Source organism: Canis lupus, chromosome 3 (genome assembly GCF_003254725.2).
Source record: "Canis lupus dingo isolate Sandy chromosome 3, ASM325472v2, whole genome shotgun sequence".
NCBI classification, from domain to species: Eukaryota; Metazoa; Chordata; class Mammalia; order Carnivora; family Canidae; genus Canis; species Canis lupus.
This window is the reverse complement of record NC_064245.1, coordinates 23,892,105-24,003,486: the sequence shown is the minus strand read 5'-3', so window position 1 is coordinate 24,003,486 and position 111,382 is coordinate 23,892,105. Positions and strand designations below refer to the sequence as shown.

Below are 111,382 nucleotides of genomic sequence, written 5' to 3'. Positions count from 1 at the left end.
GACTTAGGCCCCTTTTCTCTTTTCTTTTTTTTTTTTAAGATTTTATTTATTTATTCACAAGAGACGCAGAGAGAGAGAGAGAGAGGAGAGAGAGAGATTGGCAGAGACACAGGCAGAGGGAGAATCAGGCTCCACGCAGGGAGCCCGACTTGGGACTTGATCCCGGGTCTCCAGGATCACACCCTGGGCTGAAGGTGACGCTAAACCACTGAGCCACCCCGGGCTGCCCAAAGGCCCTTTTTTCCATGAGGAAAAAAAGGAAAGAAAAGAAAATGTTTATGCTGTTGTTTTGTTTTGTTTTGTTTTTGTTTTGTTTTGTTTTCCCCACCAACTAATATCTACCCTCTATCTTTCTTAGTGACACAGGCCTTCTTTCTTCCCATTGTTACCATTGATGATTTTGGCTAGGCATGCTGCAATGTAAAGGTTTAAATCAAGAAACACTAGGGATTTGCAGGCGGGAGGATGCATAATCACATATTACAGGTACAGTCACAGAACAGAGAATTTGCTAGAAGTGCACTTGTTTGAACCTCACTTAGGTAGATCTATCTATGGGCTGTAGATACTTGCTTGGGTAGTGGGTTGAGAAAAAGATCTTAACCACCCACAGTGGAATTTCTGTTAAAGGGAGAAGTGTCTTTATGTAGGGAAAGCATTTGTGCAATGCTTTGGGTAATCTCTAGGGTTAGAGATGAGAGCATGGAGGCAAATGAAGAGATGCAGAGTGGTTGTGCGTTGGGAATAATGCACAGAGACGTGGTTGAAGCGTGCACATACCAAACAACTGTTCAATTTAGGTACTCCTGATGCTCAGTTTAAAATGTTATGTTGCGTGCTGCACATCTCATCCTTGCTCACGAAGACAGTTGAGGTAGTCAGCTGGGTACCTCCAAGGCTTTGTGTAGTTGCTAAGACAGCTCTTTTTTTGGCCATCGGAGCCATATGCAAATAATAGAAGAATAAAAATATGTGCAAGTGTTTGACTTCTGTTCTTCACCCCTTTAAACACAGTTTTAAGATGTTAAAATGTTAATCAGAATGTTAATATACGTATTGTGTTTAGGACCTTTGCAGAATTAAACAATAGTCAGAAGTTATTTGCAACTGTGCTTTTCTATTTGTTTTCATTTTTTGATAACTCATTTGAAATTGTGTCTAGATTCTTCGAAAAGTAATTTTACCTGGGGGTTTAAAGTATCTTTCTCTTACTTCTTTTTTTTTATCCTACTTCTTATATGGCAAGTTATGACCGTTATTATTTAGAAAGCAATTTCTTATTTCAATTTGTCAAGTTGTCATAACCAAATCATTTTGGATGCTGGTACTCTACTATGATTTCTAAAGCCTTACATATCCTTTGCATATATATTGTTAGCTAAAAATATTTTGTCCAGAAATGTTACCAATCAGCAATTTAATTCTTCCCAAAGGTTTCTCTTAAGTATGAAATCACAACTTAAAGTTGTATTTAGGCACTATTTATCTAAAAACAGAGTTATTTTAAATTGTGGAGAAACTTAGTCACATAAAATTATAGGATATTATATAGTTCAAAATATTACCACCTTTTCCTAACAAACTTAGTATCAGCAGTGTATTGCCCTGTATGTTAGAAGAACCCTAGTTGCTTATTTAGAAAACTTTCCTCTAAAGCCAGAAATGCTGTCAATGCTAGTTCAAAAGGATGTTAATTAGCATTTGGTGTGTGGCATGGGATGCCTGAACACTTTTTAAACATGACATGAGCTAACAGATACAAATAATCCAAATAGTAATTTTTAAAATGAAATTAAATCAATGCATCTTGGTGTGTGTGTGTGTGTGTATATATATATATATATATATATATATATATATATGATTTTAATTCTCTTTTCTTTCTAAGTCCAGGCTTGAATTGCTTGAACATGTTTGCTTTGTATCTCTGCCAACCTTAATCCCATTTCTCCAGCCTTTGGCTCAGCAGTAGTCCTATACTATCATGAGGTTGTCACCAATATTAGTTTAAAATTCGCTTTGCATTCACAAAGTTTCCCTGCTCTCGACACTTAAAAAAAAAGGTCTATATGTGAAAAAAAAAAGTAAGTTCCTTTTTAATGTCTATAGGGAAACTGCGTAAAATGCTTATTTCCATAATTATCATTCTATGATGTTATTTGTGCACTTCCATAGCTTTAGATTTTTATTGGAACAGAATGCAAAAAAAAAGAGCTGTTAAAAACATAAACATTTATTGACATGGCCAATGTACATCAGAATCTTGAAAAGCAGTCATTTGACCTATCAGATGACATATGAAGGTAAATTAGCTATGGAAGCCACAGAAGGCCTCTTTTGGACAGATTGTTTCTGGTAAACAGCGATGGTGCAGACGTGCCCCCTCCATACTGCGGCACCGACCCAGAGTCCCTTCTAGCGGGAGTGCTGCTGCAGCCTGGCTGCTCCCAAGTGCTCTGCAAGGCTACAAAGGAAAAAAAAAAAAAGAGCTGGAATTTTAAAATTTTGGCTCAAAGCATGGTCAGAGGATCAGGATTATTTTAGAATAATTTATCTTTTGTTACTACAGGGTTGTCAGGGTTGAAAGAAGACCAGAGACTTGCCAATGATGGAGGAAGTTGAACTTGAAGCCTGCCTGGATCTCTTGTCTGTGGTTGGGGAGGAGGAAACCATGAGGAGGACTGGGAAGGGAGCATTTGTACAGTTTGAATGACGCTGAGCATGGTCCCACAGGGCCTCCTTGCACAGTGACCCCCCTTCCATGTCTGGGAAGCTGGTTCTGCCTCACATGGAAACCTGCAAAGGTGACGCTGCCTCTTAAGTCGTGGGCCCCAGCATGCCATTGGAGACAAATGATACTAATGGTTGCAGGCAGGGTGGACAGAACCCGATTTGGAGAGGCTCTCGTGCTCCCAGGGGCTGGGCACATTGACTGTGGAAAACTCCCATCTGAGGCCTTCCCTTGGAGTTGGTCCCTGCTGGGGGCTCCTTGGAGCAGCCTTCACCCAAGGCCTGGCCAGTTCAAGGACACAGGGACCTTGCCCCTTTCTTAGTTCAGGACCAGTGTTAACTCAAGGAAGTGCATGCTAGCTAGTGAGTGCCTGGGGGTGGGCCAAGGCCTCTGAGCACAGGCCTCACAGTGGGGCAGTTCCCTCTGCTGGCTCTGCTCCTGGGGCACCCCCTCGCTTTGTGATTCTTTTTTTTTTTTTAATAATTCTCCTTTTTTATTTATTTATTTATGATAGTCACAGAGAGAGAGAGAGAGGCAGAGACACAGGCAGAGGGAGAAGCAGGCTCCATGCACCAGGAGCCTGATGTGGGATTCGATCCCGGGTCTCCAGGATCGTGCCCTGGGCCAAAGGCAGGCGCCAAACCACTGCGCCACCCAGGGATCCCTCGCTTTGTGATTCTGAGAGCACCTCTCTCCCAACTTCCTGCGTGCAGATCTGCCCCTTAGAATCTGGATGGTTCTAGAAGTAGACCTGAGACAGTTGCTGCCAGCACTAAGCCACAGAAACGGACTCGAAAATGAAATATTGGCCCTGAATGCTGGGCTGCTGGCTGGGGGTAAAACCCCACCTCTCCGCTCACAGGGAGAGATTGGAGAGCCCCTGGCTGATGGGGGTATTGCAATTGTGAAGACTCCCCAGGGGTGAATTGCTACGGATTTTGGTGAAGGAAATGCACTCGTGCGTACAATATCTCAAAAGTTCCAGAGATCCAGGGAGAAATAATCATCATCAAGGCTGTGGAACAGGGGTAACTCCTGCTAGTGGCCCTGGTACATTAGCGTAAGACCAAGAGAAGCTGGGGGTGATTAATCACCACCTGAAGGCAAAGTGTTGAGTCCGCAGGTGGTCTCGGATGCATGTGAAGCAACTCAACCTTCTGTTCCTGTGAGGCAGGGAAAGCTAAGGATCGGGCTCAGGACTTAACTGGAAGAGTAGCTAAGCTGCGGAGAAGCAACGTGGAAATCCCACCCCCAGCAAGTCTCTGTCTCAGGGTGTGGGCTGCCGCGGGGAAAGTATGGGACCCTGGCACTGGTGTTCGGTGCGCTGAGGCACCTTGGATCTGTGAACCCTCTGAGTCTGCAGAAAGGACCCGCTCCTCCCCGTAACGGGCCAGTGCTCGGCCCTCGTTCTAAAGGTGACGCGCAGGCCTCTGCCCTGGGAGGCCACCAGCACCCCATTTAGGACACAACCCACCTCTGCTACCGGCAAGCAGCTGTGTCGGTAGGGCTGACTCACAATATAACCCGGCCAGAAAGTGCCAGGCCCCCTAAGGGAGGAAAGCCACTGTACTTTGAAGAAGCTGTGGGACTTGGCCAACACGTGCCACCAGAGGCTGGGAGTCCATGGATTGGACCAGATTCTGAGGGTGCTGGATCAGGGGAATAGAATGCAAAGTAGGGGAAGAGGTAGTTTTTCACTATGTGGCACAGGAGTGACTCTGACAAGCACCTGGGAGTCTGAAGGTGGTTCTTAGAAGCTTGGAAAAAGTAATGGCCCACGCCAAGGGCAGCAGGAATGTGAGAGCAGCTGAGACAAATGAAGGGAAAAGAGGAAATACAAGCTTGAGGTGAGTGTGTCCGATGGGCATAGCATTTAAGAGCAGAAAACACTGGCTTGATTGAATTTGTAAAGAAAGACAAAGCTTGTCCTGTATCCTACGATTCCAGGTGGGTGTCATTCACCGGCAGTGCCTCTATCTGTCACATTCTGAGCCGCCCTTATTAGTAGGTGGTTAATAGGCCATTTCTGTTGCCGTTGGCTTTATCTCACCACATGTGCATCCTGAGAGAGAGCGTGGCAGGGCCGGGCCTTCCGTCTGCCGCAAGCTGTACACATCTGCTCAGGGGTGGGTGGGCGGGCAGGGTCTTGGGGTGCAAACCCCAGGGACGGTCGATTCGAGGCAGTGGGCTGAACCCTGGAGATGGGTGGCATCAGTTCTGCCCGGCCCAGGCCCAGACCAGTCCTCCTGGTTTTCTTGACCCCCTCTCCTGCATCATTTCTTCTGACCCAGGGGAGCTGCAAACACCTCTGCAGGCATTCATCTGAGGCTCTCAGCTCCTTTAGGCCGGAGTGTTGTTGAAGAGTTGGGTATCATGGATCTCTTTTTTGGCTCTGCGTAGGTGACCTGTGTCTGCCTCTGAACACTTGGGGGTGGGGGGAGAAGGCCTCGGGATGCAAGTGAACAAACTCAGTACTTGGAAGGAAGGACGGAAACTGTTACTTCAAAATATTACTGCACCGGGGCACAAAACTGTGTGTTGTTCGTGGCATGTGAGGTGACAGAGATAGTTGGAGAATGGCTGAAATGTGTTGCATTGACCAGACCGATCAGGAAATGTTTCAGTCAAGTCAAAAAGTTGGTCTGCTTTTAAGACTTGTGGGCTCTTCTATGTTCCACTGGGACAAGTTACATACATGTCCACTCATTCATTTGCCAAGCTCAGGGGCATCTTGCAGACTTAGAAATTTATTTTAGGACCCTAATTTCTCCCCATCATTACCAAGATTAATTCACATTAAATCACCCAGCAGAACCTGGACAAGCATCAATAACTTTTTTCCCCTTATATGATTTGCTTTTCATTAAGGGCTACGTGAAGAGGAGAAACTCAATTATTTTTAGATAAAAAGTTCGATTAGCTGGAACTCTGTATATTTGCCAGCCATCTGGTTCAGTCACAAACACCCTGGGGATCCTGAACATATTTGCAACGGAAAAGAATTTGAACTTGAACGACTTTTAAATTGGGACATAAAATGTGGCAACCAAGACTGTACACAGATACTTAGCAAGGACTAATGAATACATCTATTTTGAGCCTTATGCTCCATGATGTTGTTTTTTTCTTCAGAAGGAACTAAAAGGATTGCAAACACTTGTGAATATTGAGTTAAAAGCTCGTTGCCTAAAATTAAACCGTACCTGCAAAATAGATTTTGAATTAATCCGTTCACTAACCAAACTGCACTTATCTCCACTGAGGGACTGAGCCTTTCCCCACACAGGCCCAGACAACAAGGTGTCTCAGGATTGTCATTTAATGATATCGCAGACCTTTCATGCATATAACTGACAGTGAACAGTTTTGAGACAGTTGGCTCTAATTCTAAACGCCAGAGGGAGGATCTTTGGTCAATGAGAAAAAAGCTTCCCTTGCTACAGGAGGCTTTGCTAAGCCAGGAAAAAAAATATTTTTGGTTTGGGTGTCGCTCATCTTATATTTTGCGGAACTTCAGTCATTTCAGCCCATGAGAAAATTTGCAGAGCACATGGATGCATACATTTTACATTGTATTTGACTTTACGATTCAATAATTGTTTGTAAAAACGTATTTGTTAAGAATTTTGGTAATCTTTTTTGAAAAATACATTGTCAAGGACAAAAATCATTGTGTCTATTAGAAATATGGGTACAACTTACAGGGCTCAAATTTTGACTGTGAGGCAAGAACTGTTTAAGCCTTAAGCTAATCATCACCAGACTAGAGAAGGAATGACTTGCTTCGTACAGAGCATGGTGTATAGTAGACTAAAGGGTAACCATTATACGCTTTAGGCTTGGGCCTTTGGACAAAATTGCTATTTGATAGACTGAGCTTGCAAAAGAAATCACAAATGATGATTGTGATTTTATTGATGATGAATATAGCATTTTTTGATCACTTAGTAATGCCAGAGTATAGCATTTATTGAACACTTAGAAGCACTTACCCACATGAATTGGTTTAATTAACAAATAATCTTATCCAATGGGATAAATGCTGAGATGAGTTTATTTCTTTCATAATTGAAGGCACTCTGAAAAAGACTGCAACAGATAAAAGATTAGGGTTGGGTAAAATATCCAGGGACTTCTTGACTGAGGCCCATGGTGGTGGCTGGCTTAGGGAGGAGCATCCCCATCCAGCTCTGGTGGATGTTAAGGTAGGAACTTGGTTGCGGCCATCTAGCAGAAATAATGAAGGTCCACTGGGGAACCTTTCCTTCCCCTTCTACTCAGATCTTCCACCTTGTAATAAAAAAAAGTCAGGCAATTCTCGAAAAAGCCACTACTGACTATGTTGGGGATGTAGGGAAATGTGTGATGTGTTTTGAGTTGTTATGATGATTGGAAGGGAGTAAGTAATCTCTAGCAATGAGTGTCTTGAAGGGTGAGGGATGTTAAGTGTCCTGAGAGGTGAGATAATCCCACACAGTAAAGAATTACTTTATCTGAAATGCCCATGACACTTCTTGAGCAACATTGGAGGTAATTCGGGTCCTCAACAAGAAATATCAAAGGTGGCTTGATAGTGGCAAAACTGGCGTAGAGGATGACATGGGGGCTGGGGTGAGGAGGAGTGTTTAGAATTAAATATGAAATGTTTATTACATTTTTTTTTTTTTTTTGGAAATTGTGAAGCTCCAATGCAGTAACATTGTGACACATTGCTTTGTTAAATAACCTTTGTGTAATATACCTTTGCTGTGGAGACTCGAGAAGTAGTTTTACTAGGCCTGTGAACTGATTGATCACAGATAGTTGAGATCATCAAGACAACAGACTTTTTAAAATTGACGTTTTTGATAATTTGCATAGAAGTGAAGAACTTTCGTAGCCTCAGATCAATACCGTATGCTTGTAAATGTTGGAGTTTTTTTAAGGCTTCTGTATGTGAAGAGTCATTAAATATTTACATTTCAGATAAGAGTAAGATTTAATCATATTTGCTGTGTTTTATTTATCATTGTATCAGTTCAAACAAGATTGGAGGGAATTTATTTACATTACGTGTCAAAACTGACTGGTGCAATAAAGCTTTAGCCAGTAAGATGCAGGCATTTCTCTAGACTACTTGTCACCTGAGAGCTTTCTTCCATGGACTCTATAAAATATAGGCCGCAGTCTCTAGACACTCTTAAGCAGTTTACTGGCTCAGTATTTCTGTTTCCAAAGTACATCCTAAATAGTGTTCTCGCACCAAACCCTCTGAACTCTGATACCTCGACTTTCCTCTACAGAGGCTTTAATGTGGAGTCAGTTCTCAATGATTTGTCATACTTCGGTGACTTCCTGTGTCTTTTTTTGGTATGAAGTAACTGCAGTTACATGGTTAGTGCACCTTTCTAATGAATGCTTATTCTTTTTAATCCAGCCAGCCAACTGGTTATCATTCTTTTTTAAAATTTAGAATTAGTATTTCCACTAGAGAGGATGCAAAATAGAACTTTCTTTTGCATAGGAAGTATTCTGATAGGAAGTCTTTATGTCTTTAGCCCCTAATCTTTCCTTTGTTTTGTCTAAAGTTAAGGATGGAAGGGGTAGGCCTTTATCCCTTTCGTCAATACCTGGCCGCTGGCTTCAAGTAGCTATACCAGACCCATAAGCCAATTAGGAAATCACATGTAGTTTTATTTATTTATTTATTTATTGTCCTTTTTTAAAATTTAATTTTATTTAATTTTATTTATTTATGATAGTCACAGAGAGAGACAGAGAGAGAGAGAGAGGCAGAGACATAGGCAGAGGGAGAAGCAGGCTCCATGCAGGGAGCCTGACGTGGGATTCGATCTCGGCTCTCCAGGATCGCGCCATGGGCCAAAGGCAGGCGCTAAACCGCTGCGCCACCCAGGGATCCCATACGTGTAGTTTTATTAATAGCATAGCTTTTACATTTTATAATTTGTAGAATTAATGAATTAGTGTATTAAGCATTTAAATAAAATCTATAATCTAATTTTTTTAAAGACTTTATTTATTTATTCATGAGCCACACAGTGAGAGGGGAGGGGTGCAGAGATACAAGCAGAGGGAGAAGCAGGCTCCATGCAGGGAGCCGGACGTGGGACTCAAACCCAGGACTGCAGGATCAGGCCCTGGGCTGAAGGTGGTGCTAAACCGCGAGCCACCTGGGCTGCCCCTATAATCTAATTTTTAGTTAGAAATTTGACCTATGCAGATCTATAATAGAAAATATGATATGATAAAACAAAATTTAACAGTGATTCCACCTTCTCAGAGTAGTTAGGTTATGAGCGAGTTTCACTTTTTGAGTGCTTGTCTGTATTTTCTGGTGTTTTTACTACAAATATGTATTAGTTTATGATAAAAGCATTACTTTTCACTTTGCATCTGTAGCACCATGTTAGACTTTGAGGTGAAGTATTATTAAAATAATATCATCTGTGCTTTTGGAAACGTATAATTTAGCATATTGACCAAGAGATTATGCAGATAAAAATGTAAATAGTTATGTATTAAAGATTTACATAGTAACAACGTGAACAATAAAGATATTTCAAGGTAGTATGTAATGATGAGTGATGATGAACTTTATGCCTTTAAGTAATCTCATTTAATTACGAGAAAAATAAAGTTGTAATGTTGGAATCGTGATTCCTTTTTTCAGATGAGGAAACGAAGGCCTGTTTCTCTGCTTGAGTTGTGAGACTACGTATAGACTCTAATACAAGAAGAGCTAATACTTAGGGTGCTTACTATGTGCCAGGAGCTGTTTCATCATTTTCCATGAGGTTAAATACGCTGCCGTGGTTACAAGGGCAGCTCTTTGAACCATCTGCTTTATTTAAATCTTTATTTTGCTACTTCTAAGAAGCTTTGTGATGTTGGCAAGTCATTTAACCTCTCTGGACCTTTTTCTTCTTGTAAAAATGTAGGTAATAATTAAACAAATTGTATATGTAAACAAATGGTATATGTAAAGTACTTCCAATATAATATGGTATACTGTGTTAGCTAGTACCAAAATATATTAATCAAATTCTATAACCCTATGAGGCAGGGCTTGATGAAATCATTAATATTAATATCTCTACTTTTAGATGGGAGGAAACCAAGGCCAAGAAATATTATATGATTTCCCCAGAAACATCTATGGCAGAGCTAGGGTCAAACTGCAGTAACGTGCCTCCGGTATCAGTGCTCTTACCTACTGTATGGATCTCTGTCTTTAGACTATAAATAGACCATTATCTTTCATTTGGTGAGTGAATTAGTGATATTCCATGCCATGGAATAAGCATGCTTTTGGAAAATGGCAGTATTTCTAGATTTTAATGGATACTCTTAGAAGTTTGAAAAGTGGACAGTCGTCTCTGGTATTCTATGTTAAGTGAACCATTATGTCCTTACTCAGGGCAGGGATAGAATTCTTTCTCTTCTCTTCATTTCCTTTTTCTCTTATTCTTTGTATCCCCTCCATCTCTGTACCCCCAATCCTCTTATCTTTCTTACTGGCAATGTGTTGGCATTTTTGTTTTTTTTTTGGTCTGCATGTCCATGTTTGTAAAGTAAAGCTCATGGTGGACATAGGAATAGGACTTTTTTTCTGAGCTATGACTGGAATCTCAGAAGCCATTGACTTCAACATGTAGTTTCTTGTCCCCAAAATGTTCTCCACAGTTACTGTTGTAATCCTTGAATATCAGTACTTTAGATAGGATAGAGTTTAATTTCAGGAGTACATATAAATGGCTTCAAGTAATTTTTATAGAAAGAGTGACAATAATAGGTCAGGCAGGTGGAAAAATAGCCTATTAGATACACATATGCTGACATGATAGGGACCATCACTAGAAGAAAAAGCAAATCAAATGAATTAAATATTTATATTTGAAGAATATTGTAAGGTTAATACATTAAAATGAATTATATTGGCTTAAAATTAATTTTAATTGTGAGCTATAAATATCAAATGAATCATGCGTTGATTGAATGGCTTCAGTTTTTCATCTTAAATCTCTTAAGGCAGGTTATCAGGAGCACCTGGGTGGGTGAGTTGGTTAGGTGTCTTGTCTCTTTGTTTCAGCTCAGGTCATGGGATTGGGCAGGCATTGGGCTCTGTGTTTGGTGCCGGGGTCTGCTTGGGACTCCCTCTCCTCCTCTCTGCCCCACCTCCCACATTTCTCTCTCTTCCTTTCTCAAATAAATAAATAAATAAATCTTTAAAAGAAAAGAAAGGGCTGGTGGTTCTCAACCTGGGCTGCATATTAGCATTGACTGGGGTTGAGAGAGTGGTTTAAAAATTCCCAAAGTCCATATTGCACCTGCCACCATAATCTGCTGGGGACAGAGCTCAGTGTTTTTCTAAAGTTCCCCAGTTGATTGCAATATGCCGAATACAGTTCCCTTAACAGATTACTAAACTTTCATGTACATTGAACTTAAAGGTTGGCTTTTAAAAAAAATTTTTGACATTTAAAAAATTTTTAGCAGATTTTATTTCTTTATTTGAGAGAGAGAGAAAGAGAGAATGAGAGCACAAGCAGGGGGAGAGGCAGAGGGACAAGCAGACTCGAGGGACAAGCAGACTCCTGGGACAAGCAGAGTGTAGAGCTCCACTCAGGACTTGATCCCAAGACACTGAGATCATGACCTGAGCCAAAGTCAGACACTTAACCAACTGAGCCACCCAGGCGCCCCTAAAAACATGATTTCTATCAGAATGACAGAGTTTGCTTCTCAGTCACTTGAAATTTGGCTCTCATCAGAAGATTAAGTATCTTCCCATGGAATAAGGATCTTCCTTTTGGTGGAACTCAAACACAGGAAGAACCATAAAGGACTTTGTCTTTTCTCTGGGCTCACGGCAATCATCACACATGAATGTGTTTATTTATCAGAATAATAAATGAGTGGTTCTGGAAGCTTCATTTTAGATTCACATGCAAGATTCTCAGCATCTTCAAAGAAGAGCCTTTCAGAGACTCTAAAACCTCAAACTCAATTGCTTTTTATCTTTCTCTGCTCTCTACATACATGAGTTTTGGCAGGCCGAATTTTCATTGACCAAAATCAAAAGGAGAAACATTTTAAAGCAAAATTTTAAAACCCAGATATTTCAAGCAGGATAAAGAGCTGATGATTGGGCCCTTTCCTTAGCAAGAAAAGAATGAGAATAAAATACTCTTAGAATCCTTTTGCCATCCAAGAATCTTACGTTTGTTATTAAAGCCAATAGGTTTTCATTGTTAGGTAATGGAGAATCTGAGCTTTCTCTCCACCTTGTAAGTATTCCCCTAAATAAACAGAGCTCAGCCTGTAGTCAGATACCAAATAAATAAAGAGCCATATTTTAATAGCTGAAGCATGTGATGCTCCACAACCCCAGTGGACAGAGAAGAGCTGAGAAGGAAAATTGGTTGATTTCAAGAAAGACACGGAATCACCCTCTGGGATGACCCAAGTTGTTTCAGATGATGAGTGGCTATGGAGGTGACAATCTTTATTGGCCAAAAAGAAATAAAGAGAAAAAAAAGTAAGCTTTGTTTGCTTCTTAGTGGAAAAAAAAATGTGTGTCATGAATTTCCTCCTTAAGATTGGGGTGTGTAGCCTGCTGACAGTTTCCTAAAATACCACCTCCAGAGAAGTAAAGGCTACAGAGCCATCTTAAGCTGTGCCTCTCGAGAATTCTAAATAGAGAGCTCAAGAAATCAAGACACAAAAGGAAATATCCTTTTCTTACACTTTTGATATCCTCTCCTTCTTAGTCCATACTTAATTTCCTCCTACTACCTTATAATCCTTGACTATTTCTAGTTTCCTTGCATATCTGGCCATCCCGGACGGGGGCCATTCTACTCAAGAATGGTCTCAATATTAGGTATTATCACTTGGTAGGGAACTAAGGGCATTACGTGCAAACTGTTTAACTTATTTTTACTTAACCATTTTGAAATTCCATAGGACCCTTTGATAGTTGTACCAAACAGGCTTTGTATTTGGTCGGGCAATAGTCACATGTAAAATTTGCTGGCAAAGCCGAAGATGGTATTCTTCATCTCTGTCAGAACTTAAACGCTGATTATTTTAGAGATTATTTAGTTTCGTATTTACTCTACAGCTTTCTTCTCCAAGGTTGTGTACTGTATTCCAAATAAGTATGGGAAAAAATTTTATTATTTATTATTTTTATTTTTTAAAGATTTTATTTATTCATGAGAGACACACAGAGAGGGGCAGAGACACAGGCAGAGGGAGAAGCAGGCTCCATGCAGGGAGCCCGATGCGGGAATCGATCCCAGGACCCCACGATCACGCCCTGAGCCAAAGGCAGATGCTCAACTGCTGAGCCACCCAGGAGTCCTGGGAAAATTTTAAAGTGCACTTTTCTGTTTGAATGTCAATGACTCAAACTGTTTTGAGTGTGTTTGCATTCAAGTCATTATACCAGCATTGACTCTTGTAACCTAAGAATCACTTTCTATATGCCAGTGATCTTCAGAAAACATTCTCCATGTGGAAAATTCAGGGAAGGTATATTCCTTGTTTTGGGGGGTATAGGGACTTTACTCTGAAAATAAGCATCTTTCTTTTAGTTCAGTGCTAATAATTGAAGTCATAAAGCATGTCAAGCATATTAATTTGATCAACACCACCACAGATTTCTGGGATTACTAACCTGCTGAGCAAAATAAATTAAGATTTGAAGCATATAAAAAGGAAAAAAGCCAATAGATTTTGCAATATACTATTACTGATTTAGCATTACCAAAGACATGCACCTTTTTCTCCCTTAACTTTGCAAAACTAATAGGAAATGGAAATTTTGTTATGTTGTTTGCAGTTTGAACTGAAATGTATCAAAACAAGGATGGGTTAAATGTCTTTTCTTGAAATAATGTATTTGTAGAGTTTGACCAAAGAATAATAGCTAAGATTCTACAACTCAGACGAATCAAGATACTGCGGTAACACAAAATTGACTTTTAATGTTTGTTTACCAGTTCATTGTATCTTACAGAAAATGAAAACATTTTTTTTTTTTTTTTTTTGGTAATACAGATTGGTTCTCCTCAGGTTTGTACTCAGTAGGTATTAAATATTGGTTTTTCTTTTAATCAGGTGGTTGAATGACTTTTGAATTTTTCATTTCCTTTGTTGTACATCGTTGCCTCTCTGGCAGTAGTGAGCTATGATACAGTTCACTTCTAAACAAAACTATATCAGTTATCCATTGATTGTTCTTGATGCATTCTACGCTGAAAACTGATAGGCAATTTCCTTTTACTCCTCCCCTCCTTAGTGGTCAGCTATTCCATGAGACCACCCTATTCTGAGCACTGAAATCAAGAAACCCAGTATGGCTGCCAGCAACCAAATTGGAATCTCCTTTGAGACTACTTCTAATTGCCAAAATAATAAGCGATTATATTATTGCATAAAATAAAGCTTAAACAGGTACCGGCCCCCTTCCTATGACAGAAAGTTTAAATTTACAAATACCATATTTGACTAAAATTTACCGTGATAAAATATGGCAGCAGTCATTTAAAGATGGTTTCCAGTGTTAATATGACTTCTTTTCATTCCTATTCCTCCTTTTCATGTGAATCATTTCTTTTTTGTCTGTGTTCTCAGATGTTGGTATCTCAGTGAAATTTGCAAGTCAACTTTGTTCCTTAAGTGGGCCTCAGTTGTTAGTTATGGAGAAAATGATTAAAACAAAATTTCCTAACCCAGACTCCCATCTCATCCCTCTGATGCTCTTGGAACCCAAGTCTGAGGAGCACTTTCTGAATTCGATAGTGTTGTACTGAGTTTCTTTTAGGAATTGTGTGTATTGGGATAGCTTCTCTTTTTTAGAAATACTCAGTGAGATATGTTGGAAAATGAAGTAGGAAAATAGATATTGGTGGAAAAATGGCAAAATAAGAACATTAAAAATACCCTTCCTCGGATAGGAGTCCAAAGGGGCAAGGGGGTTCTGATCCTTTGGGGGAAGTTTTTATCAGAAGATAAAAATTCTGCCCAGCAGTATTCATTCTGTTAATTTTTGTGTGTGTGTGTGTGTGTGTTTTTCTTTTACAAGCATGGAAAAATGGCATGCAATCAGTATAGGTTTTAATTAGCTAACAGTCACTCCAGAGATTTTGAACAGCACCAATTCCAATACTAGTAAGTATTCAAAAGTTAAGAAATGCTATGATGCTTAAAATATTATAAAGGTAGAGTTCTGCAGCAATAACTGAAATTTACATATCTGCTTCAATAGAAATGTGTTCCCACTTGCATTTCCGATACAATTCTTATAATGTGGGGCATAATCACTCAAGTATGGGCTTCCTCCAACATGCTAACCCCCATATCTGAGGTGTTAAAGTTGCTATTTTGGAGATAGTCCCCTCTTTAAATAATATATTCATCTTATCCTAGACCATTCAGGTATTTTTAGGTTAGTAGTTTGAGTTCTAGTTGTATCAGCAGTGTCTGAGTTAAACTTTACAATCTCTTTGGATTTATATTTTTGTACAATTTGCATATCCAGCCTAATGTAAAAATGTGCATGCATACATTGTCCTCTTTCAATATTAAAGCATCTGAAATTTCCCAGATATGCTTCAATAAAAGAAATGATCAACTCTTATTTACAATATTTTGTCTAGATAATATATGGATATAATTATGGTTTCATGGGCTTCCAATTGTTCTATACCTTCTACACATGTTAACTCTATATTTATAGAGTAAATTTATTAGAATTATTACAGAGCTTTAAATGCAACCACAATCAATTCAGGAAACAGATTTATTTACTCATGTTCATGGGAGGAAAATCTACATAAAAACATTCATGAAAGCATACCAGCTATGTCATACTTGGATTATTATACTAAATCCCATTTATTAGAACTCATTGTGAAACAATGGGAAACCATGAAATGTAAATTGAATACAAATATTGGTCCCTGCGGGGTCTCAACAGTCATAAAAATATAGGAAAACAGAGCTTTATTTAATATTGGAGCTGCTAATGTCTAAAGTTGTTTTTCTGAAACTGGCCTTACCCTTTCATTTAAAGCCCTGAAGATTTTAGTGTAAACTCTTTGATGGGAGCTTCTGCATTTCATTTAAGCCTAATGATGACCAGCAAGGAAAGTGACATCACTGACCACATTTTCTATATGGAGGAAGGTTTAGAACTACTTTGTTCACTTGTTTCCCCCCCCTCACAGGCACCGGTTGGGCTTTCTAGTATATATACAAAGTAGAATAATAGAAATTTTGAAAGTTGGGTCTATATTTCTTGGTTAGGCAAGTGTATAGTTACTCATTCCTTTTGTGATTTAAACTTTTTTCATGTAAGGTAAAGAAGGAAATATTAAATAGTTTAAAGTTATTTTTATAGGACAATATATTTCATAGGCTAACATAAAATCAAGCTGCTAAATTTTACAATTTTTCTGTCCAGCAGTTTATCTATATAACTGCCCTGAGTAGATGCTAATGGCTGCTTAGCAGACGGCCTTTAGAATTTAAATATAACTCAGTAAAGCTACTCAAAAGATTTAACAATTTTTCTCAGGTACATGTCATTTTAATTAAAAGAAGATAGGAGTCTCTCATTGGTTAAATATTATCTGCTTATTTACGTTTCATACTTCATATAAATGGGGTTATTAAGGAGTTTTAACTGTGCTTGTTATTATGCATTGGAGTCCATATGAATTTTTTTTTTCGGTCAAAAAGGCAGGATTTTAAAGACTAAAAGATTCTGTTTATTGGAGACTTGAAATATTATCTTTTAGAAAAGTGTAGCTTGTTCCCTTGTGAAACTGAGTTTTGTGCAACCTCTCGGAATCTCAGTTTATGTAAAGAAGCCTGTATTTCAAATCTGTTGCTCTAATTTGTATATTGTAGTGCATTTCAAAATTGTACAAATGTGTAAAATTTGTGCTTGTGGAAGCTGCTGCTCCGAGTAGCTGTACTTTCCTCAATTTAATCTTAGCAAACCTCAAGCTATTGCATGCCCGGTTCATGAAAGGATACTTCACTGGGATGATGTAGCCTAAACAGTTGGGCTCTAAAGCCTCCTTAATATAGCGCTTCCCTTAAAATTATATTAATTTATAATATATATTGAATGATAGCTTTACAAAACAAATCAATGAATTGGTCTTTATGAAAATGACTCTTTACAGTAAGTAAAAAAGGGTTATCACAGTTTTGGTAACTTGCATGAGTTCATATTGAAAAAAAAAAAAACAACAACCTTTCACATGTTCTTAATGACTTTAAAACTGATGTGCTCTAGGGGCACGCTCAGTTATATGCTCTGAAGCAGTAGACACCATACAGCTTATGCTTTTTATCTGGGAAACCCACGAAGCGCACTGCAGCCTCTGTAGGACTGCAGCGCCTTCTTGGCCTAGAGATGGGGTAGCGGACGCTGCCATCTGCCAACCAGCCCGCATCGCAGCGGTCATATCCCAGAAGTTTCCAGGCAGCGAATATCTGGCCCACTTTGGCGATCTGAGCACCATCGTTGAGACAAGCCTGCACTGCTTCATCATAGGTCAGCTTGGTGGGGTGGATAAGGTAGTAAAACCGGCCTGTGGAGAGAAGGGGAGAGAGTCAATGGGCCTGTCTGCAGCTGAGCCCCACAGACATGGAAGGAGCCCAAACCCAAGTGCTTTTCCACGAAGGGCGGGGGGGGAGATAGAGCAATGGCTGTCAAGGTTTGGGACCATGGGGTTGTCCATTAAATGTAGCACCCCTCAGTCATTCTCTGCTAGATGAGTTTTTTCCTTGCCCCTTGCTATGCGTTCAGACATGCCCTTTTACAGCTTTGAAACAGAGAAGGGAAATGACAGATGCAGTTTCTGTTAGCTAATTAGGGACTAAAAGGGCCCTTCTGTAGCACTAGAGAAGACAAAATTCCACGTTAAAAGCAAGAGCTATTTAAATTCTAGCTGTAGCAAGACTGAACCCTCGCACAAGTTTCTGGAGAGGCAAAATTTGAATGTGAAAAGATCAAAACACATTCCTGACATAAAAGTCCATTTAAAAAAAAATCAAAAGCCCTCAAGTCCTTTTCACTACAGGTATCAATAAGACATTATTCTGATTCAAAGACTACAGTATGAAAATGCAAAAAATACAGGAAGTCACTTGCCATAAATAATGCAGACTCAGAATGTGAACCCCAGTCTGTTCAGTTCCTAGCAAAGAAGGGTGCATTTATTTATTTTTTTTTTCAGCTTTGCTCCGTGGGAGCCCTGACACCTAACCATTTCTTGATTTCACAAGGAAGAGCGTGTTAGTCTTAACCACTCACTGAATAAAGTTAATTACTGAAATGCCTTTAATGTATATTAAATATGCCTACAACGTATAAAGTGCGACATCCATTGGCTGACGTGCTACACTGATTGAAGATTTTCCCAGACTTTGAGGCTCATGTGGAGTGTAATCAGACTCTCTTATCTGATCACACATTGTTATGGGCTGCCTCTTTGCCCTCCATCACATACGGGTTATGGAAGTATACATTCGAGCTTGCCACGTCTTTCTAGACTAAGACAATGTGATTTGAAGGAAAGGCCGAGGCCCCTGGAACACTAGTTAGAGGTCGGCTCTATCATCCGTACCACAGGGAGGTCCACAAAGTCTACAGCACAGGAGTCAACAGAAGTTTTGTTGGAACACAGCCACAGCCATCGCTTTAATACTGCGTGTGGCTGTTTTGCATGACAGGGTACGGAGCTACATTGAGTAGTTGCAACAAAGACTGTGTGGCCCACAAAGCCAAAAATATTTATCACCTGGCCCTTTACAGAAAGTTCGGCCATCCCCTATCCCTTGCTATTTTTCCCAAAGCATGTCCCCAGGGAACTAGAATATAAAACGACAGGGCCAGGGTTTGCTTTAGGAGTGTGTGACCTGTGCAGTTACATGGGGCCCCACGCTTATTTAATATGCTGCTGTCACCATCTTAAAATCCTTGATTTTTGATCATGGAACCCACATCTTCATTCTGCACTGAGCCTCACAAATTACGCAGCTGATTCTGGACAGAGCAAGACAAGGTTGGGAGTTATGGTGAAGGTGACAGATCAAGTCATCAACACGGGGGCCACCTGGATCTCTCTTCTTCCACTTTCGCCTCCAGTCCTATTGCTACTTATTTATTTTTTGCAAAGTTCTCTTTACTCTGAGCTCTCTCTTTATTGTGCGTTTGGTTGATCAACTATGAACATATTTGACTTTGTAATTTAGAGCAAGAGAGCGTGACATAGAGGCTGGTCTCACTTTAGTTGAGAAATCTGTAGCCCAGGGCCTACGTGTCTATCACACGCAGTGGCGGCAAGGTGTTTGTCAATAAGAAAGAGACCCCGTAACAAGTTTGCAATTTAAACTGTTTTATAATTACAATCGGATGCCACGAACCTAGGAGTAGTGGAAATACGCATTTTTGCTTAGGGGGATTTTTAAAAAATTATGAATGTTACAGAACTTTGCATCTTTTCAAACTGAAGGCAACATGTCAAGGCCACGTTCTGTTCTTTCTTCCTTAAGCAGGTAGGATTAAAAATTGAATGTTTCGTTACAATACGTATTGATCCCCTGGACAGGAAAGAAGGGAGTGCAGTTAGTTCAACTTACCGTTGAAGTTAGATGTAAAACAGAAAACATCGTATCTGCTCTTGTCTTTATCCCAAAACCCGTAGTTCCGGACGCCGGGCACCGTGTTCTGGCCCCCGCACGGCTCTCTGGGCTTGGTGATGGGGTACTGCACAGAGCCGTCACTCAGCCAGCCGGCGTTGCACCAGTCCAGCCCGCCCCGCCAGGCCTCGTACAGCTGGTCGAAGGAGGCGATCACCGCATCCTGGTCCAGGCAAGCCTGCTGCGCCTCGTGAAAATTGAGATTGTAGCGCCCCAGTCGTGGGAAGTAGGGGAACACCACACCTGTCCAAAGGAGAGGCCAAGGGGTTAGTGGTGCAGTCAGTAAGGACCAGGAGCAAATGCCACTTGACTGGTGAAAAGGCAATAAAATCTCCATCAGGTCAAGTTAGAGTTTATGGTCACCTTACGATGGTTTCTCATGGTCCCTTTCGCATATAAACAGCCTCTCAGCTCCAAGCATCTCACAGTTAGCTATGGGGTTTATCTCAGTGATTGGTCCTTTTGCCAAGAGCTCAGTTCAAGCCTTAACAACTCTCCTTTCTGGAATGATTCATCCACAGGTTATCTTTTTCAAAGAGCTTCCTTGAGAATCTCCCTTCTGCTACTTTTTTTTAATTTTTTTTAAATTTTTATTTATTTATGATAGTCACAGAGAGAGAGAGAGAGAGAGAGAGAGAGGCAGAGACATAGGCAGAGGGAGAAGCAGGCTCCATGCACCGGGAGCCCGACATGGGATTCGATCCGAGGTCTCCAGGATCACGCCCTGGGCCAAAGGCAGACACCAAACCGCTGCGCCACCCAGGGATCCCCCTTCTGCTACTTCTGTTATTAACCCTAAAATGGATTACTACTGAGTCCTTTTCAGTGAGGAAAAAGTCAATATTGAATACTAAAGGCGGCAGCGGATATAGAAATCATGCTCAGAGAGAAGTTATTTATCAAAATTCTCCATGTTTTTATTAGTAAGTATTCTAATATAATTAGTAATTAGCTTAGGATTTATATTTCATTTTTAAAAGATTTAATTAATTAATTAATTAATTAATTAATTAATTTATTTATTGAGTGCCCCTGAGCAGGGGAGGGAGGGGAGGGGGAGAGCGAGAGGGAGAGAGAATCTCCAGCAGACTCCGCCCGTGCTGAGCGCAGAACAGACTCAAGGGCTTGATTCCACGTTCCTGAGATCATGACCTCAGCCAAAATCAAGAGTCAAATACTTAACCAACTGAGGCACCTAGGTGCCTGGCTTCCTATAGCCTTTTAAATGTATAAACAAATGTGGTAACAAATGAATCAAGTGTAGCTATATACTTCCTTTTACATATGCTCCTAAAAACTGATCTAAGGACTTTTCACTCAGGAGGCTTCCTATTTGGAGAAACTCTAAAGTGAGTTTATCTAAGTAACAGAAACCTAGTTAAGCAGCTTTAGTTCATATTAATAAGAATTGTTTACAGTGAGGCATACCTCACTCCATACTCCATAAAGAGTACTCTGTTAATCTATTTCAACTTCTAGCGTGGTGGCCCTTCTTCTTATTTTTTTTCTGTTCTTGAACAGCACAACTGAAATGAGAACTTTCATTTAAAAATAACTTTTCAGCTTCCATATTCATATGTTGCAAATTGAAACTAGCTTTTGAAAACATTTCTATTGCAAATAGAAAAAATAACAAAAAACAACCTTCCCAAAGCTTGTCCTGTGCAAGGTAGATACAGAATAAACATTGACTTAGTTAATGCCAAAGAATTAAGTTAAGTATGCGAGAGGGCAAAAACCCTTAACTGATGTGAACATTGTGCCTTGGCGCTTGACTTTGCCTGGGAAGATGCAATGGCTTCTCTAAAGCATTCTTTTTGGTCAAATAATCCCTGGAGGTGATTGAGCCATCTCCTGACTTTCTGTGCATTTCCCTTAAAGGATGAGAATTATGTCATAAGAAAGCAATGTTGTATCATTTGCCGGACTTTAACAGGGACCACTGCCTCAAAACATCTCCCCAGAAAAGACAGTTAATTCAGAGTGGTATTTAAGGTCCTGCCTTGGATTATTTTATTGTAATTAGTAATATTTAATACTTTAGCATGTGGAGAGGCACCTGGGTGGCTCAGTCAGTTAAGCATCTGCCTTTGACTCAGGTCATGATCCTGGGGTGAAGCCCTGCATTGGGCTCCCTGCTTCTTTTTTTCTCTCCCTCTGCCCCACCCTTGCTCGTTCTTTCTCTCTCTCTCTCTCAATAATAAATAAATAAATAAATAAATAAATAAATAAATAAATAAATAATAAAATAAATGAAATCTTTAAAAGAATACTTGGAATATAAAAGTTGTCCCACTGACACAGTAATTTGGTGGGTTATATCACAAGTGCTATTTTATGAGACTGCAGACCCTATGCAAGATGAATGTACAATTCACTAATAGTGTAACCAGGACACAGGAAATGTTTTCCTTTTATAAATTGTCCTGGAAGACTCTACAAGAAGAAATTTCAATAGCCTAAATCAAGTCATGTCCACCCAAGGACTCTGCAGGACACGTTTGTCCCTCCAGGGCAGTCCAGCTGGCACCATTCACTAGAGGCAGGGATCCAGGAAGGCTTCCTGATTTCATCCTGCCTTCTCAGGTTCTTGGCTGAAGGATCTGTAAGTTGAATCAGAGCCAAAAGGAAGGAGGAAAAGACTCTCTCAGTTGTCACTGCCCCCTGCAGTGGTGGGGGTGGAGGGGAGCCCGAGATGGTTCTATCTAAGAAGAGCTATTTCCAGGCATCCAGCTAAGAACCCAGTTAGCGCTGGGAAGGAGCTGCTAGAGCTCTCACTGTCCTCTCATGCCTTTCATCCTCATTCCTCAGAACCCCAGCAATGCCAATGAAAAGAAACATATTTAATTTATCCGGAAGAGATTTCTTTGGCAGCTAGACCCCAAGTGAAAGAAAATTCTCAAAGTTTGGAGAGAGAAGCCATTTGGGTAGGATCCTGTTTCCCAAACGTCTCAAAAAGGGAACAGTGGGGAATGTAGGATATTTTAATTTACAATAATTTTCAAGACCTAGACAACCTTTCTGGCTTAAATTCACTGTGGTGTTATTTGGTGGACTCTCATGAGCATTAGGAAAAAATTTTCCTGAGTCATTTGTTCTTGATTAAGCATTGAACGTTCCTGAACCATGGTTGACTCAGTTCCAAATTCAGTGTAATGTATTTTTATTTAAGTTCCTTTCAAATTTAACATAACTTCATGCAAACATTTCTTAAAGTCATAACGAGACCCGATATTGAAACTTCATTATTTTTCAGTTGTAGGAAAAAGTGGTCAACTTATTGTTAAATTAATTCAAAACATTTACTTGAATTTTAATTAATGTTTGATGATCACGGAAACACTACATTCCTAGTAAATCAAGATCTATTTCTGAGTCTTAGCCAAGGTTGTAAAAGTTTCACTGTACTGTGCACATTTGGTGTACATATTTCAATAATTAAATGTTTCTTACCAGCAGGGGCATTTCTGGAACTACATGTTTGTTAGTATTTTATTTATTTACTTATTTTACTTCCAGCATGTTAAGATTTCAACATCTAAGGCTGTAATTGCAGAAACCTGTCTCTGTGGAAAAATGTGTACTTCCTGCAGCTGAATTATGGGGAGAATGGTTATTGCTTTCATCCAGCATTACAAAAATACAAGCTAAACTTCCTTCGGTGAAAACGAAGGGCGTGTGATTATTTTCCAAGTATGATTATTTTATACTCATCTGTCAAAATGTAATCAAAAGTTGTTTCTTTTCCCATGAAGGGCTGGTATGCATCACAACAAAGGGAATTAATAAGGATGATCTATTGTATGGAAAAGAATGTGAGTAGTTTAGTCAGTAGAAATATGTTTTGAAAACACATTATTTAATATTTATAATTGCACAGTCCAATTCATCCTAGTTGTGGGCAAATATCAATTTGTTAGACATCTGAAACATGTTCATACCATGGCCCATATGAGAGCTAATATAAATTTCAGTAACTTTAATAATAGAAGGACAGAAACCCTGGAGTATAATTTTGCCTTCCTCAGTACTCCTTACAGGGCCTATCAGTACTACACATATCTGAAATTATTTTTCAATTTCTAATAGCTCTCAGACTATATTTTTGTGTATCTGGCCCCATTTTCCACAGCAGAAAACCAACACAATGGGAGATTGGAAGAAAAAGTATTGTTTTTCATATTTTTTATTTATTGATTGCTGAGATGAACTGTATAGACCAAGTTACTCATTAATTTCTAGTGAGTGGAATCTCTCCGTTATATTTACATAAGGCTAGTCTTGCTTGGTGCTGTTCCTGGCAATATGGGTAATTGGTAGAAATCAGAAGGTATTACCCAATCAAAGCTTTTATATGAAAAAATTATCCACGGCTAACTCCAGCTCACATGTAGTTTAGTCTTTCAAAAAAGCTTATAATTTTTTTATCAATATTATTCATAAAGCAATTCTTAAGTCACAGCTAAGAGCAAGGCACTGGGCTCAGTCCTCTAGAATACAGGTTTGGGGAATGGTCTGTTCCTTCAAAGTGCCCATGGTTTGATATGCATTTTATATATACATAATACAAAAAAATATATATACATATATTCTGTCTTGAATCCAAGACAGAATAAAATCTTGTAATATATAAATACAAGCCATATAATTTGGACATCTTAAAGAAGAATGATTTCTTTCTAATTGGAAAAATTCTTTGGAGCACACAGCATTTGGTATATATTAAATGACTAATATAATTTAAAATATTGTACAATTACAGTTGAAAAGGCAGCATAATCATGACATTTAAAATGATATGCTTCCCTGGCCTTATTTATGTATGTCGTAAGATTGACGAGGCCTGATGGTCATATATAAGAATGTAACTCATAATGAAAAAAGTCAAAAACTGGGTTTGAGCTAATAAGGAATAACCACAAGATCTCTTTTGCCACATAGCCCTTAAACTCTTAGGTATATAATCGCTGCACCTTGCTCATCTATCCCAGACTATGTGGAAATTATCAAGTCACTTTTCATGTGTATCCTCAGGTTAGCAACTAAGCTTCTTCAAATTTTATTCTACAATGACTATCTTAAATATTTTTTGTAATTTCATTTTACAATAGGAGTCCTTATTGTATATTGCAGCATATGTAGACAAAATAATATGCTATCTGAGGTTTTCTTGAAAATTATTCAGTGGAAGTGGGATTATATAAAATAAAATAAGGTGTCTTTATCATGATAATTTTTGAAGCTGGACAATGGCATATAGGGATTCAATATACTACTCTTTCTATTTTTCCAAATGTTTGAAATTAGCTATGATAAAGACTTTTATCTCACCCTATTGCCAAAGCTGGGAGCCTTAAACCAGTCCATGTGGATGCAGACTGTCTATGGCATCTGTTTTTCAGTTTTCCCTTTGGGGAAAGATCCTCTCCCTTGCTTTTTCATGCCCTCTACCCTTTGGAAGGACCAGGTTCACCTTTCGGGGTCCAAATCAAATGTTGCTTCCTTTGCAGTACTTCCCATGGCCTCTCCATGGCATGCACATTTTGTTTTAGTATTTGAATAGTTTAAACCCATTGTGTCTAACATTCAATCACTTGTAAACTATTTACTGAGCACTAACTGCGTTCTTGGCACTTGACTGCCCTCAAGCAGATAGTGGTTAACAGGTGGAGACAGGCAATCTTTACAAAACAAAGTGTGATTAGAGCTATAATGTGTAAGGTGCGTGAGAATGTCACTGCTGCGGAGTGGAAGAGAAGACACGGGGTAGAACTCTGACCTTATTCTTTGAAGATTTATATTTTTTTCAGTTGTTCAGAAATGGTTTCCTGTGTATAATGCTCACTGTTAAGATGTTAGCTCTTGCAAGGCATGGCCTCTGGTTAATGACTGTTCCCACCCTTGCTGCAGCACATAAGAAAGATGGAGAAACACTATCTGCAGGGACAGGAATTTAACAGTTCCCATGAGTACCTCAGTTAATGCAGTGGGAACAAAAGACAGTCTGTAGGTTATCACCCAAATAACTTTGGAGCCTCTAAGAATCTCCTGAAGCCAGAAGCTGCCAAAGACTGCTGCCTTTTTGAAGCCTCTGGTCTTCTCCCCATCAGAGAATTTCCCCTTCCTGTAAACCCCTTGATCATAGTGGATAAAAACATATCCAGTGTTCGTCCAATGTTCTTGGTATCAAATTCCAGTTTTAGCTCTGACCACTCGCCATGTTACCTTAGAAAAGGAGTTCTTCCTAAGACTCATCTGTCAAGGGGCATTACTGAAAGTGAGCGAAACACACAGCACACATGATTACAGCAACCAAGATTTGGAAATCTTCACATCTCCCGGCACCAAAAAGGCACTTATAAAAATATTTATCAGTTAAATTGCTTTCTTGGACACATTTACTTGGCTCATGTGCTAATGGGTCATATGGTCAGGAAGCGTTCCAATAGCGGGGAAAACGTAGTGCTTTGGGATGGTGCGGGGCCTAGGCAGGAAAAGTTACCCTTTTTAGAGTTTCTACTTCAACATCTCTAATTATGTCTTCAGTACAGTCTTAGAGTGCATCCTCCTCTGACATATTGTAAATCTCCTTTTCAAACAAAGCTACAGGAGGCTTTATGCCAAAGCTATTAGCAAGCAGGTATCCAGATGGAATATGAAAGTATCTTATATTCATTGTATATATATTTTTATGGTTTCCTCCTACTTCTGGCAAATTATACTGGTCAATTCGCTTGAAGTTTTCTTTTAAAATAAACATAGAGAGATAGGAAATATGGCAGGTGTACTACATAGGTTTAGGAAATACATAGTCTGTAAACAGAATTTTAGAAGAAAAACTAACCGAACAGATAATATAGTTCAACTTGTTATTCATAGTTGTGAGGAAGCCAGGTGCAACAAGGTAAGTAACTTGCCCCAGTTATGAAACTCATACTGGCAGAGTTGGGACTAACCTAAGAGTCTTGGTTGGTACTACTGGCTCGAGGCTTTGTCCACTGCCTGATGCCCCTTCGATAAAGAAAGTGGGCTGTCATTAACATTTGATGATTAACTCTTTTCTCTAAGCCAATTACTTTTTTCATCTTGAATAATGCCAGTGTTTGTAGATATTAATGTGAGTCAATAAAAACTGGAAGTACAAGGTGACATGTAATCAGGAGCCAAGAACTACAACTAAGAGAGACAAGAGAAAAAAGAGAGACAAGAGAAAGCCACAAGAATGTACTTTGATACTGCAATTTATTAGATACATAAAGCTAATAAATCTCTATGTGATAGGATTCTGTGGGAGTCAAAAGGTCAATTTTTCAGTGATAGGCTAGTGGACCAAACAGATTCTTTTCCAAAGGCACAATTTTATTCTAGGATGTGAAAGGATCTTCTAGCAAATACCCAACGAAAGTCTATGTGCATAAGGAAGGAAAGTATTCCATCACCACAGCCATAACTCATCCTTCAGTATAAAGAAACACTGAAATTCATGAATATGAGATGTTTTGAGATACATGAGAAATAAAGAAGAATTTCCCTACTGGTGGGACATATAGAGGGTGGGCTTTGGGCAGTGAGGACACTTTTTATTGTTTAGCGTTCTCTACATTTTGGCTTTGGAACCTATTGAGATTACATACTTAAGAAATCAAATTCCCCCAGAATGCCTAAAATGTTTGGTATTTGGTGTCTAAAAGACTTTGGACCATTAAAAAAGTTTACTTCTTTACTTATTTAAATAAATCTGGAGGGCACTTTTTTGTTAAATTAAGATTTCACAGTTACTTTCTAGAATACAATTACATGTATTTTAGTTAGCAGATGTCCTTCACAAAAGTTGCCATTATTTTGAAACTGAGATAATTTTAGAAGCATAATAAAAATGCATTCAATCTGAATTTCTCAGTAACCATGTCATGAGATTTAAATTTTGAATAGCATAAGGCAGTTTCCAAATATTAATTCAGTTCCACTGCACGTTTCTCCTACTTGCAAATAGCTTCAATTTTGTGTATAACCATTGTGTGTACATTTCAAATATGAAAGCTGGAACCACTGACAGACTGCAAAATACAAAAGAAAAGAAACAGGCTACGCATGGACTTTTGATTTCTTGCATTATCACTATGGTAACCAGTAGATATTACTCATCATGAAAAATGATTATCATTTCCGAGTTTAACATGATTTAGAGATACCTACCTTGTAACTCTAATGCTACCACTGCAGTATCATCTTCTAATCCTTCAATCACCTCACACTTATATTTCCCATAATCCTCCAGGGTGAGGTCTGCAATCACCAGAGAAGCATCATTTTCACTGCCTCCCTTCAGAAACACTCTACCCTGGTAGCCTCCATAGGCTTTCCTGTGATATCCCATGGAAACAAAAACGTCCACTTCCTTGAGGTAATCTGAAGTTAGCTTGGTCCACTTAATTCGGATCTTGTGGGTTCCTGAGCCAAATGCTGTAGGGTCTCGATAAAATTTACATGGCAGTGTAACATTGCCACCTCTGTGTGAGAACACCTTGGCTTGTTCTGCTTCCACGAGTAGACGAGGGCCATTTTCTGCTATAATTAAAAAAGAAAAAGAGCCATTAATATGCTTTTAGGCTTTGTTTTTTAAATAAAATGAGATAGGCTACCTAAACAGGGCATCTGACAAAGAGTATCATCGGGTGATGAGCTTCTCTGCGTTCTTGGACAGTAATCTTTTTTGAACCACATATAAAGGTACCTCTAATAGCTAGAGGGCACCTACAAGGCAGTCATATCTCTTAAACCGCTGAAAAAAAAAGAAGTTTGTTAATTACGATAATTGAAAATTATTGAACATAAAACTCCACAGTCATTGAAGTCTGATAATTTAACAACATTCTATTTTTTCCTACATTTAAATATCAAAAATATAGAAACAAGACCAAGCAAAATGACAGAGTTTTATGACTCATTTCATCAGTACAGACTAAAAAATTTCAAGGTAGGCAAATTTCTTTTCCCACCTGAGCTTTCTAATACAGTAAATCTCTGTTTTATTTGCAGTGAGATTATAAAGCAACGTGATCAATTTTCCTCGTACTATTCTAGTCAAAGGACTTAGAATATCCTCACATTCATGGTTTCCATTCAGATATACACCTGTGATTTGCCATTCTGGAGCATTTCAAGCAGTGTGTGTGTGTTTTATTTTCACATAAAGACTAGACATCAGAAAGGTATTTTTAGTCAGTGCTAAAAAAAAAAAAAAAAAAAACTCCAGGTTCTGAAATCTATTCCTCAAAACCTAATTGCTGAAAACATATCCAGTTATATTTATTTCCTGATTAACCAAATAATTATTTGTTTCTTTGTTCCCATAAATCTCCTACTCCTTGTCTTTGCTTTCTGCTGCATCTTGTTTTATAGTATATCTTATGGCTCCCACTTCTCTTTACCTTGCCCTTTGGTTTCCTCCCTGCCTCCTCCAAAAACGAGATGGCCTTCCAGAGAGCACCGCAATAGCCCAAGACTGCCAAGTCAGTAGGGCTGCGTTCTCCAGGGAGCCAGCTGTTCTTGGCTTTCTCTGGGGCTTCCCCTGGTTAGCTTATTATGCTTTTGACCTTGACAAGGTCTCTTGAGGACATGCAAGATTTAAACATGAAAAAGCAATATAAAAACTCCTGGACACACACACACACACACACACACACACACACACACACACACACACACCTTCTCATCTATGCACGGTTTCCAAATTTGCCAAAAGCTGCCTTTCGTGGAGCTCTGCAGCCCTTCCAGCCTGAGGTAGGTAGGTACTGAGTGACTCTTGACCACGAATCATTGAGGATAAACAGGTCATGAAGAGCACCCACTCACCTCCAGACAGATCCCATAAGTTACTTATTTAATGGCATACACAGGATTCAGATTTTAAAATAAAGAATATCCAAAAATAGATACCGTGGTTTTATTTTTCACCTACAATGATCAGAATGAGTATTTTAAAATGGCCCCAATTTATGTCGGCTTCAATCCTTAAAAACTGAAAAGTTTAACAAAGCCATTAATGCTCCCACTTGGAATAGATAATAAAATAAGAGGATAATGGCTTCATTAAAATGAATCATAAATCCAGTTCATTAAGCATTTCCTTTAGATTTTATTCTTTACCTTTTTATTTGGGATCATAGAATCATAAGGGATTCAAGACAAATCTGTCCAACTCTATCCTACCTGTAATCTTCCCTCTACAATACCCCTAATGACTGCATCCAAGTATCCTCTTTCCAGGCAGAGGAAAGTTGCTGTAGTGAAGGGTGCTTGGGAGGTGAGCTTTCCATGCCAAGGCATGAACTGAGACCTGACACAGAGCTACAGGAGGTTGCATTTTCATGACTCTTGCAAGATTTTTACCATAAAATCAAAACTAATTTGTCCAAATTCATAAGGGATAAGTGGTATTACAGTAATTAGGAACAAAGTTTGCAATGTGATACCACCTTGTTATAATCTCACCACCTCCATTTACTAGCTCTGGAGCCTTGAGCAAGTTGTGCAGTCTCTAAGTTCTAATTTCTTTATAAATGAATTAGGGATAGCATATCTGTCATACATAGCTGATCTAATTGACACATAAGGCACTTAGAACCATGTCTGATCAAAAATAAGTATGCACTCACTGCTAACTCTTCCTACTGCATAGATTTTTTTGCACAGTCTTTCTTAAATATGATACTACCTGATAGCATGGTTTTGGCATATTATTAACTATCTACTTAGAAAATTTTGAACCCAGTGGGTAAAAAAATACATAAAATGCCACCTGTGTTACAAAGGAGACATAGAAATTATTCTGTGGTTTCACATAATCATAAGGTGTTCCAGAATGACTACAGGGTCTGAGTGCTTCATAAATTAAAGAGTTAAAGCAAAGATCAAAACTCTTGTACAGGGGGCTGAGACTTCTAATTTTTTTCTGTGGTTAACTGTACATCATCTTGCAGTATTTTAAAAGTGTAGGCTTCTGATTTCTCTTTAGGTACTATTTGCTTCTAATCCAACACTGTGAGTAGATGGTGATTTATGTGGTATAATATTGAGAATAGAGCAGATACCAAAGATTCACTGATTTCCCACAAAATAATTTTTCTAACAAGTCTGCCAAAATGTATAAAATTCTACCGTTCTTTTTTTTTTTTTTTTTTTTTTTTGTGGTGGTGGGTGGGGAGGCTGCAGTGTTGAAGTAATCAGTCTAAAAGTCCATGGCTGAAACTCTAAGAAAGATGTGTAATGTGTGACACATTGGGTGACTAGGGCTATCAGTGTTCATTAGTCTAAACCCCCAGCATGACGTTGAGAACAATATTTTTTGTCGGTTTGCTTGTTTTTAGAAGTTTGGCACTGCAGATTATACAGCACTGAGCATTGTTGCCGAGAGTGGCCTGTTGTGGAACAAATGCGATACAGGAAGGAGCACTGGCCAGGGAGTCAGGAACGCTGGGTGTTTGACCAGCTGGCCTGCCTCGTGAAAACATTGAGTTTAAGATTTTTGTCAGGCTCCCCATGGCAGGTAATCATGATAGGGATAAGCCAGGAAACACATCAGCTGGAGAGGGCAGGGACTATGAGCAGATGAGAGAAGCAAATGGATGGCAAAATCTGTGCCTGTCTTGCCTCGAAGTGTTGAATCTCATCATTGGATGCAAGAATGTAAGCGGTGCAAAATTAATGTTTAAATCAACCTGTTTGATCAATAGGATTTGCAAAGCAAATAAAATGTAAAAGGTAAACCTAAACCTCGATCATCAAAATGAGCATTGCTTGTTTTCCTTTTTGTTTTCTTCTTTAATAAAAAGTATGAAAGGATAAACTAGGCAGCAGACATATGCTCATTTTGGAAGGATTGAAGTTTTTAAAAGTTTAATTTGTAAGTCACAGAAATTTCATATTTCTATTAGTGAGTGTCAATGACAGCGAGCGACTTGAAAGATTTGATGCCCTTCAAAGACCACAGTTGTCTCCAGGGGAAACAGCAGGGCCTCATTATTATTTTACAAATTCTGCTGTGAAATCCAGAGGACGTCATTCAATTTCACCAAATTATGAAGGCAGTGGCATGACCAAACACCTGATCTTTGTATTGCTGTGTAATTTCGATGAAGCCTTTCAAACAATAGGACAAAAGCAATTAGTCGCAGAGAAACAACTTAGAAGTATGGCATTGGATTATTACCTGTTGTTCTTAGTTCTTTTAAAAGTATAATCATTTTTTAATGGCAATTCGTTGCCAAAGAAATACACATGACAGAAAAAAAGAGAAGGTGTCACAGATCGAAGTTTGTCTTTTTACAGTGAATTGTGGATGGTGCCAAAGAACCAGTCTTAGCGTTGGTTACCTTCTCATTGGGGTATAGAAGAAGTAGCTCCAGACTTTAGAATTTCCTAGACATAAAATGTAAAACACAAAAAACTGGGGGACGCCTGGGTGGCTCAGTGGTTTAGTGCTGCCTTTGGCCCAGGGCGTGATCCGGGGGTCCTGGGATCGAGTCCCGCATTGGGCTCCCTGCGTGGGGCCTGCGTCTCCCTCTGCCTGTGTCTCTGCCTCTCTCTCTGTCTCTCATGAATAAAGAAATCTTTTAAATAACAACTGGGGAATATATTTAAGATGGCTAAACAAGGACATTAAAAGTACTCCTCTCCCAATATCATTTGAGTTCTTTTTATTGTGGTGAAATGTACATAACATAAAATTTGACATTTTAACCATTTTTACATATACAATTCCGTGATATTAATTTCTTTCACCGTGTTGTGCAACCACCATCACTACCCCCTGCAATTTCCAAAACGTTTTCATCACTCTAAAGAAAAAGTGAATTCCTTCTGACATTCCAAACTAGTAGGCAGAGACTTACTTGTCAGCTCCATGATGAGTCATTTGAGAAAACTGCACAAGGACTTAAAAATGAGTCCTTATTTTTGTGGTATTTGTTGTCACCTGGCAAGTTTGGATGTGTAAGACTCACACTGTGGAAGGTGTTAGGTTCCTGCGGGTAGACAGACTGGTGCTTGGGAGTTTCACCGGGGCCTGGGGGGCCACAGACATTTTTGCTGCAAATCTTAAGCTGCATAAATAATTGGCCATAAGGCAATTTTGCCATAAAAGATAAGACAAAATGCAATAAAACAACCGGTTGCCCATTTGGTGTGATAGTTTGTTGGTTTCATCAGTGGGGGGACAGTTGGGTTTCATTTCTCCACTCCTGCAATACTATCATTTTATGGTATATGGATCTTAACCTTCATTCAGTGGCACAGAATTTGAATACATGTTCCCCATAGAACTTTGGAATGTCTGTCAAGGGATACGTGACAATATGCCAAGAACAAACAACCATGTGGCAGGTTTTTACAATGCCATACAAAACTCAATTACAGGGGCACCTGGGTGGCTCAGTTGGTTAAGCAGCCGACTCTTGATTTTGACCCCGGTCATGATCCCAGGGGCCTGAGACTGAGCGTCTTATGGGGTTCCCTGCTCAGCAGGGAGTCTGCTCGTGTACTATCTCTGTATATGTAAAAAATATATATATTTTTTAAAAAGCTCCCTTACAAATATACATCCTAGTATTTGGAAACTGGTAAGTCTCTTAATGAAGGAAGAAATTTTATCAAAGGAAGAAAAAGATGCTGAACAAGGAGATGAACCAACACCAAAAAATAAAAATAAATAAAAAATATAAACCAACCCCTCCCCCCCCCACACACACAAAGGCTTAATACTATGAATGAAAGACTTTGAAGACAAATGCTTAGGTGTAATCCAGAAAATAAAATCAGTTCTTTGCTTAGATTTGCAAAGAGTCTATGCACATTCTAAATATACTCAATTATTTTGTATTTTATAATAAAGTCTTTTTAATTTTGTCATTCATATTTCATGTTTCATTATGTCCTTCTAAATGAATGTCCCTTTTTAAAAGATTTATTTATCTGACACAGAGAAAGAGTGAGCGAGTGAGCAAACACAAGCAGAGGGAGAGGGAGAAGCAGACTCCGCACTGAGTAGGGAGCCCGATGACCTGAGCCAAAGGCAGACATTTAACTGACTGAGCCACCAGGGTGTCCCCAAATGAATGTTTCTTTTTAAAAATTTTTTGTGATTTTATCTTTTGTGGCACAATTGCCTTACTGCCAGTTATGCCATGAAAATGCAGCAAAAAATGCTTCTGGTGAAGACACTCATGATGAAAATACTGGATATGAGCCAAACCTGCTGGAGGATGAATGACCTAGATGAGTGTATATCCTTATGGCTTTGCTTACCCGAATCTTCTGAAAACGATGGCTCTGGGCCATGCCTTGTTAACATTGTTCCTCCAGCGTCAGTGTAGTGGCTGGCAATGCCACGAGTGTCTGTGAGTGACGTGGGCTGGTGTCGCTTGGAGCCTGAGCTAGCTATGGGAGGAGACATGGGTGCGGCTGCATTCACTTTCTATCATAATGTAGCTCTAAGATGAAAACATTTCATAGAAACAGTTGTATATACATATTAAAAACACAGTAAGCAGACACATAATTTAATGTGTTTCTCACTGTACCTTATGCCTCATGCTTGAGTAGAATACATAACTTAGGGAGAAATTAAGGAGCATCTTATTCATTCACCTTTAACTTTAAAAAAAAAAAAGATTTATTTATTCATGAGACACAGAGGGAGAGGCAGAGACACAGGCAGAGAGAGAAGCAGGCTCCATGCAGGGAGCCTGATACGGGACTCGATCCCAGGACCCAAGGATCACGCCCTGAGCCCAAGGAAGACACTCAACCACTGAGCCACCCAGTTGGCCTGCGCCTTTAACTTTGAATAGTTATTTTGTTTCCTTCAGACTGGAATGAATCTGGTTTGGGCCTGACGCTGCTCATCAGGGCTCCAAAGGTCTCATTGTTTAGACATGATTCTGTTGTGTCCAGTCAGAAACTTCTGTGAGGGCTCTTTCCACTGTCCTAGCTGTCCCCACTTCGCCCCACCCAGCCTTCAGTGTCCTTTTGGAGGTCTGGTTGCCTTTAATTTTGCCCCTTTCCCATGTGTCCTTTCAGTAAGACCCACTGATTTGGGTTTGAGACCTCCTTGGATTTGTCTGTGGCCCACCTTTGCTCTCATCTGGAGTTTAAAGTCAGAGCTGAAGACACATAAGGGCGTGTGTGCCTCTTACCATTTGTATAAATTCAAAATAAATAATTACATTTGCCTAAACTCTGGAAGAAAGGATTTAACGAGAAACACAAGAAACTAATAACTTCGGTAGCCTGTGGGAAGGTGAGGTGGATATCTGGAGGAGGAATCTTGAGAGATTTTCATTGTGTACGCTTACATGTTTAAGGCCTTTTGAACTGTGCAAGTATATCACCTACACTCACAGTGCATAAAATAGTTGAGGGAATTTAATTGACAAATAAATAAACTCAAAGCTTTGACAAAAGTATCTCTGGAAGCGGGTAGCCTCAACCATAGTAGATTGTGGTGATCGCAGGATTATATTTTTGCAGACCTATGGCTCTGTCAATAAACATGTTATCTTCAAACATGTCTTCAAAGCATGCAAGTTTTACTTCATTTTCCCTAGTCTTTTAAAAAACCGTTGACCAAAGTGCTGATTGTTGTCTAGCTTTGACTATAAAGGAAGAATCCAGTGCTAAAAATATGGTAAGTGAAAACTGCTCTTCGCTGCAAAGCAATGGCTGCTGTTCCTCACCATCTGTGACCCTGCCTTTTGGACTCACTCCTCCCTGTACCGCCCCCAACCCCCTGCCAGGGGTCACCTTCTCTCTAACTATTGTATAATCTGTGCCCTGCTAGCTTCTCTCAATCTGCAGCTGAACCAAATTGCCTGGAACTGTGGCCCTTAAATGGCACGTGTCCTTTCTGTCAAGACCTGCATTATCTGATGTGATGTGCTATGGGGCCTTCGCTTAGATACTGACCATCGCCCGTGTTCCTTTCTTGTCTTAGAGCTAAATTGATTCTATAATGGGAAACAGCCTAACCCCAAATAGAGTATTGTTTTGAGGGATGCTTATCAGGAATGTGTATCATCTTATTGTCTTATCCAAGTTTCATAGTAAATAATAAGGGTCAATGTTATCATTGTTTTAGAGCTTAGAGGTACTATTGAAAAAAAAAAAAGATTTTTTTTTTTTTTTTTTTGAGACAGTGGAACTTTTTCTCCCTGCAGGATATCTTACACATAACTTTTCCACATAGATCTGATAAAAGGTGAACTTCTATGCTTGAAATGGGCGTCAAGAACCTCCAGGTTGGGGATCTTTGGGTGGCTCAGCAGTTTAGTGCCTGCCTTTGACCTGGGGCATGATCCTGGAGTCCCAGGATTGAGTCCCACGTCGGGCTCCCTGCAGGGAACCTGCTTCTCCCTCTGCCTGTGTCTCTGCCTCTCTCTCTCTGTGTCTCTCATGAATAAACGAATAAAATCTAAAAAAAAAAAAAAAAAGAACCTCCAGGTAGCTGTAGGAATCCATTGAACACTTTAAAAATCTTTGTTCTCAGAGGTAAACCTGAAGGAGCTATGCTAATATCCTGAACACTACTCTATCTCTTCACCTTTTTTTCTAGTCGGAAAAAGTAAAGTGCGATGAGGGTGTTTAGCTGTGTCCACTGACCAAGTCCTTTGCGGGCTTTGTTTTCCCACATTCATGATTTTTTCATCCGTTTTTTGGATAGTCATGATTTATTGGTTAAGCTTATGGACTCTCATACTGTGTTATTTAACCTTTCTGTGACTCAGTTTCCTCATGAGTAAAATGGAGTTAAGTGAGATAATTTATTGAGAACTTAGCTTCGTGCCTGGCACACCGTGAGCGCCCCGGCTCTTACTGACCAACATTTACTGAGGTCCAAAGTGTGCCAGGTGTGCAAACTGGCTTCTTCTATCTTCGACATTGGCTTCTTTCCTGTGCTCTTTCAGAAGATACTTCCTAGAAAGCATTGGTTCCTGGGAAATTCACATCTCGTCAACTTTCGATGATTCTTCTAATCAGTTACTAGTTCTTAACAGGAGTGCATTCAGGGCCACCACCTTGAAGCTTTTCCAAAAATCTCCCCAAATCCATATATAACCCAACTTTTCCCTGTCTCCTCAATTTCCCTGGAGGTTCTGGACAGCCTTCATCTGGGGGTAGGGGTGGCATGTATTCATTTGTGGATGTTGCCCTGCCTTCCTCCTCTGACTCCTTAAGAACCACCATGGTGGCCAGGTTTCTCCAAGAAATAGAACAGTTCTGGGGTCACTTGGCTGCCTCGGTCGGTTAGGCATCTGCCTTCAGCCATGTATCTTCACACGTGACACAAAAACCAGGCAAACTGCCTCACTTGATTTTTAAGACAAACCACTCACAAAGTAGCACAAGAAAGGCACTGTGTAGAGCGCTAAAAGACAGCAGAACTTAGGGGCACCTGGGTGGCTCAGTCAGTTAAGTGTCTGCCTTGGGCTCAGGTCGTGATCTCCGGTCCGGGGCCCAAGTCCCACATCAGGCTCCCTGCTCAGCGAGGAGTCTGCCACTCTGTCTCCCTCTGCCCCTTCGCCCATGGCTTGTGTGCTCACAATTGCTCTCTCGTAATTCTCATAAGAATGGTTTCTTCATGCTCCAAGACCAAACTTTCTTTCACAGTGATTTGGTTTCTTCTGAGACAAGTTATATCAATTGAATGGAATAAAATGAGAGCCATCTTTGCCTACAGATTGACTCAACAGTCTCTAAGAAAAGGCTTAGATGGAAGCTATGTGGTTCCTGTTTGGTGTAGGAACATGAGAATCAGCCTTCCTGAGTCTGTACCTCAGCTTTCCACTTGTGACTTTCCACATATAACTAGGGACAAGCTTTGAACCTCTCTCAACTTCAGTGGGGATAACCACCTTCATACAGGGCTGCAGTGGGGACTGAAGGAGATGACCCAGGTAGTGCATTTCCTCTTGTGCATCACACATGGTGGTTTGTTTGTTTGTTTGCTTGTTTTTTAAAGATTTTATTTATTTATTGATGAGAGACACATGCAGAGAGAGAAGCAGAGACATAGGCAGAGGGAGAGCAGGCTCCATGCAGGGAGCCCGATGTGGGACTCGATCCCGGGACTCTGGGATCACGCCCTGAGCCGAAGGCAAACGCTCAACCACTGAGCCACCCAGGCTTCCCCCACATAGTGGTTTTAAATGTTAATATTATCAATATAATTGCCATTGTTAAGTCCAACATAACTCACCCAGAACTGGACACAATCTTATTTTTGTCAACTCAGGCTTATCTGCTCTGGTTAATTCTTTTCAGAATTTGAACTTCTCTGTGTTATCATAGATTTATCCATAAAGAAATAATATTTAATTCCTATCATTTTAGGCTGAAAAACCAAATTGGGTTATCCCAGTAATAGAGAGATTAAGAGGTACATTATAGGAAAATAAAATGAAAAATAAACTGAATATTTCACTAATATGGCAGATGGCATTCTTAATATAAACACACTTTCTAAGATTTTAATTGTAATACAGATTTCTTTCAAAGGGTACGGGGAAACCAAGACATTAGCATGAATCATTCTTCTTCATTTGGCTGTAATTAACCACATACTCTTTAATTATTGGAAATGTGTCTTTATGTGGTCAAGGGCTAGAGCTCAAATCTACTTGTCTCCACTCAGACCACTTCCACTCTGTGGTGGGATGTAAGGTCAAGTTATCCATAATTTGCAGAAAAGACATTGTTGGCTTTATACACTGGTATGCTTAGTGTCTTTGCTTAGTATACAAGGCATCGAGATAATACTGTCACAAAGTCAATCCTGGAAGCAAAGGGGATCTTTTGCTTCTTTACTTAATAAACGACGTAAATTGATAACCTATGTGTCAAGTATTAAATTGAGTGGTGAAACAAATGAAAGGTAAATGGAACACAAATACCCAGGTGGGCAAGGCTGAGGGAAGTGATGGGAGCACCACGGTGCTGAGAACAACAGGAGTGGAACAGACCATGCCTTGCTGTGCACACATGCTCCACTCTGAAGGGGAGCGAGGTACTGGTTCCCGCTGATGTTGTCCAATGAGAATGCAGGTTGAAAACCAGTAGGCCTTTGGACTTCTCAAAAGATACCAGAAATGCAGATTTTCATGCAAATGTCTTGTATTTTTAAATGCTTGCAATTAATTTAGATTAAAAAAATACATGAGAAAAAATAAGCATGTGGCCTCTGCATCCTCTTTTCACCTTACATGTTGGTGCTGAGGGTCTCTAACGCAGACCCGGCCAGCTCCTTATCTCTACCTGCATTTCCTCCATCTCCAGGTGTTCTCAGCTGGTCCATGATAAAAATAGCACTTTGTGCTGATGATTCCATAACTTTCTAGCAGTGTACTTTTCCCTGAGCACCAAGTAAGTACATACAACTACCTGCTGGGCATATATCGGATGCCGAAGACGCAACATGAGTCCCCCTTTCCCTGCCCAAACCTGTCCTTCCTCAATTTATTTATGCCTCAACTGTCTATTCATTTGTTTGTTTAAGGCAAAATCTAGAAGGTGTGCTTGATAATTCTCTTTCTCTTAATCTCTATATCTAATCTATCATTAAGTGTTGCCTCTCTACCTCCTTCCCGCCCCCCAATTGGTTCATCTCCGTCTATCTCTACCACCCATCTCCACTGCCAGCATCCTGGTTTGCACCACTATGATTTCTCACCTACGCTACCTCAACACCCTCCTAACGAACTCACCTTTACTTGGCACACCATAATCTAGTATTTGTAAATCATATTACATCACTCTCCTGCTCAAAACCTTTAACCATTTTTTAAATGCTTTTAGAATAAAATCTGACCTCCGTACCCTAGACGGAATATAAAGTGCTATGGTCTCGCTCCTGCCTACTCTTCCAATCATCTTAAACTACTCTCTTCACTGTGAGGCTGCAGTCCCTCCAGCTTCTTTCCAGCTTGAAAACACCATGTTTACTCCCAGAGAATTTACATTGCTCACTCTTTCTACCTGGAGAGCTCTGTCCCTGGCTTTTGATGCGACTGGTTCCTGCTTACTATTTAGATCTCAACTCACAGAACCCCTCCTGACTCCCCTCTAAAGCGATTCATCCCACAGGCCCATGGGATATATTGTCGATGAGTTCATTTGTTTTTCACTTATTTAATTACATAGGCAGACCAATATTAAATACATAGAAGAAAAGAGGCTAAAGTTTAAGAAGCTTGTTTTGAAGCAGTGTTGATCTTAATATATTGTGGGGAGTCTATAAAAATAAGATATTCTGTTTACATGAAAACAAACTCAGTGAAGTACAGTATTAACCAGCTAATCAGCGTTTTCAGTATTTTCAGCTATATAAGACCCTTTGTTAATGATTGTGTGATAAAAGACAAAGCATTGAAATAATCATCTGCAGATTTTGGAGATTTAAAGCCTGTCAGCATAATTTATGACACTTTTCAAGAGAAAGTAAGAATTACTCATAACCCACAGTACACTAGAAAACTTTAAAATTTACCTCTCTACTCTTAAAGAAAGCAAAAACAAAAACAAAAACAAAAACAAAAAAAGACCCTTGTGTGAAAATATTATTTTTTCCTAGCAACATTATTAGCCACAGATAACCATAAATCCATAGTGAAAAATATGTAACTAAGAACATAAGAAATTTACGTAATGCCTATTGTGACTTACAAAGAAGCCTACCTGTCTTTAACTGCCACATCTCTTGTTCACCTGTGCTTTCACTACCACTCAGTAACTCTGAGCCAAATACACAAACATCATTCCCAATGCTTTCTAGGAACAAGCCAAAGCAAGCACCATTACAAATAGAATCATCTAGAACTCTGGGAATCTCCTCACTTCAAGAACATGTTTTTGGAGGCCTGAGTGGCTCAATCAGTTAAGTGTCTGCCTTCGGCTCAGGTCATGATCCCGGAGTCCTGGGATTGAGTACTGCATTAGGCTCTCTGCCCCTACCATGCTCATGCGCTCGCTCGCGCATTCTCTCTCTCTCTCTCTCTCTCTCTCACACACACACACACACATACACACTCACACAAATAGGTAAACAAAAAATTTTTAAAAAGAATATGTTTTCAATGGTTTTCTTATTTTTAATTTAGAATTCCTATTAGAAACAAGACTCTATTTTTTCCACCTTCTTCACCTAATTGACACATTTGACTCTAGTAAAGGCTCCCTGTTCTAACATCCCTTGTTGATTTCTTATGTGATGGACTATGGACTTTCTGCGTTTTTATCTGTAGTGTCCCTGTCCGTTTAGAGTGGACAGTGTTTGGAAAAGATAGGGATAATTCTTGTTTAAAAGTTGTTCAATACACTTCACAGAATGATCAGTAAGTGTGTGAAAACATATTGCTCCTAAGTGAAATGCGGTAATCTGAGTGAGCACTGAAGTAACCAACTTGTGTAATTAAAACAAGATGAAAATGGCTAGTATTTATATTGACTACTTGATAATCATTTTTGAGGCACACATGTTTAGTGCTGCTACAACATACACAAACTGTTTTTGAAGAAATTTTATTGAACTTTTAGATTTCTTATGCTTTTGATGTCTTCGTTTTGAAATAAAATATTTCTGTAACTAAGATTTATCCCCCCTAGTTATTATCACCTTGCTAATCTCTTAGTTGAATATTTTTTTTAACGTCTTAGCACTTTGGTAGATTTTTCTATTCCAAAAGAGTTTCCTAACACAGTAATTTTCCACTTTATGTTTAAAAAAGGAGCCCAAGCAATAAAGAAATCTTAATCTATTTTTTTCCTTGATATCTAGTAAAGTCAGAGAAACACAGCACGTTGAAATTACTTTAACACTAAGCCATTAAGCTGTAAGTCAGTGCTTTAGCTGAGTCAACATTGGTTCTTGCAAAGTTGCAACCAGAAGGGAAGGCTTCTCTATTTAATGGATTTTCTGGGTACTTGGGAAAGTTTCCAAATAATTATTGGCTTCTTGTGTGATTTATGCATTTCAGCACCCAGAATGGAACAGAGATAGCAATGGCTGGTAGTATGAATTTGTTGTTAACCTGAAGAAATTATGAAATGTAGATTTTTATACCTGGAAATACCCTAAAATGTATTGCTTTAATATGCTTCATTAGAATAGCATAGAATCAGCATTCTAGGTTACTCAGTAACAAGTCTAGAAATATTCTTAAGATGCATTTTATGAGTTTATATATTAAGTGATAAAAAACATCAGTGAATATGGATACAAAGTTCAAAATAGTAAGAGTTTTTTAAAAATAGCTAATTACTCTTTTCTCTGTATTTCCACTACTGTTTAATAATACTTATTTTATTCCTTCTTGTCACCTTTTGTTGACCTGAAACCCTTGTTAGTAAGCTCACTGAGGAGATGATCTGTCCTTCCTCAGAAAATAACTCAGTACTTTGCATGAAAGAGGCTAATGTTTATTAAGTGACTGCCAATTTTCTCAAAAGGACACACAAATGCAGAGAAGACTAGAACAGGGCTAGCAGATACAGGTTGGTAAGAAAATATATACATATTTCTGAATCCAGATCAAATAATTTATGGAAATTATATATTAATTTATAATCATTTCATTCCTTGCCTTTTCTATTTATAACCATTGTGTATGCATGTATATGTGTTTAACTATACATGGGTGTGTGTCTAGTGTAGCAACTATGTAGTTGAAGAAGGGTACTGACATGTTTGACTTCTATCCTTAGTTTAAAGAAACTACTTTTTTGAATGCTTCTGTTTAAATAACATGACAGATAACTCTGTCTTCTCTCTGTAGCATTCCATGGTTTTCCATCAGTTATCATAGTCTGTAGTTCCATATTCATAGTAATGTCTGTCTCTCACTAGATTAAAAGCTGCATGAAGACAAAGACCATGTGTTTTGTTCATCATTCCATCCCCAGTGCCTAATGGAGTAGATGTTTGCTATGGACTGAATGTTTGTATCCCTTGAAAATTCCTATGTTGAATAGTGATCTCCATGTAACGGTTTTTAGAGGTAGAGCTGTTGGTATGTGATTACATCATGAGGGTGGAGCCCTTGTGAATGGGATTAGTGCCCTTATAAAATGGACTCAGGAGGGGTCCCTTGTTCTTTTCCATTATGTGAGTTCACAGAGAAAAGACAGCCAGCCATCTGTGAGCCAGGAAGCTAGCTCTCATCACACACCAAATCTGTCAGTGCTCTGATTCTGAACTTCTTAGCCTCCAGAACTGTGAGAAATAAATTTGTGTTGTTTATAAGCCATCCCAGTCTATGGTACTGTATTTTTAAAAATTATTTATTTATTTACTTATTCATGAGAGACCCAGAGAGAGGGAGAGAGAGAGAGAGCAGAGACACAGACAGAGGGAGAAGCAGGCTCCACGCAGGGAGCCCGATGTGGGACTTGATCCCGGGTCTCCGGGATCACGTCCTGGGCTGAAGGCAGGCGCTAAACCGCTGAGCCACCCGGGCTGCCCTATGGTACTGTATTATAGCAGCCCAAATAAGTGTATATATGTATGGGTGTAGTATATGAGTATTTTTATGCACGTATTTATATGCCTATATATACATTTCCTTTTTGGGAGGACTCATTTATTATATTCTTATGGTGATATTCTTAGTTTGATCAAATGATAAGCCTGTGTTTAATGTATTTAGTTCTTATTATCATATTTAGCTTTATGGCCTGTCATAAACTAGTAGATTTTAGAAAGGTCATCTAATACTCATGACGCTGCTAATTTTTATAATTTTATGATTAAATTAGCTGATATTTTATAGCCAATAATTTCTAGATAGAATTATTATTAATGTATATGTTTATCTAATGCAATTGGAAAATATAATTGATATTTGTGAATTTTGCATTTGTGACAAGTAGCATTACTCTGCCTCAGAAATACAAAAATTAATTTAACTTTTCAAAATAGACTCAGAGTCCAAATGAGTTTTAAGTGGAAGAGAGAAAATTAAGCTGGAGTAACACTTATCTAGTTCTCACATGAAACTTTGGCTCTGTGGATGGTTTGCGATCATACATTATTAAATTCATTCCATCCTCTTTGATCCACTCTGCACCACCAGATCACAACTCTGCAGATATTACATAAGGAACAGGATAGCATCGCAGTGGCCAATTGTAAATCCAATACTTTGCAAAGCTCCACGCACACATTAGGAAGATTGCCGCCTCCTGCCCTGGGTAGACTCTCATGGAGCGTAAGATGCTGTGTGCAATGTGGGAGCCATGCATGCAAGACCAAATCAAATTTGCTACCAAACTCATAATCCTCTTCCTCATCTGATACCTGTCATTCCATGAACTAAAAAGACATCTCTGAGCTTTGGAAAGACTAACTAGGACTGATTAGGAAAAGTATCTGGATTTTGGTCCTGGATTTATTCAACAAACATGTATTGATTACCTACTAGGTGCCAGGTAGTGGTTTAGTTGACTGGGATACATCACACAAAAATCCCTACCTACCTTCATGGAGCTGATGGACATGTGTGGCAGAGATGGATGCAATTACATAAAAATAAGTAGACAACTAGTGCTATAGAGAAAAGGAAAGGAAGCTATGAGAGAGTTCAGGGTGCCAGAGGAGGCCCAGAATGCAGTTGACAGGGAAAGTTCATCAAGAAATTGGGAAATGATCCCAGATTTGAAGAAGGGGAGGGGATTAGCTAAGGGAAACTTCCCCTCATCCGCCATGCAACCTGGGACAAGCAAAATAAAAGCTGTGAGTCTTGATTTCCTCATTTGTACAATGAGATATTGATCTAGATGATCTACACTAGTTCTTTTAAGTTTTTAAATTCCATACACTGTGATTTAACTTATGCCAACATTAAAGAATGGAAGCAGTCATATAGTTAATGTTCATTAAGCCCACACAATGTGTCATGTGTTGCTGAATGCTGAGGATGCCACAGGATTTCAGGAATTCTCATTATGATAGTAGTAATTTGGAAGCATCTCATTACACTCATTTATTTTTCAGCCAACACATTAAGCACCTACTATGTGCCAAGCACTACTCTACAGTTGAGGTGTTCCAAAGCTCACAATGTGATGAGGCAAGGGAGGCATGTTAGCAGAAAGGAACACATGTTAACCTGGAACAGAGCAGTTGTTTGGGACACACACCAGATGGAGGGGCCAGCCTCACTGAGTGGGAGTGTCCACTTCCCGCAGGGGTTCCAGCTAGACATTATTTTTTTTTCCTCTTATTATTCTTTCAAAAAATTTAGAGTAGCTTATCTGTGTTCAGCTTAAATATTACTTAAGTTTGGAAAGCTTCAGTTTCCACAAAGAGAGTAAAAATGATCAGATGATGTTTAATACTACTGAGGAAATCTTAAATTGTGAAATTCATATAACACCTGGTACTCACCACAAGTGCCCTCCTAAATCCCCATCACCCATTTCACCCCCGCCCCCCACCAAGTCCATAAAATTAACTTCCCATGAAGGTTAGGAGGTAATAACCATGATAATAGCAACTATTATCTATTGGGAGTTTATTGTGTGCCAGGCTCAGTACCAGACATTTTCCATGTATTATCTAATTTAATTCTCAAAGCTCTATAGAATCTGTGATTATGGCCAGTTTTCTAGATGTGGTAACTGAGACTTGAAGAGATTAAGTAAATTGTCCAAGGTCTAAAGCCAGTAGGGCTAAAACTCTTGAACTTGTCATCGGAAGACCTTTCTTGAACATCAGGTTATAGAAAGTGCTGGCTCTCTGACCTGGATTAGGTTAAGCACTTACATCTTCAGTGTAACTGTAGCTACTTTGCTTTTCACATTTGTTAATGGGCAAGTGGTCATAACATTTCTCAGCTGTCTTAAGACTTGTATTTTTAAAAGTATATTCATCATTCTGAACTTCTATTGAAAGTAATTGAAGTAATTGAAAGTCTACACAGAGAGTTTTTGGACCTAATCCAAATATTTTTAAAATTGTGCTTCTGTGTGATTTGGTATCCCACACAAAATTCTTCCTAATGATCTCAAGTTTCAAAGGATTTTGAAGTTGTTTAGGCATCTTATGAAATGAGGAATATGGTCCATTAGTTAAGAGTGTTATGGAGAAGGCATTAACAAAAGCTATTTCTTCCCATAGAATTGAGGAAATTACCCTCCCTTTCATTGAGGACAGTATATGATATACAAATGAATATCTTGACTATGCATTTTCAGCAGACTTCATGGAAAGTGGAATTTGCTTTCTCATGTAACCAAACTGATTCAACAAAAAAAATTAAAGGGAATGAATTGTGCAATTTTATTTAAAGCTGTGTTTCTCCCCATGGGAAGTTGGGAGAGTTTCCATCCTGAGAAAATACCTTTCACTGGAGACACTTTGCACGGGGGTCTGCACTTGCTATTTTTTTTCCATGGTAATCTGACTTTTTTTTTTTAAACCCACATTGTTTTTTGGTGCCTATATCTCTATGGAAGCTTGGAAGCTTCCACAACAAAACTGGGAGGAAACCTTCAGAAAAATAACTAGGTAACTCTTATGCATGAGACTCAAGTATGTATTAAAGCATTGAGTGTCTTTACCATGGCAGCCAAGGAGAATTCAAGGATGATGTGCATTATTCCTCTGGTATCATTTAGGCCTGGAGAACTTAGAGTGCAGAAATAGAAATTTAATGAAAAATGGGAGACAGAAAAGGTGTTTTGGTAGTAACACGAATTTTGAACAATTTTTTTATTGCTGAGAGAAGCTCATACTGCTCATCAGTCCAATTTAGGAATTTGAGATTTAGATTACTAATTTAATCTTCTGACGAAAATTAATATACAATTTTATGAGGATTTCAGCTCCTTTAAATTCCTTCCAGGCCGAGTTTGATAAATAACAGTTTTAAATGTGAGAAAATAATATAGTATTTCAGTAAGTAGTAAAGATTATATCTGCTTTAATGATTATCTACTATGCACTATGGTTCATTTTTCTGTTGTAAAAGACAACTGAAAGTATGGCAGACCCCTTGGAAGTGTTTCTCTGAATGACTGAAGAATTTGAAAGCTCAATCTGAATACAATCATAAAGAAAAAAGAAAACTTTTTATTGAATAAAAATAACGATAATGGATATTTAGAACAATTTTCAAATAAATTCCAACCTGAAATTATTGGACAGAGCATTATAATCCTGTCCCAAATCACATTTCAGTATCAACTTCCCCAAGCAAGGGCCTTGTAGTTTTATTACTTGAAAGCTGTGAGTAACTTTCTAAGAATATGGATTTACAATTAAAATGAAGTGGACTATCACGTCACTTAAAAAAAAAATTGGGTAGTGTATGCACATGACCTGGATGATTCTGATCACTTGTGTCAGAAATTCCTTTGCACTAAATCTCAGCAGAGTATATAGGGTTGGAAAGGCTGGAGCAACAGAAGTTCTCCTCACTGAGAGAACTTGAGCCTGACTGATAGACTCCCCAGGATTATTTTAAAAACAGTATTTTCATACTCTGGGTCCAATTTAGACTAAATGCTTTGTACATAGTTAATAATGTAACAGGAATTTAATAATTACTTGAAACCACAGCTAAAATTCATTTTACATAGGATTTAAAACTACTATTGTTAATGACTAGATATTACTATTTTGGCTGAATGGAGTTCTGTGATTGCATGTGAAAAGATGTTATCCCTCATCAAGAAATCTTTCTGTGTAAATGCTGTAGTCTTTGGGAGACAGCGCTGAGTCTACTATACACATTTAAAGAAACAGCTGAGTCAGCAACTTGCATAGTAAAATTTATGATTATATAATTCCTTTTCACAGTCCAACATTGGAAAACATAAAGCTGTGGGAAGCAAAGAGAACTGAAACAGAGATGTCTAAAATAGCCAGACATTGTCAAATTCAGAATTCTGTTTGTGTAGACTTAATATATGCAGGAAAATACTTCTAGCCAGACTTACACTATCATTTGACCTTCATAAACCATACTTTCCAACAGTGGATGCAGTTTTCTGAGTCTATGCTTTTGACCTTGAAGATGTAACTTAATGTTTTACATCTCATGGCAAACTTATAATGCCTCTGGTCCCTGGACTGAGTTCATCTAAAATTAATATCATCATATGTTTAAGCCATTAAAGTCTATAATTCTTATTTTAATTATTCAGCATTCAAGGGCAAAGAGAGATGCTACAGCTCCTTTAAAACTCTCTTTTTCTTATTGCATAAGTCTCTTAGCTTTCTTAATGCAGGATGTCCCTCATCTGAAGCTGGGACTGAGGAAACAGCTGCATTGTACTGCAGCCTCAAATCTTCCACAGCTCTCAGGCTTAGGATTCAGCTGAGCTGAAAAGAAATATGCAGGAGCAATATATTGGTCTATGGGAACTAAAGCTTTACCAGAGGAGATTGTCTTAAGGTGAGTTACTCTCTCCTGAACCTTAGCTTGTCCGACTTTCATTTTCACATTGTTTTTCCTAATGATTAGTCTAACAGAATGACCTTATATCATGAAGTTTTACTTCCTATGCCTCTCCCCTTTCGCTTGCATTTAAATGAACTTTATGCCCTCCATCCTACTTCGAAGATAGCAACTGTCCTAAAAAGCCTTGAACAATGCCAATCACCCCCCTGCAGTTGGACATTCTTAAGCCATTCCGCTTTAATTGTCCTCAATTCTTAACTCTACCCGATGCAATAGCATTCAAAAGCCAGAGAGCATGTTCACCAATTAACAGAAAGGAAAAGAAAAAGTCAATGCAGCAGAGCTAAAATTCAGAAACACCAACCAAAGCATCCCAACTCCAAGTAACTTGAAATTAATTTGACTTTCATAAAAGAAACTGGGGTTTCTTACCTTGGATGTGAATAACTCTGTCATAATTTAGAGTATAGTTGTCGGAATGATGATCAGCCCAGCAGATTGAAATCAGCACCAGAAGAAGTAGACTCTTCATCTTTATAACCCAGAGAATCTTCTTCACTGTGAGAGCATCACATACAAAGAGGCTTGTGAGATTTGGAACCCTTTGGAGTGTTGCACTGCACTACTTATTACCGCCTTATCATCATAGAATGGGTCTGTAAAAATATTTAACCCAATCTGTTCAGAAAGTTACTGTAGTAGCTGTCTTTGGGAGCTGATGACTGCAGCTTTGAACAATTCCAGTTTCCCTCATGTAGCCAGAGTCCAAATAGTGTTTAACTCTATCTTTGCAGAATTGTAAATCCAGAAATTCACATCAGTATAGTTTTGATATAAAGAGTTACGGTTAGTTACAAAAAGATGTGGCAATGATATCAAAAGACTTTACAAATATTTAAATCCCTGAATTTGAAGTATTATTTAACAAAGCAACAATTTGATATATCTGTATATGAGGAACACCCGGTCTCCTTAGGAACTGAATCTTAAACCAGGGCAAATGAAGAATATTCACAATGAAAGTTGACATCATCATTCAGTTTACATGTGGCTTCCTAAGCAAGTTAGATTTGCTTGTTCTGGATAAAAAAGAAGACAAAAAAAAAAAAAAATCCTGGCTAAGCCAAAGCAGCACATTTATTTACAGATTCACTTACCATCTTAAACACTGCTTGGGTCAATGGTGAATAGTTGAAAATTGTGGACAAACTGGGTTAGAGTTGTGCCTGCTACCACTGCAGTCATCCTGATTGATTTTTCATTCATTTCTACCTAAAATGCTGACGCACCAACTTGGAGTACCAGGTAGGGGCTCTGCAGTCAGCAGAGAGACAGCTGCAAGGGACGTCCCTGCAGCCTCCTCGGCCGGTTAGGCCGACAAAGAGCTGAACTGGACAGGAAAGCACAGCTCTGGTCCTAAGTGAGAGAGGCAGAGCCATCACCTGGCTGGCCGTCCTTGCAAGACCAATTTGATAAAAGGGGACACTCTTCCCCCCCCCAACTTTGTCATCTGAAGGACTGAAAAGTGACTCTAGTGATGCGAACCTTAGGACCTTGGCAGTACCTGCCAGGCAAGCATTTCAGGGTAGCTTCTCTGTTTTAATGTGAAAGCTGAGGCACATATTAACAAGGGCTTTCTTTTTCTCCCATGCACAGAGCAACCTTAACAACACTTGGCTATTTTTAAAACTGAAATTGCACAGTACTGGCTCCTCACACTAATTTGTTTTTTCCAGGAAAGCCTGACTCCCTGGAATACTTATTAAAGAGCCCCGAGTCTGTTCCTGGAGGTGCTTGCGGGCCAGCCTTGACTCCCGAGCCTGATGAGGACAGGAGTCACGGGCATCCCTCGCCTCTCCTGGGACAGAGCCGCCTCCCCGTTCTCCCTCCCAGAGCTTGGCATCGCTGGGATGCCTGTGGCTTCAATCTTTCTTGTTAGTGTTACTCCTTTTCCTTCTCTTCCTTATGTCACAGAAAGACGGTAGATGAGCAAATTAAGAAACTTAGTTTTCCAGGAAGCTGAGAGGGTCACCTTCAAAATTCTACTTGATTTGCTAATCCTATTCTCTGAAGTGCACTTGCTTGTTCCTCTGAGGGTTTGGGGGGGAAATGTTGATTTTTTTTTTAAAAACTACTGACTTTTGTCCATAAAACTATTACTAACAAATATTACCAGTTTTCAGCCCAGAATTGCACTGTGGGTAAATAAACATGACAGAGGTGATCTTTTGGGATTTGGAATGTAATTGAAGCAATTAGATACACAAACGTAAAACAATGGGCAAACCAGCTCAAGAGGTACGGTGGGCTCTCTGCTTGCCCCAGGAATCAAAGGAGAGGGAAATGTGGGAGAGACTGTGAAGAAAGCATGCAATTTCAGCACTGAAAGAAAGGAAGAATTCTAAGAGATCAGATGACCAGAGGTGGAGAATTTGCTATATTAATTTTGCCATTTGTGTGGTCATTTACAGCATAATTTATAAACACACTTGCACATATGCCCACTGTGAGAATTGTACATCCTACCCCTACAGTCATCCTGATTTTTATTCACTTTTACCTAAAATATATTACGCACAAATTTAGATATCTCCTTTAATTCCATACCACGGTATTAAAAATCCTATCAGTAAGTGTTCATCCCATTGAATTAACATAGTAACGTCCAAGGATTCAGTTTTTTTTAAAGATTTTTAAAATTTATTTATTTTTTATAAATTTATTTTTTTTGGTGTTCAATTTGCCAACATATAGAATAACACCCAGTGCTCATCCCATCAAGTGCCCACCTCAGTGTCCGTCACCCAGTCACCCCCAACCCCTGCCCACCTCCCCTTCCACCACCCCTAGTTCATTTCCCAGAGTTAGGAGTCTCTCATGTTCTGTCTCCCTTTCTGATATTTCCCACTCATTTTTTCTCCTTTCCCCTTTATTCCCTTTCACTATTTTTTATATTCCCCAAATGAATGAGACCATATAATGTTTGTCTTTCTCTGATTGACTTATTTCACTCAGCATAATACCCTCCAGTTCCATCCATGTCGAAGCAAATGGTGGGTATTTGTCGTTTCTAATGGCCGAGGAATATTCCATTGTATACATAGACCACAGCTTCTTTATCCATTCATCTTTCGATGGACACCGAGGCTCCTTCCACAGTTTGGCTATTGTGGACATTGCTGCTGGAAACATTGGGGTGCAGGTGTCCTGGCGTTTCATTGCATCTGTATCTTTGGGGTAAATCCCCAACAGTGCAATTGCTGGGTCGTAGGGTAGCTCTATTTTTAACTCTTTGAGGAACCTCCACACAGTTTTCCAGAGTGGCTGCACCAGTTCACATTAATTCATGAGAAAGGCAGAGACAGGCTGAGGGAGAAGCAGGCTCCCTGTGGGGAGCCCGATGTGGGACTTATCCCAGGACCCCGGGATCACAACCAGAGCCCAAGGCAGAGGCTCAACCACTGAGCTACCAGGTGCCCGCCAAGGACTCAGTTTTTAAATGCAAATATCTCCAGTGGGGTAGGGAAATAAATAATAATACTAACAGCAATTCCTTTTTTATTATTATTATTATTTTTTTTTTTACTTATTTATGATAGTCACAGAGACAGAGACAGAGAGGCAGAGACATAGGCAGAGGGAGAAGCAGGCTCCATGCACCGGGAGCCCGATGTGGGATTCGATCCCGGGTCTCCAGGATCGCGCCCTGGGCCAAAGGCAGGCGCCAAACCACTGCGCCACCCAGGGATCCCAATTCCTTTTAACTGAATGTCTACTCTTTGTCAAGTGCTGTGCTAAGCATGTGCCTACAATGGCACATGCTTCTTGAGACCATGAGGCCAAAAACTTCCATTTTTTCTGCTATAGGTACCTTGCTGCAGGTCACCTATCTAGTGAGCAGTAAATGCTTTCAAGCAAAAGCAACGTCTACTTTAATTTGCACTTATTTTTCTGAAAGTGAAATTTAATTTGTTCTTTGTTTACTTGCCTTGTTTATTTAGACTAAATTTGAACCTACTCTGATCTTAAAACCTTAACTTGTGTCATATGTAAATATATACACTTTTTTCCCCCAAGACTTACACGTGAGAATTCAGATGGCACTTTCTTACCATGACTGTGTCCTGCCTCATTTCTACTTATGTACTATACCATCTAGTGCCATGAACACTGCCTTGGTGGCTCACGTGTGCATGCTCACGCACACGCGCACACACACACACACACACACACTCTCCATCATCGTCATCATCATCATCATCCTCAATTTAAAAATGATATTGCACACTTCCAGTGATTTGTGATTAGAACAGAGGAGCACATCAGGGAATAGTTTCAAGCACCCCACACTGGCATCAATGCGGTCCAGGTAGGAGAGGGTGGGACTTCTCTTTGTGACCTTGGCAGCATAACAACTGTCTTACCCAAAGAGGTGGAATTAGGAACACAAACTTCCAAGGACTCCGTCTTCAGGTGTTTAAGCAAACAGCAATACCACAGGAGGTGCCACACCCGGATGGAGGTCCCTGAGGACAAAGGGATGGGCCCTGGGCCAGAGGTGTGCTGGTTGGTCCTCAGTGAATGATGCTTCAGGCATAGCAGGGGGTCACATGAGTGAGTGAATTGAATCCTGCTTATTTGCATTTTGTAACAGCATTTTCTCTGGGTAACCAGCTACCTTAGGTAAAAAATTTTAGTTTTTGATATGAGTAAAATTTGGGAAATGTGGGGGACTTTAATGTGACCAGTGATTATCAGCTTTCAACAAGCACACAGTTCAACTGCAATGCACACATGGGTGATCTTTTTTTACAGCCTAGAAGCCTTGCTGTGTTATGCCACAGCCAGCTTCTAGAGGAGCTTGTGTTGAAATGTCCTTGTTCTTGGACAAAGACCTATGACAGGACTGTAATATTACAGTTCTGCTGTGGTGATAATTAAACCATGATTCAGAAGCAAGATACAGTTTGATACAGTGAAAGTATCAAATAGTTGTAAAAGTCTAATAGTTGGATAGAAATAAAGATACACTGATCCCAAGAATCTAATACCAAAGTGGCCAATTGTTATTCCTTAAACACCTACTATGTTGAATCTAATACCAAAGTGGCCAATTGCTATTCCTTAAACACCTACTATGTTGAGTGTTAGAATGGTAGCTACATTTGTGAGCATGAGGTGATGTATAGACTTGTCAAATCCCAACACTGTACACCTGAAGCTAATGTGACACTGTCAACCAGAATTTTAAAAAATAATAAAAAAATAAAATTACTGTATTAGATAGTGGAAAATGAGCCAACTGGAAGGCACTGCATGCTGTTTTCTGTGCCTTGAGAGCTATGCCACGTATTTCCTGAACAACTACTGCGTGCAAGGCACTGCCCTTGGAGCTTCACACATTTAATTACTATTTCTCGAAACAACCCATTGAAGCAGTATGCTATTATACACATTTCACAGTTCCAGAAGCAGAGTCAGAGTGGTGGAGTCCCAAGCATGCAAAGCAAGGTGCCGGGAACCTGGACGATCTGATCCCAGAGTTTGCAGCCGCTGTCACCATCTATGGGGTCCCGTGGGCCCTGAGGAATGCCATCGGCTGTCCTAGCTGGTTCCCTCAAGTCTCTTACAGTTCACACTAGTTGGAATGCTGTCTCTCATCCCCTCCTCACTGGGTTACAAGAGTAGCGCTTATCACAGCCCTCGTGGCACAAGACACGTCTGATTCCAATGTCTCAAAGTCTTTCCTCACTGTGTGCCCAGGACCCAGGACTTCCCTGTGCCAAGAGGAAGAATGAATGGAAAACTGGACCCAGGAGATACAACTACAAACATGAAAGCAACCAAGACCGAGGAGAGTTTAGCACTTTTAAGACTTCCATGTACCATTATATGGAAGATGGTAAGAGTTCATTTTTTCCCTCTGTGGACCACATAATGAAATAAAGCAGGTTTCAATTTAACACTTGAAATTTAGTTTAAAAAATTATAAGGACCAATGTAAAGGTTGCTAAAGACTGAATTTCGATCCCATTTAACAGAATTACTTTGAAATAGACAATTTTTTCCTCGTTGGTGTCTTTTGTGTCTGATGTAGTTATAGGCAGAAGAGGGTTCATGATCAGTGTTTCTTAAAAATTGGCCATCAGTGCAGTGAAATGAAAACAAAAATACAAAAGAAAGGAAGGAAAGAAGAGGGACTGCAGATGTGTACTTCTTCATTAGATTACATGAATACATTTTTAAAATTTGGGTATCTTTGAAATAACTTTTTAAAAATCTTTTCTTTTTAAATCTTTTTTGCTGTTAGAATGGCCTTTATTTCATGGAATTAAAAATTGTAGGTTTCTCAAATTGTATATTTTTTCATGTTTAGCGATTTAAAAAAAAATGACAACCTTATGCTGGCTTCTCAGTTGCTTTGCTGTTGTCGGTTGGCTTTGTTTACTGCTTTGACTCTCTAGGTATGTGCAATCCAGAAGCCAGAACTCTGACCCAAATGATAGCTAAAGAATTCAGACTAACAGTGCATTTGCATTGTTAGTTTGTGGAGGGACAATTGCTTCTTTACCTAAACCCCAGGATTTATTGCACACCATGGGGTAATGCAGAACTGATTAGAATATACTCAGCGCTCAAGAGAGAAGTAACTGGAAACTGGAAAAAAATCTTTGTTCAATGATACAACTCCCCTCCGGGAGTGAGTCTATATAAACTTCAAATGAAAGAGTATTTTTCCCTATCATCTTGCATTGTTCTATGAAAGCACAAGTGCCTGAAGAAGCTAAAGAGCATTTATGATGCTCTGAATTAGAGGGTTGGCCATGGTCCCTTTCTAGTCTGGTCAAGGGCAATCTATTGCTTCCTAGGATCCTCATGACTCTCAGAATAAGCTGCATCTTAAAATTTATGAGTTATTTCTTTTTCTTTTCTTTCTCTGTATTTTGAAATCACCTACTTCCTTTCCATTTTTCCTCTATATTGTCCGTCATTGTTTTATCTTTTTTCATTTTTCTTCTCTCTATTTCTCCATTCATTGTGTACGGATCTTACCCAACCTCTATATTCTTCTCTCCACTATTCTCTTCTTCCTATACTCTTATTATATTTATCACATTATTTGACATCTGACACAATCATATGATTTATCATCCAAACCAGGGCATGGAGTGAAGAGGAGAGCTATTTCTAGCTAGATGGAGAGCCAGTGGCATGTACATTGGAGCTCTCCTAGGAAGATGGGGAGATGCAGTGTGAGTGTAAAGGAGGAAAGGGAGAACTTAGTGTTAGTCCTGGCTCTACTACTTTCCAGTTGTGTGACCTTGACAGAGTCATTCAGCTGCTTTTGGGTCAAGTTTTTTTAGCCATCAGTTGGAATAGTCAATGACAAATGTCAATGCCCTTATGCACATTAGTTCATTAGTTCTTATTGTTATTATGTAATTTTTTCTTACTAGAGAGTTCAGGCCCTCCATTCCACTTATATTACATTTTAGGACCGTCCTCAGCAAATAAATATATGGATTCTTAAAGGGATAATATCAGTAATGCCTGTTTAAATAGCAGTTCAATTTGGCTGGTTATTGGCCAGTTATTCTTTGCCAGCTCTCTCTTAGAGAATATTGATGGAGTTTGGGGCAAACTCAGCACCCCTTCACTTAATCAGAGTGCCTTTACTTAAGCTGGTCACTAACCCATCTGAGTCTGCTTTAAATAATTCTTGAGCTAAGAGTTAGACTTCCCCCAAACCAGTTTTATGAAAGGGTTCTGCAGTGGTTTTGTTTATGGGTTTTCCAAAACAAACTGAAAAAAAAAAAAATAAAGGCATACATGGATAAAATTACAAATTGTATTTGGTATTTACAGTGTTCAATTCTGTAAGCTTTTGTTGAATACGTAGGGTAGGGGTGGGGGAAGCAGTGCATACACGTATTAATAAGTCTAGGGATATTTTCTTGTTTCCAAGGAACTAACAGTCTGGCATTGCTAGATGAATAAATGAATGAAGCACATACAGCAGGATTCTGACCCTTCCGGGTTATAAACTACATTAAACCCTAACCTTAAAGTGATGCTTAAAAGTTGTGAACATTTCACTCAAAATTTGTTTGCATACAATATCTTCCCTTGGCATTGTGTTCGTTAGCCCAGCTTATACTTAGGTTGGACGTGGATTTCTACGTATAATAAAGAGAGCATTACATATTTATTTTACATCTTATTTGACTCATTTTTCTATTATGAAAAAAGTAAGCAGAGTAAAGAAGGTCTCTCCAATTTTGTGGTGTGTCCTCTTTAGCCAGGAATCTCCTTAAATGAGATAAAACCACTGGACAGGTAGTTATCAAAATTCACTCGCATGAAAGGAAGGAAAGAATGTAAGTTACAACTCTAGTAAAAGGAAACTTCCTTGTCATTGTGTGTTCTTAGTGACTTGTGCATGTTTAGCCACATCATACAGGTGGGATGGCATGTGTACACGGACACACCAAGTCATTCTGACATTACATGCTTAAAAATGTCTGTTTCCCTGTGCGTTTACATGGGCAGTCAGTAACACTCTCCTTTCTGGCCGCTCAGAGGAAATCACAGACTTGCTCTCCATATATTCTGATATTCTAATTCTAACTCTAAAGGATAATTCAAAATTTGTTGGAGAAAAAAACTGGTACAATATGTGGACAAGAAGTCTTGTGGTTTCAAGGTTCTAGAGTGTGGTAGAAATTACTACAAGAGCTTTGGCATATTTCCGCTAGCTCTGTGTGCATACTATCTGCAGGGCTTCTCACCATCTACTCAAAAGCTTTTCAGTTACATGAGATTGCTAGGTTTTCAGGGCTGGGCGGGAACATTTTTTCTATAATTAATAGTTTGTTTTTTAACCAAATAGTTGTTAGTAGAGGAAGTCAATAAATGCAGTTAATGTATTACAAAAATACATTTTGATGAGGACAGTGATATTTAAAGAAAATCACCTCTTCCTTTCTATTTATCTTTGGAGACTGTATCCTACCTTTGCTATCCTGGAAACCATAATTTTACCATAGGACATTAAAAATTAGACTATAATCGATACGAATATTATATTGCTGTGCTCTTAAAAGTACATCCTTCGTGGAATACAGAAGAAAACATGCATTTTTCTATCATTACACATAAAGAAAATGGTCAAAAAATAAAATCACATTATGAAAAGGTTTTAAAAGATAATTAAATCTGTCAGAATAGGAATTAACATTGCTGACAATTTCAAGGAGTCTCAGAGTTTCTTTATAGTTTTAATATGCTAAATACCACCACAGCATGTTGGTTATAATAATGATTGGATTATGGGACTAATAAGTCCACATGCTAGAGGTAATTTTGACTAAAATAAAAATTTTACTAAAATTTTCTTTGTTTATGGCCTGGAGTAATTTCCCTCCAAACCAACATTAAAGCACGTACATATGTTAGCATATTTCTGGAAAATTTTTTTTTCTCTAAAAAGTGAATAAGCATACTCTAAAGACTACTCTTGCTAGGCATACTTGTGCAAGAAAGGCCTTATTTTAGAATTCATTCTTCTTTGATTCTGTGATCAAAAATCTCAGTAGTGGCAATAACAAAGCATATTTTGAATAATATAAAATTAAACTTCAAAATGCTTTTCTTAATGTATAAAATCAAAAGATTTATTGTCATTATCAGTAATAGTAAATAATTTCTGGACACTGAGTAAGGAATTTGGCACTAAATTAAGAACTCTGCAGAGGTAGACATAGTCCGTAGTGAATTACATTTCGTATAGAACTTAAGTACAGGTATTTAAAAGAGAATAAAGGCCTCTTTTAACCAGAAATGTATAGTAACAAAGTTTTTCTGAAACACATAAAAGAATGAATATATATATTCATATATATATATGAATATTAAGAGCTTAGATTGTTACTTCATTCTTTCCTTACAAATAACAAATCCAAAAACAGACAATAGCAAAAAAGCAAAACAACTTCCATTTTTTATTACTCATTGCCATCATTTTAAAATCATGGAAAATAACTCCCTTCCTTATATCTTAATGTGCATATATGAATAAAATTGACAAGTGAGAGGACTGCTTTTAAATGTGGGTTACATAAGGATGAGTTTATAATCAAGCTCCCATGGATTCAACTAAATGAATGCAAACCTCTAAAGGCCTTATACTTTATAACAAAAGTATGGGTTTTTTAAAAAAGATTTTATTTATTTATTCACAAGAGACAGAGAGAGAGAGAGAGAGAGAGAGAGAGAGAGAGAGAGAGGCAGAGAGGCAGAGACACAGGCAGAGGGAGAAGCAGGCTCCCCACAAGGAACCCAATGCAAGACTTGATCCCAGACCCGGGGATCACATCCTGAGCCAAAGGCAGATGCTCAACCACTGAGCTGCCCAGGTGTCCCATATAACAAAAGTTTTTAAATAAAATATTTACAAGTAGGGTTTCTATGGGTAGAAAATTGATCATAACATCACTTTTAATTTAACTGTTTTCGAAAACTTTTCTCATTGAGCTAGCAAAACAGTATTCTAAAACTCCATTTACAATTTTAGCATTTCTTAAAAAGTTCAAAATTTCAACAGCTCTCAGGCAAACATTATATCAACACTGGATCTAAACACACAACTGCAAATCATCTACAAGACAGCTTTAATGGCATCACAGACTCAGCAGCAACAAACTTTCTACATAATGCAAAATCTAACTCTAAACTCACCACTATACCCCCCATGTAATTCTAAACTAGTTGATAAACAGTAAGAATCCGGCAACTCACATATATTTCATACGGTGATCACACTCTGAGAAGGTGTAGGAAGATTTTAAATATATGTAAATTCTGATCTGTTTATGAAATACAAGGAAGAGTTTTATGATCGATGAAAATTTACTGAGGTACCTGATTGTACTAAGTCAAGATAAAAACAAACAAACAAAAATCCATCAATGTTCGTTAGCAGCAGAAACTTCTGTTTCCTCTGGGCTTGGTGCAGTCACCACCTCTTTTGGCTGCCACTTTTAAGGTCTCTTCCAAGACCCCGAAGAAGGTTTACTATTGGTTCACATCCTACGTCAAAGCATGATCCTCATCAGAATTCAGTTCATTGACTTATGAGTAACAAAGCCTGTTCCAGCCCAAAAGGCTGTGTCTACACAGCACAAAAAGGGAGAATACAATACTCTCCAATTAACTTGGCAAATATCAACAGCTGAGCTCATTAAATTAAGTTTCCAAATTGGTTTTATGAAGGAGATACAGCCAGAGAATTCACGTTGGTAGGTTTTTAAGTTATAGTGATCTTTGAAAGTGTTTTATAAGCTTTTAAAACTAAATAACCCTCATTTACATCTCCTTTAGCTGATGAATTTGTTCATTCTGAAAACAACGGAAAACCATTTAACCAACCTTCTTTATAGGCACTGAAGCCCTGATTTACTTGGTCACTTAGAACTGACAACTGTAGACACCAAAGATTTCTACATAATTTGTCCCTTTCTCTTACAAATCACAATGTCATTTAAAACTTTAGAGATACATAAGTATCAAGCTGGTCTTTGCCTTAAAACCAAATAACTATGAGTATAAAACGTAGAAATATGGGCAGTATTCTTACAAGAAGTAGGGAAAATATGTAGCCCTAAATCTCAAAGGTTTTTCAATCCTTGAACACCATAAAATTACCACCCCCACTGTTCCCACACACTCTTCCTTTCAACCTGGCTCCAAATTCCCACCACTAGGTTATCAACTCTAAGTCCCTCAAGATCTTTTCCATTTCAAATGTGACCATGGCTTTGTGAATTTTCAAGGAGAGTGTCAAGTCCATGCTAGTGATAGCAGTTCCTGGTTGGGTCCTGTCAAAATTCAGAGGAAAAGAGCAACCATAAAAACTACCTTTTTTCTCTTCCATAATTTTCATAGAAAGCAACGGTCCTTCCATGAACATAGAAGACCCAAATTCTCATCAATGCTGAGCAAATGACAGTTGAGAACTATTTATGTGCTCATGACCTTTGCATAATCTCTTTCACCTTGTGAACTTTAGGAGGTATGCACCTATTTATACCTAGGTGATGAAATGTAATCCTGAGAGTATAGGACCTAGAAAGCAAGAGAAATGGTGACATTGCACAACTCTTCAGAAAAGAAACTGCTGTCCAAGAACAGCACATACCCATCTTACACACACATAGCTCTCAGACGTTGCATTCAGACGTTGGGCATAACCGCACACCTGAACATAATTTGTAGTACATACAGTGCAGCAAATACCAGAGAACCCTAAAGATACAAACGTAGTGGGAAATAAAATGTCAGTGGCTGGTTCAGAGATTGGCTTCTAAAAAAGTGTGCTTTTTGTAAGCAATTGTTTAAAGGGCAAAAGCTCCTACTGCTGAGAAGCACTTTGAGGAGAAAGGAACAAGAGAACAAAGAGGAGGAGGAGCAGGAGGGGAATGGGGAGTCGGGGAGAAGGATGAGGGAAGGAAGAAGAGGGAAAGGAGGAGGGGTGGAGGAGGAAGGGGAGCAGAAGGGAGAAGAAAAACAGCAGCTGGGAAGAGGAGAAAGAGCAGTGTTCCTTTGTGCTAATGGACACCTGAAAGAGGCAGCCACAGCTCCTGGAAACAGGAGAAATGACTTGAAGGGCAGAAATCACAACAAAGTGATTAGGCCTAAGTTACCAATCTGAGCAGATAGATGGGGGAAGGGAAACCCCAGCCTTCTCTAGCTCAAGGGCCCCTAAATTGTGTCCTGTGCCATATTTAGCCACAATTCGAGTAATTATCCACTGAGCACCACTCTATGCCAATGGAAATAAGGCCTCAGATCCCAAAGCAATCACTCTTCAGGGTGGCTGCGAAGGAGTGGAACAGAGCAGAAGGCTAAGGGCAGAGAGGCATACTCAGGATACTACTGGAGAAAGAGGAGGGGTTCCCCAGCAGGCAGAGGGAATGGTCCCCCCCGGAGCTATGCAGTGCAGCAGCCTTGGCAGGCACCTACGCTGGCCTGGAAGAGGACAGGAATGATTCTACAATGAAGATGATGGCTCAGCTGCACCTGCAAGACAAGGAGATGGCAAAGAGGGCAACGGACATTGCTACCCGTCAGAATAGTATGTGCAAAGGAAACCAGTCAGGGGAGGCCTTGGGCTGCCGTGTGGCTGCACCCAGCCCCATGGGACTGCAGAGCAGAAGACTTAGAATGATGATGTGGAGAAGCTGGAGCTGGGTTGGACAGGCAGCCAGGGCAGGGACCAGAAGGCCTTGCACATCTCCCTTATTTGCATCTTTTCTGATGCGAGCAGGTCTTCTACACAAAGCTTCACCACCACCACGAGTCTTTTACCTTATGTTTACATGTCTCAAGATAATACCCTAAAAATATAACTGTTAGAACCCATGACAAGGAGGGGTGTCTCAATCGTGTCACGTATACTCTATTTACCAAGGAAGATGCGTGCATAACACACTTTCAAAAGATTGCCAATGTTTTACAAAAATGCAATGTAAGAAGGTCAAAGTATATCGGGCTAACTTTTAGTGTTGGATTTTCACTTACTTTTGAGGAATGCCAGATTAACATAGATATTGCTGTAAGTTCAGTATCAGTGTAATCACAGAACGTGCCAAAAATTTAGTACATTTTCATATCGGGTTATGTCAAAAGACTGTCAACTAAAGTAGTTCTAGGAATATTATATGGGATTCAAGAGCAGAATCCGCCCCATAGCAGGGGTGCATACCTGCTGGAATGCAAGCTCCAAAAGGGTAGAAACTACCGCAATATCCTCTGGGACCCACCAGGACCTCAAGGGCATTGGTTCTGCACTGTGCACTGAAGAATGAACGGCAACCCCCACTGTTGTGTAGTACGCAACCTGCACAACCCTATGTTGTAGCCCTTTAGATATTAGACGTACCACACACATACGCACACAACCTATTGAACAAATCATCACATTTCATACTAATGAAGGAAACAATCATCTAATTTTTAAATGATTAATGAAGCAACTGAAAGTGATTCCATGCTGATGTTCCCAAGGTTTAAACCTGAGGACAAAAACCATATTTTATGAGTTTGTGATATTTTATCAAGATACTTGTAGCATCTAGTGAGTTTTCAGTGAGTGTACAATGAATGAAGGAGATGGGTATCTCCGTGGTTCCAAGCACAGCTGAAGCAAGGGCAAGCCGGAGCTAACTAAATTGCTGTGACCCTTGATAGCCTGCCTCAGCCTCAGCCTGTCATGGGCAAATCTTGCACGTTTGTGGCTGATTTGAAAAACATAATCTCCGGGGATCCCTGGGTGGCACAGCGGTTTGGCGCCTGCCTTTGGCCCAGGGCGCGATCCTGGAGACCCGGGATCGAATCCCACGTCGGGCTCCCAGTGCATGGAGCCTGCTTCTCCCTCTGCCTGTGTCTCTGCCTCTCTCTCTCTGTGTGACTATCATAAATAAATAAAAATTAAAAAAAAAAACACATAATCTCCTCTGACATAAAAAGACTGCTGTTGGCCAAGGGCATACATCTGCCTATACCTTTCCACAAGTATTTCCACACATGCTTTTATAGTCCATTTGTGGGACAACATAAAGCATAAGCATAAAGAATAAAAGGCATTTACACAGGCTCTTGTTGCTAACTGTCCACCTCCTCTAGCCAATCCCAGTGATAGAATATTCTCATGCTGATGGAAAAGGAGAATAGCATAAGCCACTGAAGCCTTAGTGTGAGTGAGTTGATACTTCTTCAGTATTTACCATTTTATTTCTTCACCCTGGAGATTGTCTGAAGTGTTGCTGCCACCCGTGGCAGTGTCAAACAAAAATCAGATGTGTAAAATGTAGTCAAATGGGGTGGGGGGAGGACAAAGGAAAGAACAAGACTTAAGGCCAAATTATTGATCTCATTTCCTTCCACCAGTTGCTAATTTAAAATTTACTCAAGGGGGATGCCTGGGTGGCTCAGCGGTTGAGCATCTGCTTTCGGCTCAGGGCGTGATCCTGGGGTCCCTGGATCGAGTCCCATATCTGCCTCTCTCTCTATCTTTCTGTGCCTCTCATGAAAAAATAAAATATTTAAAAAATAATAAAATAAAATTTACTCAAGGATCAGGCCCTTGCATGATTATCTGACCTCAGTCTTAAAAAGGGAAAGGCATGACAGGCAAAACAAAGACACAGCTGCTACCAATGGTGAAAAGGTAGGAGAGGGAACCAGGCAAGAGTGTCTAATATAATCCTCTTAGCAAGGCTTTCTGAACTCTGCTTGGCTCTTCCTACACAGCTTATAGAAACCTCCCTTGGCTGGTAGGAGAGGCAAAGATAGTGAAATCTCCATACTTTAATTCTTATCCGAGTTGATGATGTCAAGAGCAGCAATGAAATGAAAAGGCTCAATATCGTGGTAATTTCTAGCAATGAATTTTGTGGCAACCATGTCACCTCTTCATTCTGCTAATGCTGGCTGAAAATGTTAATACAGCACATCCAGTGCCACCACAGACACGTTCCCCACCCCCTATCTCCCACCCCTACCCCAGCCCTTTTAGAGACTCAGCAAGTGAATTTAGGAAAGTCTTTGTATCTACAATGCAGGGCCAAAGGGTGTGAGGAGAGTAGAGCAGGTGGGGTGCAAAGTGACACAAAACAAAAGAAGGTCATTTAAATTTTAGGAAGTTCAAAGCAGGATAAGGCTAATTTTCTCCACATCTGGAAGGGTGTGTTGTTTTCTGTCATTCCTGAATTTCAAGGGAAGAATTTCATTCTGTAAGAATGCCATTGGGGAAAAAAATTAGGTTAAGTTGGCTTTTTGTAAGTTAAGGTGACAGGTATTTAAAAATATACACAAAAGAGGAAATGTACTTAAAAATAATGAAAGGCCTATAACAGAACTTATATAGAAAGGGCAACTGGTTATTTAAAAAAAATTTAAACACAGGAAAAGAGGAAAAGACAATGATCTCATTGAATCATTAACCTCAATGATCTAGTCAAGTGAAAATCAATTTTTAAAAACTGTAAAACTGGCAAATATTTTCTCAGTAAGTAGTGAATGGCCTGAGGATGCATCTGCTGTTTCTCCCAGTGAGAGGAATAGCATGGCCCTCAGTTAAGGAACCCTTGACCACAATTTGCATTTTTAGCGATAGTTTAGGCAGGTCTTTGCAAAATAACTCGTTCAGCAAAAGCATAAATTTCTGTTTAGTCATCTGCATAGACAGAATAAATACCTACTTACTGGTATCGTATTCAAGGCATTTATTCAACAATATTTCAGAGGCAAATATATAAAATGCAATCCGCATCTCCAAATATCTCTCACCATTGTGGAATCCAAACCAGGAATGAGGTCTTTAAATGCCATTGGATTGCATTTGGTGTCATACTAATACTCATTAGTATTACTAATACTAATACTCATTTTCCCAAGTAGAATGCAACTGCCTTGCCCCCGTGTGTTGTCAGTCTTGAATCTCCAGCATGCAGGCGGAAAGAATGCCCTCATACTATTTTGCAACTTATCTGTCACATCCTATTTTAGAACATCCTATTCTTTAATCTGGATAATGGGGGGGAAAAGAAAGTATCAGGAGAATTGATTAACTTTTATTTTTGTTCTTTCTTGTTACAATATCTAAATTATGGAAATGCATTTACGAGAACATTTCCAGTTACTTCTCTTCAACTGACACATCAAAAAGCTGTTTTTACCCCCCTTGATTTTCATTAAGGTACAAATACTGGATAGACAAGAATTTCTAAATCACAAAGTAGGTCAAATGGGATGAAGGGAATTTGCTCTCATATCTCTACGTTCTTTCCTTTGTTTCCATTTTTTCTTCTTTCTCTTTTTAGGACACCAGGATGTCTAGGATGCTTTAACTACTCCTAGTTCTACATTTCTAGGCTCTCTCTTCAGACCTGCTGTCTTGACCCAAGTAATAGCTCCTTTCTGACCCTCTCTGCTGTTGAATCCAGCATTTCTTTTTCAGTCTTCTGTTGGTCTTTTGCTTCTCTAACAATACCTTCGATTTTTCTCTTCCATAGTGAACATTTTAGGCAGTGGGAGACATATTTTGCTCAAGAAGTCATCCCAGTGACCACTAAATTACACCATCCACCTTGGCTGCCTGTTCTGAGGGACAGGCTACGTTTATCTCCATGTGGCGGAGTAGTTCCTGCCATTCTTTATTTGGTTCTCTTTCCAAGTTAAACTTTTCAGTATCCACAATGGATCTGGCATGAAATCACTGGCATAATCCCCACTTTAGGAAGCCTTCATTCTCAATTGTAAAATGAAGTTGCTTCAAAATACTACCATAATTGGCAAATCAAATTCTCTCCAATAATTAAATGCACATGAAAAGCAAATGGTTGTTGACCTCTTTTGTGGGCGCCCACGATTGTGGATAATTTCCTGGGATAGTATTTGCCAAATGCAGGCAGCTTTGAGTCTTTTTTTTTAAACTGTGGATAATGGGTATTTGAGGAAAGCTTATTTAAATGGGACACATTAATATAGATTGGGGAGATAATAACACTGGAAAATGATGCATTCGGAGTATGGTGGACAGAGGCAGAAAACTTCTATCACTTTCTGCTTATGTACAGTGAGAAATAGTTACTAACAATTCCACTAATAAAGCCATAGACCAGGAAAACCAAGCTGAAGGCCGTGGCCATATTCATTTGCCAACCAATGCCCATTTGGCCAATAGCTGATGAAGCTCAGCAGCGCCATGGGGAACTTATTCAGGCTTATGCACAATTCTTCGTACAGATATTGCATTAGTAAAGCCAAAAATGCCATTTGGAATGAGCTTGCCTGGAGGATTTGCAAAGTCTACAATGGCTACATGGTCTACTTTATTTGAATTTTCTCAGTCCATTAGCCAATTATCCCAACTATTAGACCCCTGTTTGTAGAAGACTTTCCCTTTTCATGACAAAATTAATTTGACCATCCTTCCTGTTTGAGGGGGATGGTGAGGAGGGTTTGTAGTCACTGGATTTAGCCAAGGCCCAAACTGAACATTCTGAGCTTAAATGGTGACTGTTTTCATTGTCTACCTCTTAGGTAGACACAGCCAGCGTAGTAATGAAAACCACAGTTATGGGTATTTGAGTAGTGAAGATTACTAATAATATCAGCCTGTCCTATGTTTCTCTGGAAGGGATAGATGCCTAAATGGTTATTTTTCCAAGCAATAAATGGCTTTCCAACTGAAATACAATTGTTTTTCACTGACCAGCCAAGAAGTGTAAAAAGGAGAAAGGAATCTTTGGAAGAATGGAGTGCTGAGAAAAACAACTTCAATACTTTAGTATTTTGCCTAAGGCAGACTGTAACTGGCGGGGGTTGGGGGGTGGGAGATATCTGAGAGCACACAGGGGTGATTTCAGTCTTGAAATTGGAATAAATATGCAGACTAAGACCAAATGATGAACGATTTTTCAGAAGTGGAGGGAATTCTTTATTTACTACAAGTCCTTATTTTAATTTATCATATACTGACTTTAATACAGAATGTAGTATGTGTATAGGAATCTATTTACATTTAAAAATAAGCAAACCAGGTGATGTGGGAAACAAAGGCAAAAGAATAATTAAATTTGCTTATTACCTACAGCCCACTGAAAGGTCCTTGAAACAGGCAGAGTGACATTCCTCAAATCTTAATAGTTTGCTAAGGGCAAAAAGCAACCTTAGCCTGACCCCCAGGATCCTGTAAATCTACTTTAACATATACAAATTCCTTTGGAGACTTACTTTATCTCTACACCCCAAGGTATATGTTGGCAATCATCCCCCAAGTATATGGCCCACCAGTATAGATCTTAAAGGTCTCATGACTAAGGTTTTATTAGATGATAATAAATGACTTTTCCCACCAATAGCTAGCCCCCTCAAGGTCTTGGAAATCTTGCTTCCAGAATTCCTTAGAGACTTACTCTATCCCTAACCCTCTCCCAACTTGAAAGTATATAATGGCCACCTTCATGAACCCCAGTGCAGCCCTTTCTGCCCATAGGTCCTGTCCCCATGCTTTAATAAAACTACCATTTTGCCCCAAAGACATCTTAAGAATTCTTTCTTGGCTGTCGGCTCTGAACCCCAATTATCTTCACTACATCATTTGGCAGCCACAAAGGGATAGTCTTCTCCTCTGGATTGTGAGCTTTGGTGCAGATTTGGTGAGTACTTTCTCTTCTCTTCCTTTACTTTCATTTCAGGGGCTTTGCAAGGAGTATATTGTTTTATTGGAACACTTTCATGTCGATTACTCAGGCTACAGTCCTCTAACCCAAGGCTACTTTATGAGGCAGAGAAAGCTTGCCTTTTGGCTAGAAGTTAGTACCACAGCAGGAACAGTATTAGATCCAGAAGCTTGCTGCCATATTTTTTTTTTCCTGTTCTTATACAAAGCTGTCTGTCTTGGGCACAGGATGACCACCTAAGTCACCAAGCAGCTGCCAATCATAACACTCCCATGAGACCTCATTGGTCCCATATGATCCCCTTCACCTCCCTGGCCTAACTGCTTCTGACCACCAGACTCTGCTCCAAGCTGGCAGAAACCAGTACCTCAATTGAATTAAAAGTCAACCAGGGACATTTCCTGGAGAAGATGGCTGTAAAGACTACATGTGTTGAAATATCTCTTAGATCATGACGGACTTCTATCTTTACTGTTTTTCATCAGTGTCCTCTACTAACTCCTTAAGCTACAAAATTGGTAATTTCCCCTTGTAAAACTTTTCTAGTATTCTCTGTGAGTTAAAAATGGCAGGCAAGCTCAAATAAGGCACGACTCACAGGGCAGGGCAATAGCACGCCCTTTAAGGGCATGGGGTGCACAGTGTTATATTTCCTAAGCACCCATCTGTAGCCTAGGATGCAATGGAGAAGTGGGGGCAGACTAACATCCCTTCTACAGGGCCTTTAATGGCAGGAATGCCTTCATGGTAAGGCAGGATGGTGATCAATAGCGATTTTTGCTACAGGGATGCCTCCGATCGCTTTTGACACCTGGAATCTCTGACATATCCTGTGTGCGATGACACCCAGGAGTCAGGGGTGGGGATTTTTGGTAATGGACTTTCTCTACTTTTCTAGGAGTATGGCTTCAGTAGGCTTCTTCAGTCCCCAAGGACTCTCCCTGGGGATGCCTTTTAATCACTGGAAACAATTCAAATTGCAAACTTTAGGAAATGACTGATCTCCTCTAACACTGCATGGCCTCAGTGGGATCTGTCAGTTTGATCTCTGCTTCAGGAAACAGGGAAGAAAATGTTTGGTCAGTAACCAGATTAGTCAACTCCCTCCTGATATACTGGATGATAATGATCTCAATAGGCCTCCTCTCGATAGAACCCAGGTTGGAAGAAACACCGGTCATCTGAAATGAAGGGAACACGGACTCTCTCTCACTGTTCTTCCTCCTGATAGACGTGGGGACTTCTCCCTCATTTCCCATGTTAATGGTTATATTTGGAGCCAACTGTGGTTAGTCTACCTCGGGACTGGGACTTCAAGGAATATTCCCAAGCAGCTGACGACATTCCCTTTGTTCTGGGGATGTTCCCTGTCATCTCCAGCCTGACACGGACTGCATATTTCCACATTGGTGGAAACAAGCATGGCATCTGCTCACCTGTCTCAGCTGACAGGTTTAGAACCAGGAAACTTCTTCCTCTGCCACCAGGCAGCAATCTGCCTCCTGCCTCCCCCTGCTTCCCCTCCTGTTTTGCACCATCTTGGGTGTGATGCGGCCTGCATACATCACCCACTTCTGATTTCCCCACTGGTGGCCCAGGTAAAAATTTACAATTGACAACTTGATTGAGGTTTTTTTTTTTTTTTTTTTAAAGATGTTATTTATTTGAGAGAGAGTAAGCAAGAGAGAGAGCACCAGCGGGGACAGAGGCAGAGGAGAAGGAGAAGCAGACTTCCTGCTTCCAAGCCACCACAGGGCTTGATCCCAGGACTCTGAGATCATGACCTGAGCCAAGGCAGACACTTACCTGACTGTGTCACCCAGGTGCCCCCAAATTGATTGACTTTTAAGTGACCCCAGGTAAAACAGAATTCAGTATTTAAAGTCATTTAAGTTCATTGGTTTAATAAAAATAGACATGTTTTCAGGGTTATCAGCATTAAATATGAAGTTTTTATTCTATCTAGGTTTGTTGAAGGTCAAATAAACTTGTGTTACCTCTGTTGCAAATTGTTAGCAAAAAGATGACTTAAAATGATGGCTATTCTTGTCTGTCTCAAAGTTTTCATGAGGAATTGTTAAGATAGCTTTCAAAGTCTTTGGTAACCTGAAACTTTAAAGTTTGCTTGGATAATAAATGGGATTAAATTCTTTGGACATCTAGGTCTTTTCCAAGTAGGGTAAAGTGCTAAGGCATTGATTACTGGACAGAGGTTTGTGTTTTTTTATTTTCCTTTTGCAAATAAACTAAGGCTATTTGGGTCTCTTGGTAAACATGCTTTGTACTTCACTGATTCATAAATTTGCCATCTAAAGAGTTCTGGTGTAGTAGTTCACAATTGGTTACTATTTAGTCTTCACTGGTGACTAAGGTTTCTATGAGTAAAAGATTTTGCTAAATGTGATTAAGATGGATGGAAATAAGGGAAGCAAGTCTGTATCTTAGAAAGATCTAAGGAATGGAGATACATTTTTATTGAAGGTAAAAGAAAATAATTTTGTCCTAAATGAGACTGGTTGTTTGGAGAAAAGTGGGTTGGTACAAACTCTGAATACAAAGGAAAGTTGTAGAAGGTTTGTGAAGGGAAATCTTTTGAAAGATATTTTATGTATGGACAGAATGGGCTAAGTTTGAAAATGAATGGATTTTAAAAGTACACTGACATAAGATGGAAAGTCTGCTTTCTCTCTGGTAAAAAGACCAAGTTTTCGTGAATTGCTGTCATAAATATTTTACACAAACACATACACAATTAATTAAACTCGACTAATTCTAAGCCCAAATATATACACATCTTTAAAAAAGTTGTTTTTCTTCCATTGGAGTTTTGAAGAATTTTCCCCTCTTAAAAGTTAGAGATATGAAATTCTATATTAATAAACAAAACCCACAAAATTGCAATTTATTCTTCCTCTGCTTCAAAGTTAAAGAACTAATACTACTTTAAATATAAAGTAGTATTAGTTTGCTATTTTCTTCAAAGAGCTTTTTTTTTTTTTTTTTAAAGACCACCCAGTAGTTTGAACTAATTGAAGAGGCAATCTTCAGCTTACTTAAAAAGAAAGACTGCATGGGACACATTCCTGGCACTAGTTCTCTGTATATCTATTTGGATATAATGCAAAGGACAATCATGTTGAAAATGCATTGGTCTTTTCTTTTTACCCTTAAAAACTCAAAGCAGAGTTAAGAATCTCTGATACTTTTTTTCAGAGAAATTGTTTCATAATTTGAGGTTTAGAAATGCCAGGAATAAACGAGCCACCCAAGGAGATCATAAAAGCCAAAGTCACAGATGTAGAAACAGGTTTTCAGTAGTGTGATGAATCTGAGTTTGGGGAAAGTGCAAGATGTTATTCAAAGTAGAGTTATTTAGGCCGTGGAATTCTCATTAGCTGTTTGGTCATGAGAGAAACATCTGTAAATGGGAACTAAAAGGTTTTATGAAAAAATAGTGAGAGAACACGTTGGAACCTAGAATAAGAAAAATGTTGAATAATTTATATTTAGAGACAAGTTAATATTATTTTCTCAAGCACTATTGTAGCATTTTAGGGTTTTTAAATATGAGTTTTATGTATCTAAAGAGCCACATATCTTTTTTTAAAGACTTTTTTCCCCATTTTTCTCTCTTAAATGATGATATTTGTGTGCCTTTGATTATCTTGTCTCTGGGAAAATGTATCTGATATAATTTGGATGTTGGTAAAAAAGTTGAAAACTAAATCATTATTTGTTAGCTATTCAAGCATGTTAATGTGATTAATTACCAAATAAATTTTAACTTTAGTACTATCCTATCTAGTTTATTAAAGTAAGTCACATATTTTTATTATTACAAATTTCTATGTATATATGTATTAGTTTAGAAGAACTACAATAATGAAGAAGAGCAAAAATGTGAAAATAAAACCATATAGAATTTCTTCTTCTGATTAAGATGGAGTAAGAGGGACAAGATTTACCCTCTTGTCTAAAATAAGTAAAAGGAAAATGGACAAAACATCAAAAAAACAAAAACAAAAACAAAAACCCAGCACTCAAAGTATTGAGGTGAGCTGTGTGATTGTCTCATGTTATTGCCTAAAGGAAGTTTCTATGCTTCAGTGCAGGATAATGGAATCTACACCTATGCCATTGGAAAGCTTGAGTTGAGCAGATGGAGCCCAGTGTTCTAGAAATCCAAGGAAGCCAGAGATCACAGGTCAGAAGTATGGAGAGGAGAGAAGAGGAAAGAAGAGGTAAGAAGAAGGGAGGAAGGGAGGAGCGAGGAGAAGAGTGGCTCAAAGAAAGAATTTAAGTAATCTCTATACCCAACCCAGGGCTTAAACTCCAACCCCTAGATCAAGAGTCACAGTGCTCTACCGACTAAATCATCCAGGCACACTGAAAACTTTTTTGTTGTTAAAATTGATCAAAAAAGGAAAAAAGGGGCAGGAGAGGAAATGAAAAATGGAAGAAGCAAATAGAAAAATTAGCAAACTGATAGGTTCATAACCAATCACATCAATATTTATGTTAAGTGTAAATGACCCAAGAAAAACTATTAAAAGGCAGAGATTGTCTATTGAAAGAATTTAAAAGAGAGATTTAACCATATATTGCCTAAAAGGTACTCATTTAAATGAAAAAAACAAAATATATTAAAAATTAGAGTATGGAAAAGTTATATAACATGCTAATGCTGATAAAAAGGAACCTGGGGAAACTAAATTAAAATCAAACAAAGTAGCTTTCAGAACAAAAAGTATCAGCGAAGAAAAGAGGATAATCTTAAAATGATAACGTATTAAAATCATTAGTAAGATATTACTGTCTGAAAAATGTAGGCCCCTAATAAGAGTTTCAAAATACATGAAGATTTTAACCTGATACAACTGTAAGGAGAGATTAGAATATCTCTTTATCAAAAATTTATAGAATAAGTAGTTAGAAAAATCAGTAAATATGTAGAAGACTGGGACACCCTAAATCAATCTGATCTCATTGCTATGTATACAACATTCTTTCAAGAACAGCAGAATATACATTCCTTTCGGGTGTAGACCAGGCGTCTACCAGGATTCTACAAGGTATTACATTCTAGGCCATAAAATAATCCTTAGTGAATGTAGAAAGATCCAACTCATGTAAATATACTCTATGACCATAGCAGAATTAAGTTAGAAATCAATGGCAAATAATAGTTAGATACATAGATCAATAGAACAGGATAGAGAGCCCAGAAATAAACCTTAACTTTTACAGTTAATTAATCTACAACAAATGAGGCAAGAATATATAATGGAGAAAAGACATTCTTTTCAATTAAAGCTATTGGGAAAACTGGACAGCTACATGCAAAGAAAGGATAAAAGAAAGAAACAAACAAACTGGATCACTTTCTGACACTACACACAAAAATTTGAATAAATTCATTCAAAATGAATTAATGACCTGTTAGACCTGAAAACATAAAATTCCGAAAAGAGAGTATAGGCAGCAATCTCTTGGACATTGCCCTTAGCAACATATTTATGAATATATCTCCTCAGTGAAGGGAAACAATAGCAAAAACAAATTATTGGGACTGCATCAAAATTAAAAGCTTTTGCAGCAAAAGAAATCACCAACAAATTGAAAAGGTAACCTACTGAATGGGCAGAGATATTTGCAAATGATATGTCTGATAAGGGGTTAATATCTAAAACAAATAAAGAACTTCTACAATACAACACCAAAACCCCAAATCATATGATTAAAAAAATGGGAGATGATCTGAATAGACATTTTTCCAAAGGAGACATACAGGTGCTCAGCATCACACACCATCAGGGAAATGCAAACCAAAACCACATTGCGATACCACCTCAGGATGGCCAGTCTCAGAAAGACTAGAAATAAGTTTCCAGTCAGGATGACTAGTCAGGATGACCAGTCTCAGAAAGACCAGAAATAAGTTTCCCCAAGGATGTAGAGAAAAGGGAACCCTTGTGCACTGTTGGTGGTAAAGTAAATTGGTGCATCCACTATGGAAAATAGTATGGAGACTCCTCCAAAAGTTAAAAATAAAACCACTGTATGATCCAGTAATTCCAGTAGTGGGTATTTACCCAAAGAAAACAATAATACTAACTCAAAACGATGTATGTAGCACTATGTATTGCAGCATTATTTACAATAGACAAGTTATTTGTTGAATACCTATCCAAAGGTTTTAGCCAAATACAAATGCTCTTTTTATTTTTACTGAAATAAAACCAAATTATATGGTGTTTCAGAAAGTGATTTTTAAAATTGAATATATTATGGGCATCTTTCCATTTCATTAAATCTTCTTTTACATGGATGCCAAAATTTATGTGTATAAAATGTATATGCCAAAAATATTTTAAGCGATAACCTATTTTTGGATATTTAAGTGTATCTTTATTGTTTTTCTCATAAAACATTGCAATAACAGAACTATAAAACAATTTTTAGCAATCTAAACTTATTTTCTCGATTCTACAATGTGAGATTACTAAATTAAAGATATACATCTACAAAGTTGTACCATCATTACCACTATCTAATTCTGGAACATTTCATTACTCCTAAAAGGAACCTTATATCCACTGATGATCACTCTCCATTCTCTGACAACCACAAATCTATTTTCTGTCTGTATGAATTACCTATTCTAGACATTTCATATAAATGGAATAATATAGCAGGTGGTCCTTTTATGACTGGCTTCCTTCATTTAGCATCATGTTTTCAAGGTTCATCCATTCTGTAACATGTGTAAGTACTTCATTCTTTTTAATAATATTTTTCATGAATATATCACATTTTGCTTATCCATTTAGAAGTTGATAGATATTAAGGTTATTTTTTTTTACTTTTTGCCTCTGATGAATAATGCTGATGTGAACTAGTAGTGGAATGGCTCTTCATCCACTTTATGTTCCTACAAACAATGCATGAGGGTTCAACTTCTCCCTGTCCTCACCAGGACATGTTTTAATCAAACAAATTATTGTCTGTCTGGCATCTCATTTTGTTTTTGTTTTTAAAGATTTTATTTATTTATTTGAGAGACAGCATGTGCATAGGGGAGGGGTAGAGGAATTAGGGAGAGGAAGAGGGAGAGGAAGATGGAAAGAATCCCAAGCAGACTCCACACTGAGCCCTCTGGGACATGGAGTTTGACCCTGAGATCATGACCTGAGCTGAAACCAAGAGCTGGCTGCCCAACTGACTGAGACACCAGGTGCCCCTCATTTTGGTTTTTATTTGCATTTTCCCAGTGATTAATGACGTTGACCAACTTTTCATGTGTTTATTGCTCAGTTGTATATCTTCTTGGGAGAAATATCTATTCTAGTTCATTTCCCATTTTTTAATTAAGTTGTCTTTTTATTGTTGAGTGGTAAGTGTTCTTTATACATTCTAGATACTAGACACTTAATAGATATATGATTTGCAAAAAATTTTTCCAATGTACGTGTTGTCTTTTCATTTTCTTGACATTGTCCTTTGGAGCACAAAGATTTTAATTTTGATGAAGCCTAATTTATTTATTTTTTTCTTTGGTTGCTTTGCTTTTACTGTCATATCTCAAAAACTATTGCCTAATCCAAAGTCATGAATATCCATTCCTCTGTTGTTTTCTATGAATTTTAGCTCTTAAATTTAGGTATTTGATGGTTTGAGGTAGAGGTCCAATTTAATTCTTCTGTCTGTGGCTGTTTAGTTGTCCCAGCATCATTTGTTGAAAAGAGTATACTTTCTCCATTGAATTCTCTTGGCAGTCTTGTTTTAACTATGCTATTGATTTTTCAAAACTTTCTGCATATTAAGGTACTGCTCTTTTTGTCTTCAGTGCATATTGAAAACATTTGCCTTCATTTTGATTTTTAGTATTTTTTTATGAACAGAATTATAAACATTCATGTTAACTAAGTATTTTCCTCAATGATTTCTTTCTACCAGTATTGGACAAATATTTACTTACATGTCCCCCAGCAGTAGTTTATGAAAATAATATAAAAAGTCATCAACCTTTTATTATTTTATATGGTACTTTATATATATTTTCTTGGTGGATTCTCAAAACTACAAACACTGTGAGGCAAATACTATTAATCATTCTATTTTAAAATGGATAATGAAGCTCAAGACTTGTGTAATTTGCACAAGGCATGCAGCAGCTGGTACATAGTAAAATGTGAGTTGGGATTTAAATCCAGGTCTACCTGAATCCATAGTACAAGTTCCAAAATAACTGAAATAACTTAAATTTGAACTTCATCAGCATGGATATATAAGTTTCCCCAAAACTATTCTAACTTTTCTAATCCACGATGTTAAATTTTATTCAAGGATCAGAATCTTTTGATTAAATGAAAATACTTTAGTACAGAATATGGTATTTCAATTTTTAAAAACACATTAAATTAATTCCCATGTAATATGTTGGATAAGAAAAATCAAATTCACTGTTGTGTATAAATTATCATTAATGATTAAAAATTAGAATGGTAAGTCAATAAAATATAAACTTTGTCAGAATATATAAAATAAAGTTGAGGTTTTGAAATAGTTCAAGTAGTAAGTTATCAAGGCCCAGGACGCCTTTTTTTACTTCAAAGGGAAATCCTATGGGCTGTGTAGAAAGAACCATGAAGTAACTAAACAAATGTAAAACACTCAGTGTGATGTAGCTAACCATCAAGAAACTACTGAAAGAGTTTTTTGTTTGTTTTTGGGGTTGGGGGGTTTTGGGTAGAATTATTCCTCTCTTCTTATTTCCTTCCATCCTGCCCCTTAAAATAAGCTTCCGATCCCTGTTACACTTTTTATCTCAGTCAACAAGCAAAGGCTTTACAGCATCCAAACATAAAGATCTGGTCTTATAAATGAAGATATAGTTTGTTTTTAAGTCCCTTCCCATTTACCAGTTAGCAATTTGGTATTTAACCAGTTAGCAATCTGCCAAGAGCAGAGAATCTTGAAGGAGATTATTCTTTATCAAATGTGTCCAAAATATTTTAGGTGACTCTATATGATGATTACGGTCATTAGGGTAACATATGTAGAGCCTAGTCATGCTAAATGAGACTCCTCTGGTTGTCCTTAAGGAGCAAATCTATAGTTCAAATTGTAAATTATCAAGGTCCAGGATGCCTTTGTTTTACTTCAAGAGAAATCCTATGGGCTTCTCGTGTAGAAAGTTGCTCTGGTCCAGAACAGTCATCATTAATCAAAGGATTGTAAGCATTACACAGAGCACAATTGCAATTATCAAAATCTCAACTTCACTGGCAGTCAATACACTGTAAGACATTTTGTGTATGCTTAAATAATTTTCAATTGTGTATCAGGGCACAGATAGTCCATTCAAACTTGAATTTCCTATAGTGTTCACCCATGTACCAAAAATTTGGATTTGCAATTCATGATACATAAATGAAATGTGTAAACAAAGAAAGAACTGATTCTTGATATATTTAATAGGAAATCAGTCCTGTTCAATAATTTAGGATAATAGGCTTAATTAACATCCAGTTAAAATGTTGATAATAACAGGAGCATAATTCAATACACGTCTACTTTAACATTAAGAGCAGAACACCGGAATCCCTTCCGTTGGTAGGTTACAAACATACTTTATTTAAAACTATAGTTATTGAGGTGCCTGGGTGGCCTACTGACTTGGCATCTGACTCTTGATTTTGGCTCAGGTCATGATCTCAGGGTCTTGAGATAAAGTCCATGTAGGGCTCCACACTGGGGGTGAAGCCTGTCTAAGATTCTTTCTCCCTCCCCAACTGCCCTCCTCTCTCTCTTCTTCTCAAATTTTTTTTTTTAAATAAGAAAATAAAATAAAACCATACTGATCTACTGTTATACTGCATAGAGATGAGGAGTTTTAAAAATTGGGAACCTTGGCATTCTAGGTACTGCAGATGTCTCAACTTTGAATGACCTCCTCTCTTATCAGTTTGAAGTGGCAGTTGCTAGCCTAGAGCATGGAATAATTGGTATGTAGGAGTCATAGATTGTCTACTTCTTATCCATAGTATGGATATTTCCCTGCTGGTGCAGGCAAAGAGGAATGAGGGGAGGCACTGTTTTTTTTTGTTTTTGTTTTTGTTTTTGTTTTTGTTTTCCCACAGAATGTGTAATGCAAATGAAGATCACATTTTGCTTTATACCAATTATAGTAAATCAGTATTTTCCTTTTAAGTTTAGATCTCAAACTCTTTGAACTATTTTGGTTTACCTTTGGGCAATTAATACATTACCACTAATGGTAACTATTATACCAAGCTAGGTTTTAATTTTTGATATGGCCTAACATTTCACAGATGCACATATTTAAATGATGATGCATTGCTCTTCTCATTCTGCTATCTCAAGATTAATTTGAAATAGTAACAATATGTAATGAGATAAAGTCACAATAAAGGAGTGCAGATGATCAATGCCTTCTATTTTGAAAATAAAGGTTTTCAACTCTGCACTGACATTTATTTTCCATTTCTCTGGTACACCAGCTATTTGTTTAATAAAAGGAGACCTTTCCAGTGACAAGGACATTATCTTATTCATTTCTATAATTCTGTGAGCACTATCAATCAGGAGGTTTGCTTTCAAGTCATGTTAATATAAATTAGGTTTTTCCTTTTAGTCATAAGAGTTTCAAGACTCAAAGCCTATACATGAGCTGGAAAGCTAATGCCAGAGAGTAATTGCAATGTGACTTGGAAGCTAGAAGAAAGAAAACGATCTGCAGAGTTTGGAAAGATGTGCCCCAAATAACAAACTTTCATAGAACAAAACATACTATTTTGCATTTAGAAGTAAATTGCCCAAATATGATGTAGGAAGACAGTAAACTTATTCAAGGTAGCCTCACAGGACAGAACTAGAACAAATGGATGACAGTGAATGAAGTCCATTTTGCACAGCGTCAGGGAGAACTTTCTGGTAAGTCCTCTAATAGGGTGATGAGTTGCCCTGCAAAAGACAAAGCACTTTCTGCCACTGCAGGTGTTGAAGTAGATCAACGAGTTATAACACACATGGGATTCCTGCAGTGGGTGGAACATTGGAACAGATCAGGTCTCCTGGACTCTGATTCAAATCTAAACTGTGAGGTCAAAACTCTTATGAACATCAGGTGGATAAAATGATCTACTAACAAGGGGGCTCTAAATTAGTGTAAGACATATCAATGAATTACAGCATAAAAAAAGTGTGCTAAGGGGAATAACGATGGTGCAAAGAAAACACTAACGGTGGACCTCGCAAAAAGTGACTTATTTTGGTGAGCAGTACAATGCAAGGTTCTCCAGAGGAAGCGTTTTCTATAATGATCCTGGCAGGAGCCAGTAGTGCAGGTGGGAGGGATCAAATGTAAGGGATGCCACAAATGAGCAAAAAATTAGAGTAGAACTGTGTAAATGTTTGGAAGAGACAAGTGATATTCTGAAGACTTTAATTATCATCATCTTTGTGATATATTTGCATTTACTTTACTTACCAAGACCTGAATTTTGGTGCCTCAAAGAGTCATGACATTGTAAAAATCCTGTATAAATCATAAACTTTGCAATCATCACATTGATTTCTTCTTTGTAGTTTAAAATGACATTCGATAGTGATAAATTACAAAGTTAGGAAGCTTCTTCCCTCACAAGGAAAATAAAATAAAATAAAAGTAATGTTTAAAGTCCCATACTTAGTTTGAGTTTGCTCACAAGATTCACTGGGCCTGTGCTTTAGTTCAAGTAACTGTAAAATGCATGTGGCCATTTGTTTTTAACATCACTCTATTTATTGAGGTCCATCTTTCAGTTATTCTCTCGAGAATTTTTTCTGGGTAACTGATATCTGCACTGTCCACTTCTTCAACAGCGGGGCATCCCAGATAATGAAAATAAATACATCGAGAACATTAGATAGTGATACAGATGGCTCTGAACCTCCCAAACTGTTGTCCAGAATTTTCCCTAGACAGCAGTAGGACCACACAACATCTGAAAACCGAGCGCAGGAACTGAGCCAGCACTAAAATGTGTCAATCCAGCTCCTTCTGGGAACCAGGGACACTGACATCCCTGAGGGCTGGAAGACTGGGCTCTCTCAGAGAAAGTAGGCCAACCAGATAAGAGCTACCCAGAATACGGTCCGGCTCACCTGCTGACTTGGGGCATTTTCTCATGTGGAAGGAAAAGCAAAATTTCGAGCTGGCTAATTTTGCTATCTGTTCGTCTACCTGAAGACCTTTGTTTCCAGAAGCTCTTAGTAGTCTCTCTTTGCTTTCATCAGCAGTTTTTCTGTGCCATGCCTGGGTGTAGGTATTTTCTTTTTATTTTGGCATTTACCCTGTTGTGGCTTTGTAGTGTTTGAAGCTGTGACCTGGACAGTCACAAGCTATTATTTCTAAAAAATTGCTTCTGCCCCATTTGCAGTTTCTCCTTCTGAGATTCTGATGTCCATATCCCATAGATCTTTTACCCCCTCTCCCCGTGCACCCTGCACCCCGCACCTCAGTACCTTCCTCCCTTTTTCTCTTAGGTTTCACTCTGATTTTTCTTGTTGCTGTTGTTGTTGCTTTTCAGACCTATTTTCCATTTACTAATGATCTCTTCAAGTGTCTTGACTTTTTATAAACTCATGTATCGAGTTCTTAGTTTTAGTTATTACAGTTTCTTACCTTTAGAATTTCCATTTGAATCCTTTTTTTTTTTTTTTTTTTGGTAGTTTCCAGTTCTTTGGTAAAATTCTCTTAGAGTCTAATTTCTTAAACATATTACTCCCATGAAATCTGTATCTGGTAACTCTGATACTTAGATCTCCTACTGATCTGTTTCTATTTTGTTTCATTATCTTGATTTGTTTTTGTTTTTGTTTTTTTTGTTCGTTTGTGTGTTTCTTTGGGTCCTTTGGTCCTGTCAGCTGGTATGCTGGCTAATTTTAGTTGAGGAGAGTGAAGCTGGAAAGGTAAGCTGCAGCTGGTCACTGAGAACCTTGAAAATGAAATTAAATAATTTGGACTTAATTTTCACAGCAATAGAAAGGTGTTGCAGGGCTTAAGAAGGCAACCGTTTTCAGATTTGTACTTGAGAAGCATTACTCTAGCCTCAATGTGGGGAATGCATTAGAATGCAGGGAGTGGGAGAAACCAGTAGGTAACATCTGCAGGAATTTGGGCAAGACAGGATGCTCATAGATGCCAAGAGAAATAGAAAAGAATATATACATTTAAGAGATACATATGGGATACAATCAATCAACACAGTGACTCCTGTCTTTCATATTTTGGAAAGAGTGGAGAAAAATGGTATCATTTACCACACTAGATGAAATTGGGAGCAGTTCAAGTTCAGGAGAAAGAGAACATATTGAGAACAAATCATTGGTGACCCCAATGAGCAGCGTTCCATTGGAGTAGTTGAGTTGAGGGAGAAAGCACATTGCCGTGAGTTGAGGAGTGGATGGGGTGAAGAGGTAGAGAGTGAGCACAGGTAATTCATGAAGTTTGGCTCTGATGGGAAGGAGAAAGACTGACAGATTGTATGTGAAACTAGGGAGAGTTATATATCTTTAAGACAAAAGACTCTGACCATGATTAAATACCATTAGGAAGAAATAACCAGAGCGGGAGAGGCTGAAGATATGAGAGAAAAAGCTTTATTAGTCCTTCTCAGGACTATCCCTGAGAAGACTCTGGAGGACATGGCACCTGAAGCTCAGGCGTGCAGTGTCGGCCTTAGACTCTCAGAGCTAAAGGATACTTTTTTCTCCTAATAGGAAAAAAAAAAGAAAATATGGGGGTGCTGGTGGTCAAGGACTCATTTTGGTGGCAGGATGGTGACTGAATTCTTTGTAAGTGGCTTCTGTTTTCAGTATGAGATAGGGAGGCTTGGACATCTGCTACAGGGGACTCAAGAAACTAAAAACTTTTAAGAATTTGGGTAGAACTGCCACACAGCACCAAAGATCTAGCTGCAGTCAGATATGATGAATTTATACAGTGGCCCCATTCTGCAGGGTGTTACGAGTTGTTCCTTGCAGTTCCCAGCAATTGAGAGCAAGTGTGGAAGAAGTAGTGGGGCAGTTAGGTTTTCCTGAAAAAGGATTTTTGGCTGGTGGGATGGCTGGTGGGGCTCTCTGCAGAAAACAGGACAAAGAGTGAGAACATTGGCAAGCTGATGGACCCTGGAGGAGAAAGTAAAATAAAAGGTAGAAGGATGAGAGGTAGAAGGATGAGAGGACATCAGGGACGGAGGTTCCAGGTCATTTTTTTTAAGATTTTATTTATTTATTCATGAGACACACACACAGAGAGAGAGAGAGAGAGAGAGAGAGAGAGAGGCAGAGACACAGGCAGAGGGAGAAGCAGGCTCCATGCAGGGAGCCCAATTGGAACTCGATCCCAGGACTCCAGAATCATGCCCTGGGTGGAAGGCAGGGGCCAAACTGCTGAGCTACCCAGGGATCCCCAGGTCATTTTTTTTTAAAGATTTTATTTATTTCTTCATGAGAGACACACAGAAAGAGGCAGAGACACAGGCAGAGAGAGAAGCAGGCTCCCTGAGGGGGAGCCCAATGCAGGACACGATCCCAGGACCCCGGGATCACACCCTGAGCCAAAGGCAGATGCTCAACCACTGAGCCACCCAGGTGCCTGTTTCCAGGTCATTTTGATGGTCATTTGATGGACTCCATAAGTCCAAGTATTCTAGTTTGGATGACTGGGATTATGATGATTTTTAACTTATATAAGACAACCAGTTTGCTTAAGAGAGTCTTGGTTTATACCACTTTGCTGGAATAATTAGTAGGGTGTCCCATTTAACTTTCAAAGTGTTCTGGTTTAGCTAATAAATTATATGGCCTTGGTATCTATATGGAGATGGCATGGACCAGGCTTGATAGAAGAAAGATGATGAGTTCAACTGTGGACATGTTAAGTTCGAGTAGTTTATGGGAAATTCAGGTTGAAAGGTCAAGTAAACTTAACAGACACATGCAGATACAACCTAAATTCAGTCATAAAACATAAAACAGTACCAAATGACTTATAATTTACCATCTTAGGAATCATTTACTAATTTGCAGACAATACATTAAACTTCTAGAAAATGTTCACATTAAATACTCAAGAGCCCTTTCTAAGTATAAATTATATGGCCATTCTTTGATAGAATGAAAAATATTAATCACCTGAGGAATAATTTTAACATTGAGCAAATGGTCAATCTGGGAAAACATGTCAATGGACTGGTTAAGTTGAATCATACCTCAAAACATCACAAGGTGGCAGCACAACTACAATACGACATAATTAAGGGAAAAGCTTCCTTTCAGATATTTCTGCAGTCAGAATATTTGGGAATTTATACCCATTGTACATGTATGCATGAATATAGGCTTTTTTAATTTAAAAATAATTGCTTCTTTTTTATTATTGCCCACTTGAAAAAGTGAAAATTAAAAAGTTTTATTTTTTAACATGTACGTTATTTTAAAACATTTTAGATAGACTAAAACACAGGATCACTAATATACATTTACGGCATTCCTAATATGGTCATTAGTGTATAGGTGATATATATATATAAAACACCATAGTTACAAATGTTTTGTAAATTGCATCGATTGGTGTATTGTAGATAGTTTTATTTCGATTATCTTTTTAATACATTTAACTAGTGAAGATGGATTCAGTAACTTCATTTGTTGACTTTTTGAAGGCGAATATTCAGAAGTCTCATGGAGAAATTCTTGTTTGCCATATTCTAGTAAAAGTAATTTTAGTGTAGGCTAGGGTTATCCAGCTTAGCCAATAAAAATTACAGGACACCCAGCTAAACTTCGGGTGAATAACAAATAATCTCATTAGCGTAAGTATGTACCATGAAGTATCTGAGATATACTTGTAGTAAATATTATTCAATTATCCTTTGGATTTTATATGGCAATCATAGTATGGAGGGTAGAGAGGAGAACTGGGGAGAAAAAGGAAGTTGCTGGGAAAACCAGAGAAACCCAGGATTTTGGACTCCAAATCTGCTCTAAGGTTTAGAGGTCTTCAAGATCAAGGCACTTGGAAAAGAATTATAAGTGGACCTGAACTAGGCTGCATTCTGTGGCGAACTCATTTGTATGCTAAGCTAAACAACGTGGGCTCAGGTTAATCAAGTACTCTGGTGAATTACCATCTACACCACACATTGATTACTGATTTTTAAACAACAAAATGCAACAACATATATTTAAAGCTGGCTTGGTATTGGACAAAATTGAATAAATAACTACAATTCAGACATTTTGGGGTCTTACCCAGGTTCAGAGTTATCATTATGAAAATCTGTCATTAGAGTATCAAGGCTCGGAAATGCCACTTTAATTTCATTTAATTCAACAAACATGTCTGGCACCTTCTATATGCAGAGGACTACGACTGCGATAGAAAGATTAATAACACACTGGTGTTATCCAACTCAGTGGACATTTATAGTTGATAAAATAAAAGTAAAGATCAAGTACAAACAATGGCAAAACTCATTTTTATCGATTTTTTTTCCTGGATTTCAGTTCATGGTCAGCTGTTTTCCCCTTTGTTCTTTCCTGGGATGATTTCCCTCTTCCATATGATTTTCAACAACCATTTTAATAGCAAAGACTTCCGAATGTCTCTTTTTATCCACGACTTCTCCCCTGTGCTGAAGATTATATGCATTCAACTCACATGGGTCCTTGACTGTCCCATCGGTCCTTCCTAAATTAGATTCACTATATTTACCCAGAAACTTTTATTTTTCCTTCATTTCAGTCTTAGAGTCACATCTCTCTTTGTGTTATTGTCTATCCTTGAAACACTCACACTATTCTTGACTTCTCTCTTTCATCCAATAAATGTGTCCTTATTAGATGATGCCTACAGTGTTCCAAGCCTCTCTCAAGTCATGTCCAGCCTCTAGTCTTCTTTTCCTTAAACGTAAAGATTTATTGAAATTATCAATTCTATTTACATTATTCATTTTTTTCACCAATTATTATTATTTAAGTCTGGGAAGATTTCATGCATTTAGCAACACTGAAAAATCAGAAGACTAAACAGGAAACAAAGGCTGAGTGAGGGAATGGCCTGAGGTTGGAAAGTGTTCAGACATCTGGAATATAGGCACTGGGGATAAAAGGCCAGGAGACCCAGAAAGCCCCACATTCTACCCTGTACTGGGCACTGACAACAACAGTAAGCATTTGTAGGGCACCAACTGAGTGTCTAGCATCTTGATATCCTTGCTAGGTGAATAATGCAGACCCATGATCCTTCTCCTCCTGGTACCAGGAAAGAAGCGGAAGGAAAGTATCTAAATCTGGGTTATCAGTCCTGGCAATTTGAAAGGTGGTGAGAACATCTTTATATAAGAACAGATCAGTATCTTACTGGAGTACTAGACTGTGGTGGTACAATCAAGGGGATGTAATCAATGAGAACATAAATCTGAAACTACTAATAAAATGTGGCTATCATTATACCGTTAATTAAGCATAAAATGGGAAGGAATTTACATAAAGGACTCTGATTAGCATTCCTTGTATAAAGGCAAGGCAAAGCTTCACTTTTTGCCCCTGCAGTTACTTTACCAGAACCTATAATCAATATCAATGTCAAAATTGCTCTATAACTAATTGTAGTGAACTATCTGAGCATTTATTTTAAAAGATGTTGACTTTGACTCATATTTGCAACATGATGGCTCATTCCTACACTTGCCCTATGCAGATGTCATCTTCTTCCCTCAGCCTCTTCATGTAGAGGAGTCCTTGGACTAAATATGTGCATTTCTGTTGCTTCCTCCCTCTAGACCTGGACATTGAGGGTGGCCTAAGGGATCAAACGGTAGGACCTAAGGAGCTCTGGGCGTTACACCTGTCCAGGGGCAGCAACCCAAGCATGGCAACGAAGGGCTGAGAGGACTGAGAGCAAGTTTTGGCAAAGTAAATGGATGAGTTCAAAAGGATGGGCTTTGGATGCCCCTCCTGGTGGGAGGGAGGAAACTTGGTTCAGGCAAAAGCTCCGGGAGAGGGTGAAAGGACAGGTTGATCAGGCTCAGCTGAAAGGAGCCACTCATTAATAGGACCCAAGGTCCTTTGAGTTTCTAGAAATGAGCCTCGAGGGAGTCCTTCCAGCCTCACATATGGAGTGGGGTAACTGAGAGATTGAAGACCTTGGAGGACTCAATCAGCTTAATTACACCCTTTGGTGGAAGGATAGGAAGGCCCCCAAATGTTTGAAATTCTTTTTACAGAAAACAAAACATTTACTTTAGAGACATAAAAGGCTTGAAATGTAAATGCATGAGTGAAACTCATTCACACTGAAGTGTAATCAGTCAGTCAAGAAATCAATAAACCAGAGAAGTATCAGATCCTCCAGGGTGGGGGGTAGAGCGCAGGAGCCTCACTTTATGAGATAGAGGCAGGGTGGAAGGTTTGAATAAAGGCAAAGCAAAGAGCCCCAGGAGACTATGAAGGCAAACTTCACCTACGTGGCAAATTTGACTAGTGATTCACGATGTGCATCCATCTGTCTTCTCCATCAGCTTGTGAACTCCTTGAGCCAATTACTCTGCAACACCTAGCATGGTGCCTGGTGCAAATGGTAGGCACTAAATCATTCTGTGTTCAATCTGAATTTTAGATGCAAACTGGCAGACAGCAACTGTGTGCAAATGAATTTTTGCTTTTCCTGTCCATCCAAGCAGACAGATTATTGGAAGCCTCACCCTCCTGGAGTTCTGCAGTGTCAGAGCTGCCCTCCCAGGCCCATCTGTGCCCACACAACCAAAACCCAAAGCTCTTATCCACTCAGCTAGAGACCAAACAAGGAAAATGATTTTAAAGATGCATGCTCAAAATTCTCTTAATACAGAAACCAGGAGGCTAGAACTTTTTGTGTGTTTCTGTTACTCTGTGTACCTCAGGGTCTTGCAGCATTTTACATTCATATCAATCAACTTCGACTTTCTGATTTTTTCTTTTTTAATTTTATTTATTCATTCGTTTGACACAGAGAGCCCTCTGTCAAGCAGGGGAGCAGCGGAGGAAAAGGGAGACGCAGGCTCCCCGCTGAGCAGAGAGCCTGACCCAGGGATCCATCTCAGGACCCGGGGATCATGACCTGAGTCAAAGGCAGATGCTCAACCCACTGAGTCACCCAGGAGCCCTGACTTTATGATTTTTTTAGAATGAATTTTCATGGCATAAAGTGAGGGTCCCAGCACATTGTGCTAGTGCTAGCGTGGTGCCTGGCAAATAGCAAGTATTTAATTTTTTGTTGAATGAGCAGATGAATGCATGAATGATCAAGAGAGGTGATCCCCAATTCAAAATAAGAGAGCCAACAAGAGAAAAATTCACACAGTATAAGTGGAGGAGACTGATCCAAGATACTATTTATGAAACTTTACGGTAAGTTTGGGAAAATCCAGATTTACCATAAAAATAATTTGAATTTTTTCTTAATTTCGTTGGATTTTATTTAATACAGTAAATGTAACTGGAGTATAGTAATTGGAGTTTAGTAACAAATCAAATGATTTGTGTTCTCTTTGGGTTAAGCAAGGTTGAAGAAAAGGGAAATTTCTGTTGCCCTTACAAGTCTGAGAACCGGTCCCTGAACTGTAGTTGGTTTTCTGTGACTTTTATTTTGTGAGTTTGTTTTGTTTGTTTTTGTCTTGCCTTGTTTTGCAAATAGCCTCCTGGCTTCTGGCAATCCCCCCACCTCAGGTGTTCCTCTCACCCCCCTGTTACACTGTAAAACAATGAATATGGGCTCACAATAGTCCAGCTCCCTTTGCTATTTTCAACAAATCCTGGCTCTCTCTGACTGTGGCTAAGAACTCTTCACCTCCAGGTCTCCACCACCGGGAGAAGCCAACCTGTGCACCTACTATGTACAACATAACCGAGAACCCACTTAGCAACAGACCATTTCAGAGAGCTTGGCTGGTTCTCTCACAAACTTGTTCTTGTCTGGTATCATTGAGCCATCTGAAATCATTAATGACAAATTTCTAATCCACGTCTGAAGTCCTGCTTTTTCAAGGCCTCTGGCTTTTAGGTACTCCAACTACAAGTATGGGATTCATTCTAAATCACGAGGATGGTCAGATGAAACTGTTAACAGAATGGTTTGTTTCTGGTGGATAACAACTTATTGGAAATAAGAATTAAGATAATATGTTTTATTTTACATGATTGATAGTGTTTCCAGCCACCACCTCTGTTCAACTCAGGCTATAATTTTGTGGCATTAATGAAAAAGGACTTAATGAGAGGCTCTCCATGTCTCGCAGTGTAGGTCTTACTGCCATACACAAAACCCAAGTCCCCTAAGTAGTAGGAAGCTTCCATTCCACACCAGCAGGCCTAACTCAATTTGTGGAGCTCTAGAGCTCACTCAGCAAGTAACGAATTAATCTTTTTTTTTTCTGACCTAGGCATTTTACCTTCTAATATGAATTTCAGAACTTGTCTTGATTAATGCTGATGTGCTGAACACTGTTGCCATTAAGTCATAGATCTTGCAAAAAGCCACTCAGAATAATAATTCACATACTTCCTGGAGAAAAGTTTTTCAAAATTCTCAAAGTAATATTCTGATGGATTAATCCATGACATCCTGACACTTCTTTCAAACAGTGGCTTTCCTTGGAATAGTTGTTTCCTAGGATTTTTTTTTCCTGTTATGTCATTTTAATAAAAGCAGTGTTCCTGCTTCAAAACTGCATTATGAATGACATTTATTGAAGAAGCTGTTATACCTGCTAATTATTAGTGTTTGAGGGCAATACTCTGTGCAATATACCTCTAGGGCCCCCAGACAAATTTTGCTACTATCCTTTCACATTTAGTAAAAAAAATATCTAGAGAATATGTAATATGTGCTGGTATCTGTGTAACAGCCTCCCTTTTAAGCTAGTAACTATTTCCCCATTTAAACTCGACAACACTGAACTTTACAGAAATGTATTTCCATTTGAGAAACAGTGGTTCAAGATTCAAAGTCTCCCCATCCTTTCTTGAGCTAGGTCATGACATCACTGTAAAAAAAAAAAACACATCCTCTATTAGAAGCGAGTTACGGTTATTAAACTATATCCTCATGGAGGTAGAAAGTTGATGGTAAATTACCCAGTAAAGAGTAAACTGATTTTAAATGCAACTACCAGGAATTGAATCAACAGTTAAGTGGTGCCTTGATTTTTAAATTATATAAAAGTCACTGCTGTATTTTCTTTTTCTTTTCTTCCTTTCTTTTCTTTTCTTTTCTTTTCTTTTCTTTTCTTTTCTTTCTTTTCTTTCTTTCTTTTCTTTTCCTTTTTTCTTTTCTTTCCTTTTCTCTTCTTTTCTTTTCTTTTTTCTTTCTTTCCTTTCTTTTTCCTCTCCTCTCCTCTCCTCTCCTCTCCTCTCCTCTCCTCTCCTCTCCTCTCCTCTCCTCTCCTCTCCTCTCCTCTCCTCTTCTCCTTTTTTTCTTTTCTCTTTTTTCTCGCTGTATTTCTACTGTGAGCACCTACCCCGACACCTGGCACACTGTTAGTGTTCAACTTCAGCAGAAGTCTCAAGTTTTTAGAGAGGCTGGTGCAAAAGCCTTCTTTGACTCAACCACTAGGTGGCACCCAGGGACCGTACTTGACACGCGGACCCAGCCCAGACCCTACCTTTCTCGGTGTAAAGAGCTGCATTATTAATTTATGCCATCTCGGCCACTCTACACCTAATATTTGTTTAACCAGCTGTTTCCTCTAATTCTCCTTAAACACTATTGATTAAAATCCTAAGTATGTTCAGGTTTCATCCCTCCCCATTTTCCTCCAACAATATTTTGTTACTTTTAAATAACAAAGTACATTTAACTAACACAGACCAAGTATCACGGTTACTAACAGTGAATCCAGGATGTTGGAAAGTTAATGAAAGGCAACAGAAGACTGTGATTGTAAAAATCATTTGCAAATTTGCAGTGCATTTTGTTGGAATTTTAATTGGTGGAATACCATTTTTCTTAAAAAAAAAAAAGTAGTCTGGAAAATAAAATATGCATGGGAAACAAGTAAAAGGAAATGAAAAGAAAACCAGCACCAGTGTTTTCTGGAAAAGGGAATTATTTTCTGAAAGGGATTCGTGTTCCTTTTTCCAGAAACGAAGGACAGTGCTACCTTAAGATTTAAAGACTTCTTCCACTCTTCAGAAAATACCAGTGTTCTACAGCGCAGATGTTAAAAAGCAGGACTTTGGTAAACCATCTACTCATAAAGTATCTTTCTGCGAATACTGCCAAAAGTATTTATCCTGGATGTGTTACTTGCTCCCAAAGGAAGGAAGGGGAAGTGAAACCACTAGGGATATAATGAATTGATTCTTCTCTGTGAAAGTCTCTTCAGCACTTCTAAATTACAGTGTCAGTCATTCCTCTGAGAGACAGGGCCTGCTGACAATAAATAAGTGGTTCACTTTATAAGAACATGATGGTCTCCGCTGTCTTATTTCTCATAGAAAGCCCAGATCCGCAGGACACTTCTGGAATATTGGCCTCTGGGTACATTCTCCCCTGGAGCCCGGTGATCTTTTGAGGCTGTTGGTTTTCTCTGGCTCATTTAATTAAGTTTAAGGAAAATGACTGCTACTTATCTAGTTTTTCCATTTTAAAAGCCATTTCCAACTTTGTGAAGAGGTTACCAGAAATGTAACATCATTGTCTCAGCTTAAACAATTAAATTATTGAGAACGGACAGCCCCTAAATGACTAAAGACTCGTGAATGCTCAATAGACCTCTGGCATGCATTCTGTTTTCCTGAATGGAATCGAAAACTTCTTTAGTAGTGGAAATAAATAGAACTGAAGTTAAACACAGATGTAAGAATTAAAAGTTACCCAAAGAGAACTACTAGGATGTATTTTTGGTAGAACAGTATTCCCATTTTATGATCCCATTAAAATATCGAGGTCTTGGAAGTATGTATAAAATTACCGCGAATTTAGTACACTGAAATGATCAAATAGAATGATTACCAGAAACTACATTTGTAATGAATAGATACTACATTTCACTTAGGAATTAATTCACAGGCTTTATTTCTTAAGAACCGTTAGCTTCCAGAAGCCAGCCAGAATGTTTGATTTTATGACATCACGCTGGAACATGTACAGGAACACTTTCCATCCTAAAAATTCCCAAATGTACCGGTCACTCTGTGTATTTTTCCAGTGATAAATGAAAATAAAATAACTTATTTTCAAAATAATAAGCCATCTCATTTTGAACACAACAGTCAAATTCAGTGGAAGAAAACAACTTCATTTGAGTCCAAATGCTCAGATCTGCTTAGAGTGGTCAACAGTGTGAACACGTAAATTAATCCTTTAAGCAACTTTTAACAGTAATCTTAACAACTGCGACTATAAAATATTTTTCATTACCTTAAAATTAATTATCCATCAACATCATTCAGTGTATGAAACACATCATAATTCTATGATCTTAATTTCACAATTAACTGGCGGAGCTGGGACCAAACTTGGTAACATCTTCAAGACTATCAATCTCACAGGCATTACCTATGATTACAGCGACTTTCTTTTCCACACAAACCTATATATTCCCGAGAATAAAACTCATAAATCTGGAATGGACATTCCCATTTCTCAGCATTTCCTTCAACGTATACAATCTTTTTTTTTTCCATCTCAGGTGCTATAAAAATACTTGTTGAAATACAGATGGAAAAGCCACCACTTGGAAACCACGCGCCTACCAGATTTACAGCAGCACTAGCAAAAGCCAGGCTACTAGGGTTAATCCTTACCCCAATCTAGTATTTTATCTGACAATATGACTCTTAAAAAAAAAAAAAAAAAGTTGAGATGTCTTGTTAAACTCAGAGGAAAATTAAAGAAAATAAGAAAATGTGTTTTCATGTATAGATATATACATCATAATATGTATGAGATCTTAAAGGCCCTAAGGTTTGAGAGGAAGAGTGAAAAATGTAGGGAAGTTTTACCTTGTCCTGAAATCCAGAAGTTCAGATGCTCTCAAGTGCTGCTGAGGTTGGAGCCTGGAGATCAAGTGAAGCGAGCGCTCTCTCTCCTCACCTTAAGTTTGTCTCTGGGCAAGTGTGTGTGTGTGTGCGTGTGTGAGTGTGTGTGAGTGTGTGTGCAGAATGTCTCTTTGTGGCGCTGGATGGCAGAGGTCCTGGTCCTGGGAAGAAGGAGGCACTTTCTCACCAAGAGCAGAAGAAAAGCAAAGCGTCACCAGGAAAGTTCTCCTCCCAGATCCCCTAATTACAGCCCAACGTGCACTTCATGCAAACTTCAGGGAGGAAGGGAGGGGCCGCTCTGTGCCCAGATCTGGGGAAACAGCGGCTCCTCAGATGACTCCCCCAATGCGCAGGGCGCGGGCATCCGTCCGGGGCGCGGGGAGCAGGAGCCGGGCCCTGCGCCCTCGCCCTCGCCCTCGCCCTCGCTCCCGGGCGGGACGGTCGCCTGCTAGCCTCTGCCGGGGAAGGTCCAAAGGTGGGAGATGTCCTAGCTTCCCCGGGTCCCTCCCCCAGTCGACCCAGGGTGACTGGGGGGAGAGGCAATTGGGGCAAAGCTCCCTGAGCTGGAGGCGCCCTTCCACCCACCTTGCGAGGCGTGTGCTTTCTTGTGTACTGGACCCGGTGCCGGGATTGGGTTTGAATCTGCGCTGCTGTTGTGTCCCAGGGTGCGGAGCCCCAAGACCCTGGAGTTATTTATAGAGCGAGGAATGCGCGGGGCAGCCGAGGTGGGTGGGGTTGGCTTCTGGATCCCGACCCGGGATGAGAACCAGATGGGCGCGGGGCGCACACACACGCACACGCATGCACACGCATGCACACACGCATGCACACGCGCACGCATGCACACGCACGCGCGCACACATGCACACGCGCGCGCACACACACATGCACACACGCACACACATGCACACGCGCGCGCACACACACATGCACACACGCACACACACGCACACGAAAATAACCCCCGGGGAGATGCTGGGACGCGCGGGAAAACGCCTCCTGAACAAACAGACGTGTATTTATAACTCCTGGGAGAGTATACGGGCCCATTGATTCCCGCCTTGAGTAACCAAGGGTTTTGGAGAGGAAACGGCTTCATATTTCAATAACAGAGCCACCTTTGATGGAGCCCAGGAGGGGAAAAAAGAAACACACCGCAGGAAGCGAACGGCTGTTGGGGCGGCCGGGAGGGAGCGGGGCCGGCCCGGGGCGAGGACAAGCAAACAAGCCCCGGGGCGCCGAGCCAGGAGGAGGCGAGCGCGGGCTGGGCGGCCTGGGAGCCGGGGTGCCGGGCGCCGGGGGCGCGGGGCGCTGGGCGGCGTCCAGGGGCTCGCGGCAGCGCTCCCGTGGGCCCCCGAGGCCTGGGGGTCGCGGTGGGGGGCAGGCGGGACTGCGGGCTCCGCGGGGGCGCTGCTGGGGCGGGGGGACCCCGGGACAGGGGAGGCCCCGGGGCAGGGGAGCCCCCGGAGCAGGGGGCTGATGGGCTGGGGCAGGGGGACCCCGGGGCAAGGAGCTGATGGGCTGGGGCAGGGGGACCCCGGGTCAGGGGGCTAATGGGATGGGCTGGGGCAGGGGGGCCCCGGGGCAGGGGGCTGATGGGCTGGGGCAGGGGGACCCCGGGTCGGGGAGCTGATGGGCTGGGGCAGTGGGACCCCGGGGCAAGGAGCTGATGGGCTGGGGCTGGGGGGCCCCGGGGCAGGGGGCTGATGGGCTGGGGCAGGGGGACCCCGGGTCAGGGGGCTAATGGGATGGGCTGGGGCAGGGGGGCCCCGGGGCAGGGGGCTGATGGGCTGGGGCGGGGGGACCCCGAGTCAGGGGGCTGATGGGCTGGGGCAGTGGGACCCCGGGGCAGGGGGCTGATGGGCTGGGGCAGGGGGACCCCGGGTCAGGGGGCTAATGGGATGGGCTGGGGCAGGGGGGCCCCGGGGCAGGGGGCTGATGGGCAGAGCGGGGACTGATGGGCTGCGGCAGGGGACCCCCGGGGCAGGGGGCTGACGGGCTGGGGCAGGGGTCCCCCGGGGCGGGGGCTGATGGGCTGGGGCGGGTCCCCCGGGGCGGGGGCTGATGCGCAGAGCGGGGACCGCGGGCGGGCGAGCGGGTGAGCAGTGGCGTCAGGGGAGCGGAGGCGCAGGTGTCCCGGGGACCCGCGCGGCGGTGCCGTGGGTGGGGACGGGGGCCGCGGCCAGGAGGCAGCAGGCGGGGACGGGCGGGCGGCGAGAGGCGCTATTGTCCTAGGGATGGAGCCTAAGCCTGCGCCCGGGGGTGGCTTCTCCTTCCGCGAGAGGCGGGAAAGGAATCTTAAAATAAATTTAAAACAAAACAAAACAAAACAAAACAAAAACAACAACAAAAAAAAAACCCTCCTTCCTAGCTTTTCCTTGACGCATTTCACCGGCTCTTGCCCCAGACCCCCGGTCCCTGCCATCCCGGGGTTGGGTGAATGGTCACGTGCCTCTTGGAAAGCTGTTGTTAGGAAGACACAGCAGACACCCACAAATCCTCACTAAATGAAGACAGTTCTATTCAAACGGCAGCACTTAGAAGCGAATCCCCCAACAGCTCAACACCTTTGTCGTGCAGTCATCCCGAAACCTGGGCAGGACGCCTCGTTAGTCATTTTTTCTATTTCTCCCCGCAGAAAACAGGCAGCTAAAGCTTTCGCAATGTTATGCCGTTAATTTAATGGCTATTGAGGCAGCTGTTGTACCGTAGGCCCCCGCAGTAACTGCCAATAAAAAGAAGATACATCTCTGCTTTTCGGCTATGAGGGGTGTTTTTGCTATTTCTTGTAAACGTTGAGGATGGTATGTGTTTGGAGGAGCATAAAGGAATTAGGCTTAAAAACAAATATACTACAATTTTTATATCAAAGCTTCATAAAGATGGTGAGGCTGGTGGTGTCTGTTGGTTATGAAATCATAAAAAGATAGGTTAAACGCTAATCTCGTTCTTGCAGCTTAAAAACCTAATTTCTGGGAGCTGCCTGGGGAGTAGTCGGATCAATAGGCTCATGGATGGCACTTGTTGCCTGTATTTTGTGCTCTGCTCCATACATTTTATTCCAGCGGAGCATTAGGACAATGTACTGGGTTCTCTTCAGAAATTGTTAGCTACACAAGACCATCTGTTTTGCAATTTTTTCGGACCACGGTGAGTTACTCTCGGATTTTTGTTTGTTTCAATTTCAGGTATAACCCTAGCAATGGAGATAAACTTCCAGAAATAATGGCAGCTACTTACCACTGCCATTCCAGACAAGAGTTATCTGGTCAGTCCTTTCCTACCCCTATTTCCTAGCTCCCTTTCCCAGGTACCTAGTTACTAGTTTCTATCAAAAAGTTACTAGTTTCTATCAAAAGATATCTAGTTTGAAAAAAAAAAAAGATATCTAGTATTTTTAATCAAAAGTACTTAACCTACCAATAGTGTGTGCTTTAAGTGTCATTCGGAATAATTTAATTGACATTATATATATACATTTCCAAACTGTCAGTTTTAGTTTCACATCTTTTAGTAATTATTTAAAGTTTACATTGGAATCCCTTCAAGAGTCTTAATATTTTTTTGTTTTGTCTAAATTAATTAACGTTCACCTAAATAATGCTTTATAGAGATAGATGTGACTTTGATGGGTTATTACAATTATCTATCAGGGCAAAGTCATATTAATAAGCTTTGGTTAAAAAAATCAAGTCACTAAATAAATACAAACCTATTTCATGACCAAATATTTTACAAAGGTGTACATTTGTAAAAAAAAAAATTAGAAGACCCAAATATCTATATTTTGTATATGAAGATTCCAATTCTTAATATGGTAATGCACATGGACGCTCAGGTCTTTCATGGCATATGAGGTATTTTTGGTTTTGTTTTGGGGAAGGCAGGGCAACCAGCTTTTTTAAGTTTTCAGAAAAAACAAATATTTTCTTCAACATTAGTTTTTAAAACAACTTCTGTGCTTAAAATGTACGGCAAGTTCTACCTTAGCCAGTTACGTTGCTAAGTGCTAGTGATACAAAATCTAAAAATCAAAGTTGAAAATCAAGACCAGTGCAAGGAAAAATGAACACAAATTTAGAGCGAATGGGTGTCTCTATAGCTACGTATAGATATATACATATCAGCACATTTTGAAAAGATCTTTGTTTGGCATAATGCAAAAATATTTCTTAATGAAAATCAGGTCAGGATGGTGTTATAAAATAGAACTTTCCGTCCTTTTGCTAATTGTAAGAAAACGTGAGTAGTCGGGTTGAACCAGGTAAAATGGAATACTCAACCATTTCTGACCTACCCACAGAGGCAATTTCATCCGGCTTAACCTAATACAAACTTCAATATGTGCATAGTATAAACACAGCAGAAACATTCTCAACATTTAAAAAATATCAATCTAAAATATCATGAATCTTTAATATGTGATACATTTGCGAGCCAATGGTATGCCTCCTGGCATATTACACCTCCGATGAAATATGCATTTATAGTCAAGCAGTGATTATCTGAATTCATCTGCTCTTCAGACTCTTAAAGAGGCTGCTCTATTATCCACTGAATTCCAAAGACCTCCTACCCTGTGAGTTCATGTTTCCAGGAATTTTCGCCTCAGGCCAACATTATACCTGGTTGAACATCTGTGAGGATAAAGGTGCAGCTAATATGCACTTTGAGGTACCCGGGGAGGAAAGCCATTTGACCTTTCCTGTCTGAGGGCTCAGAACTTCATTAAAGCATCCCTTGGGATTGCGGGCATAACCATGAGAAAGACATCATTTGTAATTAAGTCCTTCCCACTGGCTATATTCCTGTTGAACTCCATGATTAAAATACAAATTCAATATTCGAAATGGTCACAAAGCATTTGATAAAAGGTTATTTTGCTTTTAATGCAATGGGGGGAGGATAACTTTCCAAGGGCCCACTTTTTGTGCTCTCACTCTCAGAAAGTGTCCTGCAGAGAGACTCTTCAAAAGGGCAAACGAAATAATTAGGCAATAAATTGTTCAAATGTTAAGAGCAGAGCTGTTCCAGAAGCTAGTGAGCCCATATGAATATCATATCAAGTGATAAATATCTTGAGAAGTTAGCGCCTACATGTTCCCCTGCTTGCCTATTGGTCTGGTTTTGGTTTCATAGCACTTTTTTGTGACCTATTGTTCTCTCAGTGTGTTTCTTTTGTCCAGGATGCCCAAACCTTACCGTCATTTTTTACAATAAATTGCTGTCTATGTCATCATTAACCAGATTCGATCCCATGACCTTTGTCATGTTGTCTTTGATTGCCCTAGCATCAGAGACTTCTTCCTCCTTCAAATCCCACATTACTGTTAAGAGCACCCACATGCCACTTTTATGCTGCCTTGTGTTTTATTTGTATTTTCATACAGTTTTTTTTTTAATCAGCTATATTGTAAACTTCCTGAGAGACAATATTATATCTTTGCATGTTCAGTTTCTAGCATACAGCCTTGCTGTTAGAAGCTGATCAAAGAATGTTTATTGCTATTGTTGAAGATAATGAGGAGATTCTCTATATTCAGGAGAGAAAGTAAAAACAAATGAGGGGAGCTAGTTATTGAGCAAGCTAATTCAGAGTATTTTGTGTCTAGTAGCCAACGGCATAAATAATAAATCACCAAAGGTTGATTAATAATTTGTGTCATTGTTGTTGATCTCAAGAAATTGAAAGAAATATAATACGTATTTTTCTTCCATGCCTGGCTGATGAGTGATTGTATAAATGATAATAAATAAACTATCTTAACTCGTTCAAGAAACTAGGTTAAGGTTAGTGACAAATAAGGTTATTGTCTTAGAATGACAATATCAGCCCCTTGAATATTGATTTCTTCCCTTGCATTTACATAGCTATTTTAAATTTGAACCAATTGTAAGTACCAGTAAATGTAGTCTTCATTCTATTTTCTTCTTATTACCTTCAAGTCTAATCAGGGTGGTGATTCTTAGGGTAAAATGGGTGAATTAGCTCATGCACCAAGGTTGGTATAGAGAAAACTGCTCAAGAGAGACTGAATTGTGGGGTTTTGTTGATTTGAAAGTGAAGGAAATGGTCTACAGTTGTCATAAAGAAGGAAAGAAAGAATTATATTGTATCAAAAGCCTATGAACAATTTCAAAAAGAGAGATTAGTCAAATTCTAAGTTTAGGGATATTTCCACCAGAAGGCTAGAAGAGAATATTAGCATGAGTCCTTAGAACCACACACCTCTTAGTAAATTTTGAGTTAAGCTTGGTTTGGAATAAACATCGAAATGTTTTGAAATTTTATGTATAAGTGTATGCTGACTTTGATAGGTAAAATCTAATTTTTTTTTCTAATATCACCAGAAACACAGAATCAATTCTCTCCTAACATTCAAGTTTGAGGCAGGCACTAGGCAGTGTTTAAAAGAAGAGCTAAGACTTAACATATATACATACACACACACACACACACGCACACATACACACATATATGTGTATATATACTTTTTTTGCATTAGGTCATTAGAAAGCTCACTTTGTGGTTTATTTTCAGCACTAAGGAGGTAAAAGGATTTTAGAAGGAGCCTTTGAACAGTGCAAGTAGAACTAGCTTTACATGCATTTATCTTCAATATTTCCTTTCACACACTAGATCAGTGACTTCATTCTACTGTAAATAGGAAATCTGAGCTTCTTTCTTAAGCATAATCTAGTTGTTCCAGCATATGGTTCAATTAAGGCAGAAAAGGTTAAACTGGAAGAAAGACCCTATGAGTAAATGAAGAAAAGAAAAAGAGGAAGTATTTTTCCATTTTGTGTCTAATTGCTTACTAGCCTTGTTGCCGAATATGCCGTAATTCTTCAGTAATCCTGCCCTAAATGTCAACTAGAAAATGCTTGCTGGTGCAAATACCCAGGGTCAGATCTCTTCTGAGCTTAAAGGCAGGTAATTTGGGAACATGAAAACTTTGAACATCGGCAAAGGTGAGGTGACTATCTCTCAGCTTGTACATGGAAAGCCTTATTAGTAACTGAAGAATCTGGTGATCTCTAGAACGTTTTTCCTTTACTATAAGCCTGCCTTACCCCCCCCCCCCCGCTCCAGTAACACTTAAATAGAAGTAGAAAGTTTTATAATTAAAAGTAAGTGAAAATGATTTAACTCAAACCTTTGCTTTCTGGATATGTAAACCAAATCTCCTGAGATTAAAGATTTGTCCCCAAATCACCCCAGTAATCTTGAATATTGCCAGCCACCTATTTCTGTAAATCCAAGTACTTAGAATATGGTTGTAATTAATGTATTTCTTCTAGAACGGAGCTAGGAATTAATTATTTCTTCCTCTCCGTTCCTTACCTTAAATCTCTATTACAGAATTTTGCATAGTTCAACGCATTAGTTAGGCATAAACCTATGTCTCTCTACTATTAGCACGTGGACTATTTATGTCAAATTTATTTTTAAATCTTTCAGTGTTATCTGGGAACCCATCCCAAGCACAATGCCTTGTCCATGTAGGGATAAAGAAAAGTTTGCTGGATTGAGTCACATCAAAGGCACAGAGGAAGTATGTTAGCAGGAAGAAATTGGAAAGTGATTTCTGCTTGAACTTTTAGGTTTATTTTCTATAAAAAAATAACAATATGGTTTGATTTGGGATTCAACCCGGCTTATTTGTTGGCCTTGTCCCTCTTAGTTTCTCCCTGTGGCATCTGAGTGCCTTGCCACACCAACGTTTGATCATTCTTACAAGTTGAAAATTACCAAGTCAGGATTCTGTTGCCCCTCCGAGGAGGTCTGAAGTGTTTCCCACACCTGTCACCTCTTTTTCATTTTGAATATCCCTTTCTTATTTGAACCCCACTCTTGTAGTAGCATCTTGGTTGCCTCCCTGACTCTTAGTTCTCTTCAGGAGCCCATTTCTACATGTCCATAACACTATTTCCTTCTCTCATAGCTCTGACTATAGCACTTCCTTCATCAAAACCTTTTTGACAAAGCCTCCTGGATAATTAAACTCTGAAAACCTGAAATGCATATTTGATTTTGCGACCTAGATGTTAAAATCTACGTTGCTTTACTATACTTGGCCTGAGTGTGGCATTCTTTACTCTTTGAATTAATTAAGTTGTTTGGAGGATGTAGGAACTATCTTTGGATAAAGTCTAGTAAATGTAATTGTTCATCAGACTCTGGCAACTCCAAATATAGTTTTTGATTATCTAAATTACCATACATGAAACTTAAACAAATAGGTCACTGCTGAACAGAATTTTGTACTCCAATTTCATAGATAGTCACTATACTCAAAACAATCAAGAAAAATTGTAAACCAAAAAGACTTGATCATTTTATATTATGGTTTGATCCCTTTGTGGAATTTCTTGTGACTTGATAGGCTTGAGCTATTTGAGTATTACTTATTACTTGAGTCCCACTATTAGAATTGTGTGTGCAGGGAGTCCAGAAGCTACTACCCTCAAATGGAATATCTATAAGAAGTAAAAGCAAAACTATATTACCTTAATGAGTCTCTATTTAAAAAATAATAATAGTAACTTTTTTAGAGCAGTTTTAGGTTCACAGAAAAATTAAGAGGAAGATTGTAGAGATTCGCCAAATACTCCTTTCCCACACACATGCATAGCCTCTCCCATTATCAACACCCCACTGGAGTGATTCATTTATTACAAAGGATGAACTTAACTACGTTGGCACATACTTATCCTCCAAAGTCTTCAGTCACTGTTGCTGGTGTATGTTCTGTGGGTTTGGATCAAAGTACAATGACATGTATCCACTAGTACAGTATCATACAAAATATTTTCACTGCCTTAAAAATCCTCTGTGGTCCACTTATTCATCCCACCTTCCACCTAACCCCTGGCAGTCACTGACTGAGTTTCCATTTTTGATGCTCCCAGATAATTGAAGGAGCTAACAGTGAGCTTCCATGAGATCCCATCCTGAATTAAAATGTATAGTCCTACCAACTACTTAGAAAGTACAATAAAGAACAAATTTGGGAGCTTAAAATACATGGTATTTATTTCAAAATACATCCTACTATTGCCCCGCTTCTATATAGGAGAGGGTAAATAAAAGCTTTTAGGTAAAAACTGGCAGTACGAGTATATTCCTGACCCTTTAATAAGAGTAAAGTTTCTTTCTACCTGGTGGGTTGTCATGAAGGTTGCTTCACTACTCCTGATAATTAATTCAATAATTAACCTTTGACTCTTTATTCATGGTGGTATTATTTTCTGTTTTATAATTTTACTATTAAAAATCATGAATTTAAAAAATCATGAATTATTTTTTATCAACCACATAATTGAAAGTAAAATAAAAGTTCATAGCCTTATTTTCATTTCAATGCAAGATATGCATGTCATTTTGTGACTACTCTTTTAAAAGTTAACTGTGAAAATGATTTCTTTCTACCATTTTTCAAAATAATTGAATTTGAAGCATATTTTGTCTCACTGATTCTTCAAAGTTCTGGCTGTCAGAAGATATCTTTTTTTCCTTAGGGTTTAGAGAAAAAAGATGACTCTTAAATAATAAAACACTTAAATTTAATGCCTATAATCTTTCTGATATTATGTATTCTGGTATTATCAAATAATAAGAAAAACAATAGACCCATGGCTGTAATTTCTATGCTTTACTTGATTTCTAAAAAGGGGGTTATTTGATACAATCCATCTTTGTTGTTTTGATGCAGTGACTATTGCAAGATTTTTGTGGTCAAGATTTTTGTGTTTTTGGGGTGCCTGGGTGGCTCAGGGGTTGTGTCTGCCTTTGGCTCAGGTCATGATTCCGGGGACCTGGGATCAAGTCCCTCATTGAGCTCCTCCTGGGCAGCCTGATTCTCCCTCTGCCTGTGTCTCTGCCTCTCTCTCTCTGTATCTCTCGTGAATAAATAAATAAAATCTTAAAAAAAAAAAAAAGATTTTTGTTGTTTTCATTCTGAAGTGGAAACAGATTTTTACTCCAAACCGTGGATTGGTCGATGACCTTAATTGACTGATCAATAAAATAAAATGACTATAATCTGTTCTTTATGCATTGAGTCATCTAGCTTGTGTTCTTGTGTCAAAATATTCATCAGCAATTGTTGAGGCTGTTTGGATTATTCATACAATGAAAACAATAATTTGTAGAATAAAATACATATAAATATATGTATGTCAGACAAGTGAGTGTTACAGTACCTTCATATAGTTTTGAGGCCACATGCCTAGAGGGGACTTCTACTTTGTATATTGGTAAAATCATTCTCTATGGAAGCCTTTGTGTTCACCTATGCAACAGAACACATGTTCGGTCAAGGAAGGGTTTTTACCTGTGAATATTTGATGTCTGGAAAAGTTGTAATGAGCCATAATTTTAGAACCCCAATGCCTTGCCAGATAAATTTCTGTTGGTTTTTCTCGGAGACATTGTATGATTTTTCTGTTTACAGGCACATTGGTAGAAAGGACTGTAATCACTTCTATTTTTATTTGTACTTGAGGAATAGCTTTTGGGAAAAACCACCCACTCGATGTGTCAGAAAACTGGAAGACTTCTGCTTCTGCTCTCTTTGAATTTCAATCTCTGTAAAATTTTACTTTAAACTGCATTAAATTGTTGTAGTTAGAATATATAAGCTCACTACCTACCAAGTTCTAACCATATTTAGAAATTTAGAGAGCAGTTATATAGGAATGGGAATCCAAAAAGGACCTCAATTAAGTTCTGTTTTGCTCTCATTTATTTTCTTACGGTATTTTTCACATGAGGAAAGATAAACTATGGAAACTGTAATAGATTTGGAAGTAAATGATATCTTGATTTTTCTTCTTAAGAATTATAGCTTCAGGGGCACCTGGGTGGCTCAGTGGTTGAGCGTCTGCCTTTGGCTCAGGTCATGATCCCAGGGTCCTGGGATGGAGTCCTGCATTGGGCTCCCTGCGTGGAGCCTGCTTCTCCCTCTGCCTGTGTCTCTGACTCTCTCTGTGTGACTCTCATGAATAGATAAATAAAAATCTTTAAAAAAATTATAGCTTCACTATCTAGAATTATAATGCTTATTAATATTTCTGTAGATATAGTGGCTTAGATAACTTTCATTTGAATGGGACACTGTGATGCAGTGGATACCAATAAATTTTGGAACCAAAACACACACATGCATACACACACACACAAAGCAGGATAGTTTCAGCTTCCCTGTCATAGACTTCCTTAGCTTCCTGAACCCCTTTACAGCATAATTTTATGGCTTATTTGATATTTATCTTCCTTGGTTTGAGCTACCCTAGGGCAGCAACTAAGTGCATTTTGTTCACCACTTTATCTTCAGTGACCAGCATGTGGCAAGTTATTGACAAATATTTGACAAATGTTTTAAAAATGAAGTTTATTTTAAAAGCAAAAAATAAAAAAAAGACTAAAACTCCATAACTAAAATTAGATTTCATGTCCAGAGTGTCCTCAACTGAATCTTTGAATGACATTGACAGTTGAGAGAAAAATGTTTTCCTACTCTAATTTACTTGTTCCTCATTACAAATCTTTTTCCAGATCTATTAATAAGAAACAGTATTGAAATCATTGGAGCTAGGGTGATCCCACTTATAAACAGAGTGGGAGGCAATGCCAGTGGTATAATTTGAGGGACAGCAAACGGTCTGTCTGTTTAAAAATAGCCCCCACCTGGCTACCACAGTATTTGGAATCTCCATCATTGGAGTTGTGTGTTGTCGTTAAAGTGTCTCCACTCAGCCCATTTTAAACTTACTTATTCTGCTTATTGTGCAAACAGAAGGACATACTACCTCCTTTATTTGGAAAGGTAGCTTTTTGATCAGTAAAATGACATCATATGTGCTATCGTTTTGCTGAATACACAGAGATTTTTCACCTGAAAATTTGGAAAAAACAAACAAACAAACAAACAAACAAACCCAAAACCTCTAAAATGACCTGGTAAGCTTCAGGGAAGGCTTAGAAGGTATTCCTCTAAGGAGGGTAAACGGATAAGAGATTAAACAATATTGGGTACAGGATTATTAATGCAAAATTTTAGAAAAAAAAAACCCCTGAGAATACTCTTGAGGTATGGAAGGACCTTGAAATGTGGAAATTCAATGTATTATTCATGTATTTGGCTTCTGGGATGAGCAGGATGACAGGGCCATGAAATCTTGCCATTTTCAGTGATGTGGTTGGAACTAGAGAGGATACTACTAAGTGAAATAAGTCAGAGAAAGACAAATATTGTATGATTTCATGCATATGTGGAATTTAAGAAACAAACAGGAGAAAAAAGAGAGGGAGGCAAATCAAGCTACAGACTCTTACCTATAGAAAACAAAACTGCTGGTTACCAGAGAGAAGGTGGTGGGAAGATAGTTGAAATAGGTGATGGGGGGCAGCCCGGGTGGCTCAGCGGTTTAGTGCCGCCTTCAGCCCAGGGCATGATCCTGGAGACCAGGGATCGAGTCCCACATAGGGCTCCCTGCATGGGGTCCTGCTTCTCCCTCTGCCTGTGTCTCTGCCTCTCTGTCTCTCATGAATAAATAAATAAAATCTTAAAAAAAGAAATAGGTGATGGGGATTAAGGAGGGCGCGTGCTGTGATGTGAACCAGGTGTTGTCTAGAAGTGTGAATCACTATATGGTACACTGGAAACTAATAACATACTATATGTTAATTGGAATTCAAATACCACCACCCCCCAAATTTAAAAGAAGCAGGTGATCAGTTAAGTAAACTTTCTCAATTCTGTGAGCTGCTCTAGAAAATTAATCAAACCCAAGGAGGGAAATGGGAGACCCTCTGATTTGTAGATGGTTGGTACAGTTGGTCAGAGCACAGGCACCAACCTACACTTGACTCTTGTCTGAAGTTGGGGGTTAAACAGGGGGCCATTGGTGAACTCTTAAGCCTGTGAGATCAAATGCTCTCCCCAGGTAGAAAATGTCAGAATCGAGTTCAATTGAAGGACAGTCAGTTGGTCTCCTGAGCATTGCTTGGTGCTTTGGGGGGAACCTCAGCCCCCACCCCCCATATTGGAATTGAGTGCTATTTGGTGGTATGGGGAAAACCTTCACACATTGGGTGGCTAGGAGTGAAGTGCACTGTATGCGTCTGGTAGCAATGTGAGAACAAAGAAACAGGAAGGACTGGGTTTTTCCTTCCACCCATAGACTGAACTGAGGTTTTCCTATTTACCGACTTCCTTGTTTTGAGTTTACCCTTTGTTTGTTTGTTTTCCTCTGTACCATCAGGAACAAGACAGGGATGTCTACTCTCCCCATTACTATTTAACGTAGCACTGGAAGTCCTAGCCACAGCAATCAGAAACAACAAAAAGAAATAACAGGCATCGAAATTGACAAGGGAGAGGTCATCTCACTATTTGCAGATGGCATGATATTCAATATAGAAAACCTAGAAGACTCCACCAAAAAAATTGATAGAACTGATACATGAATTCAGCAAAGTCTCAGGATATAAAGTCAACATATAGAAATCTGTTGCATTTCTATCCACATTGATCTATGTGTCTATATTTGTGCCAGTATTGTACCGTCTTGATCGCTACAGCTCTGTAACTTGAAATCTGGAATTGCGACACCTTTGGCTTTGCTTTTCTTTTTTAAGATTGCTTTGGCTACTTGGGGCCTTTCGCGGTTTCATACACATTTTAGGATTGCTTGTTCTAGCTCTGTGAAAAATGCTGTTGGTATTTGATAGGGATTGCATTAAGTGTGTAGATTGCTTTGGGTAGTAGTAATATTTGTTCTTCCAATCCATGAACATAGAATGTGTTTTCCATTTCTATGTGTCACCTTCAATGTTTTTCAACACTGTTTTATAGTTTTCAGATTACAGGTTTTTCACCTTTTTGGTTAGGTTTATTCCTAGGCATCTTTGTGTTTTTGGTGCCATTGCAAATAGGATGCATTCTTTAATTTCTCTTTCTGCTGTTCATTACTGAGTGTTTAGATTTTACTTAAAATACATTTAGGTAACAGGCAGTGTAATACTAGTTTCAGGTGTACAATATAGTGATTCAACACTTAAATACAACACCTGGTGCTCATCACAACACGTGTGTTCCTTAATTCCCATCTATTTACAAAAGTTAAATAACCTGTTGGGAGGACTGCCAGGGAGAGGGCATGCTCAGATTTGAATATAAGTAGAATCTATACACTCTGGTTAGTTCATTCTTTGGCTTCTCCTCTACAGGTATATCATTCATTTATTCAGTGGAGAAAAAATTTGGCTGAAGAAAACAAGTAAACATTGACTCAAAATCATTATGATTCAGGAGGCTGAATATTTATTTTGGGAATAATCTGTTACTTTCCCTTTTCCTTTTCTATTTTGCTGGTAGCCACTGCAGAAGACGTTATCACCTTTAATGAAGAGAAAGCAACAAATAGAAAAGGTAAACTGAATCTACTTTGTTCAGGGTTTTTTTTAATCATGAATAGATGTTGGACTGTGTCAAATGCTCTTTCTGCATCTATCGAGAGGATCATATGGCTCTTATCCTTTTTTTGTTGTTGTTAATGTGGTTTAGCACACTAATTGATTTGCAAATATTGAACCACTCTTGAAAACCAGGAATATATCCCACTTGATTGTGGTGAATGATTTTTTTTAATGTATTGTTAAATTCGGTTTACTAGTATTTTATTGAAGACTTTTGCTTACATGTTCATCAGGAATATTGGCCTATTCTCTTTTTTTAGTGGTGTCTTTATCTGGTTTTGGTATCAGGATAATGCTGGCGTCATAGAACGAATTTGGAAGTTTTCTTTCCTTTTCTATTTTTTGGAATAGTTTGAGAAGAATGGGTATTGATTCTTCTTTAAATGTTCTGTGTAATTAGCCACAAAGCTCACTGTCCATACCAAAACTTCCCTATTTCTCTTGAATAAACTCTCCTTGGATACTAGCAAGCATTAGTTAATTTTCTGAGTTCTGATTACATTGGTTTTGTCAGTGTTTCCATTACTTTTACGGAGGAGATCCTTAACCCACCGTTCAAGAAATCTAGCTCCTAAACAATATCTTAATAGTCTCCTTTCTTCCCAACCTTGAACAAGCATGTTATTTAACATCAGTGAGCCCTAATTTCCCATCTGTAATGTGAAAACTGTAACCTAAGCCTCATCGGGTTGTTGGAGGTACTAAAAGAGAAGTTACTGACCGCTGTGCCTAGACTGCAGTAGGGTGTTGAGAGGTTGTTTCTCTCCCCCCTCTTTTGTAGTTCTAGTTCATTTTAACTACTTAAATCTTCCCAAAGTCTAACTTAAAAACCAGAAGTTATTATTATTCATACTTGTTAAAAACTATTCTGCTTATCTCTCATTGCCTTTCGTGTTTGTATCTCAATTCATGTTTCCATTTATAGTCCTCTCTATACTCTGACATTAATGTTTGTCTCCAGCCAACCTGTTTTGTTCTATTGTCCTTGGATTGCCTAGGAGTGGAGATTTTTTTCAGCTATTTATGTTTATTTTGTGGATTTGCTTGTGCTTTATCTCTGCTCTCTCACTGGTACCCTGCTGAGTATTCCACCCCTCCCCCCTTCCCAAACCACAGCAGAATCAATGAATCAAGACATTACACTTACTTGAGTGAAAAGTGAAAGAATTTGGTCCCTGCTAGCAGAGCTGTTTGAGTCCCCTACCCCTTATTTATACAGCCTTCAAACCTGTCTCTGTATTAATCCTATACCTTTTCAGGACCGCAGATTCCCCCATTTCCTTTTAATCTCCTTCATGCCCAGTTTGAAGCTCAGTCAATTTTTGCACGTGATTGCAATCAATTTATTTAACTACGTGATCTTTGGTCTGTTTGATTGCATTATGACCAAAGCTTTGGCAAGGCCTCTGTATTAGCATATCAGTGCAATGTTGAAAACATCAAAAAATACAATTTTAAAAGGTTTGAGTATAAAAATAGACACTATTTCAAAGAGGGATTTATAAAAGGGACTTTTGTGCGGTTTGCTATTGCATTAATTTTGCCCATGGCTTCCAAAATAAAAGTGAGTATCTTTTAAACAATGGCATTCAGAAAATGTTACCTTTAGACAGGATCAATTAAATACCTGCTGTAAACCATTAGGAAATCAATTGCACACACATTTTGCTACTTCTTATCAAACAACTTCTGACTTTTGTCAGGCTGCTGATATTCCTACTTTTAACATATTCAGAGTCTATAGTATATACATTCTTAAACTGGCCTTTTAAACTGAGCAATATAATATCTACATCCTTTTAAGATAATAAATATTTTTTTGCATTTGTTCTACAGAAGCATAATATATTCCATTGCTGTACCACAACTGATATAACCTATGTCCTATCGTAGGACATGTATGGTATCTTCTATTTTTCTTAGATAAGCAATATTCTGATTACTCTTAGAAAATTTTGCTCACATAATTTTTTTCATCCTTCTTCTAGCTTTTGTTTCTTTCTTCATAAAGTTAAAAATCGAAGTCTGGGTAATCATTGGCTATCATGTTGACCAAGCATACAGGAATTTCAATTAACATATACTAAACCTGCCATAGTTCACCCATAAAATTAAAATGTAAATGCCTTTTACCCCAGGGTTTTGAAAGTTGCATTTAGATAAAATCTGAAAAAGATATGCTATCAAACAGTGCAGTATATTACTAATTTCATTGTTGAGGCAGGTTTATGAAACCACTGCCACCACAGTACTGCTTTTGTGCTTTATTACTTTTTGACGTAAATGACTACTTACAAAAACCAAAAACACTATGAAAATGTCAGAACAGTCCTGGGTTCTACACATCCCTGGCTTCATAGACTCTAGCAGATCGTGAGGTTTCAAAGTATGCTATTATTAGGAATTCCTAACACATACCTTTTTGAAACAGTACCTGGTAATGACTTTTTCAAATATTTCGTTTACTGACTATTGTATTATAAATTATAAACCTGAAAATTTAATATGCACATTTTGTTCCTGTAATCGTAGTACAATCCCACCCATTATAGTGATGGCATTTTGTGTACCTGATTAAAAAAAAAAAAACTTGTCAGAGGCTCTGCATGTATAATATAAATATAGACATTAAAATCATTTTTAGCTAATTGGTACCTTTCATAATATTTCCAAGAATTATACTGAAACACATGACTTCACAGAATGGGTTAAGGTTAGAGGAGTTTATTTTTAAGAATCTACCTGAATATGTGCTTAGGTTAAAGGAGAGACCAAGTGCATTAATAATTCAAAATGCTACCGTTTATACTTGCCTAATTAAAAAAAGCTCTTCACTGAATCTGTCGAGTGGAGTGGAGTGTCTGTGTTACTAAAGTCTCTGCACCATTAGCTTTCCTCTTCTGTTTAGAAGTGTTCAACAGAGAGGCAAATGCTATTGTAAATATGCTACGACTTTGCCAAGGATAGACCATTAAACATGTCTTAAGATCCTACTACGTCGCGAGCACTACACTAGTTGCCAGAGGCCCCAAGATCAATGTTGTGTGGTTTCCATCTCTGATGAGTTTATAGTTGAGAGGGAGAAACCGACCATAGACAGGTCCTCTCAATACAATTGTTTGAAATTAGTATTTAGGCAGAAACACTACAAATTATTTTAAGGATTGACCCTGTCTGGAAAGGTATGGTAGTGCTGGAACTCCATTTTTCAAGATAAAAGCTAGTCCTAGAGGGTGGTCCTTGCAGCTGGGACAAGGGAGTAATTTCAGCCTGGTTTGATCAAGTACCACCGTGGATGGTATGGTGAGTGCAGTTGTGCAGGCTTGTGTTTAAGTCTAGCCTGTGATGTTCAGACTTGCTCTCTTAGAGTGTTCTGGAATTCATCGACCTAGAGGAGGCACCTTTCTGTGAGCTAGCTATTGAGAATGGTTCCTTCTTGTATTTATTCACTTAGAAAGGGCTCTTACACATTTATACAAACTATTCCTATAAATTATGCAATTTATAATGGGACTGTCCTTTTAGCCTTGCACTGTTGATCAGAGGGCAAGGGGCTTCTCTTCATATCCTCTCTAACATGTTGTCCAAGCATCTAACATCCCTTACTCTGTTTTCTGGAAGCTTCCAAGTATCCTGAGCCTTCTGCCTGTGGGTGGCCAAGGGCTAGCAGATTGAGAAGTGGATGGAGAGGGTAGGTCTGCAGTCTGGGCTGTCTCTCTGTGGTCTAGATCAAAGTCAGTACCAACTGAAGGAAACGTAGGCAACTGGCTGACCACTCGAGGGAGTGGTTCTCGAAAGGTAACAGCTGCACAGTTAGTTTCCAGAACAGTTAGCTTCCAGGGACTCGTGGCTTTCCCACTTTCTTCTCCTTTCTACGTGGTGCATGCCTTCCTCCCATTGGGTTGCTTTAGAGACTGCCAGTAGAAAACTTCCTGTGGCATTGCTCTGTCTTCCTTTGTTCTCAGGCTTTGTTGAGGTTTCTTCAATGGGTAATTCACCTCTACCTGACCTGATGCAGCAGGGAAGAGGTCTTCAGGGGAAACAACTGGAAAAGTTCAGAGAAGATGTGGATATAGGGAAAAACAGATTAAAATTTGGAAATACTCTATTACCATGTTTGTGTATGCTGGAAATCACTTACAAAATAACGTTTTGGAAATCCTTAGGATGGTGGCTAGTCCATAGAGTCACCTGTTCTATATGAACTCTTCATTCAATTAAACTGAGTCTCTGAGAAATCGGTCTAAAGTACTCGTAAGGAACAGTGTGCCAGAGAATATCAGAACTACAATCAGCAAAGAGATAAGCTTGGTCAGGCTTAATCTTTGAAGTTGTTAGGCAAATATTAACCCCATAGATAATAAAGGATTGATAGTAGTTTAAATTGCTGTTCTACTCCTTGAAGGAGTCAAGAGGGGCCTTAAGAGTATTCAAAACCTTTGGGGCACCTGGCTGACTCAGTCAGTAGAGCATGTGAATTTTGATCTCGGGATCCTGAGTTGGAGCCTTTAAATTTCTTACTAGGTATCTCTAAGGAGCTCCAAGGAAAAGGTTGCAAGCTGGGAAGCATGACTTTGAAAAGGAGTTGTGTGATCTTTGGGAAGTCCCAACCCAGCAAAGTCTTTTTTAACTCAAAAGTTGGACACAAAAGTCTGATCCTTAGCCAAGAAACCCAGCAGTAGCTGTTCAGCAGCAATCAATTGGCAAGTAAGATATACATTTCAGAGAAGAAATGTGCTCGGATAGAATTATCTGGACAAATTGGAGGATGAGATAGTTTGATCAAGTCTCCTGAGTGGTTATTGACCTATAAGAATGACCTAGAGAGATTGAACAAATATTGCCTCTTAGAGTAGGCCGGTTCAAAGTAATTTTTGGCATGTGACCAAAATCCTGCAGACCCTCTCCTACCACCCTCTACACCACCTAACGGCAGTGCTTCATGGGTACAGGCCACTTGTAGCACAATGGGCTGCATGCCTGGGGTTCTGTAAAATGTCTTGTTACTAGATCCTACCCCAGATTTACAGCTTTGGTATCTCTGGGAGTGAAACTGGAGAATCTGACTATTCTTGTAATGACCCCAAGTAATCCCCAGGTCTATTAGCACTTAAGAAATCATTGGCTTAAAGATACTGTGTACTCTGCATTGTACTGAGAGAACACTTAGGATCTGTCTTCACAAAGAAGCTACAGATATAGACTTTTTAATTAATTAATTAATTTGTGATAGACCTAGAGAGAGAGGCAGAGACACAGGAGGAGGGAGAAGCAGGCTCCATGCAGGGAGCCCGAAGTGGGACTTGATGCCGGGACTCCAGGATCGCGCCCTGGGCCAAAGGCAGGCGCTAAATCACTGAGCCACCCAGGGATCCCCCGGATATAGACTTTAAGATGTAGATATTCATGGTAAGCAGATAACTCATTATGAGAAGACTACAGAAATATATTGCTATTTCAGGATAAGAGTAGATGAGAAAGAAGGGGAAAACAAACTGATATTTATGTAGTAGCCTGCCCATAATTAAAGTGATAAATGTACATAAATAAATTGTACTGAATATTATGGTGGTATGCTATAAATGTAGAACCACTAGCTTTTTGGGGAAAAAGTCCTGATTTGTAGAATTTGCTGACTTTTTTGGCGTAAATACTT

The 111,382-nt window shown here is 39.1% G+C and overlaps 1 protein-coding gene and 1 long non-coding RNA gene across 5 annotated transcripts; one reads left to right on the top strand and one right to left on the bottom strand.

The window, feature by feature from the left end:
* Positions 1-15,525: 15,525 nt before the first annotated feature.
* On the bottom strand, positions 15,526-91,984 carry HAPLN1 (hyaluronan and proteoglycan link protein 1). Of its 4 annotated transcripts, XM_025437803.3 has the most exons (6): positions 91,827-91,984; positions 91,206-91,402; positions 48,340-48,465; positions 27,653-28,024; positions 19,397-19,699; positions 15,526-17,343 (listed from the first exon to the last, which is right to left on the bottom strand). In XM_025437803.3, exons 3-6 carry the CDS (start codon positions 48,437-48,439, stop codon positions 17,054-17,056), a joined length of 1,065 nt encoding a protein of 354 aa, XP_025293588.1. In that variant the 5' UTR covers positions 48,440-48,465; positions 91,206-91,402; positions 91,827-91,984; the 3' UTR covers positions 15,526-17,053. The 4 variants fall into 4 exon arrangements, with proteins under 4 accessions (XP_025293588.1, XP_025293589.1, XP_035570484.1 ...); XM_025437804.3 differs by lacking the exon at positions 91,827-91,984 and having other exon boundaries at positions 91,206-91,502; XM_035714591.2 differs by lacking the exons at positions 91,206-91,402; positions 91,827-91,984 and adding an exon at positions 58,705-58,911.
* On the top strand, positions 71,262-89,664 carry LOC118354288 (uncharacterized). Its single transcript, XR_007409740.1, has 2 exons — positions 71,262-71,392; positions 89,341-89,664. It is a non-coding gene; the product is annotated as an uncharacterized LOC118354288 (long non-coding RNA).
* Positions 91,985-111,382: the final 19,398 nt, after the last annotated feature.

Coding starts and splice junctions, on each gene's coding strand:
- HAPLN1 (XM_025437803.3), bottom strand. CDS start 48,439: ATGAAGAGTCTACTTCTTCTGGTGCTGATTTCAATCTGCTGGGCTGAT. Junction 19,700..27,652: donor GGTAGCATTAGAGTTACAAG/GTAGGTATCTCT, acceptor TCCTTTGGACAG/GTGTGGTGTTCCCCTACTTC. Junction 17,344..19,396: donor TTTTACATCTAACTTCAACG/GTAAGTTGAACT, acceptor TTCTCTCCACAG/GCCGGTTTTACTACCTTATC.